The sequence below is a fragment of the Mercenaria mercenaria genome, chromosome 18 (assembly GCF_021730395.1).
Source record: "Mercenaria mercenaria strain notata chromosome 18, MADL_Memer_1, whole genome shotgun sequence".
Lineage (NCBI taxonomy): Eukaryota > Metazoa > Mollusca > Bivalvia > Venerida > Veneridae > Mercenaria > Mercenaria mercenaria.
The window spans coordinates 19,369,916-19,501,349 of record NC_069378.1 but is presented as its reverse complement, the minus strand read 5'-3'; the positions used below and the strand labels follow the sequence as shown (position 1 = coordinate 19,501,349).

Genomic DNA, 131,434 nt, shown 5'->3' with positions numbered 1-131,434 from the left:
GCATTCTTTATATAGTATATACTCATTGTTCATCGCTCTATGTGATATTTTAGTAAGCATTTTACAGCAAAAAGTTACGGTTCCATGTCCCCATAATAGGTGCAACATATTACTGCTTCAAATCAGTCAGGTAGATTTTTTTCAAAGGAGTAAAGTGACATTCATTAGTTGAAAAAAAAACTGATCATATATGTATAAAGCTCAATAATTTCAGAATTACCATTTATCATTTGACTATAAGAATTAGATTGTATAAAATTTAGCATTTGACAGTAACCATTTTGTATATAGTAGTAGTTGCAGCAGTAGCAGAAGTAGTAGCAGTAGTAATAATAGCAGTAGCAGCAGCAGCAGCAGCAGTAGTAGTAGTAGTAGTAGTAGTAGTAGTAGTAGTAGCGGTAGCAGTAGCAGTAGCAGTAGCAGTAGCAGTAGCAGCAGCAGTAGCAGAGTAGTAGCAGTAGTAGTAGTAGCAGCAGTAGCAGTAGTAGTAGCAGCAGTAGCAGAGTAGTAGCAGTAGTAGTAGCAGTAGCAGAAGTAGTAACAGTAGTAGCAGTAGCAGCAGCTGCAGCAGCAGCAGCAGTAGCAGTACTAGCAGTTGTAGTAGCAGTAGTAGTAGCAGCAGTAGCAGAAGAGAAGTACCAGTGGTAGTAGTAGCAGTAGTAGCAGCTGCAGCAGCAGCAGCAACAACAGAGTAGTAGCAGTAGTAGTCGCAGCAGCAGCAGAATAGTAGCAGTAGTAGTAACTGTAGTAGCAGTAGCAGCGGCAGAGTAGTAGCAGTAGTAGTAGCAGCAGCAGCAGCAGTAGCAGTAGTAGTAGCAGCAGCAGCGGCAGCAGTAGCAGTAGTAGTAGTAGTAGCAGCAGCAGCAGAGTAGTAGCAGTAGTAGTAGCAGCAGCAGCAGAGTAGTAGCAGTAGTAGTAACAGTAGTAGCAGTAGTAGTAGCAGCAGCAGCAGAGTAGTAGCAGTAGTAGTAGCAGCAGCAGCAGAGTAGTAGCAGTAGTAGTAACAGTAGTAGCAGTAGTAGTAACAGTAGTAGTAGCAGCAGCAGCAGCAGCAGAGTAGTAGCAGTAGTAGTAACAGTAGTAGCAGTAGTAGCAGCAGCAGCAGCAGAGTAGTAGCAGTAGTAGTAGCAGCAGCAGCAGAGTAGTAGCAGTAGTAGTAGACAGTAGTAGCAGCAGTAGCAGCAGCAGCAGCAGAGTAGTAGCAGTAGTAGTAGCAGCAGCAGCAGAGTAGTAGCAGTAGTAGTAACAGTAGAAGCAGTAGTAGCAGCAGCAGCAGCAGCAGAGTAGTAGCAGTAGTAGTAGCAGCAGCAGCAGAGTAGTAGCAGTAGTAGTAACAGTAGTAGCAGTAGTAGTAACAGTAGTAGTAGCAGCAGCAGCAGCAGCAGCAGCAGAGTAGTAGCAGTAGTAGTCGCAGCAGCAGCAGAGTAGTAGCAGTAGTAGTAACAGTAGTAGTAGCAGCAGCAGCAGCAGCAGTAACAGTACTAGCAGTTGTAGTAGCAGTAGTAGTAGCAGTAGTAGTAGCAGAGTAGTAGTAGTAGCAGTAGCAGTAGCAGTTGTAGTAGTAGCAGTAGTAGTAGCAGAGTAGTAGCAGTAGTAGTAGCAGTAGTAGTAGCAGTAGTAGTAGCAGAGTAGTAGTAGTAGTAGTAGCAGTAGTAGTAGCAGTTGTAGTAGCAGTAGTAGTAGCAGAGTAGTAGCAGTAGTAGTAGCAGTAGTAGTAGTAGTAGCAGCAGCAGCAGCAGCAGCAGCAGAGTAGTAGATATACTCATTGTGGAAGCATGCACTGATGACATTTCACGTGGCTATCTGTGACGATGCATATGACCAAATACACTCACTGTAGAAGCCTGCACTAAAAATATTTCACGTAGCTATCTCTGACGATGTATGTCACTAAAAATAGTCACTTGCAGTAGCAATAACAGTAGCAGCAGTAGAAGTAGAAGTAGCCGTAGCAGTAGCAGTAGCAGTAGTAGTAGTAGCAGTAGTAGTAGCAGCAGCAGTAGTAATAGTAGTAGTATCAGTAGCAGTGGCAGCAGCAGTAGAAGCAGCAGCAGTAGCAGAGTAGTAACAGCAGTAGCAGTAGAAGTAGTAGCAGTAGTAGTAGTAACAGCAGCAGCAGCAGCAGTAGCAGTGTAGTAGCAGAAGCAGTAGCAGTAGTTCTAGCAGTAGCAGTAACAGTAGCAGCTGTAGTAGTAAAAGTAGCAGTAGTAGTAGTAGTAATAACAGCAGCAGCAGTAGTAATAGTAGTAGAAGTAGCAGTAGCAGTATTTTTATGATATAGTGGCAGAGCCTCGCATTATATAATTTTATTCAACTCGTTTAATAAATTCAATATGAAAAGACAATCATGTAATATCCTCTATTTCTCAACTTTAAAGAGAGTTTATTTGATATGTGTGCATTTCCGGCAAAGCGTTCGCTTTTTTGTGGATACTGTATTATGATTATGGACTAGCTCCTAGACTATGACATATCTTTTTTACATTTTTATAATTGAATGTAACGAACTGAGACAGTCTATATCCTATGGCCAATATGATAATTTTAGCATCATTCCTCTGTGAAAATCTGTAGAATAGACTGGCTTTTGTCTCTATGAAATTGCGTTCGTCAAAAAAAGGTGAAAAATGCAGAAATATATTTATTATCAGTCTTGTGGTAGTCTACTGTGATTATGGCATTCGAATAATATTCTATTATTAAGCGATCACGATTACAAGGAAAATGATCTTAGTCTGGAAGCGATCTTTTTACACCATCCCTCGACAAGAATACGACTAATCCATTCAACAGAAGCTTGCGTCCCCTGAAATAAATATTTTCAATTTTAAAGTGACCGATTTATATTCATCAAATGTGAAAGAAAAGACAAATGGACTGGGAAACAATTCTTACAAATGACGTTTCAACTGAGATTTTGGCGGAACACCAAATGGCGCTATAAAATTAATGTCTACTTTATGAAGAAATCATTAAAAAAACAAAATAATAAGTACGGACGTGTCAGCTATGTGATTCTGCATGTTCGCCCCAAATTTAGGTCATTTAGACAGTAATCTTCATCATCATAAATCAATGCGATGGGAACTGATGTACTTATAGGCCTATTGTGTGTCAAGTTTTACTGAAAAGTATTCAGTCGTTTTAGTTTAAAATCAGTTTTTAAAAAGCCGCATTTGCCAATTTGACCAGTTTCATCAGCCGTTGCCACGTGACGCATACCGTTACATTTCTACGACTATTCTTAAATGTCAGGTCTTATTTTTACTCAGTTGTTTTAAAATAGTAAAGAAATGTTTCCTATGATAGGTATGACAGATATAATGAAAGATTTTCCGTATTATATGGCCGCTATATGGTTCACTGAGATCCAACTGTTTGCTACAGTTGAACTGATTTGAAAATTCTACAAGTCTGAAAGTTCGAACCTGCCGCTTTGAATAGAAATACCTGCCTAATACTGGTGCTATATTATATTTACGACATCGTTATGTAAACGGTCAGCATTTATATTTTGTTAGCCACTGTACTGTACTCCAAAGTACTAGAATAGCAAATCGCAACACAATATCAACGGTTTCAGAAAAAAAAAACTGCATACGAACGCGTGCATTTCAACCACTATGCCAACGGACACGTCCATTTCAACCACTGCTGCATACGGACACGTGCATTTTAACTCTACTGCATACGGACACGTGCGTTACGATCACTACTGCATACAGAAAAGTATATTCGCCACTACTTTATACAGACACGCGTATATCATACACGTGCATTTCAACCAATTTCCTGAAGCAAACGCAACACAGAAATAGCAATCATGTAGCCAAATATTTAGGGGTTGCGCATGATACGCAAAGTACTCAGGTATGCAACTTAAACCCCAAGCCCTAAATTGCGTTTTAATGAATTTGGATTTTGAAAAGCAACCAATTGTAACTTCCTTTTTGTAAATGATTAATGCTGCACGCTATTTTGGTGATCTAATTGCAACCAATGTTTGCACGGATGCATTCGATATTAGAGCTAATAGAGTAAGGCAGATTCTGTGTGTATAACTTAACGATCTCTCTCACTACATAGGTATCTCGTAACATAGAACTTTCGTAACCAGTTAAAGGAGCAATTAGTGGAATGACAAAACATCTCAGACCACTCAAATTTCCAGTCACATGTCTAACGACGTAAAGTTCGAGTCCTTTAATGTACATCCAATTGTTTACTGCTCGCAAAAAGGGGTTGTTTTCGCAAAATAATTTTCGTAATATTGGCATACAGATCTACGCCATAACGATAAATAACATATTGCCTGTACAACGTATAGTTTCCAAACTAAAATGATATTTATGGACTTTGTTTACAATATTCCGTTTTAATGTCATTTTGTGGAGAGGACCGTTAGCTAATTTTAAAGGAGTTCATCACAATATTTTGTGCGCACCTCAATCGCGCAGCAAGCGATAACCACTGTAAAGTTCAGGATTCGCCGCCGAAAGTGCATAATTGCATGTCGGATATGTAGCGCACTCGCGCAAAAAATATCGTATGTACTAACAATATAGGTCGTGCATATTTTACCTTTAAAAGTGATGGTGTTTTATTGGAGGAGTAGTCGTAGGAAGTGCTCGAATCGAATACATTCTGGACAGCCAAAGTAAACTATTTCGTCCAGTAATGATTCTGCCGACTCCAAGTCACATAAAATTCCAGAAAATCTTAACGTAGATTTATCTCCTTCAAGTTCAAATGTGACTTGCTAAAATGTTGTTATACTTTTTGTTCCCAATCCCTCATTTCACGTAGTAAGACCAGAGTTATGGCCCTTCACAGTCAAAATGCAATTAAAAACAATTGTGTCGCATGTACCTAAAATGTATATGCGCCAGGAGTCATGAAACCATACAAGAATTAAATTCAGCATGCGAAGTTGTGCACCAGTGCATTTATTTGAGGTTTCACTCAGTAAAAACAGATTTATGTCCCTTGACGTGTCAAATATATATGTAAATGGCATGTGAAAGCTTGTGTAGCACGTATCTCAAAAAGTATTTGACCTAGAGGCATGCAACCTTAAAGGAGCATTATTCCGCATGTGAGTAAGAAAACTGGTTAAGAAACTGATAATAACATTGTGCAATTTGTTGTGTAAGAAAAAACATGTTCATAATTTTTAGGTGGGTGGGGTTATGAAAAAATACTTTTGTGGGCGGAGTGAATATGTTTTAATTTTTCTTGAAAACAAGCACGGGTTGATATTAATTTTTTGGTTTAGAATTTTTTGTCTTAGTTCTAGCTTACATAATATAAAATTTTGTAAAATTTTGTCCGCTAGATTTTTCTTATCATTAAGAAATACTTCGTGTTTTTGTCACTTTCAGATACTTCCGACATCTGTCAAGAGTAATTTTTCTGAGTTAATATATCTATATGTTGACATTTAATGCATAGTTATAGTGGTTTCATTAATTGTAATGCATAAACAGTAACATCAGAGTGAAATTTTAAGTAAATAGTTGTTTGCAGTAGTTTTATTATGACATGTATGTATTGTTTCTTCAGCCAAAAATACCGATTTGGTGTTCTTAATAAACTTTGAATATTGAAAAAAGAAGCACGGGTACCTATCATTTTTATTTTTTATTTTAACTTGTCATACATTAATCTATAAATATGCAAAGTTATAGAAAATTCTGTCCGCTAGAAATAATTGTGAAAAACATCTTTAATATAACTCGTGGCCAAATCTATTGGAAAATGTTACTAAATTATTCCCATTGTAATTAATATTAACAATAAATATTATTAAATTAAAAATAGATAGTTTTAAAATATACAAAGTTTATATTTACGTGTGTATAAACTAATGCAGAAGTTAAATTGAAGTTATATCGAATGGATGTTGCAACAAGAAACGCATAAAAAATTAAAAACCCGACTTAATCCTGGTCTTGGAAAACCAAAACTTTTAATGCCATCCAAGTATGAAATAGTTAGGAATCCATTAAACTTTGTCTTGTATAAACGTTTAGCAATCTAATTTGATAAATGGCCATTTGGAACTACGGCAAACTGCCCATTAGGAATCACAGCTAACAGACACGGTATAAATGTTTAATCATCTATGTCCCAAAGCGTCAATTTATCTACCAAATCACTAAACAAATTTCGTTTTTTTTTTATTTTCAACAAAACAGGTTTTGTCCTCACGAGTGCAAAATGTAAAACAAAGATCAAAAGTTATATCAATCGATAATCAATATGACATTACAAATGAAATTTTTCTATACTTTTCATTTTTGTTGTCTTTTTTTTTCTTTTTTTTTTTAGAAATAGGTTAAAAGATACATAAACTTCACCCAAGGCTTCAGCGGTTTTTTTTTTACTCAAACATCTACAATCTGTCTTGGAAAGACATATAAACAGGCAGTATCTTAGCTATTTATCTGAGTCTAACTGTCGTTTGATACCAGGAGTCATTTTTTCTCTTTTACAAATAACGCATTAACGGTTACAAAATTGATGTAAATAAGTGGTTTAGTGAATTCTGCGATGTTCTGCCAAACTGACAGGTTTAATTGCATGAGTACTTGGAAGTACTGGATAAAGAGAGTTTAGATGCGAGCATCTTGCTTGACGAGTGGTGAGTATGTAACAGGTATTTTGATTGGCCACATCTTAGTTACTATATTTAGCGTCAGGGTCGTACTGATTGATAAGAATCATTTAGCTTTAAGCTAATTCATTTAGCTTTAAGACAATTCGATTTAGTACGACCCAGGGTCGGACATATTCAAATTAGTATGACCCAGGGTCGGACATATTCTATTTAGTATGACCCTGGTTGTGAATTAGCTTTAAGCTAATTATATTTAGTACGACCCTGGGTCAGACATATTCTATATAGTATCATACTAAATCGAATTAGTACGACCCTGAATTAAGATAAATCCATTTAGCTTTAAGACAATTCGAATTAGTACGACCCTGGGTCAGACATATTCCAATTAGTATGACCCTGGGTCAGACATATTCCAATTAGCTTTAAGACAATTCGGAATTAGTATGACCCTGAATTAAGATAAATCTATTTAGCTTTAAGACAATTCGAATTAGTACGACCCTGGGTCGGACATATTCCAATTAGTATGACCCTGGGTCAGACATATTCCAATTAGCTTTAAGACAATTCGGAATTAGTATGACCCTGAATTAAGATAAATCTATTTAGCTTTAAGACAATTCGAATTAGTACGACCCTGGGTCGGACATATTCCAATTAGTATGACCCTGGGTCAGACATATTCCAATTAGCTTTAAGACAATTCGGAATTAGTATGACCCTGAATTAAGATAAATCCATTTAGCTTTAAGACAATTCGAATTAGTACGACCCTGGGTCGGACATATTCCAATTAGTATGACCCTGGGTCGGACATATTCCAATTAGCTTTAAGCTAATTCCGAAATAGTATGACCCTCAATTACGGCAGCCATCTTTAGTACGACCCTGGGTCGGACATAGTTACAATTAGTATGACCCTGGGTCGGACATATTCCGATATGTCTGACCCTGGGTCTTACTAAATATGAAATAGCTTTAAGCTAATTCCGAACCTGGGTCATACTAATTGGAATATGTCCGACCCTGGGTCGTACTAAATGAAATAGCTTTAAGCTAATTCCGAACCTGGGTCATACTAACTGGAATATGTCCGACCCTGGGTCATACTAATTCGAATTGTCTTAAAGCTAAATAGATTTATCTTAATTCAGGGTCATACTAATTCCGAATTGTCTTAAAGCTAAATCGGCATTTTCGACCCTAACGGTACGCCATATTTAATTGTTAATATGAAATAATAAAGAATTGAATTGGTAGAATGTAACCTAATTGATAATCACTTCCGGACATGCGCAGAAGATCGCTCGATATCTGCAATAAGCAACATCGATTTAATTGAAATCATTTCGAACTTTAAAACACATCAAACAGTTAATGAAATATTCAAATAATCTGGCTCAGCATTCTTAATCAAAACACGTGCTGTATTTTTTGATTAAATGTTTGGAGAAGTATGTTTGCTTGAATGTTGCCTAGCGACCATGAAATATGCATCATTAATCAAAAAGACAAAAGACAACTTGCATAAAGGCTTCCGTTATAAATGCCAGTATTTACGCATTTATTTACATCAGAAGAGAACTAATTTAATACTTCTAACTTTCAAGTAAACATGTTTTGATGCCATTGCTGTCTGCATAACAATTCCAAAACAAATATTTGTCATATTTTGATACGGAACAATGTTCATTGTATAGGCAATTAATAATCTAACTAATTAGATAAATGAGCCGTGCCATGGGAAAACCAACATAGTGGGTTTGCGACCAGCATGGATCCAGACCAGCCTGCGCATCCGCGCAGTCTGGTCAGGCTCCATGCTGTTCGCTTTTAAAGCCTATTGGAATTGGAGAAACTATTAGCGAACAGCATGGATCCTGACCAGACTGCGCGGATGCGCAGGCTGGTCTGGATCCATGCTGGTCGCATACCCACTATGTTGGTTTTCCCATGGCACGGCTCAAATGATGACACTTTATATGTTTTGTTTAGAAATAAAAGAGTCATCCCTTTTTTTCGATTATTTTTGCATAAAAACTACCTTTTTTCAATGGATCCGCCTATGTGTTAAGTGGAGAAAAATCGTGTATTAACAAGACAATTCATGTGCTGTTAATACATGATTTCTTTGAAATACTTTTCCTGGGACGAATACTTTTTCCTTGACATCTGGTTCAATTTTTGTCAAATATACGTGCTTTATAACACGTAGTTTGATTTGCAAAACAGCTGAGAATGAATATCACTTCCTGTAAGTGTGTCCATTTTATAGAGATATACGAAATACCTGCCTACAAAACTTTTATTGTCAGTGGCCTATTTTTAGGCTGGCGATATTCGCCAGATATCGAGTTTCTGTAAAGTTCAACAGGTGCTGAGACTGACAACACAAAATATAATTTCATGCGCAATTCAAATAGTCCGCCACGTTAATCAGTTTTGCCATAGAGTTGTATAAAGATTGTTAAACTTACCTGTTTCAATAGATCTACTTGCGCAAACATGTTGTAATAATGTTTTATTTTTCTAACGGTAAATACTTGAAAGATAACATTAGAAAATATAACATAATGATGGTAAATTAATTCGCCTCCATGAATGAAATGTTCGTATGAATGGAACTAACTCAACGTTGACCGCTTCGTTATAGATTATGACCTCGGTCTATAAGGAGCTATGTAAACAAACGCTGGTTCCGAGAAACAATCGTCGATATGAATATTCGACGACCTGACATAACGTGGAAAATAAGAAATATGAAATATTAATTAAAATGAACTTATAGTGATATGAGTTATGTCAGGTCTTTTATTTAGGGCTTAAGTTTTTAGAAACTATTCTTTTAGATCATTTGCTATAGGTACTAAGGGACGTAATCGCTGCGTGATTGCCACAGTAACGTGATAAGAAACAAATGACCACATTATACCTGTTTTTAGGCTATTTTTATACTAAATTCGTTTTAAACATTCTGACGAATATTAAAAGATATAATGTAAAAAGCGCTTTGTCACCAATTTGCTTTAAGGGTTGGGGTGTAGATGTAGCGAGTTTTGTTTAAACACACGTTTTCAACTTTTTCAGGTTATATTAAGATAGTGGACCCGTATTGGTAATGTTTAACAATTGCACTAACTTGATACAGTTCTGAAGTTAACATATTTCGCACTGTGATTCATCTTTAAATGACTTTTACCGTGTCGTTGTTGTTTGTTTTTTATTTGTTAATTTTGTATAAGTTATGTCTAGCAATTATAAAACACAAACTAAAATTGGCGATAACAATTTTTCTGGGGAGCCTCGAGTAAAAGGATTTAATCGGAAAGAAATTAAGCTCCAACTTTTGAAAATTATGACCTTGTTCTATGCATTCATAAAGAACCATAGGGCAGAAGTAAAAGCTACCTATATACATTTATTCAAAACTTTGTAAAAATAAATGCAAAATCAAGAACTTTTACAAATTTAATTAAGTATTTTTCAAAGATGTCTAAACATTCACCCTTCAGGTCAAATTCATTTGAAACAGCAAGAAATGACTAAGAAATGGCTAATCAAATAAAACATTTCCGCTTTTGTACGACAGATCAATGATAATATGTCTTTAAAAGAACAACAGTTTATCTTACTCGGAAAAAGAAAGATAATGAACAAAGTCTAGTCCTAGTAGGGTTTGAACCTACGCCCTCCTGAAAAATTAGTTAAAGTCATAGTAGGAATTGAATACTCTTCAAAAAAATACATTATTACGGGTACGCCAATTTTCCTAACCATCGTATTAAGGAAGCAACATGACTAGACAATAATCATTAACAGTCCGGTTTATAGCGGGGAACGAGCCCAAAATTTCCCTCATACCGACAAGAAAATCGCCCCATTTGATCAATGTTCATACATTCACACATAATATGTGTGTTGGGTGGGGGATTGCATATCGAATTATAGATGTTATGTTTGTTACCTTTATATTTTATCTGATATTATGTCCCTCAGTGTTTATTATCGCTTCCTAAGAAACGTATATAAACGGTTATGGCACGCCAATTGTCCAATAATAACGGTAACCCAGGTTTGCAGTAAAAAAAGTAGAATTAACAATTACAGATAAACAAGGGTTTTCGAACGTAAAACCAGGTTTTTTAATACTTACCAATATTTTCGGGCGAAAACACGCCCGTGAACCCAGGTTTCGACTAGTTCAATTAAACTTTGAATTTCGGCCGTTATTTTAAGTTCACGAGCGTGAACTTATGTTTACGGGAGTAAACCAGGGTTCTCGGGTGTAAACCATAGCTTACGAACGTGAACATATGTTAACGATCGAGAACTTAGGTTTACGACCGTGAACATGGGTTTACAACCGTAAACATAGGTTAACGCTGGTGAATATAGGATAATGATCAAAAATCATAGTTTTGTTCGAGAAACCAAGTTTTTCGAACTGAAACCTACGTTCACGTTCATAAACTGTGGTTCACACTCGTAAACCCAAGTTCATGGTCGTAAACATAGGTTCACGTCCGTATACAATGGTTCTCTGCAATCAAATTATCCAGCAATTACTTTTTTTGTCGATACTATGATTATCGAATACTAACATAAATTTTCGAGCGAACACACAGTATAACGGGCTTAAATTATAGTTTACTCTCTTGGACCCATGTTTACGTCCGATAAACTAGGTTTCTTGATTGAACTTTAACTTGGATGCACAAGTTAATCAAGACCACAACAATACTCTATGCTCGCCTTAGTTTAATATGGAAAACCCATAATATCTAAGATTTTGCCAACATCTTTCCCGCACAGTTTTCATTCAGTGTTTTGTGGTAGCCAGCCTTTCTGTACTTTCAGTACTTTGATTTAAGTGGGGATTGTCCCAATACTATACAAAATTATTATCAAGGATTTGCTTGATTGAAAGAGGCCGACTGCAATCGTGTATTCGTATTGTAATTCATACCTGTTACATGTATGCCTATACATGTATATTCATGCTATGCTCATGTTTATTGTGTTAATGCGGTCATAAAGTACCGGCGATGAACAGAGTATTATGTTTGGCCGAATAAACTATTGAAATTGAATTTATAGAATCATAAAGCCTTTCAATGCTCTGTAAAATTTAATTTCAATCTAATTGCTTTTAGGCTGAAAATGCCTTTCATTGAACTGTATAAGATAGGCTGAGGCATCCATTGGCGAGTGGTTGCTAATTTTTAGTCACATGCTCCTCATGGATGTGGGTTTGAGTCTTACTTCGGGCATAGTTTTTTTCATATGAGGAATCCATACTGATAGCTTGCGGAAGATCGTCATTTCTATCTACTCAGGTGCTCACCCGTACTGAAATAATGCGGAGGGACACCTGTGGTCTTCCTCAACCACGAAAAGCTTAATGAATGAGTTGGGTTTTACGGCGAATCCACACAAAACGGTCATATATCGCCGGGACGAAAAGCTGAAAAGTCGCCATATTATCTATAATTGTGCCTGTGTTACGTTAAAACAAACAAAAACAAAACAAACAAAAATATGAGATAATTAAAATTTAATTGTTTTAAAAGAATCATAATTCATTTCAATGAGCTCTAAAAGATAATTCAAATTTAATTGTTTTAAATGCACATAATGCCATTGTTGAAAATGTGGCTGCTCTTACTGCAAAAGTTTATCTTGTCTAACCATATAATTATGCATGACATAATTCAGACAGCTGTTATATCTATTCTTAACATGAAACTTAACTTCTAAAGGAACTTTAAGCTCTTATACATTCTTTTTAATCCCCCGCCGTGGCGGAGGGATTATAGGAATGGACTCCGTCCTTCCGTCCTTCCGTCCGTAACAAAATCGTGTCCGGTCCATATCTCCTAAACCCCTAGAAGGATTTTCATGAAACTTGGGTCAAATGATCACCTCATCAAGACGATGTGCAGAACCCATGAATCAGCCTTGTCGGCTCAAGGTCGAGGTCACAACTCAAGGTCAAAGGTTTGAGCCTGTCATTTTGTGTCCGCTCTATATCTCATAAACCCCTTGAAGGAATTTTATAAAACTTGGGTCAAATGATCACCTCATCAAGACGATGTGCAGAACCCATAAGTCAGCCATGCCGGCTCAAGGTCAAGGTCACAACTTAGGGTCAAAGGTTTTGAGCCTTCCGTTTTGTGTCCGCTCTATATCTTCTAAACTCCTTGAAAGATTTTCATGAAACTTGGGTCAAATAATCACCTCATCAAGACGATGTGCAGAACCCATGGGTCAGCCTTGTCGGCTCAAGGCCAAGGTCACAACTCAAGGTCAAAGGTTTGAGCCTTCCATTTTGTGTCCGCTCTATATCTCCTAAACCCCTTGAAGAAATTTTATCAAACTTGGGTCAAATGATCACCTCATCAAGACGATGTGCAGAACCCATGAGTCAGTCATGCCGGCTCAAGGTCAAGGTCACAACTTAGGGTCAAAGGTTTGAGCCTTCCATTTTGTGTCCGCTCTATATCTCCTAAACTCCTTGAAGGATTTTCATCAAACTTGGGTCAAACGATCACCTCATCAAGGCGATGTGCAGAACTTATGAGTCAGCCATGTCGGCTCAAGGTCACAACTGAAGGTCAAAGGTTTGAGCCTTCCATTTCGTGTCCGCTGTATATCTCCTAAACCCCTTGAAGGAATTTTATAAAACTTGGGTAAAATGATTACCTCATCAAAACGATGTGCAGAAATTATGAGTCAACCATGCCAGCTCAAGGTCAAGGTCACAACTAAGGGTCGAAGGTTTGAGCCTTCCATTTTGTGTCCACTCTGTATCTCCTAAACCCCTTGAAGGATTTTCATCAAACTTGGGTCAAATGATCACCTCATCAAGAACTCATGAGTCAGCCATGTCAACTCAAGGTCAAGGTCACAACTGAAGGTCAAAGGTTTCAGCTCTGTATCTCCTAAACCCCTTGAAGGATTTTCATGAAACTTGGGTCAAATGATCACCTCATCAAGACGTTGTGCAGAATTCATGAGTCAGCCATGTCAGTTCAAGGTCAAGGTCACAGCTAAAATCAAAGGTTTACCCTTTCACTATCCATAGCAGTGGCGGGGGATTTAGCTGTCTTTCAGACTGCCTTGTTAATAATAATAATAATGATAATAATAATAATAAATAATAGTAATAAAATCTAAATCCAATAAAGGTTATGTAGAGTGTACATAGCATCAAAATAAAATGCAAACTATTTCCAGTAAGGCCCTCGGTTCACAAGAACAAGAACAAGAACAACAATATGCATGAATACGAACATTTACAATTACACGAATCACTTGCAAAAAAAAAAGCACACAAAACAAACAACAACAAAAAACAACAGTATATCATCATATTATACTGCTTCCCATTTATTCGTTTGACAGACACTCGTATATGTAAAATAGAGAGAAAAACAACAAGAATCATTATATGTATACATAACCATTAACTTTAGAAATTGTAGGAAACATGAAAGATAATAGGTAAGATTTCTCGGATGCACAGAGCACCACAAACACAGCCTCATAGCCACGCAAAGTAGACCCACAACGAAAAGAAGCTGTAACGGAAAAATATTACAGACGGGTTGCTTCAAAAATCCAACAAGTACATTTTAATTTCATGCAAAATAAAGATAGAGGGGGAGGAAGGGGTACGGAGTAGAGAGGGAGTGGGGGAGGGGGTAGAAGGGGAAAGTAAAACAAGGATGAATATACAAAACGAATATTACGTTCCTTGATCACAGTTACACTACAGCTGAAACCACAGTATCGCAGACACTCACGTCCCAAAGACAAACACACACGCACACGCACACAACTTACTAACATAGATAAACAGACAAATAAGAAATAACAACACCGTAGGACACCACCCAAGTCACACAGACGCACAAACACACAAACGCACACATATAAGCAGGAAAAGACAACAATCGGGCATCGCCTTAAGATTCGGGCAGCCAAAATTGAGGTGGGCACGATAATTTACTCATAGTAAAGGGGGAGGGGGTGCCAAAGCAAGGCATTGCAATTGCAAGGGGAAAGTACGTGGCCGATAGGGGTAGTGAACGAACAATTGTTGTTTTAAATTTTTGAATGTTTCCATGTCCAGGATTCCTTAATTTCAGCAGGAATCTTATTCCAAATATTAACGCTGAAGTACGAGACGAATCTTAGAGTAAATTTATACGAGGTCTTGTACGCAAATAAGAATTTCGTGGGATACAGAGCGTAGATTTTACAATGTTTTATTTGAGGAACTCCATATTTCAGTCATATAACGTAATTTACAACTTTATTTTCTAGGGTAAGTTCTATATTTTCGAATTACACTACAGGATGTCGCTGTCCTAATTCGTGCAATACCAAAGTCAGTTGTCTGGTTCAGTGCTTAAAACCACACGTCCATTTAAAAATCCGGTTGCTTTATAAAGGAGTGGAATAACCTGTAGTTAGTTAGTTTAAGTCCTGCATGCCGATTCCTCCAATTTCGAATCATAAGTTGAATGATTTAGTAAGCTGAAACAAAGAAAAATATATTGCTGTCAAAATTATTCCAACAGGTAGATTTTTATAAAAAAAGAAATGTTAATATTGATGTTTCTCAATTCAGCTCTATAAAAAGCTGATAATCGAATCGTCTAGTAAGTTGATATTAATTACTTTATACTTAATGAGGGAAAATTGCAATGTTATTTTGAATCTGTCATTTTTTGACGAAGAACAGTTTCCATCAGGAATACTAGTTGAACACTTCTGATATTTATTCTAGAGAGGCCACCGCTCCATAAGTACTCTCAGTGCTTTGATTATTCTAGAGAGGGCACGATGGACTTGTAATTACACATCTTTTATCTAAAGATATTTAGTACGCCTTCATCCACAAGCGCTTGAAGTTCTATCAATAAATATATGCACGTATTATCATATCCCAACGATCTCAACAAACCAACCTGCATAAAATTATTATTGATTGAGCTTCAAATGTTTCATTCTTGAAATTTCGTAAGGAAAAGGTATCTGACAGTGTCATATATAGGAACAGTGAAACAAATTATTCCTGGTTAGGTGAACTAGAAATACTATATTTAATGTGCATTCGTTTTTTTACTATACAGTTATTGACTTATGTTGAGGTCAATATCATTTTTACAGGTCCGTAAAAACACATATTGACCGAAATATAAGTCTATAATTGTTATATTATATGCCCTTCATAAATACATTCATTTCACTAGCCCATATTTCACACATTTAAGAAAAAGTGATATCACAAGAGTCATTATCACTTTTGCAGGTCAATATCGCTTTTTGCGGACCCGCGCGTGCACTCATTTCGACCAATCAAATGAGCGCATTTGAGAAGGGTATATAATATTTGAATATATTTAAACTAGCACGACAGATTAAAAAATGTGCCAAATGGCTGATTTCTTTGAGACAGACATATATGTTAAAATAAGAAAGAAAATGTTTTAATATTATCCGGATGCAAACATGCTCGTGTAATGGGCATTTTACTTCCTTGTGTAATTAACTTGATGAATTAAAGACCCACACAGAAAAAAAAATGTATTCCTCTGTATTTCCTTGATGGTAGTTACCGTATTTTCCGGACAATAGGCCTATACGTTAAAAAAGTGAAATTTTCAGGGGTGAGCCTATGCGTCGAAGCGGCCTATACGTCATTTTATTTTTTCTAAATGGGCCTTTCATGCGGCCTTTACGACAGTTTTAATTTTTCACTTACATTTTGTAAGCTGTTGAAATTCTGTGTAGCCATATTTTGCTTATCCGATCGAATCAGCTAAAATGTAAAGAGTACAGAATGGACATTTTGCCGAAAGGGCCTTTGAAAACAGCTCACGAAAAATTACATTAACAGTTCACTGCATTCAACGGATTAACGTAAACGCAATCGATTTCATTGACTATTTATCGAGGACATTCTTTATACGACATGGTCATGTTCGCCGCATTTTGGTGTATAGGCCGCGGCCAATATGCCGGAGCGGAAAGAGTGGGTACGTCACTTGGTGTTGGTGGGGTTACTTATACCGATGTATGCAAGGTTTACATTTTAAAAGCTTTTCAGAATATTTGTGGAACTGTTAGAAATTCTTACTTGGAAATCCAAACACTTGCACTTCGCAAAGATGTAGATATTCAAGGCCTTCGAGTGTAACTTGAACGTATCTTGCTTGTTTACCCTCTGGAAAAAGGAAGGTATGAATATCGTCAATCTGACCTGGCACAGTGCCAACAATGTTCATAGACTCCAGTGTCGTCCCCATACTCAACCTCAAGTCTCTAGTCCGACGATCTGTAAAACATTTAAACTCGAAACATGTACAAAAATTTAGTTCTACAGTAGGCGATTGAACATTTCTTGCTTTGCAGGAAAGTAATAGATTTGCAATCATGTACCTGACGTATCGTGTATAAACCTTTTTTATAGAGCCAACGATGTTTATAAACTTTTGTGTCTTCCCAACGATTAGTCCCTAATTATTTAATATCTTGCTTTACAAACATGACACAAGATATAAATACATTGCTAAGAAATAACAAAGTTATATTTTGTCCTATCGATGCCAATCTTGTCGTAAGAAAATAACATGGCGATCGCTCAGTTAGAATCCCCGATTTTTAGCTGAGAAATTGGACATATCCGAATATTAGTTGTCTAGTTATCATTTTCAATTCATTTTAGTCTGATATAACATGCAAAATTCTATTGATTTACAGTCTGCATTAATTGCAAGGAACGTGAATTGCAAAGTTAAACGCTTTTATGTGAGAAAAACGAGATGCGTATTATTATATCACTCGAATGGCGCTCTTGTGATATAATGTCTTCGCATCTGAACTGCAAACAATGATTTTATTTAAAGACAAAGCATTGTTTGGGATATATGACCTTCAGATACGAATCTGCAAGCCTTCCGAACTTCGAAGAAATGTGCCATTGATAACTCACTAACATAATAGGAACTTTTCTATGAGGTGAGCGATCTTAGACCATGACGGCCTCCTTGTTTGAACTGATGGCGTCTTACATGCTCGTTATTCAAAATTCCCACGACATGTGTAAAAAGTTAGATTTTTCTTAAAATATGGTAAGCATATATATATAATAACATTTAGTCATAAGACTGTATACTTTTATAAATTTCTATGGGAGACTGAATAAAAGTACCCACTTAAAATTTTGTTTGCGACTCTGTAACGGAATGTAAAGAAAGGTTACTAGAGCCTCAGATTTGGAATTACCAAATATAAGTTCTTTGTAAATACATGTAGCAAATATATGATCAACTGGTTTAGAGCAAGGGGTGTTAACTTACTGCATCCACCAATCTCGCAGTCACTATCAATTCTATTGAATAATGTTACATCGACAATATGATACATAGCTCCAAGATCGACACGCCACCATGGGTCTGTTTCCTTATCAGTATGAAAGCAAGATCCTTCTTTCAAATCTTGGTTAGTATTGCCATCTACGCCTTTAGCTTTATCGTGACTGTCACTTATGCTTGATATGGCAGTCTGTTTCCCTAGGGCAACATTTGTCTCTTCAACTGAAATTAAAGGTAAAATGTCTGTCAGCAAGAAGAGGTTACTGTTCTACAATATATGTTCAATTGCTATCTAGTATCGAGATGTTACAGAAGCTAATTTCTATGTCTTCAAAAAGTTACTATTACGCAAACCTGACACCTGTTTAATTTTCACATTTCATCGCCTATAAACATTTGATCGCATTTCATTGCATTTTCACATTTCACCGCCTTTTACATTTCATCAAAGGCTCATATTTATATAAATCAGCTCTCTGTTCCATGCATATCTTCTAAATGATATTGTCTAACATTACTATTAACGATAGTTTTGTCGTAGTAGATAAAGCTTTCTTTGGATTACCTAAACATTGATGTGAAAGTATTTGCGACTACCGCTGTTTGTTTATTGCTGATATTATCAATTTTTCAAGACTGGTGACTACTTTGTTAATGTTGAACACCATGTTTAGTGCATATGTACCCGCTGTACTTCCGCGAATTGTAGCGTACATCACAATATTTTCCTGACTCGCCTTTGCGAAACGGTAACTACTAATTGTACCAGATACAAGAGTTCCAGAACTCTGAACATTTCTATAAACAGGAAGTGCGTGGCTTTCACAGATTTGTTGAAAATATGGCCGAAAATATCACATATCAGAAATGTAACAGATACGTTTGACTATTTTCACGATTTCGTACAAACGTATTTTTCAGAGCTCACTTACAGCCTAAAGTATACATGTAATAAATGCATGACCAAGCGAATGTTTTTCTGTTTATCTAAAAGCTTTGAATTAACTGAAAATTCCATATATTACACTTTGTAAACACACTAGGGTAGATCTACATACATTCAATCATTGATCAGTCTGCTGAATCATACACGTATTGGCAGGCCAAGTTCGATCTTCAATCAGACTGTCCTAGTAATCCCAGTCAAAGAAATTTTATTTAGCAAGAAATCTAGGGCTAAACGTGACATTTTAAATATCACCATCACGACTCCGTATTTTGAACTTGTAAACGCTCTAAAGACATTAAAGTTTATACCAATCTTGTCAATATTCGGCCATTCTATGTATGATTATATGATCGCAGTGTACATCAATTAGACTGTGACTCAATGTATGAATTACAGACTCCGGTATATACCGAATTCAAGCAATTTGAATGAAAAATATCTTAAATGTATATAGTTTGTAACCATGGTGATACTAACCCTAACCTTTAGTCAGTGTATTATACATATTATACACTAAATGCGTGTAGACATGCAATAAATTGCGGATTTTTGTCGTGCGCTCAAATTGATAATCACTTCCGGACATGCGCAGACGACCGTTCCAGCTCCGCAATGAGCAACATCACATCAGTTATGGGTGAAATCTGACTAGAATCACCAGAGATGTTATTACCTTCAATTTAGCAAAATACCACATTGGTTTTTGATGAAGTTGTCATCGAAGTAATATCAGGTAAACATGTGCCAGTTAAGTTTATACTAATTTATTTTTGCTCAATTGTGATGAAAGCTTAAACCTTATTTGAATCACTCTCGAGTCCGCTTCCTTGAAAACCCAGTACTGGTGTCATATGAGAAGTTATGGTCGCAACCCCAGTGGGGCTCGGACCATGACCCCCGGGTTGAGCGACCGACACCCTAACCACTAGACTACCGCTCCGTTGTCACGGACCATCGCTTCATGTGCCCGTAACGGTTGACACTGTCTATAGCAATACTTGATTGCCAATGGTTCATTTGAAAGGTACGATAACGATGATCATATATAAAGTGTATCTAGTAAATATGGCCCTCTCCAAAATTGAGTTCGCGTGTTTCCAGTTTTTGTAGCAGAACTGTTCATGCTGTCAAATTGATAACGAATAAAATGCTTAAACTTAACCGATCATTAGTCTCACATTTAAATTAAATTCTATCGTGATGTTGCAAACAAACTTAGTTCGTGTTATGTTGCCTCAGGAATAAGTTTCACTGTCTTCTTAAAAGTGCATCAAGTGCATTATTTGTCTGAGTAAATTGATAATAGTGTTAATGATTGCAGAATAGATTTGAACTTAAATAAAGCCCACAATCTTGGTTAAGAATTAAACACAATTCATGTTTTGTATATTTATACAAGAAACTGAATAACACATCACAATATAAAGCAATGTAGCGGATGCGCAGGCTGGTCTGGATCCATGCTGGTCGCAAAGCCACTATGTTGGTTTTCTCATGGCACGGCTCATATATTATGTATTTCGTTTATATTATACAGACTTATTTCTGTATTTTCCTGCTTAACAAAATATCTTATTTGAAATATGCTTAATTGCAACTGATCTACATGCATTGCCAAAATGGCATTTTTTTTTCAATGGAAAATTCCAACATTCCAACGAAGTCGTGTTTGGTAATAATATGACGAACAAGAGCTGTCGGAGGACAGACACGCTCGACTATTCAACTGCCTTGTCAATTGAAATGAATTTAAGATCGAAAAAGGGGCATAATTTGGTAAAAATACAAAACAGGATTTTGGATCCTGTACAACACATATCAGCCCATGATAGTGGACAAGTGTGTTGAATTTCAATCCATTCCCATTTGTTTGCACTAAAATGCCAGCTTACATATAAAAACTTAATCAAAAACTGCTCAGCCGAAAAAGCGGCATATTTTTTGTTGAAAGGCAAAATAGAGTTTTTAAACCTATGCAATGTAAGTCAGTTTATCACAGTGAATAAGTGTGGAAAGTTTCACTCCATTCCCACAAGCGGTTACTGAAATACAAGCTTACATTAAAAACATAGCCAAGTCAGGACGCCGACGCACGGATGAGTCTTATAGCTCTACCTATTCGAGTTTTATCATATATTCGAATGCTACTACATTTACCCTCTTAGTATAAAACAATAATATGACATATTTGATATTTATTTTGTTGGGTTTAACGTTGCGCCGACACAATTAATGGTCATATGGCGACTTTCCAGCTTTGATGGTTGAGGAAGACCCCAGGTGCCCATCCGTGCATTATTTCGTCACAGGCGGTCACCTGGGTAGAACCACCGACCATCCGTAAGTCAGCTGGATGGCTTCCTCACATGAAGAATTCAACGAACCGAGTGGGGCTCGAATCCACATCGATGAGAGGCAAGTGATTTGAAGTCAGCGACCTTAACCACTTGGCCTTGGAGGCCCTCAACATATTTAATATTCAAATGCTCCTACATGTATCCACTAAATACCAAACAATTAAATGAGCAAAATGACGGAAATCTATGACATGTTAAATATTAAAATTTTGATAAGTTCTGCTTAAGCACTGATTAATATTACTTTAATGAAATCATCAGCATTATATTATCATGTGTTCTTAAATGTTTGATATTTTTTTGTAACTGTCAATTTATTGTTAACCTTCTGCGCCTAACAATATCATTGTATTGATAATTATACAATGTCTTGCCATGTTTCATCTTTTGTTAGTTCTCATGGACCATATGGCCATATAGAATTCTGAAAAAAAAAACTTATCAAAACTTATCATCAAAGTTTCTATTGGACATATTTAAAATGAGACACTTACGTCCTTCGAAAACCTGAGGGCGTCTTGCGTAAAACTGCTTACCCTCCAATACCGGTGCGTCGTCTTTGTCAAAGGAACTGCAACCTACACAATCCTTTGTTTGCGAATGGTGAAAAACTCCAACACACGAGGACGCTTCCGTACAAAGCGAGGCGCATTGTATTTTATTGTCCACGCGATCTGCGTTAAAAATCGTTTTAGAAACCGGGCATGTCAAACCATCAAACTCCTTGTTTCTGGCAAGACGTATTGATTCCACGGCGGAAAGAACGCAACAAAATCTACCGATAATAATCACAAGAACGAACGCGTAAGCTAGTGTTGTTGCTTCCATGTCAGAGCGATTGAAACTATCTGATTTGTCCAGTCTGCCTCTACAGATTACTTTTGCGCATGTCTCAGTTTCACACTGGATTTATCGATCTTTAAAAAAAGATACAAGGCCGCATTAGCCAATGCATATTTTAAGCTACGAAACGTGCATGCACTGCACTTTTACATACGATCGGGTATTTATAAAGCAAAACAAAAGGAAGTTTTTAAAGTATTTTATTTTTATGTAGAACACATTTTATAGAACACATATTTTACAACGTAATTCCATCATAATTATATTAATCACGATCTAGGAAACCTTGACAAAAATAAGACTAAAAAGGAGGGACCGAAATGTTGGGGACGAAATGACCAATTTAAAATCGACAAGGGATACCAAAATGACCATGGGGGATGAATTGAGTTGGGGATGAGTTATCTAGGGACGAGTTGACTTCTAAATCGTTTACGAGAGATCACTCTGTATCCAAAGGTTTGTCGAACTCTTCCGCGGTTTCACTACCGAGTCGATTCCGGTTTATGACGTAAGCTATTTTCAAAAGAGTCTTGCAACGGTTTATACTGCCTAACAGTACAGCTGAGAGCACCTTCACATCCCTTAAGAATTTTTTTTCTATTGCATTCGGAACCCTGCGGAATTGTTCATCCACCAATCGGAATGTAAAGTTTTTAATCAGTTGTTAAATAACCTTCAACCAAGATATTATAGGAAGAAAAGGTGAATACAATACCGGCCTGCGGCCGGAAAAATGACTAATAGTATAAACTATTTACTATATTTATGTCATTTATCTAATTTTGGTATATTTATTTTTTAATGGCTGGATTCAGATATATTAATAAGTTAATTATAATTGTAAATTTAAATTCATACTGAATTTTATTTTTTGGCAACGGCAGCAAGTGTTTTATGCTAGCTTCTCTGCCCCTTCAAATGTGACAGATTGTTGTAACTGTCGAAGTCGGTTTATTCACTGTCTCTTTTTTTCCCTTGCATTGCCTAGTCAAGACGAAAGATGATATCCTAGAAATATAAAATATCAGCAAGGGAAAAAGGACAGGGTGGGTTAGTATTTCTAAATTAAATTCATATCAATGTTTAAATAAAAGTATAAGTCATTGTTTTCCTCTTTTGCAGAAATCAATATTAAAAAGAGCGAGCAATCCAAAGGCGACCCTTTTATATAGATAAAACACTTGATCATGTGATCATGTGGTAAAGTTAAAATGTAATTTTTTTCTGGATAAAGTGTTTAACCTTCAGTCGGTTCAACTGAATATTGCATTAATTATGTTTTGATAATAATAATAATAATAATAATAATAATAACAATAACAAAAAATAATAATGACATTTTTATTTAAAGAAGGTAGCACATGAAGCTAAAGATAAGTACAAAGTACAAAAGATACATCTTAATTCTAAATGTGGCCTTCTGCAAAACAACAACAACCAAATACAATTTACATTATCACATAGCCTAAATTAATATCACATTCATCCTTTTTAATATCACATTCATTCTTAGACCCCTAAAAGTAGATATTGCCATTAAGTATCCATTTATACAATTTACGTTTAGGCAATCAATAAGTCATAATAATCAATTATATTATAATGGCATAGTTATAATTTAGCCGATATAAACAAAGAGATTCTTTAAGCAGTCAACTGCAAGATATGATATACTTTTTATATTTCTTTTTAAAAGATGTTAGAGAAGTCACCATATAACATGGGTGTAGTGTATATATGAAATAAAACAAAAGTTAATTGGTATTATTTAGCTTGTAAATTTAGGTTGAAAAAGTTTGGAATATTAGATATGTGTATATTACTAGGAAAACACAAGCTGTTAACGTGCAATTGTTACTCTAGCAGCAATTAAATCTTCCGTCCTCTAACTGGTTGCCTTAGTGATGCATATCATACTTTTGCTTCTCTTCTGGCAGTCTGTACCAGTTTTGTGTTGTAAATGTTGAAAAATCAAGAGCAGACGACAAATATATCTGACGACATACGTTCTCCGACACCGGTTTATGTGAGGAAGTTGCGCGTTCCTTGTAGAGAACGATAGAATCATTGCTGGTACCAAACAGGAGTACAGATTCAGTTAAATGACGGTGTTAACATGACTAAAACATTGAAAATACAGTGTTGACTCTTGATAAAGGATCACAGAAAATAAAAAAGTTAATGTATAGAATTACGACAGGTAGAAACGTCATCACCAGTCACAAGAAGACAGTTGAAACAAAGATACTGACAACAAGGGTAATGTTTCTGGCAAGGAAAATACTTATCTATGACACGTTCGTCTAAAGGAGTCCCACTGGTACAAATTAAGTCATATCGTGACATACCAGGAAGTCCAAATAAAATCTGAAAAGTAGATCCCTCGGAAGCACCGATAACAAGGCAAACAGTGAAAATTGCAGACTGAGTTTGATTGAGTCTGTTCATGAGCAGAAATGGAAAATGCAATACTGCCCATGTTTTGACCTAATTTTATATATAGGGTCTATGGGTTTGATTGGTTAAGTCACTTGTCTCCCGACTCCGAGGGCTTGAGCCCGTCTCTTAGTTTCATGTTGGAAAGCCATTCAGCTGACTTGCTGAAGGTCGATGGTTCTACCCTGCAGTCCTGAAATAATGCACAAATGTTAAGAAACACCTAAATGAATTATCAGAATAGAAGTACTTTGATGATTTGCCCGCAAATCAACCAGAGCTGTCCCATTTTAACTCTCCGGCCTGGCATTTTCAAATAACAGTTTACCGTATTCTAAAACAACATTAAAACAAGTTTTATTACATATAAAACCCATAAACTGCCTTTAAGCAGTGTCTCTGATGTACGTAAATAATGGATGACATATCTCTGTTTGAATATGAAATGAAATATTGTGCAAAATGCAACAACAGACAAAATGATCAACCAGGATGGGACGCTAAGCTTTGCAATATGTATTCAACAATTCACCCAATGGTTTTAATAAATTGACAGAAAACTATAGACCAGACCGCCTCGTTTATTTTCAAAACATTTGTTTAATCACAGTCAGTTAATTGCTTTGACTGTTGCCTTGTAAAGATATGAATTATAGAATAGAATACAATTGTGTTTAAATTACAAAGGTCTCCTCCTGACGCACGACAGAAATTATAATGCCTATCAATGAGCTCTATAAGGTGCACATGTTTGTACTGGTACAGAATCCAGGAACACTGGTTAGGTTAACTGCCCGCCGTTACATGACTGAAATACTGTTGAAAAACGGCGTAAAACCCAAAACAAACAAAAAATCTTTAAGGTGCAACTGCTTTAAATACTCATAATGCTTTTCAGTGATCTATGTAAGATACTTCAGATTTAACAACTTTAACAAATCATAATATATTTCAATAACCTTTATAAGATATTTTTCATTTCATTGCTTTAAAGGCTCATAATGCTTTATAGCATGTGGTGTGACATGTAAAACAGTTAAGAATGAATATCACTTTCTGTTAGTGTGTCCATTTTACATAGATATACGAAATACCTGCCAACAAAACTACTATTGTTAGTGGCCTAAATTTTAAAGTTTTAACCTTTGATAAGCGATTGTCTAAGTAGTATTATTATCAAGCATTTGCTATAAGAGGCTGGCTACAATTTTGTATTTGTATTGTAATACATGCATATTCATGCAATGCTCATATTATTTGCATTTTTTCAATACGGTCATAAAGAACTAGCGATGAACATTGTAAATGTTTTGCTAAATAAACTATTGAAATTGAATTGATAAAATCAATAAGCCTTACATTGCTCTCTGTAAGATGATTTGCTTTTAAGGCTCAAAATGCATTTCAATGAACTCTATAAGATATTTAGAGGCATCCATTGGCGAGTGGTTGCTCACTTTAAATCACCTGCCTCTCGCCGATGTAGGTTCGAGTCTCACTTCGGGTTCTACTCAGGTGCCCGCCCAAGATGAAATAATGCGGAGGGGCACCTGAGGTCTTTCTCGACCTACGAAAAGCTGAAAAGTCGTCATATGATCTATATTTGTGCCGCCGGTGTTACGTTGAAACAAACAATAACAAAACAAACAAAACTATGAGATAATTTAAATTTAATTGTTTTTAAAGAATCTTAATGCATTTCAATGAACTCCATAAGATAATTTAAATTTAATTGTTTTTAAAGAATCATAATGCATTTCAATGAACTCCATAAGATAATTTAAATATAATTTTTTTTTAAAGAATCATTATGCATTTCAATGAACTCCATAAGATAATTTAAATTTAATTGTTTTTAAAGAATCATAATGCATTTCAATGAACTCCATAAGATAATTTAAATATAATTATTTTTAAAGAATCATTATGCATTTCAATGAGCTCCATAACATAATTTAAATTTAATTGTTTTAAATGCACATTATGCCACAGTTGAAAATGTGGCTGCAAAAGTTTATCAAGCAGTTTTATAAGTAGTTATTGTGTAACCACATAATTATGCGCAAGATCTATTCAGACAGCTGTTTTATCTCTTCTTAACATAAAAATTAACGTTTAAAGGAAATTAAGCTGTCACACATTCTTTTTATTAATAATGATAATAATGTTGATAATAATTATAATAATAAATAATAATAATAATAAATAATAATAATAATAAAATCTTAATTCAATAAAGGTTATACAGAGTGTACATAGCATCAAAATAAAATGCAAATTATCTCAAGTAAGGCCTTCAGTCCACAATAACAACAATATGCATGAATATGAACATTTAAAATTACACAAATCACTTGCAAGAAAAGCTCACAAAACAAACAACAACAAAAAACAACAGTATATCATTATATTACACTGCTTCCCATTTATTCATTTGACATACACTCGTATATATAAAAGAGAGAGAAAAACAACAAAAATCATTATATGTATACAAACATTAACATTTATAAATTGTAGGAAACACGAAAGATAATAGGCTAGATTTCTCGGAAGCACAGAACACCCCAAACACAGCCTCAGAGCCAAGCATATCCAAAGTAGGCCCACAACAAAATGAAGCTGCAACGGAAAAATATTACAGACAAGTTGCTTCAACAAGAGCTGTCACAGGAGACAGCGTGCTCGACTATTTCGATGCTGGATAGTGAAACTGGGCACATCTGAGGAAACTAGAGCTGTCACTGGAGTGTTTAATGACTCCAATTGTGGATGAAGATATTGCACAATAGCCTGAGTCTATGTCAAAAATATCAACTTAAAGTAATAAGAGAGGTAAAGATAAAATGTATCAAACAACTATATAAGTATATCCTAAGCAAAAAGGGGCATAATTCATTAAATATTGGTGCCAGAATTGTGCAGCTTGTGTCATATAGTGTGGGTGATGATGTTGAACAACTATTTTAAGTTTGAATCAAATCCATTCAGTAATAACAGAGACAGAGTGAAAGTGCATCAAAACTTTAACCTTAAATTCTAAGTAAAAAGGTGGAATAATTAATAAAAAAATTGGTGCCAGAGTTATGCCCCTTGCATCATATGGTGTGGGTGATGATGTTGAACAACTATTTTAAGTTTGAATCAAATCCATTCAGTAATAACAGAGACAGAGTGAAAGTGCATCAAAACTTTAACCTAAAATTCTTAGTAAAAAGGGGAAATAATTCATGAAAAAATGGTCCCAGAGTTATGCACCTTGCATCATATGATAAGGGTAATGATGTTGAACAATTGTTTAAGTTTGAATCAGATCCATTCAGTAATAACAGAGGTAGAGTGAAAGTGCACCAAAACTTTAACCTGAAATTCTAAGTAAAAAGGGGGAATAATTCATGAAAAAATGGTGCCAGAGTTATGCACCTTGTGTTATATGATGTTGGTGATGATGTTGAACAACTATTTTAAGTTTGAATCAAATCCATTCAGTAATAATAGAGATAGAGTGAAAGTGCATCAAAACTTTAACCTGAAAATCTAAGTGAAAAGGGGGGATAATTCATGAAATATTGGTGCCAGAGTTATGGCCCTTATGTCAGATGATGTGAATGATGATGAGGAATAAGTATTTCAAGTTTGAATCAAATCCGTCAAGTAATTACAGAGATATGTTGAAAAAAGAGAAAGTGCACCAAAACTTTAACCAAGGTGGGGACGCGGAAAGACGTCGACGCCGACGCCGGGGCGAGTAGGATAGCTCTCCTTATATTTCGTATAGTCGAGCTAAAAATGCAACAAGTACATTTTAATTTCGTGCAATTTACAGATGGAGGAGGGGGGAAGGGGTATGTGGTAGCAAGGAGTGGGGGAGGGGTAGAACGGGAAAGTAGAACAAGGACGAATATACAAAGGGAATGCTACGTTCATTAATCACAGCTTTACTACAACGTAAACCACAGTAGTGCAGACACACATGTACAAAAGACAAACACATACACACAACTAACTAACATAGATAAACAGACAAGTAAGAAATAACAACACCGATTCGGGCAGACAAAATTAAGGTGAGCACGATAACGTAATAGTAATAGTAATAGTAAAGGGGGTGGGGATGCCAAATAAAGGGAGCGCAATTGCAAGGTGAAAGTATGTGGGCGATAGGAGGAATGAACGAACAATTGTTGCTTGAAATTTTTGAATGTTTTTTTATGTCCAGGATTCCTTAATTTTAGCAGGTGTTTTATTCCAAATATTTACGCTGAAGTACAAGAACAAATCTTTAAGTAAATTTATACGAGGTATTGTACGCAAATAAGAATTTCCTGGGATACAGAGCGCAGATTATACAATGTTTTATTTGAGGAACTCCATATTGCAGTCATATAACGTAATTTACAACTTTCTTTTCCAGGGTAAGTTCTATATTTTTGAATTACACTACAGGATGTCGCTGTCCTAATTCGTACAATACCAAAGTCAGTTGTCTGGTTCAGTGCTTAAAACCACACGTCCATTTAAAAATCCGGTTGCTTTATAAAGGAGTCGAATAGCCTGTAGTTAGTCAGTTTAAGTCCAGCTTGCCAATTTTGAATCGTACGTTGAATAATTTAGTGAACGGAAAGAAAGAAAAAAGTATTGCTGTTAAAATTATCCAAACAGTTAGATTTTTATATAAAAAAGGACATGTTAACATTGATGTTTCATAATTCAACACTATGAATACCTGAAAATCGAATCGTTAAGTAAATTACTTTATATCTAATGAGGCAAAATTTTAATGTTATTTTGAATCTGTCATTTTTTTCGACGGGAAACAGTTTCCGTCAGGGGTACATGTATATGACTTAATAACTGCCTTTATAGTTGAACACTTCTGATACTTATTCTAGAGAGGCCATACCTCCATCAGTACTCTCTTTGCTTTGATTATTCCAGAGAGGGCACGATGGACTTGTAGTTACACATCTTTCATCTAAAGGGATTTAGTGGTGTGGAATATGCATATGCGCATATTTGGATTTTAAAGAATTTTTCTTGTTAATCATGACGTTAAATCATTCTTTATTGTTCTTTTTTTTTTCTTAAAGTGGAAATATGCGCATTTTTAAGTAAATATGACTTTTCTTATTTTGACTGAGGCAGTCATTTTAATAAAAGTCAAACTTCGCTTCAACTTCAGAAATCCTTTCCTATAGGTAAGGGAGATCACTGCGTAGAAGATTGAAGAAAAGAACTATTATTTTATTAGTCCGATTTCTTTATTTCTAAAATATCAACTTCAAATAAAGTATTGACAAGGGTAATGTCAACACTTTTCTACTTTGAAGCACATATGGAGTGGTTGTAAAATATAAACTGAAATGCGTTAATTTGGACACAACTGAGTCGTGCCATGAGAAAACCAACATAGTGGGTTTGCGACCAGCATGGATCCAGACCAGCTGCGCATCCGCGCAGTCTGGTCAGGATCCATGCTGTTCGCTAACAGTTTCTCTAATTGCAATAGGCTTTGAAAGCGAACAGCATGGATCCTGATCTGGATCCTTGCTGGTCGCAAACCCACTATCATAGTGGTTGGTTTTCTCATGGCACGGCTCATATATTCTTAGATTCAACACGAAACAATTTTTTAAATATTCTGGTGAAATATTTTAAGCGTCCTTTTAATAAGGATAAAACACAAGCTTAAAAAGCTTAGATTGTAGATAAAGTTCAATAGTATGAATGTTAGTTCCTGTTATTCTAAAACTATTTACGATTGAGAGATACACGAAAAGTTTTTTGACGACAACTGGTTGCTTATTTGTTGCATTTTAAAAGTTTTTCAGTATATCTGTGGAACTCTAAGGAATTCTTACTTGGAAATCCAAACACTTGTACTTCGCAAAGATGTAGAATCTTTTTTTGTCCTTCAAGTGTCACTTGAACGTATCTTGCTTGTTTACTCTCGGGGAAACTGAACGTATGAATATCTTCAATCTGACCTGGCACGGTGCCAACAACATTTATAGTCTCCAGTGACGTCCCCATACTCAACCTCAAGTTACTAGCCCGATAACCTGTAAAATATTTAAGGTTGTTGAACCGTAATGACAGTCGGTATTTTCCGTTCGATTACGTATTTCTCCGTACGCTATTTCGGCATTCTCCGGTTGCTCCGGTTGTAAGGAAAAAACAGTTTTCTGTTATAGCCGAAGGATGCCAAAATGCGTAATCACACGGAAATTGCCGATCTCCATTACGGGTTCACTGCCTCAGTCTGCAAACTTGCACAAAAGATTAAGTCCTATAATTGTCACTTGAACATGCATTGCTTGACCCGCAGGGAAATGATAGGTACATGTACGTAGTCGTCAACCTGACGGAATGAATTATATTTTCAGAATCTAAGTAAAAAATAATGCAAACAATTGAAATTTACTAAAATTTACTAAAATTTACAGCAAAACAACCATAGAGCCTAAATTTAAAGTGGTATATGGGTAGGGGTGGCTTTAGTTAAATGTCATTATTTCTGTAAAATCTAGAATTTTCACAATGACAGTAATATGTTTGGCATTACATTTTTCTTGAAAATAAAGCTGAAAATGTTTTGAAATTTGATAAGAAATATTTTTATAGGAATAAGGTTACTAAGTGATTCGGTCGAAAATATGCTTACGTGGTAAATAGATCTAGACCCAAATTTTCCATTTTTTTTGTGCAAATTCGTGTAGAACGACTGCTTTAATCAAACTTTTTCATTGCTAGGATACATTCTGCATAAAATAAGACGGTTTTCATGTATATACTCCAACGATGGTGAGTTTTGCAGATCGAAGTCGAAAGTATGGGTGTATTGTGTTGACAAGAGGAAATATGCCCCAATTTAGAGTAGCAGGCCACCACTGACTGGCATTTCAATAGGAACTATTCAACTCCTTATTTGCTTTTCATTTTTTCGTTGATTTATAATAGAACTTTCATGAAAAATAGATGAAGGAAAACGTTAGGTTCTATAACGTACGTAAATGCGACATCAAACGTTTTCATAATTAGGTTACAAAGAAAGATTTTCAGTACTGACCTATAACCAATATTAGGTAATCAAACTAGACCATAATATACTGAATGAAAACAAAATGGGACTAACTTACCGCATCCAACAGTCCCGCATCCATCAATGCGATTGAAAAATGTTACATTGACAATATGATACAAAGCTCCAAGATCGACTCGCCACCATGGGTTCAGTGTGCCTGTGTGTTGTGTGCCAGGGTCAGTAATAAAGCAAGTACCTTCGTTAAATTCTTGGTTAGTATTGCCATCTACGCCTTTAGCTCCATAGAAACCGTTAATTACGCTTGACATGACAGTCTGTTTCCCTAGTAGGGCAACATTTGTTGCACCAACTGAAATCATAAGTAAAATGTCTGTCTGAAAGATACAGTATATGTTCAATTGCTTTCTAGTATCTAGACGTTACAGAAGCTGATCGCACTGCTTATTTATCGCTAATTTTATCAAATTTTAAATTGCGGAGTATAACTTTGTTAAAATTTTACCTACAGTTTGGTGCAAATGTACCGGTACCTGCTGTTCTATATTCTGGCTGTATTTAACATATTCTCACACGACCAGCAAAAAACCTACATACATGTAGAGCAAAACCTATCTCGGGTTATTCTGCAATGAACAACTCACGTGCAATGACGTCATCCGATCCAAGTGCGTAGCACGGTCGTAAAAAGTAGTTACCGTTTTTTTTCTAACACTGTTGATACTAATATGTTGTGTTAGAATCGAAATAATAAGTTCTCAAATGTGATTTGTCGTAGAATAACCCGAGTTTTCGTTCTAATGCGAAACAATATATCACTCAGGCCTACGGCCTCCGTGGTGTATCATTACGCATAAGAACTCACAACACGGGTTATTCTACGATAAACCGCGCTAAAGAACTTATTATTTCTTAATAAAATAGACAACCTGCGTATTTTTTTCAGAGCTTGCTTATATGATACGTTTTTTTTTTACTTCTAGTACATTCTAGTGGCCACATTTTCAAGCTATCTTTGCTTGCTTAAATGTACATGTAATGCATTCATTACCAAGCGAGTTTTTCCCATCAAGATTTATTATTGTCCTTATTATCGAACCTGTTTTTCTAGAGAAAAAGTCCCTGAATTAGCAGGGAATGGCTTCTAATTCAGCATACAGTTCGATGTTTGGTGCATATGTACCCGCGATTCTTTTTTTCGGGCTGTATGTAACATATTCTAAATTATAGATATCCTAAATTTAACATCCGCGGAATGTAGCGTACATCACGATACTTTCCTGACTCGCATTTGCGAGACGGTAACTAATAATTGTGCTACAACTGAACAGTGTCGCCCTCCCTTGATCAGGAAAGAAATCAAATCTCGCAATTGGAAATCTGTATCAAGTGACATATTACAATCAGAATTCGGTCAATTAAATGAGATTGTAGTGAACACTTCCAATGTCAATGATCTTGTGTCTGAGTTCACTAGAATCACGTCCGACATTGTTCAGAAACATGCCCCTCTAAAGGAAAGAACTATTCTCTGTAGACCGACAGTTCCTTGGTACTCTGGATACCTAAAACAGCTGAAACAATACAAACGATCAATAGAAAAAATCTTTATGAATGACAAATCTGACCTTTCAAAGAAAGTGTATAGTGGTGTAAGAAATGTATATAGCGCTGAGCTTTCTAGGGCCAAGGATGAGTATTACCAGAACAAGATTGGAGAAGCAGAAGGAAACATCAAAAAGCTGTATGCCGTAACATCCGATTTATTGGGAAGGTCGAAAGATAATCCGCTCCCATTACACACAAGTGCAGTATCTTTGGCAAATGACTTTCTACGATACTTTGCTGATAAAATAATCAAGTTGAGAAATGATCTTGACAACATATCAACTGAAACACCCAATGGTAATTCTTCCTACTCAAATCCACCTGTGACTATGAATATGTTACGCGCATATAGCCAATCTGCGCATTTGGTAAATCGCGCAGTGCAAATAACCAATTTGTTATCTGCGCAACGATTTGTAAATCGGGCAACATTATATATTTCTTATATGCGCAGGGTAACTGTCTTGCGCGTTTGGTAAATGAGTCTGCGCTTTTAACATATGGATGATATCTCCCGATAAAATTGAATATCATTAGAGGGTTAGACTTGTAGGCCTACATAAAACTGTTTAATTTTAAAACTGACGGTGATCAGGCACGCGTAAAGGTGTGAATTGACTGTGCTTAATTTGTAAAGAACATATTTTTAAAGTAAATGAGCGTATTTATGCGGTAATTTCAATGAGATGCTCACGTCCCTGGTAGTTTATTGACTAAAAATTTCTGTTGACGACGGTATTAAGAGTCATTTGTCATAGGTGTTAAAAAACTTTAAAATGATACAAAATATCCAAAGTATATTAAATAACACAAGTTTTTTTATTTATTTTTTTTATTACTTTTTTAACTTTTAAACGCCGTAGCCTATGCGGGATGTCGATCCAGCGCTAATATCAAATCCTGAAATGACACCGATATTTCAAATATATATTGATCATTTCTTATAGATCGTATTGATATTTTTTAATGTTTTGTAGTACAAAAGAGTAATTTTCGCCAGAACGTGAACGAATTTTTGTTGCTGCGCAAGATGTATCCTGCGCTAATAGAAAATCTGGAAATTATTCTGATAATATGAATAACTGCCATAAACCATGCTAACTTTTACATTGTTTAACAATTACAGACTGATATTGCAAATCTAGATTTTAAAAATTTGTCATAAATTTATTTCAACATCAGTAAATTCATGGGAGGCGGTCACCAGGTTTCAATATCTGCAGTATGATACAATATGCAATTAAACTCAAACATGCGTGAAGGTGTGATTTCCTTCGGACAGCCACATCGTCCTCTCTATTCTTTTTATAACTAAAGTATTTTTTACTTCATTCGATCACACGCAGTCATTTTATACCGGATAAAGAACATAAAGGAGACTTACCTAAAAGACTGAATTGCCACACACTTACCACAATTCACCATATCGCTTTTTTTCATCATATTAAAAAAGCGCAATTCTATTGACATGGCAAAGATTAAAAATAAAACAAAAATAACCAGAATTAAAAGACGATTCTTACAGATCTTTTATACTTATATCATTTTTTAATGTTTTATAGTGAGACAGATAGAATAACTAATAAGTTTCGTCAAAATGTGAACGAAATTTTACATTTTGTAGGTGCGCAAGATGTGTGTCCTGCGTTAATAGAACTCTGAAAATTACTCCAATAACTTGAATATCTTTTATAAACCATTTTAATTTTTACTTCGTTTTTCGATTACAGTCTAAAAATGTAGCTTTTGAAAATCTGAATATAATGTTTCATCCGTAGCCTGCGCGGGGTGTTGTTCCTGCGCTAATACCAAATTCTGAACTGACGCCGATATTTCAAACATATTTCAATTCTAAAAGATACTAGTTATGTAACTTCATAAAAAATGTTTTCGGAGTAGATAAAAAAATAGAAAGAAGCGTGATTTCCGTCATAACGAGAACGAAATATTACATTTGTTATCTGCGCAAGATGTGTTTGCCCTGCGCTAATAAAAAATCCGGAAATAATCCTGATAACTTGGATATCTTTCATAATCCATGCTAACTTTATCATTGTTTTGTGATTACAGGCTGTAATTGTAGCTTTTGCCAAATGAATATTGTGTTACATCTGTATCTTGCGCGGGATGTCGGCCCTGCGCTAATAAAAAATCTGGAAATGATCCTGATTACTTGAATATCTTTCATAAACCATGCTAAATTTAACTTTGTTTTATGGTTACAGACTAAAGTTGTAGCTTTTGCAAAGACAAATGTAATTTTAATCCTGTAACACGCGCGGGATGTCAGTTCTGCGCTAATAGCAAATCCTGAATTTAAATATATCTAATTTATAAAACATATCATTTATGTACGTCTTAAAAATGTAGTAGAAATAGACAGAAACAATAGTGGTTTCCGTCATAACGAGAACGAAAAATTATATGTTTTGTCTGTGCAAGACGTATGTCCTGCACTAATAGAAAGTTTTAACATTACTCCGATAATTTCATACGCTATGTCAACTTTGATTTTGTTATTACAATTACAGACTAAAAGTGTAGCTAGAATATAAAGTTACTTCTACAAAATTCGCGGGATGACGGTCCTGCACTAATCGCTAATCCTGAAATGTCAACAATATACCAAATATATGTCATTTCTTACAATTCTAATTGATATTTTTTTTTCATGCTTTTATAATGCAAAATAAATAGAATAACGAGTAATTCCATCAAAACGTGCACCAAAGTTTACATTTTGTAGCTGCGCAAAATGTGTGTCCTGCTCTAATAAAAAATCTGAAAATTACTCTGTTTACTAGAATATCTTTCATAAACCATGTAAATTTTATCATTGTTTTACGGGCTGAAAGTCTAGCTTTTGCCAAAATGAATATCTTGTTACATCTGTAACCGGCGCGGGATATCGGTCCTGCGCTAATAGCAAATCCTGAAATGATGCCGCAATTTCAAATATATAATTTTATTTCTAAAGCATTCTATTTATGTACTTTTTTCTAAGAAAAAAAAAGAAACAAACTGTTTTAGTGGTAGAAAATAAATAGAAAAAGGAGTGATTTCTGTCATGAATAGTACGAAATATTACTTTTTTTTCTGCGCAAGATATGTGTCCTGGCTAATGGAAAATCCGGATATTATTCCGATAGCTTTAACTTTGCTTTACGAATCCAAACTAAAATTATAGTTTCTGCAAAGCAGAATATAATGTTACATCTGTAACCTGCGCAGGATGTCAGTCCTGCGCTTACAGCTAGTTTGACCCTTATCATGCTGGACACGATTGACTCCGCCTTTGCTACTCGTTGAGTTGGTCGGCCTACACGTGGTTAAACAGGTTAAAATTATGGAAAGATAAAATATGGCATTTCCTTTGCGTATATAGTTGACTAATCGTGAACTTGTGATTCAATCAGTGTTATATTTCACATTAAGGGATAAATTAATTTTCAATGTTTTTTTTTTGTTTTTTTTTTTAACTTGGTGACGTAATACTATAATAAACATTTGTTGGCTATAAACTCTTGATAAACAGAAGAGAACAGAACATATCTTTTATTAGCTTTGTACATAATACATCAAAAATATAGAATTGAAGTTTGCATAACATATAGTATTACATCAGGTCTGACTATATGATAAAATTATAATAAATTTACAGATTATGAAAAGGATGATCATATAAAGCGCAAACTATGTGGACAGGTGATCTATGAAAATGTATATATTATCTTGCTTTGATGATAAATCGTCTGTAGCGAATTTCTGTGAATGTTCAGTATTAGAAAATAGTGTTTATTTCCTTAACCTTTTAAAGTATTAAGCAATACATTTGATAGTTGTGAAAGATAGTAAATAGAATAAAGTTTAGAAAAGATCACTTTTACATTTTTCTATTATAGCCCCGTACGTCCAAATGACCAGATAGCAAAGAAATATTCCTGTTTTGTTGAATTTATTCAGTAACCTGAACAACTGATAATGCATCTCATTACAATCCAGATGAAAGTTGCTTCTAAATGCAATACTGGTATGCTTAAGTCTGATGTAATTAAGTTTAATATTTTCAAGCAGTGATAGTAAACAAGTAAACATGGAAATCAACTGTACTATATCAGGGTGTGTTATTTGTGCAAATTTTTGTCACTTTATATGTTTCATTCTAATATGCCTGCCTCTGTTAAAACACTCTCACGATAGAATGACGTCACGTCAACGTGCGTTGACGTCAAAGATTTTGTTGCGACAAAGAAAAAGCGCTTGTATATTTATCTATTGTTTTAGATTAAGGGCATACTAGTATTGGAATCGAAATAATTTATAGCAAAACCATGTTTTAACACTCTTTATACACTCGGGCGTTCATACGTCGTACGAAAAAAAATCACTCGGGATGCGCCCACATGATATTATTACGCCCGACGTATAACCACCCGTCGTACATAAACATACATAGACATACATCTGCGCAGATAACAAATGTAAAATTTCGTTCTCGTTATGACAGAAATCACTCTTTTTCTATTCATTTTTACAGTACTCATTTAAAAGTTACATAAATAGTGTGTTTTATGAATGAAATATATTTGAAATACAGTGTAATTTCAAACTTTGCTATTAGCGCAGGACTGACCTCCCGAGCAAGTTACAGGTGTAACATTATAGATCCATTTAGAAAAATTGTAGTTTAAGTCTGTAATTGTAAATCAAAGTAAAAGTTAATATGATTTATAAAAGATATTCAAGTTATCAGAGTAATTTCCAGATTTATTATTAGCGCAGACACACATCTTGCGCAGATAAAAAATGTAATATTTCGTTCTCGTTATGACAGAAATCACTCTTTTTCTATTCATTTGTTACAGTATTTATTTGATAGTTACATAAATAGTATGTTTTATGAATGAAATATATTTGAAATACAGTGTAATTTCAAACTTTGCTATAGCGCAGGACTGACCTCCCAAGCAAGTTACAGGTGTAACATTATAGATCCATTTAGATTTGTAAAAAAAAACTACAGTTTTAGTCTGTAATCGTAAATCAAAGTAAAAGTTAATATGATTTATAAAAGATATTCAAGTTATCAGAGTAATTTCGAGATTTATTATTAGCGCAGACACACATCTTGCGCAGATAAAAAATGTAATATTTCGTTCTCGTTATGACAGAAATCACTCTTTTTCTATTCATTTATTACAGTATTTATTTGAAAGTTACATAAATAGTATGTTTTATGAATGAAATATATTTGAAATACAGTGTAATTACAAACTTTGCTATTAGCGCAGGACCGACCCCCCAAGCAAGTTACAGGTGTAACATTATAGATCCATTTAGATTTGTAAAAAAACCTACAGTTTTAGTCTGTAATCGTAAATCAAAGTAAAAGTTGATATGATTTATAAAAGATATTCAAGTTATCAGAGTAATTTCCAGATTTATTATTAGCGCAGACACACATCTTGCGCAGATAAAAAATCATAATGTAATATTTCGTTCTCGTTATGGCAGAAATCACTCTTTTTCTATTCATTTGTTACAGTATTTATTTGAAAGTTACATAAATAGTATGTTTTATGAATGAAATATATTTGAAATACAGTGTAATTACAAACTTTGCAATTAGCGCAGGACTGACCTCCCAAGCAAGTTACAGATGTAACATTATAGATCCATTTAGATTTGTAAAAAAAACTACAGTTTTAGTCTGTAATCGTAAATCAAAGTAAAAGTCAATATGATTTATAAAAGATATTCAAGTTATCAGAGTAATTACCAGATTTATTATTAGCGCAGACACACATCTTGCGTAGAAAAAAAATGTAATATTTCGTTCTCGTTACGACAGAAATCACTCTTTTTCTATTCATTTTTTACAGTATTTATTTGAAAGTTACATAAATAGTATGTTTTATGAATGAAATATATTTGAAATACAGTGTAATTACAAACTTTGCTATTAGCGCAGGACCGACCCCACAAGCAAGTTACAGGTGTAACATTATAGATCCATTTAGATTTGTAAAAAAACCTACAGTTTTAGTCTGTAATCGTAAATCAAAGTAAAAGTTAATATGATTTATAAAAGATATTCAAGGTATCAGAGTAATTTCCAGATTTATTATTAGCGCAGACACACATCTTGCGCAGATAAAAAATGTAATATTACGTTCTCTTTACGACAGAAATCACTCTTTTTCTAATCAGTTTTTTACAGTATTTATTTGAAAGTTACATAAATAGTATGTTTTATGAATGAAATACATTTGAAATACAGTGTAATTTCAAACTTTGCTATTAGCGCAGGACCGACCTCCCAAGCAAGTTACAGGTGTAACATTATAGACCCATTTAGAAAAATTATAGTTTTAGTCTGTAATTGTAAATCAAAGTAAAAATTGATATGATTTATAAAAGATATTCAAGTTATCAGAGTAATTTCCAGATTTTCATTTAGCACAGGGCACCGAACACATATTTTGTGCAGCTACAAAATATAAAATTTCGTTTACGTTTTGATGAAAATTAGGTCTACTCTTTATTCAGTCGATTTTATACTATAAAATAATAACAGTAATAATAATAATAATATAAATAAGATCTGTAAGAATTTTCTTTTAATTCTGTGACTTTTTTATTTCATCTTTTCTCTTAGACATGTTGAGAGTAATGCTCCCGTTGGTAAAAAGAATATTATTGTGAAATTTCAAGATTTTTCAATATAATAAAAACGATATTTTGCTAAGTATGTGCTCGGGTGAAGTAGAAAATTATAAAAATAGCAGAACAGAACAGAACAGAACAGATAATTTATTCAGACTTGTACATGTGTACATCGTCAAATATACATTGAACATAATAAAACATGAATAAATAAAATCACAATGATCGAAGTTATTCAGCATTTGACATCTATATTTATTAATAAATTGACCAACTGCATGATTTATCAAACACGAAATGCAAATTTCTGATATATAAAGTTACATTTGTTATTTGCGCTGCGCATTTGGTAAATCGCGCAGGTTAAATTTATCCTGCGCAACGATTGGTAAATCGTTGCGCATATAACCAACGTACAAATATTTGTTATATGCGCTGCGCGTTTGGTAAATAGCGCAGATTGGTTATTTGCGCTCAACAAATACATTTACTGCGTTCAAACCACTTTCCGAAAACGATATTTTGAAACTTGTATATGCATCAAAATCTACAACTTGTGAACTTGATGTGATACCAACTAAGAAATTAAAGGAGCATTTTTCACAACTTGTTCCCGTTGTGACAGAAATTGTAAATCGATCACTGCTATCTGGTGTGTTCCCTGATGAATGGAAAAGTGCTGTGATAAAACCTTTGTTGAAGAAGAAAGGTCTCCCACTTGAACTGCAAAACTATCGCCCAGTGTCAAATTTAACATTCCTCTCCAAAATTCTTGAAAAAGCTGCACAAAATCAAATCAACAAGCATATTGAAGCTAACAATCTCCTCCCAGCTTACCAAAGTGCCTATAGAACATATCATGGGGTTGAAACAGCAATGGTCAAAATGTATAATGATCTTTTGGAAGCCATAGATGAAAATCAAATAACAATCGTGGTCATGATCGACTTGAGTGCAGTGTTCGATACCATCGATATCCCGATACTGATTCAAATCCTTCAAGATGACTTTGGTATACATAGCACTCCCTTGAAATGGATAGAATCTTATCTCACGAACAGAACAATGAAAGTTTTAGTCGAACAGTCAGCATCTGACACGGAGCCACTAAGGTTTGGTGTCCCGCAGGGTTCTTGTGCGGGACCTGTGATCTTTACCCTGTATATATCGGCTCTTAACCGAGTGGTGCAGAAATATCCAGCTGATCTCTATAGATACGCGGACGACCACAAGATTGCGTTAAAAATTCAAGCGGGAAATTCTCAAAATGAGACAACTGTTCTTCAACAACTCGACAGTTGTCTAAATGAAATCATAAAATGGATGACAACCTTCAAACTGAGAATGAATCAGTCTAAAACTGAAATTATTATGTATGGAACAAAACAACAGTTAGCGAAATTGGACATCACAAGTGTAAACGTTGGTGGGTGTGACGTAAAATGTGTCGATCACGTCAGAGACCTAGGTGTAACTATGACCAATACACTCAACTTTGACCATCACATTCAGAAAAAGTGTCAGATAGCTCATGTACAGTTACGAAACCTTAGGGCTATACGGAAACATCTCACACAGAAGTCAACTGAATCATTAGTGCATGGATTGGTTCATTCTCACATTGACTTCTGCAACAGTTTATTTACAGAAATTCCAGCCTACCAAATCAATAAACTACAGCGAGTCCAAAATCATGCCGCTAGAGTAGTCAAGAATGCTTCCTATGAAAAACCAAGTACCGAACTTCTGAAAGAATTACACTGGCTTCCAGTTAAGGCTAGAGTCATGTTCAAAGTTTTAGTAATAGTCTTCCGTGTCATCAATGGTACAGCTCCAGTATATCTGAGGGAAATGTTTGTACCTACTCGACAACGATACAGACTCCGCTCACAAAGTGACACTAACTTTAACATCCCTAGACGGCGAACAAAACTAGCAGACAGATCTATGGCAGTCGTTGGTCCCAAATGGTGGAACGATCTGCCTAGCTATCTGAAAAACATTCAGTCTGAAGCCAGCTTTAGATCAAAACTGAAAACACATTTATTTAGGCAGTTTTATGAACAATGAGTGTAGTCTTGTTAAAATACAAAATATTCAGAAGTGGTGTAAAATAGTATTTATATATGTCCAAATCTTTAAATCTAAGTTCTAGAATCCTGTTCATATTTTGTATGTATGTATGTTAAATGTGTGTTATGTAATTGTAAAGCGCAATAGAATATTTTATAATTTTTGCGCTATATAAATGCCATGTATTTGTATTTGTATTTACAAAAGTGCTAGAACTCTGAACATTTCTATAAACAGGAAGTGCGTAGCTTTCACAGACTTGTTGAAAATACGGCCGAAAGTATCACATATCAGAAATATGACAGATACGCTTGACTTTTTTCACCATTTCTTACTAACGTATTTTTCAGAGCCCACTTACATCCTAAAGTATGCATGTAATAAATGCATGACCAAGCGATATTTGTCAGAGTTTTATTATTACCAGATCGTACCAGTTTATCTCTAGGTCTTAGATAAGCTGAAAATTCCATATATTACATTTTGTAAACACACTATGGCACATACATTCAATCATTGATCAGTCTATTGAATAATTTTCATAAAGTGTGGATGCTTACGAAGGCACACCGAGTTCGATCTTCAATCAGACTGTCCTAGTTAGCCCAATTATCCTTCTTTGATTTAGCAAGAAATCTAAACTTAACATTTTAAATATCACCCTCACGCCTCCGTTTTTTGATTTAAACGCTTTAAAGTCTAAAGTTTTAATATACCAATCTTCTCAATATTCGGATATACTATGTATGACTATATGATCGCAGTCTACATCAATTAGACTGTGACTCATTGTATAAATAAAAGACTCCGGTATATACCGGGTTCAAGCAATTTGAATGAAAAGCATCTGAAGTGTATATATTTAGTAATCATGCATATTATACACTAAATGCGTGCGGACAGGCAATAAATTGCGTACTTTTGCCGTGCGCTGTAATTGATAATCACTTCCGGACATGCGCAAACGACCGCTCCAGCTCTGCAATAAACAACATCACATCAGTTATGGGTGAAATCTGACTAGAACCACCAGAGATGTTATAACCTTCGATTTAGCAAAATACCATATTGCATTTGATTGAGTTAAACATTTGATAGGTTCAGAAGTACTAAATAGAAGCGTTACATGCACTTCAGTTTTAGCAATTTATTTTGGGCAACTTCGTCTTAAATGCTTATATAAGACCTATAATACTACAACACATATAGGAATCACGGTAACAAACATTTTAGTTAAGGTGAGCGAAATCAAGTCATCATAACTCTGTCGCTTCTTTCTTTTAACTAACCCGTTTGTGTTCAGCTCCAAATGGTTGTCAAAAGGACGGTCCGGTGAGTGTGTGTTAGTCCCTCCGTTTGGCACATTCTTTCAACTTTATCCGGCTTCCTTTTTCATCGAATGGCATTCAAATGTACTTCACAGTTAGACATATTACTCACATGACCTCCCCCACCTCCTTTTTTTACCTCTTACCACTTTCTCCCCCTCTTCCTATATTTGGCATAAAATAATATTGTTATACAATAACTGAGTAAAGATGTAAACAAGCCGATCAATAGAACCGCTAGGTACATCAATGGTCAAGCCTATCAATATCCCCATGAATATTAATAAGATTTGTACGTCTCATTATCCGAGACTATATTTAATTAACTATAAACTGAATTATACCGAGCTTCGGTGGCCTAATGGATAAAGCACCTGCACCGCAATCGAGAGGTTGAAGAATTCGAGCCCTGTCAGAGGCAGGTCTTGATACTGAAGAGAGACTGGTTTAATTGTCATTCATTTTTCATGTCATCTGTAACAAATATTTCCGAGGAAAATATGTTGATGACTGTTTTTAATACATGAGTGTACAACGCCATTGAAGATGCTTTGTGTGTTGAAATAGGCGTTTAAGAAAATTCTCAAGTTTCAAGTTTCAAGTTTCAAGTTGATAGCATATTAAGCCGGAAATTAAAGTGCAAACAAATTGAAAACAGTCATATGATTCTTGATGTGAAATGAATTATGCAACGCATTTTGGTATCAATTCAGTCTCCAGGACGGGCAACTAATTAAATATGCTTTTCTAACCTGTAAAAATAATGTTTTATTAATATGCAAAAGAGTCACTGTCAGGATTGAAATCAAACTTTTGAAATTGAAATTGTCCTAGTGGTGTTCTGTAACAACATATTTAACAGTCGAAACAATGTCTGATATTTTCTGAATGACAATGATCCGGATAGCTAATCAAAAATTCTTTTCGTCATTTAAAACAGATTTAATTATAGTCCATAATGTTCTATTTCAGCACCGATCAAAAACCTCCTCATTCTGTTATTCCTCTCAATATCAGAACCTTGGCAGAATTTATTCATGAATTTTTCGTGTCACTCACTTTTGTTTCTATTACAATGTAATGTAAAAACATCAAAGATATTTCGAAATACAGTTGCAGCAAACTTACGATGCACCGCTCCTCATAGAAGAAAAACATTTTTTTGCAGATTATTTCATAGCCTATAGACTCTCCACAATTGTAGAAATAAAGCTTCATGTATGTATTGCAATGCAAATTTAGTCATTTTAGAAAATGTTTTCTTGCACATCGGACTGGCTTTTCCTATGATTTTACCCATGCCGGCAAAACCCATCTGGCACCCCCATGCCAGATGACTCCCGTGCTGTTAATGACAACTAGTGGTTCATGCACTGATAATATATTGTTTATGCAAAATACGAAAAAAGCAGGTACCTTGATAGTTTCTCTCCGTTCCTAATAGTATATTTCTCGATTCAAAATACATTAGTTTACCGTAAGAACATAACGTTACGCTACAAACGATAAAACTAAAGTGGAACTTTGTTATTGTGCGTAACGCAAAACATCATGTCGTCACTTCTGCTTACGGACGTTAATTTCCCGCGCTTTGTGTTCATTCTCTACTATAAAAGAGTGCTATAAAGAAAGAATTTCTACCTGTTATTTGTAAAATACTGTATGCAAGAAAAATATTCTGCCAGAACGAAATGCTAGCATGTATACGATATGCAAGAAAAAATATCAGTCATGTGTTTACGAATCGGATGGAAATATCCGTCTCTCGGCCACCTGCGCATGGGCGGTAATTCGGCAAGCCTCATTACCGCCCAATGCGCAGGTGTCCTCGGCACGGATATTTCTATCCGATTCGTAAACACATGACAGATATTATTATCCTAACTACACCGAGACAAAACGCAGAGGTTACATCCTGGACTATCTTAAATAGAATTTTTCTTAGAACTTCAGTAAATCTATTTCACACACAAAAAAGGAAAATAAATAAGAAAATAAAAGAACTCGTTATTTGTGACAATAGTGCGTTAATAGCAGTTTGATTTAAAATCCGTTGTAGTTCTTTAGACTGACATAATTGGGTAAATATTATTCATATAATTTATACAATATAGCGGAAATTTGCATTCAGCGATAAAACTGTTCGCGAGTTTTGCTGCAGCTACCGTATCTGAACAAACTAAACAAGTTATGTTTTTCTTGATTCAGAATGCAGAAACAACTGTAATTTATCCTTTTACAAATGATCTGATCAAGTTTCTACATTTTTACAAGTTTTATACTAAAAGGTTTTCTATCCTTATGGAAACAGCAGAAAAGAGACTTAAATACCTTTGTTTAAGTTTGAAAACCTCTCTTCAAACAAGAAAAAATTGATTATATTTGAAAGGACCATAAAACGGATTATTTCAAAATGTATGAAAAAATACCACATTAAGCTTTTTCTATGGGCAGAATGACGTTAAATATATTGATTAAATTTATGACAATATAAAGTTAGTATTCTCAGAAGGTTATTTTTTGTTGGATTTAACGTCGCACCGAAACATTTATAGGCCATATGGCGACTTTCCAGCATTGATGGTGGAGGAAGACCCCAGATGCCCCTCCGTGCATTATTTCATCACGAGCGGGCACCTTGGTAGAACCACCGGCCTTCCGTAGCTTCCACACATGAAGAATTCAACGCCCCGAGTGAAGCTCTTAGAGGGTTAAGCCAATGTTTAGGTATTAAGTTAACTTAAATAAATGTTCACTAATTTATTCTCGATAAATAGTTTGCATTAAGGAGACATTCTTATGCAAAATGCAAAAACATATTCTGAATATTCTTTGACTGCAAACTAAAAATAGTTATAACATAAAACGATATATTCATTAACGTGACAAACATATTTAGCTCTTTCAGACACTTCATACATCTTATCCGTCGTGCAAAAATGGCATCGCCATTTTCCGCATAGTTATATATCAAAATACAAAAAAATCTGTGTAGTAAAGTGAACCTATATGTTTACGACCATGAACTTGGGTTTACGAGCGTGAACCATAGTTTATGAAAGTGAACGTAGGTTTAATTCTCGAACAAAACTATGATTTTTGGTCATTATCCTATGTTCACCAGCGTTAACTTATGTTTACGGTTGTAAACCCATGTCCACGGTTGTAAACCTAAGTTCTCGATCGTTAACATATATTCACGTTCGTAAGCTATGGTTTACACCCGAGAACCCTGATTTACTCCCGTAAACATAGGTTCACGCTCGTGAACTTAAAATAACGGCCGAAATTCAAAGTTCAATTGAAAAACCTAGTTGAAACCTGGGTTCACGGGCGTGTTTTCGCCCGAAAATATGGGTAAGTATTAGAAAAACCTGGTTTTACGTTCGAAAACCCTTGTTTATCTGTAATAGTTAATTCTACTTTTTTTACCGTAAACCTGGGTTAACGTTATTATTGGACAATTGGCGTGCCATAACCGTTTATATATGTTTCTTACGAAGCGATAATAAACACTGAGGGACATAATATCAGATAAAATATAAAGGTAACAAACACAACATCTATATTTCGATATTCAATCCCCCACCCAACACACACATTATGTGTGAATGTATGAACATTGATCAAATGGGGCGATTTTCTTGTCGGTATGAGGGAAATTTTGGGCTCGAACCCCACTATAAACCGGACTGTTAATGATTATTGTTTAGTCATGTTGCTTCCTTAATACGATGGTTAGGAAAATTGACGTACCCGTAATAATGTTTCTTTTTGAAGAGTATTCAGTTCCTACCATGAGATTACTTTAACTAATTTTTCAGGAGGGCGTAGGTTCAAACCCTACTAGGACCAAACTTTGTTCATTATTTTCCTTTTTTCGAGTAAGATAAACTGTTGTTTTTTTAAGACATATTATCATTGATCTGTCGTACAAAAGCGGAAATGTTTAATTTGATTAGCCAATTTTTTTAGTCATTTCTTGCTGTTTCAAATGAATCTGACCTGAAGGGTGAATGTTTAGACATCTTTGAAAAATACTTAATTACATTTGTAAAAGTTCTTGATTTTGCATTTATTTTTACAAAGTTTTTATTTTTGCCCTATGGTTCTTTATGAATGCATAGAGCAAGGTCATAATTTTCAAAAGTTGGAGCTTAATTTCTATCCGATTAAATCCTTTTACTCGAGGCTCCCCAGAAAAATTGTTATCGCCAATTTTATTTTGTGTTTTATAATTGTTACGCAATATTTTGAGGTTTCATTAGAAAAATATTTGGTAAAATGATTTCTCTGTGATCGTTTTGCACAATGGCTATCACCAGGAAGGTCTAATACGTATCAGTTGTTCCAGCTATCACTTTGAAATTTGTCTCTGCTTCAGCTGGAGTAAAAAAAAAAAGACATAACTTATACAAAATTAACAAATAAAAAACAAACAAACAAACGACACGGTAAAAGTCATATGAATCACAGTGCGAAAGATGTTAACTTCAGAACTGTATCAAGTTAGTGCAATTGTTAAACATTACCAATACGGGTCCACTATCTTAATATAACCTGAAAAAAGTTGAAAACGTGTGTTTAAACAAAAACTCGCTACACAGGGGTCCATACTAGGCCCTCTTTTATTTTTAATTTACGTCAACGATATGTCAGCTGTGGTTAAAAACAAGCTTTTGTTATATGCAGATGTTTCTGGTATACTTGTTTCAGGTAAATGTAAATCATCTGTAGAAACATCTTTCAAAGATGACCTGCATCTTGTCAGTCAATGGTTGGTAGATAATAAGTTGTCACTTCACTTAGGTAAAACTGAGTCAATCTTATTTGGATCTAAACATAAAATAAGGTCGAATCCAACTCTTGATATTACATGTAATGGTACAACTATTGAACCAACTTCTACTGTCAAATATCTTGGTGCATCCCTTGATCAGACCCTATCTTTCGATTCAATGGCTCGCTCCATATTAAAAAAGGCTAACGCAAGGTTAAAATATCTATACCGGAAGAAACGTTATCTTACTCAACACACCAAGAAACTTCTTGTCATGGCCCTAATTCAATGTCATTTTGATTACGCCTGTTCTATATGGTACCATAGTCTGACTCAGTTACTTAAATCCAAGCTCCAAACCACACAGAATAAGTTAATGAGGTTTGTTCTGGACCTTGATGCTAGGTCGCACATTGGCCCAGAGCACTTTAACTCTCTCAACTGGTTACCAGTCAACAAACGTGTAGACCAGATTATCCTGTGTCATGTTTTTAAGATAAAAAATGGGTTAGCCCCGGACTACATGGAAGACAATTTTATCCCACAGGATTCTGTTCATTCATATAGGACAAGGTTAAGTCACAAAGGTGCTTTTGCTGTTCCAAAGGTCAAAGGTTTTGGGTTAAAGTCCTTTTTCTTTTCTGGTATTTCCCTATGGAATAAGTTGCCTGCTAGTATAGCACAGACTGAGAAATTACCTGTTTTTAAAACGTTAGTAAAGAATTATTTACTAGACATTTTAGCATAATTACTTTAATGTGTTTTAATAACTATTTAATGTGTTTTAATAACTATTCTTTTGGCCTTCGATGTATGAACATTTTAATTTAAGCTCACATTTTACTTTTTGATACAGTTGTACAATTTCCATCTAGTCACATAATTCTTTATTTGATATAGCTGTGTAATTTCCATCTAGTCACATACTTCAATTTCCATCTAGTCACATAATTCTGTAAACTCTGTTATGCCTCTCTATGTCATGCCACCAACACAAAGGACCACAATGGAAATAAAGAGTTTTCTCTTTTTTGTGTAATCCTTGGTGACGGTGTGCCTGTCATGGCTATTTTTAATTTCATGTATGCATTATGTTATTATGTTGTAATTACTATACATGTTGTTTTTAATTGTCCATGTATGAGCACTCCTTACCGAAATAAATCTAATCTAATCTACACCCCCACCCTTAAAGCAAATTGGTGACAAAGCGCTTTTTACATTATATCTTTCAGTATTCGTCAGAATGTTTAAAACGAATTTAGTATAAAAATAGCCTAAAACAGGTATAATGTGGTCATTTGTTTCTTATCACGTTACTGTGGCAATCACGCAGAGATTACGTCCCTTAGTACCTATAGCAAATGATCTGAAAGAATAGTTTCTTAAAACTTAAGCCCTAAATATAAGACCTGACATAACTCATATCACTATAAGTTCATTTTAATTGATATTTCATATTTCTTATTTTCCACGTTATGTCAGGTCGTCGAATAATGCGCAGTATAATTCATATCGACGATTGTTTCTCGGAACCAGCATTTGTTTACTTAGCTCCTTATAGACCGAGGTCATAATCTATAACGAAGCGGTCAACGTTGAGTTAGTTCCATTCATACTGACATTTCATTCAAAGAGGCGAATTAATTTACCAACATTACGTAATATTTTTTAATATTATCTTTCAAGTATTTACCGTTAGAAAAACAACACATTATTATAACATGTTTGCGCAAGTAGATCTATTGAAACAGGTAAGTTTAACAATCTTTATACAACTCTATGGCAAAACTGATTAACATGGCGGACTATTTGAATTGCGCATGAAATTATATTTTGTGTTGTCAGTCTCAGCACCTGTTGAACTTTACATAAACTCGATATTATTAGGTTATTTAACATTGTTCTGTACAATACAGAGATATATTTGGACGAGTACCCAGCTGAGAAAACCATATTGGACGAGCCGCTAGGCGAGTTCAATATGGTTTTCTCAGCTGGGTACGAGTCCAAATATATCTCGTATTGTACAGTACAATGTTAAATAACCTTTTTATTCTATATCTATTTTATCTTACTGTAATAATAGTTTAAATTAAAAATGTTTCACTGAATATTGTATTCCTGCCTTTTCTAGTTTTTCCCAGCTTGGTATGAGTGCCAGTATATATTATACAGAACAATGTTAGACCTTAAATAACCTTTTTATTCTATATTTATTTCACTTCATACGTAATTCATTGAATGTTGTTTTTTCTGCGTATCATCATTAAAAAAGTATATGGTGCAACTTTCCTTAGGTGGTAATAATACTTAGCTGAGATATTATGCCCACAAACATTGTCAGCAAGTTTGGTGAAGATCGGATGAAAACTGTTCGACTGAAAAGAGCGGACAAGGCTAAATTCCCCGTTTTTCGAGTAATTCAAGGACTATAATCAAAGAGTGCCTGGTACAATTTGGCTGGTTATCGAAATTGGCCGAGATGTAATGCCCACAAACATTGTCGGCAAGTTTGGTGAAGATCCGACGAAAACTGAATTATAACAGAGCACACACGTTTTGGATGCTGACCGCCCATCCGCTGCTATTCATAATCTTCTCCATTTTGTTTTTTAACCGCTAAATAAAAACTGCTGAGGTAGCTATTCAGACAATCAGGGCTGATACCAATTTCTAGGTTTCGTCCGGAACGGCTTCTTTTAGCGGCTTTTCAAATATTCCAACATCTGATGATCCTTTTTACTGTATTTTTAAGTTTTTGATTACTAACGAACGTTTTAATATCTAAATCAGATAGCATTGTTATCCTTTGAATAGTTTTTGTGTTTTGTAAACAAAAAATTAAACTCAAATTAAATCCAGATTTCAAGACGCATATTCAAACTCTGTACACAGAGCGCCTACTTCATCCGATTTACATTCGGAACATTTTCACGCGTTTCGGGTTTTATCGTATCTTTAACATGGGACTGTTGAACCGTCCAGATACAGGAAATACAGGATTTTTTTGTACGCGCGTGCGTCCAAATACAGAAAATACAGGATTTTTGTACGCACGTGCATCCAAATACCGTAATATATTGTACGGTCACGTGTTGCAAATGAACGTTCGCGATTGGATAGATAAAATAGGTATAGAATAAATGGTTATAATAGTCTGGCGAATATCGCCAGCCTAAAAACCAGTAGTCAGGATCGTTCGAATCAAATCCATTTAGTAATAACTGAGATATAGTGAAAACAAAATTAACCTTAAATTCTAAGTAAAAGGGGACATAATTCATGAAAACTTAGTGTCAGAGTTACGCATCTTGTGTTAGATCTACATGATGTGGGTGAAAAGTTGGAACATCTATTTTAAGTTTGAATCAAATCCATTTAGTAATAACTGAGATAATTTCGCGACGGGACGCGACGCGACGCGACAAAACTGACTCCTATAATATTATAGCCCCCCCCCCCCCCCCAAAAAAAAAAGTTTGGTGGGGGTATAACAATTACAAAAAACCCAGATACGTTTAAGAATAGGTAAGCCCATCGAGATCCACAAATAGAATGTATGTAACACCACCACTGGTTGCATAGATTGAGAAAGTCAGCAGTTTTTTCACACTCGGTTTTATTTACAAGGTTATACAGACGTCAACTATACTAACAGTCAATTCAGGTATAAATACATCAGCTTTTTAAATAGTATTTTCCCGCGTCAAACTTTTAATTAATTTTTTATTCTTAAGTCCAAAAGTATAACATAATAGTCAATTCTAAAACTTCCACAGTTATTTTTAACCCGCTCTTAAACCCGAGCCCAAAAAATCGAACTTAACCGAGCTGATCTGAACCGATCCGAACTGCCAATTATCCGATCCCATTTTTGTAAAACATTTCTAACTTCCTGATTCTTAACTCAGTCCTCTCTTTTCTTGACTCAGTCCTCCTCTCCCTATTCTCCTCTCTTCTCTTAATTCTCTGAGTATTTATACCTGTTTTTACGAACTACAACGCAATAACATGTTTACAAGTATTTCAAAATATTCAAAGCAATTTCAAAACATGTCAATCAAAACGTCCATTATGTACTCATATAATAGTAAACAACAGATGTGGAATCAATCACCAATGTGTATTTTCGTAAATAAATGACTGTTACTGAAACAAACAAAATAATTAGGGTCAAATCTAATAGATAAAACATTCAACGGTGATTCATTTTGTATAAATTGTAAACAACAACAATATGCTGAACAGGTAAACAAAGTAATTAACATTTCTGGCCAATTAATGAAAATTCCATCGAAAACAAAAATAAAGTAATTAAGGCTGACCAAATCAATTTCATTTGAGAATTTCGCAATATCTGATCGGTAATAATAGTAAACAAAGTCATTTAGGCCAAAACGTAATGGATAAAACACTCCGATGTTACGAAATTTGCTTGAGTGGTAAATACCAACAATGACCTACGCATGTAAACAGAATTCGTATCATTTGTAAGAATTATCAGGATTATCTACCAAAATCAATAATAGATAAAATACACACAATGATGAATTAACTGAAAACTGACCTGCGAGCTATCATTGTGTTACATCACTATCCTAATCAATCGAGAATATTCATAGTAATGAAGATTCTCAGATGTTATCGAACGTTTGCATTCACCTATTATAGATAATTTTGATAAATATATTATGGAGCATCAGAAGTAAACTATCAAGCTGTTATCTCAGACACTGTTTTCAGTTGTATATAACGCCCACTATTTTTATGAAAACTTTACTTATGCACCTATATTCAAAGATACTGCCTTTTCAACAATTTTGATAACCAAGCGAAATATATAACCTGTTACTTGTTTACCTCACTCTACATATTTGCAAAGCAAATGTTATGTAGTATATTTTTTTTCTTATACATTTCTTCAAAAACATTTAAAGTACAGGCATGACAAAATATTATTCACGGCATCATTTTTTTTTGTCCAGTTCCATTTTTCATCCGGCTGCATTTTTTACAAGTCTCCGTTGCTATCGTTTCATGTCACTGTTGCTATTGACGTTTTCATTTTGCTAAAGCTATAACAATCAAATTCAAACACATAAAATTGAGGATTCACGTCTGTAAAAGGGAACATGTCTATTAGATAAAAAAATACACGTCTATTAAAAGGTAGCCCGTCAATGAGAATAAAATCACACGTCTATAAGGGAACACTTCTATAAGATAAAACAACAACACATCTACAAAAAGAAACACGTCTCTAGAATATTCCTTTCAAGATATGAACACAATTCAGCATATTTTTCCCAAGAATTAATCATAGAATATTTCATATTAGTTTCGGATGACGTTTGTACTTCCTGTGATGATTTGCTATTATTGTTTACGCTGGTACAATGTTATCTATCCGTTTTGTATTCATATAAGCTTTCATATGATTTTCTTCAACTTTTTTTTTTTTTTTTTTTTTTTTTTTTGATGGCTTTAAACATGTTTTACCATACATCATCTGCTGCTAAAAGTTGCATCGCCTTTTATTTGTTAGGACTGTTCAGAATCTCTGCAAACCACTGGTAACTGTTCGGAATATTATCTTTAATTAAATTCAAATTTCTTATATGTCCTGCCTTGAAAAATTTAGCTCATGAAATCATCTTCAGAATCTAAACATAGTTACTCATCTTTTTATTTCTCCCTAAAAAAATAAGGTTTTGTGAACTTAAAACCGTCCCGTTTTAAAATTGCCTCATATCTTAAATGTACATCATATTTATTGTTCTTGTACATTCATCCCTAATAATTCAGGCAAAGTAGCCACTCAATCCCTCTGACTCAAAGAACAAAATCCTCTACATTTATTTTTTTACAACAATCGCATTACTGGCGACTAATTCCCAATAGTTGAGCATTGCACTTGCTCCGAAGACGTTACACACGTCATATTCCCTATAAATTCTATACTGCACGTTGTCTACGCTTTAAGACTTCTTACATCTTAAATATGATATATATGCGTTACTCACGCTCTAAGACATTATTTCCGTCTCATATATATCTACAGTATATTAATGCCCTATGCCATGTATGATCCACGTTTTAAGACTCACCCACATCTTAACTATGAATTATACAACATTCTTTGAGCTAAGAGTATACATCTACATTCCTGCCTGAATGAAAAAATAGGCTGCACAATGATAATTTCACAATGATAATTTCATCTACCAACATTTCTTTATTTAATCGGTTATTCGAATTTGTATAAAAAGGATGAGCTGATTTTCAATTTCTAGTATTTCCGAAATAAAAACAACAACAACAAAAAAAAACAAAAAAAACTTTGTGATCTGGTTCCATGTAAAAAAAGTTTATTGTCAATAATCTCTGCTTCTATAACTTTTAAAAACTAAAAGAAATCTTTAACATTCCGAGCCATCCTATTTAATTCAACTTGCACCTGTCAAAAATACTAGATATATTTTACTAATTATACTTTCGTGTCTTAACTTTATTTTGAACAGAAAATTATTTCTACCTTATTTCACAAGAAAAGAGTTTTAATTACTTTTACCGAAACTTAACTTATAACAGTTACGAGAATTTCTACGATTTCGAACAGCTACCGTTATGGTTAAGAGGATAAATTTGAACAGTCACTAACCTCATTTTATTACTGGAGTTCTGCATCTTCTTTCCTTCCTTAGATATTACTTTACATGAATTCCTGGAATCTATATATCTCCCTTCCTCCTTAGAAACATTTACTTGAGTTCCTGCAGTCGCTATTTTCTGTAGCACGGCCCTGTTGCACGTCTTTATAACGATTTGCTTTCTCTGCGCGATTCGTTGTCCAGCTCCGACAGTAGTTCCGTATTTGTCATATAGTTCTTTTCCATTTTTCTTATCAGTTTTTTTATTATTAGCATTCTGCGCTTCCGAACTTTTAATTCATTGTTGATGCTACAATATTTCGCCATGTAATGAATACCAGATTCGTTTTCCTCAGGTCTTTCGTTGTTTTATCCGGCATTGATGTACTAATAATTTTCCAAGGAAAACAGTTAAATTTTTATTCTTTATTTTTTGTATGAATTTCTGTTCTGTAATTGATGCTTCAATATTTCCAAATGTAGTTTTCAAGCTATATTCTTTTAAGTACTTCCGTTGTGATATCCGCGACAAATTTTTTGTTCGTTCAAAAATGTTCTGTTGAAATCCTGGTCACATGTGCACCAGAAACGATCCATGTAACACCACCACTGGTTGCATAGATTGAGAAAGTCAGCAGTTTTTTCACACTCGGTTTTATTTACAAGGTTATACAGACGTCAACTATACTAACAGTCAATTCAGGTATAAATACATCAGCTTTTTAAATAGTATTTTCCCGCGTCAAACTTTTAATTAATTTTTTATTCTTAAGTCCAAAAGTATAACATAATAGTCAATTCTAAAACTTCCACAGTTATTTTTAACCCGCTCTTAAACCCGAGCCCAAAAAATCGAACTTAACCGAGCTGATCTGAACCGATCCGAACTGCCAATTATCCGATCCCATTTTTGTAAAACATTTCTAACTTCCTGATTCTTAACTCAGTCCTCTCTTTTCTTGACTCAGTCCTCCTCTCCCTATTCTCCTCTCTTCTCTTAATTCTCTGAGTATTTATACCTGTTTTTACGAACTACAACGCAATAACATGTTTACAAGTATTTCAAAATATTCAAAGCAATTTCAAAACATGTCAATCAAAACGTCCATTATGTACTCATATAATAGTAAACAACAGATGTGGAATCAATCACCAATGTGTATTTTCGTAAATAAATGACTGTTACTGAAACAAACAAAATAATTAGGGTCAAATCTAATAGATAAAACATTCAACGGTGATTCATTTTGTATAAATTGTAAACAACAACAATATGCTGAACAGGTAAACAAAGTAATTAACATTTCTGGCCAATTAATGAAAATTCCATCGAAAACAAAAATAAAGTAATTAAGGCTGACCAAATCAATTTCATTTGAGAATTTCGCAATATCTGATCGGTAATAATAGTAAACAAAGTCATTTAGGCCAAAACGTAATGGATAAAACACTCCGATGTTACGAAATTTGCTTGAGTGGTAAATACCAACAATGATCTACGCATGTAAACAGAATTCGTATCATTTGTAAGAATTATCAGGATTATCTACCAAAATCAATAATAGATAAAATACACACAATGATGAATTAACTGAAAACTGACCTGCGAGCTATCATTGTGTTACATCTAGTAAGTTGTCCAAAGGTACAAACATGTCGAGGAGAAACTTGTGTCCACTTGTGAACTGACTGAATAATGTGGAAAGCTAGATATTTAGGTCTATATCTACACACTATGTACCCAGATAATCCTAACTCTGTTCAGCGACCCTTACTCAGTGCCAACATGGCTGACAGAAAGTCGATGTATGTATTTAATTTCCTTGTCTTTTTTTTTCAGGTTTTTATGTTAGTATGCAATGTTAGCGTAAAACTTTTGATAGCCATATCCTGTATTGATAACTTGTTTTGTGTACTAAATATTTCAATTGACAAGTCACATTATGTTGCTGGAATTTATTAAAATGTACTCAAAGAAGTCTTCAAATGAACATGTTTTATGTTTCTAAGCGTTTTAAAGTACCAGAAATTGCAATAAGACCTTACTCATCAACTGCATTAGTTCAATAAACATCTCTTTGACAATGTTTAATAGTATCAAAAGTTTGAAATTCATTTTTATAGCTTAAAAACTGTATTGATTATAAGGTGGGTTTAGATTTGTGGATAATTCCTGACTGGTATAAAAAACAGTGCTGGATAAATATGAACTTAGAATGGATAAACACCTACCCAAACGAAAACGTAGCTATTCGTCTGTGCTTAATATATGAACTATAGATGCTCGAATTTCTTTGACCCACCCACCCCTGTAGGAATGTGGGATTCCTATGTCCAACTTGTCAAACTCGTGATTGTTTGCCGGCGGACAAGTGCATTTTTCATTCTGTGTGTCCCCGGACAAATAGACGTTTTCAGGTATAAAATGAGAAAACAAAAAATATCATTTAGAGTGTGTGTTGCTTCAAGTGTTTGGAGGTGATAATGATAATTTAATGTATGAAATCCGTGATGTACTTGCTGAGAGCCTCTCGACTGCTGCAGATTTACAAAACTGGTCTTTGCGACCAGTGCAGACCAAGATCAGGCTGCACATGCGTGCAGTCTGATCATGGTCTGCACTGTTCGCTGTTCAGTCAGTAAATTTTCAGTAAACACCCCTTCAAATGATAAATGGTACTGCCTAAATTGAATGATGGACCAGTCCATTATAGAAATTTAGCAGGCTAAAGGTTAAGCATCACTTTCCATGATCTGATTGGTTCTTTGGCTAGGTCTTGTGCACACTGTAACTCGGTGACTATGATAAAAAATCAGAAACGTAAACAACTTAAAAAAGTATTTCGACAAGTTTGTTAATAGAATTCCAACTGCTGAGACAATAAGTCACTGTCAAAGGAAATATGGGAGCCAGTAGTCAGCCAAATGAAAATCAAAAGCACACAGAGATCGCAAGTATGACTAAAAACAAGTCGGAACATTTTAAGAGCCTTTCTCTGAATTCATCTGCCTTTGCACCATTGCGTGGACAGTGTTTCGGGCATGGCATCAAAAGATCCCGAACCCTGCTTACGCGATTTCAGACTTTTATTAACTTTAAAAGGCAAATATTTTAACAGCTTATTTTTTACCACAGTTACTGTGAAATGCTTTACTTTTCATTGTCCTTAAAGAACTCTCCAGTCCATTTGCAGTTTCATGAAGGTTAAATATTACAAATCCGAGCGAGTGAAGGGGCCATAATTCAGCCAAAATGCTTGATGGAGTCATGTACTCTTGCCTACAACTGGACATGGTGATGGTAAACAAGTGTTGAAAGTTTCAAAGCTTTATCTCAAAAGACTTTGTCAAAATGTAGACTGGTACGAAAACCTTAACCAAGATTTCTAAGTCAAAAAGGGGCAATAATTCAACCAAAATACTTGATGGAGTCATGTACTCTTGCCTACAACTGGACATGGTGATGGTAAACAAGTGTTGAAAGTTTCAAAGCTTTATCTCAAAAGACTTTGTCAAAATATGAACTGGTACGATAAACTTAACCAAGATTTCTAAGTCAAAAGGGGCCATAATTCAGTCAAAATGCTTGACAGAGTTATGTACTCTTGCCTATAACTGGACATGGTGATGGTAAACAAGTGTTGAAAGTTTCAAAGCTTTATCTCAAAAGACTTTGTCAAAATGCGGACTGGTACGAAAAACTTAACCAGGGTGTGACGCCGACGCCGACGCCGTGGTGAGTAGGATAGCTCTACTTATTCTTCGAATAGTCGAGCTAAAAATAATACAGGTCATCTACTAACCTTAAGAAACCCTACCAAGTTTGATGACCTTAGACCTTATTGTTCCCCAGTTACAGATCATAAACCATGACCACTGACTTCCGAAACAACAGAGACAATGTAATGGCCACAAATAATCATGCTATGATGCCTGTAGGTCCAAGCATTCCCCAGCTACTGTGGGAGGGGGTGTAATCAGGCAGTGCATTGGGGCTGTGGGATTTTGTATTGCAGCAGTGATGGAATACTTACTCTCAAGAAACTGAAAGTGACTTTTAGCTCGACTATTCAAAGAATAGGTAGAGCTATTGGACTCACCCATGCGTCTGCATCTGCGTGCGTATCGGCGTCCCGATTTGGTAAAGTTTTTTATGTAAGCTGGTATCTCAGTAACCACTTGTGGGAATGGATTGAAACTTCACACACTTATACACTGTGATAAATTGACTTAAACTGCACAGGTTCCATAACTTTGCTTTTACAAAATTATGCTCCTTTTTCGACTTAGCTGTTTTTGGTTAAGTTTTTGTATGTAATCTGGTATCTCAGTACCCACAAATGGAAATGGATTAAAACTTCACACACTTGTTCACTGTCATGATCTGACATGCAGTACATAGGTTCCATAACTCTACTTTGCATTTTTACAAAATTATGCCCTTTTTTTTGACTTAGCATTTTTTTGGTTACGTTTTTGTTTGTAAGCTGGTATCTCAATACCCACTAATGGGAATGGATTGAAACATCAAACAATTGTCCATTGTCATGAGCTGATATGCATTGTACAGGTTCCATAACCCTGTTTTGCAATTTTACAAACTTATGCCCATTTTTCGACTTTAATATTCATTCAATTGACAAGACTGTTGAATAGTCAAGCTTTGCTGTGCTCTGACAGCTCTTGTTTTTTGAGGAGGGGGCAGGGTGATTAATGTGTGTTTGTGAGGGGAAGTAATGTGGATTGTTGCACTCCTAAAATCACTTCATCACCACAAATCATCTCATCGCCATCTACCACTATTTCAAGATATCAAGATATGCTCTGGACACAAAATGTAAGGGACAGATCTGACTGCTGGACACTGACCTTTCACCTACGGATCTAGATCATACACACTTTTCATTGGTTCCTTGCCATCTACTAACAGGCAAAGATTGAAGATAATACTTTAAATGGTTATTAAGTTACCTGGACAACAAATATGAAAGACAAATATGACCTTTGACCTGCATTTGTGACCTTGACCTTTGATCTACCGACCTAATTAATGCCATCTGCACATCATCTCATTGCAACACACCTACCTATATGCCAAGTTTTGTCAATACCCGAATAGTTACTAAATTATTCTATAAACACCAAATAGGAGGGTCAAATTTGACCTTTGAGCTCCATTTCTGACCTTGCCCTTCGACTAACTGACCTAGTACATGTCCTCTGCACATCGTCTCACTGTCACTCACCTATTTGCAAAGTTTAGAGTCAATACCTTAAATGGTTACGAGTTATGCTCTGTACACGAAATATGAGACAGAAGGAATGACACACGTGCTGCCATCATAGAATACTTCTTGTTTTTCCAAAACACGCATATAAAAACCAAATGGTCTACTGATGGACAGACAGACATACCAACAGACTGACCATGCGCAAACAATATATCCCCTCTCCTTTGAAAGACCAACCTTAACAATATAATAACTGAAGTGCATTGTTTCACAAAAATATAACAAGAGGGCCATGATGGCCCTATATCGCTCACCTGTTATCATTGCACTTGAGGACAAGAAGGTTCTCAGAAAAAATATCTAAATCCAAAGGACAGGAGCAACAAAGGGAAGAAATTTAACAAAAAAGAAAAAAAAATTCTTACAAGGTACAGATATGTCAAAATACACCTAAAAATTGGACGTACCATCCATGTTGTACCACAGAAAAGTGGTCTCGGTTTTTCCCTATGGCCAATAATAAAAAAGTTACTAAAAATAAGCTATTTATAGTAATGTAAAAGGGAAGTAATTAAAAAAAAAATATTGTAAGTGAACAAAAGAAGGATCTGCCAAATAAATCTGTTGACATAAATGAAATTTCAGATCAGTATCTTCATTAGTTAGGAGATATACCCATTTAAATTTGAAATAAAGGGAGGTAATTTGACATAAAATCAGTCCATAGTTATCTACCCTCATTGGCTCAGTCCAATTAATGACAATAATGAAATTTCAAATGAGTCCTATAAGTACTTACTGATATAAATCCATTTTGATTACAATCAGGGGAGGTAATCAGATATAAAATAACTCTGGAACCTACGAATGAATCTGATTTGTCATGGAATCCAAGATTTATTGTTGTTGAAGATATTTTGGAAGTTTATATCAAATAAAACCATAAATGAAGTCTCTATATGGCTGCAAAAGCCAAAATAGCCAATTTTGGACCTTTAAGGGGCCATAACTCTGGAACCCATGATGGAATCTGGCCAGTTCAAGAAAGGAACTAAGATCTTGTGGTGATACAAGTTTTGTGCAAGTTTGATTAAATTCAAATCATAAATGAAGCTGCTATTGTGCAGACAATGTCAAAATAGCTAATTTTGGCCCTTTCAGGGGCCATAACTCTGGAATCCATTATGGGATCTGGCCGATTCAAGAAAGGAACTCAGAACTTATGGTGACACAAGTTTTGTGCAAGTTTGATTAAATTCAAATCATAAATGAAGCTGCTATTGTGCAGACAAAGTCAAAATAGCTAATTCTGGCCCTTTCAGGGGCCATAACTCTGGAACCCATAAAGGAATCCGGCCAGTTCAAGAAAGGAACCAAGATGTTATGGTGATACAAGTTTTGTGCAAGTTTGATTAAATTCAAATCATAAATGAAGCTGCTATTGTGCAGAAAAGGTCAAAATAGCTAATTCTGGCCCTTTCAGGGGCCATTACTCTGGAACCCATTATGTAATCTGACCAGTTCAAGAAAGGAACCAAGATCTTATGGTGATACAAGTTGTGTGCCAGTTTGGTAAAAATCAAATCATAAATAAAGCTGCTCTTGTGCAGACAAGGTCAAAATAGCTAATTCTGGCCCTTTCAGGGGCCAAAACTCTGGACCCTATAAAGGAATCTGGCCAGTTCAAGAAAGGAACCGAGATCTTATGGTGATACAAGTTGTGTGCAAGTTTGGTTAAAATAAAATCATAAATGAAACCACTATTGTGCAGACAAGAAATTGTTGACGCACGCACGGACGCACGAGACACACGGACGGACTGACGACAGACGAAGGGTGATCACAAAAGCTCACCTTGTCACTATGTGACAGGTGAGCTAATAAAATGTATGGTTAGTCAACATCTAAGCCCTGGCCTTCCTTATGGCAATATATCATGCAAAGCATGTGTTATTACCACCATGGAACCACCACTGAATACAGTTTATTTTTGGTCCTGGGTCTTAACCCTTTGACAAGCAATGTTGTTGTAATCAGCAACAATTGACTCTAAACCAGTTAAATGGAAACAGCAAATATTGTAAATTAATTCTGAACAAGAGATGTTTGTAAAACATGTATGCCCCCATGATGGTTTGTCCCATTTTCAGTCGCTTGATCACTATGACCTTGACCTTTGACCTACTAACCCCAAAAATATTAGGGGTCATCAACTTCGTAAGTTCAATCATGCTATCATGTTTGAAGGTTCTGGGTTGACTGGTTCTCAAGTTATAGGGTGGAAACCATTTTCAAGGTTCGGCCCCCTGTGAGCTTGACCTTTGAGCTACTGACCCAAAAAACTACAGGGGTCACCTACTTCATAAGCCCAATTATGCTACCAAGTTTGAAGGTCCTGGGTCAATTGGTTCTCCAGTTATTGGGTGGAAAACGTTCACTCTACTGACCAACAGGTGTAAAGCAATATTCCCCCACTTCTTCGAAGGGGGGGCGGGCATAATTAAAACAAGCAAATTCGATGAATTGGAATCCCCCGCCGAAAGTGTCAGAATTGAGGAACGGCAAAAAAATATATCCAGCAAAAAGTTAAGAATGTTACCAAGAAGCAAATAATTTCATTAGTCAAAATCAAATTAAAAGAAAATGAATGGTTTGTTTGGGTGGGGGGTGGGGTGAGGATACAACAGTTAACATGTTGATTATAAATATTGATAGAAAACAAAAAATCAAAAAAAAAAAAAAAAAAAAAAAATTGGGGGGGGGGGGGGGGGGGGGGGTGAGGGTGAGGGTGGGGGGGGTGACCAAGGTAAGGTGGTGACCAGGTGTAGGTACACAACATCATATGTTTATAATAAATGTTCTTGGAAAAGAATGAAAGAAGTTTAATGAAATTCTTCCAATTGGTTGGTTTGTTATGTACAGATCTGTGGATTTTTAAACAATTAAAGGGCAATAACTATATGGAAAATTGACCAATCGAAAAAAAAAACTTGAAGGGCATCGTCGCAGTATCTTGGTTCATGTCTGTTTCAAGTTTGATGAAATTCTACCTGCTAGTTACTGAGAAATGGCTGCAGACGGACATTTTTCATTAAATCAAGGGCAATAACTCTGAGGGAAATTGACCTATCAAAAAAAAAAAAATTGACGGGCATCAGCGCAGTATCTTGGTTCATGTCTATTTCAAATTTGATGAAATTCTACCAGTTAGTTACTGAGATATTGCTGCAGATGGACATTTTTTATTAAATCAAGGGCAGTAACTCTGAGGGAAATTGACCAATCAAAAAAAAAAACTTGACAAGCATCATCGCAGTATGTTGGTTCATGTTTATTTCAAGTTTCATGAAATTCTACCAAGTAGTTACTGAGAAATGGCTGCGGACTGACGGACGGACAACGCCATTTCAATACCCCCCTCCCGATTTCATCGGCGGGGAATAATAATTTTATTTATTTTCGAGAAATCAATGTTATTGGTTGCTAAGCAAAATAATAATGAAAATAAACTACTTCCACTGATGGTCTAATACAAGTGAATCAATGTGACTGTAATATTCATACCCGGCAATATCTGAAAGGCCAGTTTATGTTGACATGTATTTGAACTATTTTTCTTTTCTTCTTTCATAATTAATGTCGCTCTATTATCAGATTCTATCAAGCAGATGATTAGATGTGTCAACTTACATCAGTTTACAATAAACCTATACTTATAATAAAAATAAATATTTTATAATACATAATACAAATAAAGCCATTTAACATCAACCCATGTGTATCAAATGAAAAAGAGCTCGTAGAACATGAAATACCCCCTTGATGCATTCAGTAATTGCACAAGGAACAGGAATTATTTGGTCACTGTGCACAAAAATTCTACTGTTCTTGGTCAAAGTGACCTTGACCTTTGACCTATTGACCTCAAAATCAATAGGGGTCATCTGCTGGTCATGATAAACCTCCCTATTAAGTTTCATGATCCTAGGCCCAAGCATTCTCAAGTTATCATCCGGACACATTTTAACTGTTCCACGTCACTGTGACTTTGATTGACCTTTGGCCTATTGACCTCAAAATGAATAGCGGTCATCTGCTGGTCATGACCATCCTCCCTATTAACTTTCGTGATCCTAGACCCAAGCGTTCTTGAGTTATCATCCAGAAACAGTTAAACTGTCCCTGGTCACTGTGACCTTGACCTTTGACCTACTGACCTCAAATCAATAGGGGTCATCTGCAGATGATCAACCTCCCTATCAACTTTCATGATTCTAGGTCCAGGCGTTCTTGAGTTATCATCCGGAAACCGTTTTACTGTTCTTGGTCACTGTGACATGTGACCTTTGCCCTACTGATCTCAAAATCAATAGGGGTCATCTGCTGGTTATGACCAACTACCCTATCACTTTCATGATCCTAAGAACAAGCGTTCTTGAGTAATCATCCGGAAATGGATTGGTCTACTAAATGACCGACCGACCGACATAACTGAATACTGTTTATTGCTTTAGCAGATTATCATTGAGCCCTAATTAGCACATTAGTTACATCCAATTAATTACTGGCATAGTTCACTGTTTCAATCAAAAGGCTTGGTATAATACAAACTTATTATAGCACTGAAACCAAACAACTCATGTGTACATTGTCACCAGGAACCACCGGGAGAAATACAATATGATCCATGACCAGGATCCATGATCCTTCAACATGTGGAACATTACATCTATTGTCTAGTGAGTAATTACAAAGCACTATTTTCATCATGTTTTACTCTTATGTGGTTATGTGGCCGGGGTTGAACAGCTTTTGCCCATTTTACCTGGCGAAATCTAGTTTTGTATTGCGTATTGCTATGTATTGCATTATCAACCTTCTAGTATGCACCTTTAATTGCTTTCCTTCATGCAGTGGTTTTGGTAAGTGGTGATGTCATTCCCACATACCCCGTCATGTCTGGTGACTTATCATGCCATAACCATTGGTTCCGAAGTTGCTGAGCAGTGACATGTTATGTTTAACTTGGTATTGCTACCACGTTATGAGAGTGTAAATTATATGTGACAATGCAAAGTTGAATTTCATGAGTTATACAGTGTTTGCAGATATTGGCAAGACATGCCTGGTCTCCCTCTGGTTACTTTATTCATATACTTGGTAGGATACCTCATCAGGTATATCTCTTTTTGAGCGGCCAAAACAATAAATGCATTTCCCAACATTTTATACCATTAGTTAATGTTTTTACTTGTTTGATTAGTAACATCAGTTATATCAACATTATAAATTGAAAGTCTTATCACATAGTAATTATAAGGTATTTAAGCACAGCTTAGTTGCAGTCTTTTCGAGTATTACTGGTAAAATACTTATCATCTACTAGTATTAACTCAAGAATAAAGTCTTCAGAGTTCTACAACCATCCTTTTGAAATGGAAATGAAATAATCTCCTGAAACAATTCTGAAGTCTGCAGCATATTATAAACCATATTATAATAACATGAATGTGTTCAGACACCATTTTCAAGTAAAGCTGAGAACCATTCTGAATGTCACAGTTCTGAAGTTGGTATCAAATGCTAAACCAGCTAGTCCCAGAATGTTGGCTGATAACCAGAGAACCAGTCTACAGATCTAAATTTAGAAGTCAGTCTACAAAACTGAGTAGGCTGAAAACCAGACAACCAGTCTACACATCTAAATTTAGAAGTCAGTCTACAGAATAGTCATGCATCTTTATGTGGTCTTTCAGTGTAGGCATATTCTTCTGTGCTTTCTTACACACATGACATCTGAAACAGACAATATTATAACATGACATCTGAAACAGACAAAATTATAACATGACATCTGAAACAGACAATATTATAACAACATCTGAAACACACAATATCATAACATGACATCTGAAACAGACAATATTATAACATAAATTATCGTGCTTGGTTAATTATGTTTTCAACATTGAAGAATTGATTTACACAATAAAAACAGCATCATGAAAAGCTAAATGTGTGTCCATAGGGCATAAGTGTCCCCTCTAATATAGTCACTGTATGGCCATTAGTTATTCGCTGAAAATGCAAGACTAAATTAACTTTACATTTATGTTAATTTCTAAATCGCATAATTTAAAAAAACAACTTAATTCAACTTTGAGATAGGAAACTTCAAGGTCTTGGCCACCTAAGTATCAGTGTCAATTTGTAACTGGAAATAAAATAGACACTCGTATTTTCCATATTTTCTCATGAAAATCATGTATAATTACAATAATGAAACCCCAAAGAAAAGATTATTTTGTTCTGGATCTTTAACAATGTTTTTTTACAATGCATATACTTTACCTCAAATCTTGGTTTAATAATGACTGGGAATCCTTGACATCAAAATGAACTTTTCCATCTTTTTCTAACATTTTTATAATTTCTGTAAAAAGAAAAATGCCATCTTAAGTTATAATTAACTAATTCATGCCAATCTTTACATGCATTTTGAAATCAGCTGTAAAAATTCCTGAACTATACAAGGATGAAAATTTTCGAACAGGTACAGTTGAAACTAGATATCCTGAAATTGCTTGAAGACATTTTCAAGTTCTGTCACAAAAACGTGTACAAAATATTATTTTAAGTCGGATTTCGGTTATCTCAAAGTAAAACGCTCAATGCCATGGCATTAAAGATACAAACTTTCAACGGTATTTTATCACTTTATCAAATGGTTCAGGTCAAAGGTCAAGGTCATCGTTTTTCAAATCTGTTTAAAGTACTGGGCTTTGTAAACCACTATGTAAGTCGTATATGTAAAAACTTCCATTTATAAATTGAACTGCAATAATTGGCTGAGGTCACACAAAATACAGTTGAAAACTTATTCAAATAGCACATTTTCCTTATTCAGTCCAGAATGCATCATTTTTAACCATTATCATGCTGGACACGATTGATTCTGCTTTTACGACCAGTGCAGATCATGATCAGCCTGCACATCCTAGCAGTCTGAGCATGACCTGCACTGTTCGCTATTCAGTCAATATCTTTTTGGTATGCACCCCTTTTAACAGTTAATGGTACTGTCCAGATTGAAAGGTGGACAAGTTCATTATAGAAATTTAGTAGGGTAATTGTTAATGTTGTGAAGAATATTTACCTTCAGAATCTACAAAGTATTCTGAGGTGAAGGAATTCCAGTGCTTCTTGGTCTTGAGACAGGGACTGTTGAAGTCCTGGCTGATAACATGCATATGTAGATGGCTGCAAAATTCAAGAAAAAGATTCATAAACAGTTCACTGCCATTACTTAAATCACAAATAAAACGTGCTTAATACATTTTTTGTATGTCCTTTGTAAAACAGACAGAAACTTGTTCCTGTAGTTTACACAAACATTTACACCAACTCAACATGTATTTGCTGAGGTATACAAACACACACACTAAAAAGCCAAATGGTACAATAAAAACCCAAAAACGCAGCCACTTAATGGCCTTTTAAAATGGTTTGTTTTGCAATTTCCCTAAATTTCAATGTAATACCTTGTTGAAATCATATGGCAAGTATATGCTTGATATTTTGGTAGTATTTTCATCATGAAATAATTGTATTTCAGAATTCAGAATTTATCATGGAAACTTTGGTTAAACACCACACTTCAAATTAGGGTTTCAGTTTTGGGCCAATGTTACAGCGTCTGTTAAATGAAAATACTTGTTTGCATCGAATACTTTAGAATAAAGAGGTAGCTATTTACTGTGTGTATATGCCTTCATTTATTATCAGTATAGATGCCGAGGGTTTGACATGTATGCAAGAGTAGCCAGTTAAATCAACCTATATTCACAAATTCTATACAAGTATATGCTTGGTTTCCACAAGTAACTGACAACTTCGTAACATAAGTCAGAGGTTGAGACATTTTCGCACATTTTTGCACATAATACGGAACAGAAATTATCAGCTTAATAGTTTATATTGAATTAAAAATAACTTTTATCTGCCAAAAGTATCATTGCATATATGAACAATAGCTGTCGAAGGACTGTCAGCAATGCTCAACTATTCAACAGCCTTGTCAACTGAATGAATACAACAGTTGAAAAAGGAGCATAATTTTGTAAAAAAGCAAAACAGAGTTATGGAACCTGTACAGTGTAAGTCAGTTTATCACAGTGAATAAGTGAGTGAAGTGTAAATCCATTCCCACTAGTGGTTACTGAGACACCAGCTTAGATACAAAAACTTGACCAAATCGGTTGGCCAATGCATGGGTGAGTCCAATAGCTCTACATATTCTCTGAATAGACAAGCTAAAAAGGAATCAAGTTCTAAGTGTTAAAAATCGCTGACTGAGAGTTGTTTGTCCCAGCATGCTTTTGTGGTCAAATTCTTTTCTGTAAGAAAGCCCTTCATCTTGTGTGCTGTAAATATGTAGCTGTGCCCTAGTGCCCATTCATACCTCAGATAAGGCAAATAGAGGCATCTCTGCTACTTTACCATAAAAATTCACCATATGACCAAAGTTGTTTAAAACTCAACAAAACAAGTTGGTTACAAAGTCAATGATATGCCTTTTTCTCTACCATCTGAGCTAAGGGAGCAAGCATTAAATGTTATTCTAACACTTTTGAGATATTCTTTTATATAAACAAAGAAGGATTTTACCATGTATTGTCTTGTTGATGAGAACATGTTTCGCAAAATGACCTACTTTTGGCTATTCTGGTTTACTCCCTCGTATTTAAAACTGCATTTTATTTCAGATTACTATCCTTTCCTGGTGTAATTCGAATGTGTTAGAATGGAAATACATTTTAGTTTTGTGTGCTTTGTTGGCAAAAAAAAAACATGATTTTTCGTTCAGATGCATTGTAATTAATCACTCAGGCCTTCGCCCTTTGCGATTAGATTACTACGCATCTGAACTCAAAACTGTGTTTTATTTGCCAACAAAGCATGCAAAACTAAAACCTATTTCCCAAATCAACTATTCCTATATAAACATATTTCTCCTCACATTTACCTCATGCTGGGAACTGAATGATATCCAAATCGGAACTTCACTTTTGCATCTGTTCTGAAAAGACATGTTAATTGGTCATGTTTAAAATATCCTTTTACATATGTCAAGTAAAAGGTCATCAATCCCTTCTGTGATTTCCTGATACTGTCATCAGTGTATACATGCCTGGGCAATGACTGTCAAAATAAAAACACCTTGAGTGTCAATGGGTATATGTATGATTTGTCATATATCCTGCTCTAGAATTCACATTTATATATTCAAACTACATGTATATTTAAGGACTACATATTCTCCAAATAGCTCTCTATTTATAAACTAGGTTTAATGAAAAAAATAATCTTATATTTCAAGCCTAATGCGGGATCTCTCTTTTGTGACAGATCAAGACAGACTGAAAAACGGACAAAATAAAATGACGTGCATATTCTGCATAGTGCTTTCTATCTATGTTCCAGTCTTCATGAAAATAGCTCCTGTGCTTTTAAAATTATGACAGAATCCACTATTTATGACACTGAACAGACAGACAGACAAACTGAGAAAACAAAATAACTTCAATGTTCTCTACCTTATCTGCTATCTAACAACCAAACTTCATGACAAAATCTCTCATACATTTTATCACAGGATCCATATATAGCAAGCCATAGCAACAAAATAAAAAGGTGTGTATCTTGTACATACTGTCATCAATCCATACACTAAATTTCATGAGGAAACACTTTGTGTGATGAGTGACAGACTGATGCATTAAGTCCAAACCGAATTATATTAAAGACTATTTCAACAAAATGCAAAAAGATTTTTTATATAATTTCTAAAGTCAGAAAAATCTGTGTAACAAGTCACTGTAATGATTAAATGGGAAACATAAAATGAAACAATGTTTTTTTGTAGGTAAATTTTGCATAATATTTCTTTAAAAGGTTAGCTTTTTTTAAAAGCTAGTTTAGTGGCCCATTTATCATCCTAATATACAACATAACTTTGAAGTACATATACTGGTATACCATCACCAGTTATGTAAAAAGGAAACAATTTTCATTTAGAGAGTCTCTTTGGGTTTATATACATATATTGCAATAGCTTGTTCTCAACTTGCAAATGCATTTGCAATTGCTTGCACAGAAAGCAAGGTAGAAAAAGCATTTATAGGAGCCGAAAGCCGAAGTCTTTATCACTGTTTATAAACTTAAGTCCTAATGAAATAAAGAGTACAGAAAAAACTCCCTTTAAGAGATCAAACCAAGACAGACTACTTACTGAGGTACTTACTTTTTTGCCAGTGCTCTCCCTTTCTCTTCAAAATGTTTTAACAGATCTAAATGGTCAGACTTTAAGCTCTTCAAGTTTGGAATTGTCTCTTTAGGCATCACCAGGAAATGATACTTGGCCTGTAATGATAAACATTGATGCTCAGTTTCTAAAGCTAGAATATCCAGATTGAAGCAAGAATATGAATATTTTCAATACGAATAAGAGCTGTCGCTTGACTATTTCAAGCCCATCCACGATTACTAGCTTACATAAAAAGCTTTTGCAAAATTTTCCCTGTCCCTGTAATCTGGTAGTTTCTCCACCTTCTTGACTGTGAGTGATCCATAGTAGGCAGAACAATGAATTTCCATTAATTTTGTACTACTTCATGATTTAGTGGATCAATTTTCTCTGCTATGAAACAATATGAAAACTAAATGGTCCTTGTTTGTTTTTTTTAATCCTTTGCTTGCCAATGGATAGAATGAATGTTTGAACTACTGAAGTTATTGTCAATATAAATGATAAATTCAGAATCCTGAAACTTGAGGTTTTCTATTTTTCAGTTGGAGATTGGGTGTCTAAATTGGAGCTTTTTTTATAGCCAGAAATTTAGCGCAAGACAACACAATCATAGATTAAGCAAATCCAACATTTTACATTATCCTTAATTTACATATATATACACTTTAAAATACTGTAAACACACAATATGTAAAACATTTACATAACCTTGACTATCCAAACAGTATGCAGAAATTCTTATTCAGATACAGTACAGCATACTGTTAACCTTTAGCCTGCTGTCTGCAAGTGATTCTGCCTTTGCGACCAGTGCAGACCAAGATCAGCCTGCACATCCGTGATCCTAGGCCCAAGCATTCTAAAGTTATCATCTGGAAACGGTTTAACTGTCCAGGTTACCGTGACCTTGACCTTTGACCTACTGACCTTAAAATCAATAGGGGTGATCTGCTGGTCATGATCAACCTTCCTATCAACTTTCATGATCCTAGGCCCAAGCGTTCTCAAGTTACATGTATCATCTGGAAACGGTTTAACTGTTCCGGGTCTCTGTGACCTTGACCTTTGACCTACTGACCTAAGAATCAATAGGGGTCATCTGGTGGTAATATGCATGATACTTACCAAAAGAAACAATGTGAATTTCAGCAGCTTTAAGCATAGAAATAAAGTTCCGGTTCCCTAGCCTATGCACATACTTTGGCTAGAGAACCGATTTCGGACAAATAAAATCGCTCTCTAGGGAAATGGTTCTGGTTCTCTAGTCATGCATTGCTTAAAAAGAAATTAATTTTTTTGTTATAGATCTATCAATTTTTAAACAGAATGAAGAAAAAATTCGGATAAAATTGAAAAATATCAGTTCTTTTTCCCCAATTCGTAATTGGCCCATCACTGTTTTTTGTATGATAAAGATAATGACTGTTCTTTACAGATTAAACAAACATGTAAATCAAAACAGTCTTTTGCCTTAGAACCAGTCTGCATATAGGAAATACCACTCCTGTGAATCTCCGCTGCTTCGGTTGGTAAATGATCTAAGTGGTAATGAGAAAAAGGAAGTCACGGCCCTTATTGCAATTGACTTAAGTGCGGCATTTGACACTGTCGTAATGTCCTAAAAGCATAGTATGGTGTCTTCAATGGGTAGACTCCTACTTAAGGCCTCGTACTTGTAAGATTAATATCAACAATGTATATTCATCAGACCGCCATCTTGAATGCAGTGTGCCCAAAGGCAGTTGCCTTGGTCCTTGATTGCATCTCACCTAGGCTGATGCCATTCTAAAATCCATATCAGTCTACGGTTCTGCTGATGATCATATGGGTGGTTTTCAAAATAATGAAGCTTTTTCTTCTCTCTCACCTTACTTTAATTCAGTTCAGTTTTAGAATGTGTTTTGGAGCAAAATATATCCAAATCAATGTACTCAATAAATGTGTGGAATTTTATCTTGATGGCTCAAGCAGTTTTAAAGTTATATTAAATTATATAGCTAATTTTGTCCCCTGTGCACCCAAAAAAGTGTGACATTTTACATGAAGTATAGTTTTCAACTGAGGTTTACTTTTTAAAATCATGCTTTATTGTTACAGCTGTGGCTTTTTAATGTAACTTAAACTCTGCACATTTAAATAAAATACTTCTTTTCTTTACCTACATCTTATTGTTAACACTATTTCACATCTTGTGATGGAACCCTTTTCACGAAAAATAGTGAAAAAAATACTAAATTTAAATGTTGAACACTACAATTTCATAACCCTATTACTTTTCTAAAGTCTTAATGTTTTTCTAAGATCTTTATCCTTTCAGCTGTGAAGACACAGTATGATTTTTTTCTTTAATAAATCGACTTTCTCAGAAACTTGATGAATGTCTATACACCTAAAAATGTCCCCTGTGCACCTTTTCAGTTGTTAAGTGTCAGATATCTTTTATTCTTTAAATAAAATGGGATTTTACTTTATTTTCCTTGAAAGGGAGTTACAACAGATACAAAAGCAGCCTTCAACTTCACATATTACTGACTGTTAAACATTCACAAGGCCAAAAGTGATGTCCCCTGTGCACCCTTTTTATGACATATATCAATTATCATAGCATTACTGTAATTTGTGGTGGCATTTCTTTATTCTTAGCAGTGTGTATGCAAAATTTAGGCATTACTTGATAATTTAGCATTATATAAGAAACCCTGGACAATTAAAAATTCATTGTTTGCATTTTTTCCGAAGTTGCCAATTTTCAAGTTTAAAAGTGGAAATATCAATTTTATTGCTTCTTAAGCTCTTAAGTTTACCTAAATATGTAAATGTTCACTAGTAAATATTATGTAGTTAAAAGAATTTTACTTACCATGAACATATTCTATGAATAAATATTTTGATACAATTTGTCCCTGTGCACCCTTTTTAGTAACATTATAAAGTATGTATGAATTTTACTATTCCATTTTATCATGCATGGTATTTTGTCATTTTTCTAATATGAATAAGCAGTTCATTTAAATTAAATGATTTCAGTTTGTTAGTTATGTATAAAGTCACTTATTTTTCATTTAAAGCATTACATTTTGTTGAATTTTCATGGTTTTGTAGTGAAAATTTTCAATTTTGTAGTTATTTTATGGAATAAACTTTTTTTTGATAGTATTTGTCTAAAGTTTATTACCAGTAGTCTTTTTATGAATAGAAAACTAATAATGGATGAATATTACACTGATCTTCAGTATGTGTCCCCTGTGCATCTGTAAAATAACTCAATTTTGAGTAGACAATTCTAGAAATTAGAATTACTGGACATTCTTGAAATTTGGCATAAGGTTTATAAACATGCAACATGTCAGAAAAAAGTTGGTTTTATAATTATATGGTAGTTATTTTGCATTCAGCAACAACTTTTCTAGGTAAAGTTTTATTTTCATGTCAAATTTGTGCAGAAAGGGTGATTTTAAAAACCAATGTCCACAAACATATGATTAAATAAGTTTCAAACCGTACACATACACCCATTACTTATCATTTATGTTGAAAAAATTACTGTTATACATATTTCCTTGTCATAAAACCATGCAACATTTATCACCCACCTTACTGGAAATTCACTGAACTTTCGAATTAAAGGCTGAAATATTTTCTGATTGGCATTTCTCAACACTTCCCCAAAGTTATTTCCTTCAAATTTGAAGTATTTGCTATAATAAAAAATAGATGACCACCATCAGAAATAAGTTTGAATTTTCAACCCCTATGTCACACTTTTGCTTCATTATTTTGAAAACCACCCATATAGCAAATAAAAGCTTTTGTCCCACATCTGTATCCGTAGAATCACAAGCGATCGGAGACCTTGAACAGTGCGCAGTTATAATCAATGACCGGATGAATGGAAACAAACTGAAAATGAACACTTCAAAAACTGAATTTATCATGTTTGGTAGCAGACCTCAATTGAACAAATGTTTTACAAATTCGATTAACATTGCGGATGATGATATCAAACGTGAAAGCACAATTAGATATCTCTTGAACTTTAAAGATCATTTAAATCGCAAATATTGTACAGCCATGTTGAATTACCTACGAATTAAGAACATCCGTAATTATTTAACAAAAGCAGCCACTGAAATTTTAGTTTTGTTTTTAGTTATTTCACATCTGGATTACTGCAATATCATACTATATGGTGTAGCTAATGGTGAGGTGTGCAAGATGCAGTGTATTCAAAACATATGTGCAAAACTTGTCCTTAACAGAAGGAAATTTGACAGTCCTTAACAAGCATTGTATGATCTATATTGGTTGCCGGTGAAAGCAAGGATTGAGTTCAAGATACTTTCTTTCATGTATAGCTGTCATATTAGCAGAGCACCAATGTATTTAACAGAATAATCAATTGCTTACACAGTATATTCATAGTAGACAAGGTTTTAGATCGTCAGAAAATTCTGAATGTAGTTATAATACAACAAGTTCCATACAACAAGTGCAAAATATTCAGTGATAGAAGTTTCTGTACTATTGGTCCAAAACTGTGGAATGAACTGCCGTTAGAACTATGCAAAAGTAAATCACCTGACACATTAAAAAAAAATCTTAAGACACTGTATTTCAGAGACTTCGTGTCATTCAACTGTTCTAAATTTTTTGATAAATGTTTTATATGCGATAGCGGTAGATGATAGTTTTAAAATTTTTGTTAAAGGTTTTACATTTAAAAATTTATATTTTCAAGGTTTGTTTAATTAAACGTAACTGTTGGTCTATGGGTAGGGTAGTGTGTAGTATTTCTTTTTTTCAAATAGTCTGTGATAGCAACATTAACCAGGCGGTTTGAACCTCTATATGCAGCCCGTCTGGGCGAACCTTGTCAGGCTTTAAGCACTGGTAATCCCAACAGAGGTAAAATAACCTCAGGGGGAGGGGTGCGGTTATGACATTTTGCTTAAATAAGGCTGTTATGATTGTTATTATTACTGTAATTATTATTATTATGTACCTCGCCACTGAAATGTCATTGTTTAGAAACAGGCATTTAATCAAATTATTCAGTTTCAGTTTTATATTGACAAAATCAGTAATTTGATATTATTGAAAAAGGATCGACGAATAATGAGTACGAATCACCCGAAAACTTACTTTGGGATACTTGTCTTTAATAATTGTCATTTTGTCATCTGATTCTACTATGAATTCTGGATCATTCATGGTATCTAGGAGACCCTGGCTCCAATGACCTGCAAATTTCTTAACGGGCTTCTTATCATTCTCACGTTTTTCGTTTTCAACTTTTCGTTTCTTACTTACGCCTTCCGCCATGTTGGAGACAAGTCCAAACAGAAAATAAGATGTACATTTTGATTGGTTCAATTGAGAGAATATATGAAAAATTGGCCAATTAAATTTGTCGTAACAAAAATATCTAAGGACCTTGACTTGGGTAAACAATAAGGAAGCAAAATTGTGGATACTTGTATCCGGATATTTGTTGTGATAATTTGAGGTTTTTGTGGTGGTAAGCATTTAAAGTATTAATCTAGTCTGTGAATAAACAATTTATTTATCTCTGATATTAATGGCATGATCGCTACAAGTGTTTCATTGATAAAAAATCTGGAATAAAAAAGTCAAATTAGCTAAATTATCAACTGATCAAGGATATGTGTATTTTGCAATATCTATTTAATTCTTCCTGTACAAGTTGTCATTTGTGATTTTGAAATTTCTGATTTAAATATTTCAAAAGAAGCAGTTATAAATGGTAAATGGACAAATATAATCTTTGCAGTAGAGTCTCTAGTTCCTCAGTGACTTATTGAACAACATAAAAGGTAATTTTGATCATGTTGTAAGAAAGATTAATTTTAAGTACATTTTAAAATCTTGTGCTATAGACAGTAAAGATTAATGTTAAGTACATTGTAAAATCTTGTGCTACAGATAGTAAAAATTAATGAAGATCTTTAATAATTGATCACGAGCTGTGTCAGTGATTATTTGAGTTAACAGCTAATTTTGATCAATCTAATATCCAGTGTCAGTACTAAGTGTAAAACTGTGCATATAGAGTAAGTGTACCTGGTTATGACACAGTTGGTGGTTTCGCACACCAAAGAATTTTCCGTTTCTTGTAATGAATTACTTGCCAAGAGAAGTTTAAACTGGTGAAATCAAGGGACCAGGTCTCTTTCTGAATGTTCTTATAGTTTTCTGAATGACAAGCAGGCATCCTGATAAAAGACAAGGATATATTAAGGTGTAGTACAGGTATCACCAAGACAGCATAAAATTAGAAACCACTAAGGGTATCTCATTTGTGCATGTTATAGCGACATCATTATGATAATGACAGCTAAAAATACAGTTCCTACAGATGTTTCAGTGTTGTGCAATTTCGATTTAACCAATATCGTTATTGTACAGAGAATTAGAGAATTTTTAGTCGGCACGGTGTGTGAAACAGGGAACAAATATGTCCGAATAATGGGTCACTTTCTGGCTATATTGGAGAACTACCGGTGGTGAGCAGTTGTCATAATATACTCATATGAAGAATAACCTAGTGCATAAATAAAGAGCCATGTATCTATTCTTCTGCCTGAAAATGCAAATAAAAAATTGCTTCCACATATTTCAGTTTATTTCAAGAAGTGTGTAAAAAGTGTGTGAAACCAGATACACTGACTCTGCATATTGGTCACATGGTTTTTAAATATTTGTTTAGAAGTCGGACTATATTACCATATAGATATAAATTTGTGAGCACAACATAAAATGGGCCAAACAAACTGAAATGGTTAAATGTAGATTGTACTGCACATATTGCATATATGTAGTGGCTAGTAGTTGGGACCACTGGACTTTAATAGTAATAAATCATTATGGTAATTCACTGAAAAACACATGCTAACTGATCGAAATAAGGAAATAGATTTCAAAGAAAATGTTGAAATTTCATTTTTGAAACATTGTTGTCATGCTTTTGTGTACTTATTATTTCAAAATGATAAGATATTTATTATAAGGAAAACATTAGGAATACGTTTTTATCATAGATATTTATTTATATTTAAGATTTTTACTTGCAGTATATTTCACCCCTATATATATATATAAACCCTGAAGCACCTGGTTTGTTGGAACATTCTTTTATATATGATCCATGATCGTTCCAAGATCCCTACAAAAGAATGTTCCAAGATCCCATGTAAATATAACGGTACCCTACGGAATGAATAGAATTGTGTTCCAACATACCAGGTATAGTGTTCTGGATTGACCAACAAATAATGTTAGTTTACTTGAAAATTTCAGATATATACAAATTAGTGTTAAGTAAAATGTTTAAACATTTTATATAAGCACATGTGAGAAAATGTCATAAACAGTGCAATTTATTATGATAAATAATATATTATGAATATGTAAAAGAAGCTAAATAGAACGAACAACCAATTAAGGCATATTATTTAGAAATTTAATACACATATCAGAGGAAGACACATAGTCTGACTTTCCAGCTCTGGTTTAAATCCATCTCCATTGTCTTGAAAAGTAAAAATGTAAGAAATATTGATTATTCAAACAGTAATATGTTCAAAAAACAATTACACATGTTATACAGTGATTACTTGCGTTATGAATGGTAATTTCACTGATCTCAGTTATAATTATAATTGCATTACTAATAGCAGTTTACCTTTTCTTGATACTGTATTGGCAAAATGCATGCGTAAAGATAAACAAAATATCGAGAGAGATTTATGTAATTACAAAGTTACACAGAAACAATGATTTGTTCAGTGTTTCTTTTGTTAAATAGACTAGATACTTGTACACACAACTTTGACTTCTAAACATCCAAGATTGCTTACCAGATTGAAAATGTGAATACTGGTATATGTAAATATAATCTTCCAAAATAAAGTGGGACGAGTTTAATGATATTTAATATGCTTCTGTAAGACTGAATACTGTGAAATAGTTTAATTCTTATGGGCATAATTTTTGCATAAATTTGTTGAATATACATTTTATGGATTAAAAACAGTTAGAATTAGATACTTTCACTGGGGTTTAATTTCATTGAATGACAAAACCTAGAAATTCACAAAAAAGTAGTCCCCTCATGAATAATAATGATTACGCATACAACACGTATCATGTAAATGAATAAATGTAAAAGTTATTGTAAAGGATGTGTATTATCAGGAATGTGGTATTGCTGTATATTATGATGTAGCATCATCTTATCGTGATATGTCAGACATGGTGATCGAAAACTGTCATTGTGTAATAGATTATAAATCAGTTACATAGTGGGTTAAATTCACAATACATCGACACAAGATTTCATTGACATTACAGAACGTCAGTCTAACACTATTGACACAACAGAACATCAATACAAACAAACACAGAAAGAAACATCAACAGAATATCGACAGACATCACCAATGTGCTTTTTGCAATTTATTATATACTCTTTTAATGTAGATAATATACCATATGTGTTATAAATGTATGTTAAATGCAACACCCCATAGTGTGTTTTTCATTCCTTGTTGGTGAAAACTTTCAAAAATATTTTTAATCTAACCCAATTTGAAATTTAAATAGAGTTTATAAATCAGTATGTAGTATTTTGGAATTTTTGTAGTTGATACATATATTTTAACAGCCAAGTCATAATATGCCAGTGTATCCGTAATACTCTACATCCCTACCTGTGTCGAAAATTTAAATAGATAAAAACCAGTCAACTGAAGTCTAGAATAACTAACAATTCAGTTTTTAAAGGCAGTGACCGCCAGATTTTGGCTCAAACATATTTTTCTTCCATATCGCAGTTTGGTCATATTATGAACATTAGAATTAGAGTTTTTGTTTCAAAAATGCCAAATCAAGAAGAAAAAGATGACCGAGTCGGGAATCGAACCCTGACCACCGTGGCAATAAAAAAGTTTTCTGCTGTCGCTACCAATAGCGCTATGGAGGATTTATTGTTAAATGTGTGTTAAATATACATATTTATAATCAAGGCGATTTACCTCGAGTAAAGCGTTACAAACGCTGTTCGATTTTCATCGTAAAAATTAGTAAAAACAACTTGATTTCTCATGTGTTTCTGTAACATATAGTGTGTCAGTAATTAAGTTTCAAAGCATTCTTAAGAACTATAGCATTAATTTTCAGATATCTAACAGAAAAATCTTCTTTTTTTGTTGTCGAATGATCTGGAGGCCAGTGACTTTCTAAAATAGCAAATAAAAGTAAATTTTATTATTTTGGTGGAAACCAAATAAAATTATTTCTCATTTTCAACAGTCATAAAAAAAGTTAAAATTGTACATGAAGTTAACATTTAATTTAAATATCATTATTGATTTCAACATCTAAGATGTGTATTATCATACTACATGTTTGTATTAACTCTGTATACAGGATAGACAATGGGTGACCGTGTCTATTTGATGAAGTGATTGAAATGTTAATAGAATATTTGTAAATATTTGCATACAAAGGAATGTCCATGGTAGACAAATTGTATTTATCTAAAGTGTGTTGGACAATAAAGGAGCTTTCTCACAGATTTCTTTTATGGTACAAATGAAATATTTTCCTAAAAGTTAAAGTTATATTATGCACTAATTTCATATTAAAAAGTATGAACTATTTCCAAACAGTATCTGTGTAAACATAGAATAAATAATTTTTTTGTGTAAACAATATGTTAGGTTTAAAATATTACACATCTATAAGTATAACTAATATAACTGGAAGTTGTTTTAACAACTGACTGTTTTTTTTTTGTAACATTAAATTGTGATTGTACCTTTACATACACAGTTTGTTTATAAATACTTAAATATTTAGCGAAGTTAAATATATTTGATGAGGAATTTCTAGACTTAATGTCTAATTATAAAATATTTTAGGGAGAGATGGGCATTCTATTTCTTAAAGCCCAAATAGTTTGTTGGAAAGGAACATCTAGTGGTCGTATTGTCCAAGATTATAAGGCTCAGACACTTCCCTATGGAGGTGGAGGCCCCGGTTTTGATTCCTGGCTACTCCCATGGTGTGTCCTTGGGCACAGTACTTTATCATGACTGCCGCTATCAACCCAGCTGTAAATGGGTACCAGCAAATTGCTAGGGTTAAGGTTAATTGGTTTTAACAGTTCTTAAAAAAGAGTTTCTCAAAAGCTTTACAGAGCTTTTGTCAATTGTTTCACAAAGCAACAGAAAATAAAATATACCTTTACTGTTAATGATACTTAAAATAGGTGTATTTCTCTTTTTCAGACTGAAGAATACCGGGTAGATAACAATGGCTAATCCGAAGGTGGTGGCAGGTCTCGTGTTTGCGGTTATTATTGTTGTTATGATTATTGTGCTCGTTGCGACCTCACTGAAAAAGCTCTCTTCAGATCAAAGTAAGTTATAGATTGTTAGCCATAATGGAAATTTTATAGTTCAGTTAATCCTTAAAAATGACTTATATGCTGTGTCTTACCTAAATTTTCCCAGGTAAGTATGTACATAGGTGATTATTTTGATTTGCAAGCAGTTGATGCAGAATTACTGTGCTATTCTATGCTATTCAGAATACTTTTTGTGGTATGAATTTGCCGTGATTTGTAATACTTTGTTTATGTATGACATGTTGAATTTGCAACATTTTGATAAGGGAGAGCTGATATGCATTTAGATAAACTATGTTTATAATGATACAAACTTCAAATTGAATTATCAAGTAAAATTTCTGTTCATTTCATTTTATGTTCCAGAGTTCAGATCCACTTTAATGAGCTGCACCATGAGAAAACCAACATAGTGCATTTGCAACCAGCATGGATCCAGACCAGACTGTGTGGATGCGCAGGCTGGTCTGGATCCATGCTGGTCACAAATGCACTATGTTGGTTTTCTCATGGTGCGGCTCATTTCATATCCCGAAGAAATAGCTGTTTCACTAAACAATGAAACCCATGCTCACAAACTTAAGTGATGACACTGTATTCATTTAAGATACACTGTTCTAAGAATAGAGCAAAATGCTGCCAAGTAGAACTTTTAGAATATCAAAGTCAAATTCTGAATTTTAGACTGGCATCACTCATGCATAAGAAGCTTGTGGTTATTTTCATTAATATATCTTTACAATGTAAGGGCAAAGGGCAACAACTAGGCCGAAATTTTTCACCCTAAATGAGGACAAGGGGCAGTAACTAGACCATATTTTTACATTTTATGCCCTAAACAAGAAAGAAATTATGAAATTAGTCCTGTTCATTACAACAGATAGGCAAAGAAAGGCTAGGGAAAAGAAAAAAAAATTGCCAAGGGTTGGTCTGATTTGTGACACTGTCAGCAAAGATCTTGACACAACTGCCAAAACATGGGTCTAGATTTTGTAAACTTGTTTTTTTCAGTTGGTTTGGCCTACGACACAATCAACAAAGATCTTGATAAAGAGGCTAAGACAGAGGGTCTACACAATGGTCCCCCAGGATTTGAGTTCATTATATTTCCAAGTGTCTACAAAACACTCACATTCGATAACCTGCGGGTATAGTTTCTGTTTTATTTGACTTCAGTTGATGTCAGCGATTCCTGGCAGTCAAAAACCAGTTATTATGTGGGCTTGTGATTATTTGGCCTGGATTACAGAATTCTGTCCTATGCAGTTTTGTTACTTTTTAGCTCACCAGAGCACAAAGTGCTCAGGGTGAGCTATTGTGATCGCTCACCGTCCGGCGTCCGTCCGGCCACACTTTCCTTTAAACAACATCTCCTCCTAAACCAACAGGCCAATTTTGATGAAACTTCACAGGGATGTTCCTTGGATGGTCTTCTTTAAAATTGTTCAAAGAATTGAATTCCATGCAGAACTCTGGTTGCCATGGCAACAGAAAGGAAAAACTTTAAAAATCTTCTTCTCAAAAACCAGAAGCCCTAGAGCTTAGATATTTGGTGTGAAGCATTGCCTAGTGGACCTCTACCAAATTTGTTCAAATCATGACCCCGGGGTCAAAATTGACCCCGCCCTAGGGGTCACTTGATTTTACATAGGAAAATCTTAAAAAATCTTCTTCTCAAAAACCAGAAACCCTAGAGCTTAGATATTTGACATGTAGCATTGCCTAGAGGACCTCTACTAAAGTTGTTCAAATCATGACCCCGGGTCAAAATTGACCCCGCCCCAGGGGTCACTTTATTTTACATAAGAAAATCTTCAAAAATTTTCTAAAAATAAACAGAAGGCCTAGAGCTTAGATATTTCACGTGTAGCATTGCCTAGTGGACCTCTACAAAATTTGTTCAAATTATGACCCCCAGGGTCAAAATTGACCCCACCCCAGAGGTCACTTGATTTTACATAGGAAAATCTTCAAAAAATTTCTAAAAATAAACCAGAAGGCCTAGATCTTAGATATTTAACGTGTAGCATTGCCTAGTAGACTTCTACAAAATTTATTTAAATCATGACCTCCGGGATCAAATTGACCCCGCCCAATGGGGTTACTTGATTGTACATAAAAAATCTTCGAAGTTTTCTAAAAATAAACCAGAAGGCCTACAGCTTAGATATTTGACATGTAGCATTGCCTAATGGATCTCTACAAAATCTGTTCAAATCATGACCCCGGCCCAGGGGTCACTTGATTTTACATAGGAAAATCTTCAAAATTTTTCTAAAAATAAACCAGAAGGCCTACAGCTTAGATATTTCATGTGTAGCATTGCCTAGTGGACCTCTACAAAATTTGTTCAAATCATGACCCCCGGGGTCAAAATTGACCCCGCCCAATGGGGTCACTTGATTTTACATAGGAAAATCTTCAAAAATTTTCTAAAAATAAACCAGAAGGCCTAGATCTTAGATATTTGATATGTTACATTGCCTAGTAGACTTCTACAAACTTTGTTCCATTCATGACCCCCTGGGGTAAACTTGGCCCCGCCCCAGGGGTTACTTGATTGTACTTCAGAAAATCTTCCAAAAAAATTCTAAAAATCATCAGTTTGACATTTGAAACATGTAGCTCATATTACTCTGGTGAGTGATCCAGGGTCATCATGACCCTCTTGTTATAGTTAACCTTTAGCCTGCTAAATTTCTGTAATCGACTGGTCCAACATTCAATTTGGGCAGTACCATTTATCATTTGAAGGGGCGTTTACTGAAAATTTACGACTGAATAACGAACAGTGCAGACCATGATCAGGCTGCACGGATGTGCAGGCTGATATTGGTCTGCACTGGTCGCAAAGGCAGAATCACTTGCCGCCAGCAGGCTTAAGGTAAAGAAACAGTTAATCCCAAACAGTGATTTGTTGTTGAATAAAATCATTGTTTGGAGTTCAGATGTGAAGGAATTATGTGCCTATGTGATATAGTATTAAATATGCATCTTAACAACAAACAATGATTTTATTCAAGAGCAAAACACTGTTTGAGATAAACTATTTCAATTCTAACACATTATCAAAGATTGTTATGTACATCCTCGGTGACATCAGCCAAATATTTGCCTATTTTGAGTGTTGTTGTTTTTTCTCCAGCATGCCACTATGACGTTTGAGGCTGTTCATTTTGATAAAATATTAGGTTGTATTCTTGCATTTTATTTGTAGTGCCTAAATGCGGATGGAGTGATTATTACACTGGATGTGACATATCAATACAAGGCAAAGGCACAGAAACTTTATGATATTGTAATGAACTTCAAAGATTATGATGGATATAAAACAGTTCTTCAGTACACAGGTAAGTTTAAAGATGCATTTATGACAGACTCTACAGAGTACTAAAGATAAACACAATTCTTCAGTACACAGGTAAGTTTAAAGATGCATTTATGACAGACTCTACAGAGTACTAAAGATAAACACTATGCTTCAGTACACAGGTAAGTTTAAAAATGCATTTATGACAAACTCTACCAATTACTAAAGATAAACACAATTTTTCAGTACACAGGTAAGTTTAAAAATGCATTTATGATAAACTCTTCAGATTACTAAAGATAAACACAATTTTTCAGTACACAGGTAAGTTTAAAGATGCATTTATGACAGACTGTACAGATTACTAAAGATAAACACAATTCTTCAGTACACAGGTAAGTTTATAAATGCATTTATGACAAACTCTACAGATTACTAAAGATAAACACAATTTTTCAGTACACAGGTAAGTTTAAAAATGCATTTATGATAAACTCTTCAGATTACTAAAGATAAACACAATTTTTCAGTACACAGGTAAGTTTAAAAACGCATTTATGATAAACTCTACAGACTACTAAAGATAAACACAATTCTTCAGTACACAGGTAAAGTTACAACATGGTGTTGTGATGATCTTAAAGATTATGAGGTATAAAAAACAATTCTCCAGTACACTTGTAAGGTTCCCCGCCAACTTAGCTCAGTACGGATCGCGGGGTCGCGAGTTCGATCCTCGGGCGGGGCGTATGTTCTCTGTGACGCTTTGATAAAAGACATTGTGTCTGAAATCATTCGTCCTCCACCTCAGATAATTCATGTGGGGAAGTTGGCAGTTACTTGCGGAGAACAGGTTTGTACTGGTACAGAATCCAGGAACACTGGTTAGGTTAACTGCCCGCCGTTACATGACTGAAATACTGTTGAAAAACGGCGTTAAATAAAAAACAAACAAAAACACATGTAAGGTTACAGAGATGAAGTGTATATAAAAAGATTACAAACCTTGGTAAAACATGAAATTGTGGTGAAAATAATGAAGAATATACAACAGTTAATATACCTAATACATGTACAATCTGATAATAGCGGAGCAACATGTCTTAAAATACCTTTATTCAATAAACAGCATGCCAATTAAATATTGTTTTACAGGTGAATCGGCTTTACATGAAGCGTGTAGCTATTTCAACACTTCACAGTTCCAGGCAGAGAGAGGTGCCTTCCAGGAAAAAGTCCGGGACAAGATTGTAGAAAAATACGAGGTTCTCTACTGTGATATCACAGATCTACAGGTACTGTTATTATCTTATTATCTTAATATGTAGCGAAGAACTTTTGGCTTTATATTGGTTACGTCATAATTTAGAGTTTCAAATGCTTTTATACATATTAATTCATAAGCGATAATTCAAAGGTGGTCAGTTACATTTAGCCCTTACCCTGCTAAATTTCTATAATGAACTTGACCATCGTTCAATTTGGACAGTACCATTAACTGTTAAAAGGGGTACTTACCAAATAGATACTGACTGAATGGCAAACAGTGCAGATCTTGATCAGATTAGCATTTATTTTGTCAAAATTATGTCCCTTTTTCACTTAACCATTCAGGTTAAAGTTTTGCATATAAGCAGGTTTAATTTTTCTTAGGGGACATTAATTCATGGATTTCAAAGTCTTAAGATAAAAGAGAAAATTTTCCTTTTCTTCAGGATTTAATTCTATGGATTGACATAACCACAAAATCCTAGAAAATTAGCCCCACATGAAAATTAACAATTTTACAGTATACTTGTTTGATGATAAATGTGGAGTTTCTCCAGTTTTGTGTGTTCCCTAATAAGGCAAAGTTTAATAAATCTTTATGAAAGAGTTTTTAGATACTTATGAACCTTTTTTATATACAGGTGAGCAACATAGCCAGACCCTCTGAGTATGAATCAGCAATCAGAAGCAAGGAGCGGGCCAGAGAAGATATTCAGGTATATATATATATATTTATTTCCTGAAGACAAGCAAGGAAAATGCTCAGCCAGAGAATTTATGAGAACAGTAAAAAGTAATATAAAAAGCTCATTCTTACACAAATTGTTGGAAATGCAATTATTTCCCATTTACATGTATAGAACTTGGGCCATGTATTCATTTTTAAGTTTTCTGAAGTTTTGACATGACCATGGTATTTTCTGTTGTAAATATGTAGGTTGCTTTCAATGAGAGACCCAGACTGATAACTGAGGCAGAAACAGAGAAGCGTGAGGCAAATACAACAGCCCAGATTATTCTGGATAAGGCCAACTCTGATGCTAGGATCCTTAAAGCAAGGTAATATTCTTAAAGCAATTGAAGGTTATGTTCAGTAGTAAAGCTAAGGTTAAAAACATGCAAATGGTAAACAGTTTTCAAAGCCAAAGGTTACAATACTTGAATTGGAAGACCAGTCTCAAAACTCCAGCAGCTGATTGGCTGTTTCTGGACATGTTTTTGAAATTGACCAATGGTAAGGCTGCGTTTGGAGACTGGTCACCAAATTCAGTTTTACAACCTTGGACCCGAGTTTAGATGTGGACATCAGTAGAATTTGAACATAGCCAGTAGGGGCAGTGGCTAAAAGTCTGGTAAATTGTGTGAGTTGTTTTATTTTTTTGTTTTAACATTGTTTAGTTTATGTAAAGGTTGCTGTTAGCCAAAGCAGTGTACTTTGATTCTGCACTAATACTTACTTCATGTTTTCTGCTGGTATCCAGCAACCTGTCTATAAAAAGTTAAATCAAATTTTAATTACAGGGCAGAAGCTGAGGCTGAAGGTATTATACAACAGTATGAGAAGGAATCGGAGGCCTATCAGCAGATTTTGAGCTCGTCGGGTCTTGGCTTTACCGTGGAGGGCTTCATATCGTATATGGGTGTTCGCGTCATCTCCTCAGCAAAGAATCCAGTCTATATCGGCTTACAGAGTCCAGCCAAATCCTCCTATCAAACACCATAATCATTGAAATAGCAAGAGAGCATTTTTGACACAAATATTAAGATCAAATTATTTCCTTACACTGCATTTCTTTGGATATTGAAATGAATCCAGAACATTTTAGGTCGATCAGATTCCATTTTGACATAATTATATTTCAAACAGTGATTGGTATGTCATATATCAGTAAAAAAAACTTGTTTATGTTAAGTCTATGCTATAGAAATATTTTCAGATTATTGGTTTTCAAGTCCTAGTTCATTTCCAACTTCAGATTGAATTTTGCAGCAAGTTTTAGATTTTATTGTATGAAAAAAAATTGTGCCTTTTACATCGCAACAACATAAAAGCACCTTTTACTTTCCTTTTAGATATTGTAAATAATTTTACCTATTTTTGCTATAGTCATTATGTAAACAACACATTATTTATATTCATTTGTAGAAATTTCTTACCATTTTATTTGACAGCTTAAAATTGCAAAAGGCATTACTTAAAGAATATTACATTTTTTATACCTATATACTTTTTTATAGAATGAAAAAAAAAAAAGTTTACTGTAATTTACAGTAGCAAATATGTAATAACAGCAAAGGCTGCTATGAAGTTTGTCTTTACCATCATTATGATAAAAAGGAGAACTTTAAGGACCAGAGTATTTTTTCTTGTAGTTTTTGCTCACTAAAGAGGGACTTAGTACTGTTGACCATGTGCCATCTACTCACATGATTTTCAGAGGAAATTTCCTCAGAAACAGTTAGGTGATCTCCTCAGAAACAGTTAAGTGGAAATTCATGCAACTTAGCTTGGATGTTCTTTGAATAGTCTTCTTCCAAAATGTCCAAACTGTTCTGCGCAGCTGCACTCATGAGTGTTGCCAGAGCTAAGATTAATTATTTCCTAAACTGCAGCCTTGATTTTGAAAAAAAAGTTTCAGTGATAGTCTTTGGGAAACCCTCTACCAGTATTGTTCAGATTATTCTGATTGGTGGAAAACACTGGCCAAATGAGTGCATATTAAATTTTCACTATATTGATACAGTGGACACTTCCCAAATCTTATTAGGAACCTTGGACATACATTGTAAATTAATTTTTAGAAATGTTCGTTCAAATGTGTTAAGCCATCTCAGTTTGTCAGAAAAAACAACCTGACTGCAAGGGGCCAGGGCTAGTTGTCCTGTATAGCTGTATCATACAACTCTGAATATCTTCTCCTATGAATCGGTTTGGCACATTTCAAAAGTAATGTTGCTGAAATGATTCTTCAGTAACTAAGAAATAATGTTTGAATGATCCCAATTAGTCTTTGAGGCTCGGGCATTTTCCTCAATATCTTGATTGAAACTTTGAAATCTAAAATGAGCCGTGCCATGAGAAAACCAACATAATGGGTTTGCGACCAGCATGGATCCAGACCAGCCTGCACATCCGCGCAGTCTGGTCAGGCTCCATGCTGTTCGCTTTTAAAGCCTATTGGAATTGGAGAAACTGTTAGCGAACAGCATGGATCCTGACCAGACTGCGCGGATGCGCAGGCTGGTCTGGATCCATGCTGGTCGCAAACCCACTACGTTGGTTTTCTCATGGCACGGCTCAGATGACTCTTCTGCGGATGTGTTTACTAGGATTTTGGGCATTTTTATTGCTTTGTAAAGAACATGACTGCTAGAGGGTTTGACTAGTTTCCATGTGTTATATACAGGTTTTAGCTGTTAAACTTAGGAGAGGGATATAGGGCAATCATGACCCTTTCAATGTTAAACAATCTTTTTTATATTATGGATTATTTTTTAGCTCACCTGTCACAAAGTGACAAGGTGAGCTTTTGTGATCGCGCGGTGTCCGTCGTCCGTCGTCCGTCAGTGCGTCCGTGCGTCCGTAAACTTTTGCTTGTGACCACTCTAGAGGTCACATTTTTCATGGGATCTTTATGAAAGTTGGTCAGAATGTTCATCTTGATGATATCTAGGTCAAGTTCGAAACTGGGTCATGTGCCATCAAAAACTAGGTCAGTAGGTCTAAAAATAGAAAAACCTTGTGACCTCTCTAGAGGCCATATATTTCACAAGATCTTCATGAAAATTGGTCAGAATGTTCACCTTGATGATATCTAGGTCAAGTTCGAAACTGGGTCACGTGGGGTCAAAAACTAGGTCAGTAGATCTAAAAATAGAAAAACCTTGTGACCTCTCTAGAGGCCATATTTTTCATGAGATCTTCATGAATATTGGTCAGAATGTTTATCTTGATGATATCTAGGTCAAGTTCGAAACTGGGTCACGTAGGGTCAAAAACTAGGTCATTAGGTCTAAAAATAGAAAAACCTTGTGACCTCTCTAGAGGCCATATTTCTCAATGCATCTTCATGAAAATTGGTCAGAATGTTCATCTTGATGATATCTAGGTCAAGTTCGAAACTGGGTCACGTGGGGTTAAAAACTAGGTCAGTAGATCTAAAAATAGAAAAACCTTGTGACCTCTCTAGAGGCCATATTTTTCATGAGATCTTCATGAATATTGGTCAGAATGTTCACCTTGATGATATCTAGGTCAAGTTCGAAACTGGGTCATGTGGGGTCAAAAACTAGGTCAGTAGATCTAAAAATAGAAAAACCTTGTGACCTCTCTAGTGGCCATATTTCTCAATGGATCTTCATGAAAATTGGTCAGAATGTTCACCTTGATGATATCTAGGTCGAGTTCGAAACTGGGTCATGTGCGGTCAAAAACTAGGTCAGTAGGTCTAAAAATAGGAAAACCTTGTGACCTCTCTAGGGGCGATATTTTTCAATGGATCTTCATGAGAATTTGTCAGAATGTTGACCTTGAAGATATCTAGGTCAAGTTCGAAACTGGGTCGCGTGGGGTTAAAAACTAGGTCAGTAGATCTAAAAATAGAAAAACCTTGTGACCTCTCTAGAGGCCATATTTTTCATGAGATCTTCATGAATATTGGTCAGAATGTTCATCTTGATGATATCTAAATCAGATTCAAAACTGGGTCACGTGCGGTCAAAAACTAGGTCAGTAGGTCTAAAAATAGAAAAAACCTTGTGACCTCTCTAGAGGCCATATTTCTCAATGGATCTTCATGAAAATTGGTGAGAATGTTCAGCTTGATGATATCTAGGTCAGGTTCGTAACTGGGTCATGTGCGGTCAAAAACTAGGTCAGTAGGTCGAAAAATAGAAAAACCTTGTGACCTCTCTAGAGGCCATATTTTTCACGAGATCTTCATGAAAATTGGTGAGAATGTTCACCTTGATGATATCTAGGTCAAGTTTAAAAGTGGGTCACGTGCCTTCAAAAACTAGGTCATTAGGTCAAATAATAGAAAAACCTTGTGACCTCTCTAGAGGCCATGTTTTTCAATGGATCTTCATGAGAATTGGTCAGAATTTTTTATTTGATGATATCTAGGTCACATGTGCTCAAAAACTAGGTCACTATGTCAAATAATAGTAATAACGATGTCATACTCAATTGAACACTGGGTCATGTGGAGATAGGTGAGCGATTCAGGACCATCATGGTCCTCTTGTTATTGTATGTGCTCAATTCATACTTAAACTGTTAAATGAAATTTATGTACTATATATTATACATTACATGCATTAAATATTTATACTTATTATATACCTATATAAATCCCTATATTGATAGGTGATGATTTCTTATATAAGCTGTAAAGTTAAGTTCAGTGCAAAAAGTGGTCAAATGATTTTTTATGTCAGTTGAGTTAACCAGTTATTGCACTTAGGTGATGATTTCTTATATAAGCTGTAAAGTTAAGTTCAGTGCAAAAAGTGGCCAAATAATTTTTTATGTCAGTTGAGTTAACCACTTATTGCACTGAGATGATGATTTCTGATATAAGCTGTAAAGTACAGCTAAGATCCAAATATTTAATACTAATTTTACCACACAACTAGTGTCAGAGGTAAAGATATTTTCTGCATATTTTACAGGAAACCGCACAACTTACTTTTTCATTGTTGACATTAATTAGAACAAAATACAACAGTATGCAAGCTGTAAATTTATTCCTTTAATTCTATTTTGGGTATTAATGTAGAGAAAGGATCTGTAAAATGTGACAAAACAATCTTTTCTTAGTGAAATTTTTACAGGGTAATGATTGATACAGATAATGAAATCCTTGCAAATGTTACTGTAGTTTAGAGCACAGAAGGGTAGAAAGTAGCTTTGTTGTGATGTACTTTAATTTTGGTACACATTTATGCCTGACTCTATGCCTTCATTTACAGTGCGATTCAATATGACTTTTCCAACAAGCATTTCATGCCCATTAGTTAAGACATTATGATGTATGGTATCAGATGTTGGGGATATTGGAATAAAATACATAATGTATATTTGTTTTTAATAATAGTTTGATTTGTAATGAATATGTGTAAAACCTTTGCTGAAGAAGTCTTTTTGAAACTGAGCATACATATCTTTCAGATTAAAGAGGCCTATGTCATTGTGCAATTTTTACCTGTCTGTCTGCACTAGTTTTACTTCATTGTTCAGTTTTTAGCCATTGTTTAGATTAGTGTGATATTGTAGTCAATTTGATAAATGTACTTTGACCTAATTTTAATACTAATGCCTTAAAAGCATACAGTTTGTTCTGGCGAGTTGTGCTTTCAAATCCTTTGCAGCACATATGAGCCACGCAATGAGAAAACCAACATAGTGGCTTTGCGACCAGCATGGATCCAGACCAGCCTGCACATCCGCACAGTCTGATCAGGATCCATGCTGTTCGCTTTCAAAGCCTTTTGGAATTAGAGAAACTGTTAGCGAACTGCATGGATCGTGACCAGACTGCGCGGACGGCTCATTCTTCTGATATATTATATGTGGGTGTACTGGTCAATTTGACCAGTCCTATTTCTCTTAAATTCATTGTCCTTACTAGGTTTTTTTCCCCTGGTTCGTAGGTTATAAAACTTGCGTTTGAAGACCAGTCTCAGAATGCAAACCTGTCATTGGTCGGTTTCAAATTTAAGCTCAGAAACAGCCAGTCAGATGTTGGAGTTTGAGACTGGTATTCAAGTTCTGTAGCCTTTGGCTGAAGTTTCTCTTATTTCTTTACCTGAAAAGAAAATGCTTATTTTACAAAAATGTATACACACTGATTTTACTATCTTCTTTGTCTTCTCTTTTTTTAAAATCATGCACAGGCATTATATAATATAGGTACTATATCATATAAGACATTTTAAATTTTATATTGTGTATCTGTTAATATTGTATTTGTTAATTTTATTTCATTTTGTAGGCCTTTTATGGTATTATATTTGTTATGGTACTTTTAAGAACAAGAACAAGTATCTTAGTGCTGAAAACATTTAGAAAGTTGGTGAAATTCAAAGGCACAACACCATTCAGGATTGATATGATTTCCATTGCACAACACGAGGATTTTGCCTAAAATGCTACTTCATTTATGTGTGTTCTAAATCCTAACTTGCTGTTACAGCAAAGGTACTTGTTTTAGTTCATGTGTTTTTGTAATAGACATAATGCATCCAGTTGAACCTGCATTAGCAGCCACCTGTTTTAATCCTTACCCTGCTAAATTTCTAAAATGCACTTGTCCATCATTCAGTTTGAGCAGTACCACTTATTATTCTAAAGGGTGTTCACTGAAAATTTACTGACTGAATAGCGGACAGTGCAGACCATGATCAGACTGCACGGATGTGCAGGCTGATCTTGGTCTGCACTGGGCGCAAAGGCAGAATCACTTGCCAACAGCAGGCTAAAGGTTAAGCGGCCACTTGCCTATAGGAAACAGTTAACTAAATTCCCAAACTGACTTTGTGTTCTAATGTCAACTTGTTTTCAACAGCCACCTGTCTAAAGCAGCCAGATTGTGTGGCTCGCCTGATTGGTTGCTTAGCGGGTTGACTGTATGCTATTTATGTATATTTGAATGTTAGTATACATTGTATTTATTGTGGTATTATAGGTGTCTTTCTCTATCTCAGGTATTCAAATCATTTCATTGTGTTAGAAACAGGAAGTTGTATCTGACATTGATTCTGGAATGTATTTAACACATTTTGGCTCTAACTCCATTGTTCTTTTACCTACTTTGTTATTCTGTGATAGATGCTCTTCCTTTGTAAATCCTTTGTATATATATTGCTATTGTTTGCTGTTCTAAGATTTTTGATTTTACTATATGCAGCCCTTGAACCTGAAAACTCTTGATCCATTATAACTGCATGAATTAGCATATATAATGAAAAAGAAGTGAGCAAACATTGACTACAAATTGCATTCAATTTTAAAGATATATAATTAATGTGTATAAACATTATGCCAAAGAAATTGTACTTTCCCTGTATCGAAGCAGTGTCTGGGGGTAGTAATCACCTTCAGTGATAGCTTGAGTTTTTGTTATAGTTTTTGTTTTTTTCTGCAAAGATATACTGATAGTACACAGAACTCTGCAAAATGCTTGTAAATACATGCTGCTTTTCAGTTATTCATTTGTAATGTAATGAATTGTATTTACTGCCCTTCCAAAATTAGTTGAGAATATTGTTACGGTGAATATGTCATTTTATTGACCAGTCAGACATTATAGAAATAAAGGCTGACTTCTTAAAATTGTTTATAAATGATCTAGCACTGTTCGAGAGTCTGTGGACTATAAGACACAGATATAGTAAATGCACAGGGATCAGTGAGAATGATACAAAGGAAAGTGAGTCTGAAAATGCACTCACTTGCAGAGTTTAAACTTTTTATTTTTAGCTCACCTGTCACAAAGTGACAAGGTGAGCTTTTGTGATCGCGCGGTGTCCGTCGTCCGTGCGTGCGTCCGTCCGTCCGTAAACTTTTGCTTGTGACCACTCTAGAGGTCAAATTTTTCATTGGATCTTTATGAAAGTTGGTCAGAATGTTCATCTTGATGATATCTAGGTCAAGTTCGAAACTGGGTCACGTGCCTTCAAAAACTAGGTTAGTAGGTCTAAAAATAGAAAAACCTTGTGACCTCTCTAGAGGCCATATATTTCACAAGATCTTCATGAAAATTGGTCAGAATGTTCACCTTGACGATATCTAGATCAAGTTCGAAATTGGGTCACGTGTTGTAAAAAACTAGGTCAGTAGGTCTAAAAATAGAAAAACCTTGTGACCTCTCTAGAGGCCATATATTTCACAAGATCTTCATGAAAATTGGTCAGAACGTTCACCTTGATGATATCTAGGTCAAGTTCGAAACTGGGTCACGTGCCATCAAAAACTAGGTCAGTAGGTCAAATAATAGAAAAACCTTGTGACCTCTCTAAAGGCCATATTTTTCATGGGATCTGTATGAAAGTGGGTCTGAATGTTCATCTTGATGATATCTAGGTCAGCTTCGAAACTGGGTCACGTGCGGTCAAAAACTAGGTCAGTAGGTCTAAAAATAGAAAAACCTTTTGACCTCTCTAGAGGCCATATATTTCACAAGATCTTCATGAAAATTGGTCAGAATGTTCACCTTGATCATATCTAGGTCAAGTTCGAAACTGGGGCACGTGCCATCAAAAACTAGGTCAGTAGGTCAAATAATAGAAAAACCTTGTGACCTCTCTAGAGGCCATATTTTTCATGGGATCTGTATGAAAGTTGGTCTGAATGTTCATCTTGATGATATCTGGGTCAGGTTCGAAACTGGGTCACATGCGGTCAAAAACTAGGTCAGTAGGTCTAAAAATAGAAAAACCTTGTGACCTCTCTAGAGGCCTTATATTTCATGAGATCTTCATGAAAATTGGTCAGAATGTTCACCTTGATGATATCTAGGTCAAGTTCCAAAGTGGGTCACATGTCTTCAAAAATTAGGTCAGTAGGTCAAATAATAGAAAAACCTTGTGACCTCTCTAAAGGCCATATTTTTCATGGGATCTGTATGATAATTGGTCTGAATGTTCATCTTGATGATATCTAGGTCAAGTACGAAAGTGGATCACGTGCCATCAAAAATTTGGTCAGTAGGTCAAATAAAAGAAAAACCTTGTGACCTCTATAATGGCCATATTTTTCATGGGATCTGTATGAAAGTTGGTCTGAGTGTTCATCTTGATGATATCTAGGTCAAGTTCAAAACAGGGTCATGTGCGTACAAAAACTAGGTCAGCAGGTCTAAAAATAGAAAAACCTTGTGACCTCTCTAGAGGCCATACTTGTGAATGGATTTCCATTAAAATTGGTCAGAATGTTCACCTTGATGATATCTAGGTCAGGTTTGAAACTGGGTCACGTGCCTTAAAAAACTAGGTCAGTAGGTCAAATAATAAAAAAACATTGTGACCTCTCTAGAGGCCATACTTTTCATGGGAGCTGTATGAATGTTGGTCTGAATGTTCATCTTGATGATATCTAGGTCCAGTTTGAAACTGGGTCAACTGCAGTCAAAAACTAGGTCAGTAGGTCTAAAATTATTAAAATCTTTTGACCTCTCTAGAGGCCATATTTTTCAATGGATCTTCATGAAAATTGATCTGAATGTTCACTTTGATGAGATCTAGGTCAGTTTCGAAACTGGGTCACATGCGGTCAAAAACTAGGCCAGTAGGTATAAAAATAGAAAAACCTTGTGACCTCTCTAGAGGCCATATTTTTCATGAGATCTTCATGAAAATTAGTGAGAATGTTCACCTTGATGATATCTAGGTAAAGTTCAAAACAGGGTCACGTACCTTCGAAAACTAGGTCAATAGGTCAAATAAGAGAAAAACCTTATGACCTCTGTAGAGACCATATTTTTCAATGGATCTTTATGAAAATTGGTTAGAATTTTTATCTTGATAATATCTAGGTCAAGTTCAAAACTGGGTCACATGAGCTCAAAAACTAGGTCACTATGTCAAATAATGACGTCGTACTCAAAACTGGGTCATGTGGGAAGAGGTGAGCGATTCAGGACCATCATGGTCCTCTTGTTTCTGTATGTAGCTGAAATTTACTTTACATGTGATAGTTCATTTTAGTAGTATCATAGATTGGGAAGTATTCACAATTGTTTTACTTTTGCTAATACTTTTTAATAATGTATGTCAGTAAATATTCAAAGGTTCTTAGCTTTGTATCTAGAAATATGCACGAGTTCTGCAGCTGAAACATTACAAAACTTTAGGAGCGCAATATTATTCAGAGTGCATATTTCTCTATGCATAGCTAATAATCTTTTGATTACATATGTATCTACACATATAAGTTATATATACAGTTGTTATGAATTTATCCAATGGCCTGAATAAAATTGACAATTGTGACTGATGTAAATAAAGTAATAACGCAATGAAACACATTCAAATGATGTCACACACCTGATATGAAATTCAAAGTCAGTATGGCAAAATATTGACGTTTCTGGTTCCATTGTAATATGGATAATGGAGTGTAAAAACGAATAAATATGAAATATTTGTGCATATTAACCTGTGTCATGTCCTAAAACTCATACACTCACATTTCGGGAATCTGTAATACTGGGAATATGACTGCTAACCATAACATACATTTAAGAAATGAAATGATTTTTTTCGGTGTGTTCATGCGAAATGAACGACAGAATAGGATCGGCAAATCCATGATTCATGTTTAATTTGCCGATACTATGCTGTCATTCATTTTGCATGAACACCGAAAAAATAGTTTCATTTCTTATATTTACATTATATTTCCTTTCCATTTGTAAACAAGATCATATTATAAATTGCACATAATTTGCGGCATTTAACATTAAAATCAGCTTCCCGGCCATTCTGTACACCAGACGGAATAACTGCGACGTCATCTAAGGAACGTTTTCCCTGACCATACGCGGACGTCGTCAAAACAGCGGCCGGTTATCACTAAGCAGCCGTGACGTAACTTTCGTGCCGTTCCTTTTGCTGTTCATACGAAATGAACATCATAATTTTCAATGGAAAAGAGTAGAGCAAATGTAAATATTGCTAAATAAAGCCAACGTGAAAATTTCCCAATCAACAGTACTGTTGTGAAACTCCACAAAACACAATAAAATACTCAAACAACTAAACAAACAAGGTTATGTAGAAAGCAGAGAGTGAATATTTGTTATCAACTTTATGTAGTTTTAGTACTACAATATATTCAATAGTTCTATTGTCAATCTTTAAATAGATTTGTATTTTGAATATTGTTAGTTCACCTGAGCACATAGTACTTGAGGTGAGCTATTGTGACCACTCAGCATCCAATGTCCACTGGTGTCTTCAGTTCATATTTTCTTTAAACGACACCTTCCCTGAAAAAATTTGGTTGAGTCTGACGAAAAATGGGCATGGATGTTCCTTGGCTGATCAATTTCCAATGTTGCTTAAGCTACACTTAGGGGCCACCAGAGACAGAAATATATTATTCTTCAAATTATATCTTTTCCTTAGCAGCTAGAATCTAGTACTATTTCAGTATGTATGGTTGGAAACTTTATGATAATAATTATGAAATAATATCACAGAAATGTTTCTATAGTGACCCTCAACCAAGAATGCTCACATTGTTATAAATCTTCAAAAACATGCCCAACAGTGGTCACTATCCCTAAATATATGCTATGGAAACTTTGAAAATCTTCTCACTAGAATCCACTGACCCAGTTATAATATAGTTGAACAATTTCCACTTGATTTAAGTTACATGTACATATTTCCAACTTTTCTTTTTTTTTTTTTGGTATTGACTAGAAATCAGGGTAGGTAATTACAGGATAAATATCTCACACAATTTCTTTGTAAGCCGATATTCCAACGATATGTTTTTATAGAGAATTCACAAATAATGCTTCAGTAATTTACCTTTTTACGAAGATTGCCCATAATATTCAGTTTGTAAGAAAACATAACTGCTAGTGGACAGGACTAGTTGCCATATCTTTATACTTTTTTTAAGCTGTGAAAAGTCAGGTGAGCAATCTAGGACCATTGTTACTCTCTTCTGTTTTCCCTGTGCGATTCTTTGTGTATTAATTCCTTTTTTTAAGTACTTATTGTATATTTCTATAGAAATGAAACTTTTTATTTATATAAAACATATAAAAAACAACTTTGTTTATTCTTCATCAATGTACATGATACATGTGCTTTGTTCGCATTCAGTACACTGTAGCCCAGTTGGCCGAGTATGTAGAACATATGTAGTAATTCAACAAGAAGAGTATATGGCGCATTTTTCAGGGTGGTACCGGTTTACAAAATGTCACAATGCTCGTTAGGGTGTTTAGTTTAGGAACCACTTCTTGCTGTGTCAAATCTATATATTGTCAGACAGGACTGGCGAGTTAGATCTCTAGGCAAAACAGTTATATTCTCTTTGTCGATTTCACCCATTTCAGACTGATGTCACCCCCTCTGCCACTAAGTTATGATTAGAAGTTGTGGGTTTCTTACACAGAGCAAGTAAGTGCTGGTACATAATCGAGAAACGCTGGTTAGGTTAACTGATCACCATTGCATAGCTGAAATACTGTTTGAAAGAAGTCTCCCCATACTTAGATTCAGTGTTGTTATATTTTCTGGTCCTTTAGGATCATGGAGTACACTCAATTTTACTGTAATAGAGTTCCGCTTAAGCCGGTGCTAGGGTGCGTGAGTGGTGTTGCACCTTACATTACCTCTCATGAACAGACTCAATCAAACCGAGTCTGCTATTATTCTGCTTGGTTGCATTCTTTGCTTCCAAAGGATCTCTTTACATATTTAATTAATTATTTACTTTAATGTTATAGTTTGCTAGAAACAACTGTTGTCATCATTCTGCAAGCACTAAGTGAACATGTCGAAAACACACTTTATGAAATATTCGCGACATGTTCCTTTGGTGTTCACGTTTCTACTAAAGCATAAAGGGGGCACTGGAGTTGACATGAAAATGATAATCGTATGGGCATAATGATGTATGCTGTTTCGACATGCAGTCAGATGAGATGACTATCTTATACATTTGTGTATTTAACGCATCATGTTGTTAGAGTATAGGTGAACTTGCTAAAACAACTTTAAAGTGACAAATTTCGACATAAGGTTTGTTGACATATTGTCCAATTTTGTTTGTAGGCGCACACTGTCATATTTATGCCCCCTTCGAAGAAGCAGGGTAAATGGCTTTGCAACTGTCAGTCTTGTCTGCCGGTAGAGCGAACGGTTTTTGCCCAATAACATGAGAACCAGTTGACCCAGAACATTCAAACTTTGGAGCATGATTGGGCTTATGAAGCAATCTATTGTTTTGCGATCAAGAGGTCAAGGTTTAAGGGGCCTGAACCTTGAAAACGTTTTGCGCTTATAAACTTGAGAACCACTTTACCAAGAACCTTCAATCTTGATAGCATGAATTGGCTAATTATGAAGTAGATGACCCATATTGTTTTTGCGTCATTAAGCCAAAGGTCAAGGTCACGGGGTCCTGAACCTTGAAAACGGTCTCTGTTAAATAACTTGAGAACCACTTGACCCAGAACCTTCAACTTGATAGCATGATTGGGCTTATGATGTAGATGAACCCTGTAGTTTTGGGGACCAGTAGGTCGAAGGTCAAGGTCACATGGGTCTGAACCCTGAAAATGGTTTCAATAACTTGCGAAATGCGAACTACTTGACTCGGAACCTTCACATTTGATAGCATGATTGGATGTATAAAGTAGATAAACCCTATTGTTTTTTTATCAATAGGTCAAGGTCACAGGGGCCCGAACATTGAAAACGATTTTTGCTCAATAACCTGAGAACCAATTGACCTGCAACCTTCAAACTTGATAGCATGGTTTGGCTCATTATGCAGTAGATGACCCCTAATGTTTTTGCAGCATTAAGTCAAAGGTCAGAGTCACAGGGCCTGAACCTTGAAAACGGTTTTCAGATACTTCTGTCCTGCAAGCTTCGGCCAGATTGCCTGAGTAGGACAAGGTTTAAGGCCATTTGTACGTTTTATATAATGCATATATAGTGTTTTATTTCATTTTCTGTCCGTCAGTGGTCATATCTAGGACATGGTTAGAAGGAATTCAATATAAAAATGGTAGAACTGATTCATAGTAGAGATTAACACAATCGGCACTGAACAAATTACAGAAATTCAAACACATTCAAAGTAAACAAATCAAGAAAATAACGCAGTAAATTGGCGATTCTAAATAAACCAACGTCTTTCATCATCTAATATATTAGACACTGCATCGTGTAGGAAGATAACTGTTCCAATTAAAATCTTTTTACTAGAGTTTCTTGAAAAATTACTAAAACCTAAGTGCACAGTTTTTCTTGCGCCAGTATATATTCAAATATCTACAAAACATAACAATACATTTAAATATTGACCTTGATTACAGAAGGATATGAAATTTACTTTGACTGGAAAAGATATTGTACTGTTGATAAGAAATGGGATATTCGTACATACGGACAAAAGCAAACATAAGAAAATATTAACAAGTGAAGGATGCTATCATTTTAATATGAAACAATATTAAGGGGACGCATACTTTGAAATTAGAAAAAAGTGGGTGGGGTATTATAAAATTTACCTGCAAAAAAGTACACGGTTTTGGTAAATGAAATGAATACTGTTTCAACTGTTATAGGTACACAAAGGATTGCTCACTAAAATAAAAATGAGAAAAACTGAAACAAGAAAGTTATTGTTGAATTACATAAGACTTCTTGTGTACATTCAAAGTCAACAATTAAGACTTTTTGGTGCGAAAATAATAGTGCTTCACTTTGTCCAAACATTTATCAATGTCCTACAGATTCTAATTTAAAGAAACAATGTGAAATAAGTTCACTGTCTTGCTTTTCATTTGGCATATGTGAGCTAAAACACATTATTTAGTTTGTTTACAAAGTAGTGCATAAGAAAAGATACGGTGGTCAAGGAATGCCACATTACAAAACTAAACGAGTATATTCCCCTTAATACATTAAACATTTATCATTACAGAAGTCTAGTGGCTTACAATAAAGGCCTAGAAATGTTGCCATTATTAATTTTTAACTTGGTATTCATGAACTGCAATGCACTTAAATATCAAAACACATTGAACAAACTTTTGAAAATCTACTGTCTTAAAAAATCCCTAAAATAAGGTATGAAATTTGGTTGAGAGGTCCAATCAATGTGTATATGTGCAAAAGTAACATTATAATCTTGTTCACAAAAGTTACTAATACACAGCAGGAATGTCAATGATCAAAACTGGACGAATATACAGTTATCCTCACTTTAATGTCATTTATAATTTGTCCTTGAATTCTCCACCATACTTTTCATAACTCTGTTTGCACGAGTTGCACGAGAATGCTGTCATTCACGTAAAAAAATGGGGTCAAATAAGTTGTAAATGCAATATCATGTAAACGTAGTTAATGGATTATGCAGTTCAAGATAAACTTTATCTCATAACGTAACGAACATGTATAATAATGTAACAACAACTTTACTTACACTGATTTAAGTAGCAGTCGGTTTATAAGTGACTTTATTGATTCATTTTGTGTTTTGTTATTGTTGTCAAAAGTATAACGGAAGTGCCTCACAGCTGAAGCGGAAACCAGTTTGATGCGCAAAGTAGTCCACTGTAAGTAATATTTTTTGACAAATGTCCACAGAAATTAATAATTTTCTAATATTAAAGACGAATATCTGAATAGGATTCTTTATTTGATAAGAAATTATAATCATCGACATGTTTATTTAAAAATCGTACACGTGCTGACACCTAAATTGTCTCCCGTTGTTTATTAGAGTTACCTTTCGTCCGGCGCAGTAATACATTTGCAGTGAATCGCCGAGAAGTCGTGGGAAAATTAAAAACCATGTAAACAAACTAAAATTAACCACCTTTTCAAGATGAATTTCAAGTGATCGACATTATGCATTTAACCCGCCTGACCTGTGTAGCATCTAAGATATCTGTTCTAAGGTATTCATTGTGTAGAATGTCATGTTATGTCCTTGCAATGCTAATTCCACTCTGATTTTTTTGTTTACATTTATTATCAATGAGAAATATGGCGTCCATCCCGAGATGAACTGACGTGGCGTTAAATTTTTACATGTTTAAGCAAACCTGGTGTGTTAGAAAGAAAATCTCATCCCTTCAACATTATTTGGAACACTGTTATTGTAAAAAACCTGTTTTTTCCCTATACAAAAGCTTAATATTTTGTGTTGAATGTACTTTCACAAACACCTCTGTTTTCCTATTACATTCATAGTACCACATCCTTATCCACAAAATACTGAATATTACAGGTGTCCATCAGTATTATATCAGTTTAGGAATATGTTTTTTATTTTCCCACTATCGATTTCTTGAATATGCACCCCTTCCGCATTGCTGTATGAACTGTGAATGTAGCAATATGCGTCCCCTTAACACGGATTATTCAATTGTTTCAAAACTCAAAATAAACAAATTCATTTGTTCAATCGGTATAACTTTCACTAGTAATAAGGTCGCAAAGTAAAAGTTGTAATATCATAGAAAATAAATATTTCTGTAGCACAGACTTACAGGTTCTTTTATGGCAATATTGTCCGTGTTATTCGACCTGGCGGGGCGGAGTTAATCTCTGACTTATGCAAATAATGGTAATCTCATAAAACGAGCAAAATAGGTAGAGCAATAGTGTAATTGTAGATGGCCGCTGAATTCAAATAAGAAATCGGGTTGTCAAATATACTATATATCCTGCACAATAATGCAGTGGACCGTCGCGAAACCCCGCCCCTCCAGGTCAAATAAAACGCACAATACCTCCTACAACTGTTACATTTAAAACAATTGGTATACACACAATGGAATTTGGCAATCTAAAATGCTTGTGATTAGTTTAGTAATCAAGTATAATGCAACAATTTGTTGGAAATAAACAGTCTAGTTTCTTTTCAATGATCATGCAGTCTGGTAAGAAGATTTTGCTGGACTCTGTAGGCCGATATAGACTGGATTCTTTGCTGAAGAAATGACACGCACACCCATGTACGATATGAAGCCCTCCACTGTAAAGCCGAGACCCGACGAGCTCAAAATCTGCTTATAAGCCTCCGATTCCTTCTCATACTGTTGTTTAATAGCTTCAGCCTCGGCTTCTGACCTGTAATAACAAGAAAAGGAAAATAAAATTATATTTTTTTAGGCATTCACTGGTCTCTTGTATGTAGAAAATAATATTCCATTGAGGTAATGCAAAATGAGTGCACATAAACAGTGGTAGTTATGACATTCACGGGGACAGGGCAATTCGTCTATATCAACAGTCTGAGTACGATACTTTTTATTTACAAGATTCTAATGTGTTGTACCTGATATACAGTACTCTGTTTGACTCAGAATTAATGCAGAATGAATAATTTAAGGTTAACCTAGTCTTATATTAATATCTTGGATTGGAAACATCGGGCTCTGATTGACAAAGCTATAGGACAAGAAAATTGGCTTTCTTTAGAAAATGACCAGTATATGAACTTTCAATGACCATTCCCACATAGTTGAGAAGATTACCTTGCTTTAAGGATCCTAGCGTCAGAGTTGGCCTTATCCAGGATAATCTCGGCTGTTGTGTTTGCCTCCCGCTTCTCTGTTTCTGCCTCAGTTATCAGTCTGGGTCTCTCATTGAAAGCAACCTACATATTTACAAAGAAAAATAACATAATCTACAAGACAGCAGGTTAATACATGACTCAACTTCTTTTTGCCATTTGTACCTTTATTTATTAAAAGGTGTTCCTAGCTGTGACACTTTCAGCTAAACAAGGTCGTTCAAGTAGAGGTGTTGACTTAGATATACCTTAGAGATCGTGCTCAGAATGGGGTCATGCCCACCATTTGTTTAAATCAAGATTCGTACCAACTGAGAGTCTTCTAGGGTAAATTCGGTTAAGTTCTGCAGAAGAAGTTATTTCAAGCGAAACTACTTATTTTTCCTTACTGTATATTATTGTTTTATATAAAACAGATACATATATATCATTATCATATAACTTCCTTCCTTGATAAAACTGATACCTTTATATCGTGATTGTATAGCTTCAATTCAAGGATAAAACAAATTTCTGTATATCATAAGTGTCTTCAATCTGAATATAATATTATATTACTTCCCCCGAAGATAAACATATATCTTACATCAGTATTACTAATATATAACTTCCTTCCAAATAAAACAGCTACCTGCATATCATTATCATAGAACTTTCTCCAAGGTTAAAAAATATACCTTATATTATTATTTTATAACTTCCTTCCAGGATAAAGCATATACCTATATATCATTTTTACATAACTTCCTCCAAGGATACAATGTAAGCACGTATACCATTATTGTACAACTTTGATCAAGGGTAAAACATATACCCTGTTCTCATTATTTAACATAACTTCCTTCAAGGATAAACATATATCTGTATATATCTATTATATTACTTCCCCAAAATACAAAAGATATACCGTGTATCATCATTATATAACTTCCTTTTATATACCTGTATATCTTCCCTAGCCCGCTCCTTGCTTCTAAGTGCTGATTCATACTCGGAGGGCCTTAAGATGTCACTGACCTGTGGAAAAAATGTTGTCTAAATAAATAATTGAAATTTTTTTACTGATAAAGACACACGTATAACTTGATAAAACTGCAATTTTATTATTCAAATCAATGTTGTCAACAAAATCAGTCTAACAAAATACAGCTGTGTTATCACATTCGGATCTGACACTGCTTTCATTCACGTTTTCTTGTTGTCATTTCGCTAAAATAACAATACTAGGCTGCAGTTTCTTGTCACTGCTTAAGATTCAATATTCTAACTGCAAAATAAAGCTAAAATGAAAAAAAAAAAGACATGCTGAAAGATTTTGAGCCAACATGTCTCATTCTCAAGAACATCTATCAGCTGTACGTAAAGCACGAACCGCCTCGGTAGCCTAGTGGTAGAGCGTCCGCTTCGAGTGCTGGGGGTCGTGGGTTCGATCCCCGGCTGCGTCATACCAAAGACGTAAAAAATGGTACTAGTAGCTTCCTCGCTTGGCGCTCAGCATTAAGAGGATAGTGCTAGGACTGATCAGTCCGGTGTCAGTATAATGTGACTGGGTGGGGTATCATGTCACGTGTCTGCGGCGTGATATTCCAGTGAGGCAGCACAATAAAGTCAGGGACAACATACGTACTTGTGGTAATGAAATTAACCAATATTTAACCTCTACATATTATGTTTAGCTAAGCCGTCTTGCTTTAATATATTGTAAATATTAGAGTATTAAAACTACCTGTAAATCTGTGATACCGCAGTAAATATGTGCATACTTTTCTCCAATCTTGTCTCGGAGTTTTTCCTGGAAAGCTCCTCTCTCTGCTTGGAATTGTGCAGTGGTAAAATAACTACAAGTTTCATGTATTGATGATTCACCTATGAAAATTTATAAGCTTCTCTGATTAATTTAAGATACCTACAAGATTGCTCTTTCACTAAATGACCTGTAAGAATATCTAAATGATCTATCACTGACAGCGTAAGGTTTCACTGTCGCTCAATAACGGAAACACATAATTTCTCTGACAAAATCCAGTTCCAGATTACCCGGCCTCTTTTCGGGTCCCCCAAAATCATTTAAAACACGTATAAGGGGATATGTCAGTGCCACGCTAGTCAAAATGTCCTCATGGCCGGTCAAAGTTTACTACCAGAGTGTTTATCTTTTTACTGTATTTAGATTTTTTGGAAAAGAATTATTGTTTTGTTCAAAACATATCACTGAATGTTGTAAAAAGCAGATATTCTTTCAGATAGTAGGCATTTGTTTGCTGCATTTAGGTCATATCACATGAGAATTGTTTTAGTAGTGAGCACGGTCAATGACCACAAACATATTTTGACCGCACGTCCAGCTTCTTTCACAGAATTCATGATAAGCTTTTGGTTGTTGTCGACAAATTCAGATATTTAAAACAAGAGGACCATGATGGTCCTGAATCGCTCACCTCTTCCCACATGACCCAGTTTTGAGTATGACGTCGTTTTTTCTATTATTTGACATAGTGACCTAGTTTTTGAGCTCATGTGACCCAGTTTTGAACTTGACCTAGATATTATCAAGATAAAAATTCTTACCAATTTTCATGAAGATCCATTGAAAAATATGGTCTCTAGAGAGGTCACAAGGTTTTTCTATTATTTGACCTATTGACCTAGTTTTCGAAGGTATGTGACCCTGTTTTAAACTTTACCTAGATATCATCAAAGTGAACATTCTCACTAATTTTCATGAAGATCTCATGAAAAATATGGCCTCTAGAGAGGTCACAAGGTTTTTTTTATTTTTATACCTACTGGCCTAGTTTTTGACCGCACGTGACCCAGTTTCGAAACAGATCTAGATATCATCAAGATGAACATTCAGATCAATTTTCATGAAGATCCATTGAAAAATATGGCCTCTAGAGAGGTCAAAAGATCTTAATAGTTTTAGACCTACTGACCTAATTTTTGACCGCAGTTGACCCAGTTTCAAATTGACCTAGATATCATCAAGATGAACATTCAGACCAACTTTCATACAGATCCCATAAAAAGTATGGCCTCTAGAGAGGTCACAAGGTTTTTTTATTATTTGACCTACTGACCTAGTTTTTTATGGCACGTGACCCACTTTCAAACTTGACCTAGATATCATCAAGGTGAACATTCAGACCAACTTTCATACAGATCCCATGAAAAATATGGCCTCTAGAGAGGTCACAAGGTTTTTCTATTATTTGACCTACTGACCTAGTTTTTGAAGGCACGTGACCAAGTTTCAAACTTGACCTAGATATCATCAAGGTGAACATTCTGACTAATTTTCATGAAGATCTTGTGAAATATATGGCCTCTAGAGAGGTCACAAGGTTTTTCTATTTTTAGACCTACTGACCTCGTTTTTGACGGCACATGACCCTGTTTCGAACTTGACCTAGATATCATCAAAATGAACATTCAGACCAATTCTCATACAGATCCCATGAAAAATATGGCCTTTAGAGAGGTCACAAGGTTTTTCTATTATTTGACCTACTGACCTAGTTTTTGATGGCACGTGACCCACTTTCAAACTTGACCTAGATATCATCAAGGTGAACATTCAGACCAACTTTCATACAGATCCCATGAAAAATATGGCCTCTAGAGAGGTCACAAGGTTTTTCTATTATTTGACCTACTGACCTAGTTTTTGAAGGCACGTGACCAAGTTTCAAACTTGACCTAGATATCATCAAGATGAACATTCTGACTAATTTTCATGAAGATCTTGTGAAATATATGGCCTCTAGAGAGGTCACAAGGTTTTTCTATTTTTAGACCTACTGACCTCGTTTTTGACGGCACGTGACCCAGTTTCGAACTTGACCTAGATATCATCAGGATGAACATTCTGACCAACTTTCATAAAGATCCCATGAAAAATGTGACCTCTAGAGTGGTCACAAGCAAAAGTTTACGAACGGACGGACGCACGCACGGACGCACGGACGGACGACGGACGACGGACACCGCGCGATCACAAAAGCTCACCTTGTCACTTTGTGACAGGTGAGCTAAAAATCGGCTAAAAGTGTCGGTTTTCCTTGGTAAAGGTGCTTCATTTCTCGAGTTATGAATGAAGCGCAAGCTATTGCATGCGGTTCGATAAAACAATATTTTTAATGAAAGAAAAACTGGAATTTGTTCCATTTAGAGACTTTTAATTTCTAGACATACATTCTAGGCATACATTCATGTATTGCACACGAACATAATGACTATTTAGGGTTTTCTACAATGAAAATTGGCACCTTCAAGTAAAATTTAGAGTGAAATACATCATTACATAGATAATCCTTGAATTACATGAACATGTACATTGATAATCCTTGAATGATAATCCTTGAATTACATGAACATGTACATTGATAATCCTTGAATTACATGTACATGTACATTGTTAATCCTTGAATTACATGTAAATGTAATTTCTTTACACTACACTTCATCATCAGATCAGGTGAAAGCCCACATATATTTTCATAACAACATCATTACAACATCTTATAAATAAGTCACATGAAGGGTTAAAGATACTGCTGCATGATATATTTTATTTTATACATGCACTAACACTTTCAATTCCAATGTACTATAAATTAAATTTTTGTGTCGTATAGTTTGTAATACACATATGACGTATATGACGTATTTAAGTAGAATATGACTTGAAATTCCATGGACATTAATAATATTATCCGAAAAAAATGCCCCCAATATTTGTCTTTATTTAAGAAATAATTGATAGCAACACTATTTATGCACGATGGGCGGTTATACGTCGTGCGTAATAATTTCACGAGAGCGAAGGCCTAATGAAATCAATTGTTCAGATATTACCTCCCGAGTGTGTAAATAGTGTTAAAGCACGGGTTTGCTATAAATTATTTCGATTCTAATAGGCCCTTAATCTAAAACAGTACATAAAATATAAAAACGCTCTTTCTTGGTCGCAACAAAAACTTTGACGTCACCGCACGTTAACGTGATGTCATTCTAGCGTAGAAAATAAAATAAACTTAAAAATACTCGAAATATTACCTGTATATTGAAGAACTTTCTTATATTCTTCATAATCTTTGAAGTTCATCACAATATCATAAAGTTTCTGTGCCTGTGCTTTGTATTGATATGTTACATCTAGGGAAATGATCACTCCATCTGCATTTAGGCACTACAAATAGAATTTCATCTGGTATTAGGGAGTTCAATTCGATATGTTTTAATATCTAAATGAATATCTTACAGGAAGTTTTAAAATAAAATGTGACATTTGGCCGTAGACTCCCAGTAATTGGACTTAGTGCTGTTATATGAGCCATACCATGGGAAAACCAACATAGTGGCTTTGCGACCAGCATGGATCCAGACCAGCCTGCGCATCCGCGCAGTCTGGTCAGGATCCATGCTGCTCGTTTTTCTAATTGCTACAGGCTTTGAAAGCGAACAGCATGGATCGTGACCAGACTGCGCGGATGCGCTGGCTAGTCTGGATCCGTGCTGGCCGCAAAGCCACTATGTTGGTTTTCCCATGGCGCGGCTCAATTATTTTCTGGTTAGCTGGGATCACGGAGTAGGCCTATTTTCAGAGCAAAAGAATGATAAAAGTCCGCTTTAAAAGACGGTGCTTGCGTGCATCGTGAGGGATGTTGCAAATGTAACTACTTTTCACGAACAGACTCAATCAAACTGAAGCTTTGTACCTCCCGTCACGCTGACATCTGACCGGTCGATTTAAAGCGTTTAATAAGAAGTTGACAAAATGGAGTGTGATATTTTGAAACTGGATTCCTACTTTCTCGATTTTAATACTTTGGATCACAACTCGTACTTTCAGTCTGAAGCAGAACACGTAAATGCATCTCTTTTTCTTGTAAGAGGGTGTCCTCTTTCAACTTATCAAAGCATTGTGACTTCTGTCATATTTATTGCAGGACAAATTTCTTATAAGGTATGTGTCTTATAACACTTTACATGTGCATTTCATTTAAGGACAGTGTCTTTTATTCTATGTAATTAGAACTCTGTGTGACCTTTTTTTTTCGTGAAGTCCTGTGTCATCAAACTGTACTTTGGTATTCAATGCAAGGACAGTGTACTCTGCTTTCATGCAATACGGGGACACCTCCACTACCCTTTGTCATGTAGAACTGTGACTGACTGACTATTTAAGTTTAATAAGGGTCCTTCCGCCCTTTCGGGCACAGTATAGCTTTCGCTATATAGAGTATAGACCCCCGACATGTCACCAGGCATGCCGTTAAAGATGCTTTTTGAAGCCAAAGTGGTGAAAATTTACTTCTACGCAATTTCCGTAGAGTATATGCCAAAGATAAGTAATTTTGAAGCCAAAATGGGTCACTGTCGCGGCCAATGAGACCTAAGTGACAACTCCCCCATGGTAGCCAATAGACAATATGAGAAGGTAAGGTATGGCAAGGGTCGCCCTTAGAAGGGCGGTTGATGCCGCAAATGCAGGCTGGTCCCCGCTCGCCCTATACGTTGAGCGTGAAGTTTGAGCAGCTCGGGGTCTTCTCCGCATGCCGTCAGTGGATCCGTCGATGTACTGGCAGGTCTTCTATCTGGTCTACACGACTGTGGCACTCAGAAGTGTCCCGAGAAGATCTGCCACAGCGTTCTGTTGTTCATTGCCGTCTATCGCCATGCAGGGGTTCCATCATTACCACCCGAGTTGAATGGAGCCGGGTGGCCGAAGCCTTTTGTTGATAAACAACCGAAGTTGAGTAGGTTGGCTCCCCCGGGTAGAGTCGTTGGAAGTCTGCATGGCCCATCCTCGTCGTCCCATCCTTTGCAGGGCCACTCCCTCCGGATTAGTCAGGACACCGACAGCTGTCTTGGCTCCACTTCTGTCGATGCCCTGTGCCTTCTCCGCGACGTGCACGCTCCGGAGGGAAGGAGAAGATGTAGAACTGTGTCGTCTACTTCTATGTTCTATATGATATTATTATTTAATCTATATTTATAGTCCTTTCCATTGGTCTAGATGTAGTCACATGATCAATGATAAAATGTCATACTGACTCGAAGGCGGAGCCAAACACGTATTGACCTCCAGCTGTCATGTCATCAAAACAATGCTACGTCGTACACAATTTACCACGAACACTGACCAAAAGCTGCAGATATTTGTATTTAGATTTTATACTTTTGAGTAGGCTGGATTTAATAATGAAACAATTGTTGCCTTTTGAGTTCGGTCGATATGTGGATTTATCGACCTGGTAAAAGCAATATCGACCTCGGACATAGGTCGATATCGCTTTTATCAGGTCGATGAATCCACATATCGACCGAACTCAAAAGGCAATAATTGTATAATATCATCTATTGTGTTTTATCCATCCTTTTCATATGGGGGCTGTCCTCTACCTATTTTGCACGTGAGACCGTGTCCCTTACCTTTCTGATGTGGACTCTGTCCCTTCTCTCTTTTTCAAATGGAACTGTGTCATCAGCAACTATTATAAGACATTCAACATATTGTCCTCTACGTCTGTGTCATGTCATTGTTGTGTCATCTACCTTTAACACATGTTGGATTTTGTCTATTATTATCTCTTGTGTTTGTTTGACGGTGTCCATAACATCTTTTTCATGTGGAACTGTGTCCTCTACCTCTAGTATGTGCGAGTATTTGTCCCCAATCTCTCTTGTACATGTAGGACTGTATTTCCTACCTCATTTTCAGACGGACTAAGTAATCCGCCTTTGTGCACCAGTATCTTTTACCACTGTAATGTCTTTTACCTCTCTATATATGTCCATCTCATTTTCAGGTAGCGACTTTGTCCTCTATATCGTTGTCTTTTGGAAAACTTTTTTTTTGTAATAGGTAGGTTTAAAGTTCATCGATGCATTGTAGGCCATATGATGACTTCATGGACTTTCCAGGTTTTCATGATTTAAGAAGACCCTGGTGCACATTTGGGTAGTGTAGAATCGCCGACCTTTTGTATGCTAGCAGGATGGCTTTCCCGAAGTAAATGAGCTGCGCCATGAGAAAACCAAAATAGTTGGTTTGCGACCAGCATGGATCAAGACCAGCCTGCGCATCCGCGCAGTCTGGTCAGGACCCATGCTGTTCGCTTTCAAAGCCTATTGCAATTAGAGAACCCGTTAGCGAACAGCATGGATCCTGACCAGACTGCGCGGATGCGCAGGCTGGTCTGGATCCATGCTGGTCGCAAACCCACTATGTATGTTTTCTCATGGCACGGCTCAAATGATTCTACATCCCAAGCCATGTATCGGGTCTTCAGCTGCGGGTAACAATTTACTATGGGGGCCTCCCACTTAAAATGTATCGAATATAAGACACATATTCGTACCATACCCGGTAATTCTGTTAATGTACACTCTCAACATTTCACCTTTTAGTAGTTTTTTTTTGTTTGTTCGTTTTTGACACCTTTTGCTGAACTTAAAGTTCTTTTTAACTTAATCACCTTTTAAGTGCTTATTAATTATCTAGCCAAATAAAACAGAAACAATATACTTGTAGATCATCAAATGAGAGTGTTTTGTAGACACTAGGAAAAATGATGAACTCAAATATGGTGGCCCCATGTGCAAACCCTCAGTTTTGGCCTCAGTGTGAAGCTCTTTGTTGAGCGTATCATAAATCAGTCCAACTGAAAAAAAAAACATTGTTAAAAATAGCACAAGTTAGGCCTAAAAATGATTGTTTGTTTCCGGTAACATGTTAAAAAAATTAGGGTAGGTAGGTTTGTTTTTTTATTTGGACTTTTCTGTAATTAGGTTTATGTAAAAAATGAATACAAGTAAAGGGGTTATGTCTTTAAAGCATCAATAAGTTGATTTTTAACATCACTAACCATGTGTAAAGCGTAAAAATGTGCAGTTTTGCAACTTTTTGTCAAAAAAGTTGAAAAACAATTCCTCCAAGTCCATAAAAACATTTACGGTCGAGCCAAAAATTTAGGATAAGTCGGGATACCGGAAACAATTTTTTAGGCCTTATGGTAAATACATACAATTTACAAGTTAAAACAACACTTGCAGCATCTCAAACATGCATCTATTTCAGGATAATCATAACTAAAAGTATATGAGCCGCGCCATGAGAAAACCAACATAGTGCGTTTGCGACCAACATGGATCCAGACCAGCCTGCGCATCCGCGCAGTCTGGTCAGGATCCATGGTGTTCGCTAGCGGTTTCTCTAGTTGCAATAGGTTTAAAAAGTGAACAGCATGGATGCGCAGTCTGGTCTGGATCCATGCTGGTCGCAAACGCACTATGTTGGTTTTCTCATGATGCGGCTCATATGATACACTTATACGTACTTTGGTCAGATGAGAGCTTTTTCAGGGAAGTTGATACAAGAGCAATAATCATTCCGGCAATAAGAACGACAAAAATGCACACAGCACCGACCACCACCTTCGCATTAGCCATTGTAATTTATTCTTCAGTCTGAAATTAGAAATTCACCTGTACCAAATATAAGTATTCCATCCAACAAACTTACCTGAGCCTAACTTTAAGTGTTATGAAGACGGCTCAAAATTGCTAAACCTTTTCAGAATACAGTTTGACAAAATTCAAAGAGTTATTAACTATTATACATATACCTTGCGATTAGCTTCTTGATTGGTATGAAAACTACTAGTACAGTGCAACCTATGTAGAAAAGATACAAATATTGACTGTTATATAGAGGCCGTTGTTCTGGAGAGGTAAATTTGATACTATATTTTAGCTTAGGGAAATTTTGATGATGTTATTGTAGAGAGATTTTTGCTTAAGAGAAGGCCGCTCTTGAGAGGTTGTACTGTATACCATATTTCAATGCAAAAGCGCATTTTGATAATAAAAAATGTACAAAAATATCCCAATTCTGTTAAAATTGCAAACGTCTTTTGTATCAGATGATAAATATTAACAAGAGATCCTCAGGTCAGCTCGGTTAAATTTAATTCAGCTTTTCAAGATTTAAAGTTTAACTAAATGACTACAATATACCAATACTAACCCTGTCAGTCTACTCGCCCACCGACTATAATATACCAATATATACTAACCCCGTCAGTCTACTCGTCCGCCTTCAGAATGTTGGCTATAATATACCAATACTAACCCCGTCAGTCTACTCGTCCGCCTTCAGAATGTTTGGTTATAATATACCAATACTAACCCCGTCAGTCTACTCGTCCGCCTTCAGAATGTTGGCTATAATATACCAATACTAACCCCGTCAGTCTACTCGTCCGCCTTCAGAATGTTGGCTATAATATACCAATACTAACCCCGTCAGTCTACTCGTCCGCCTTCAGAATGTTGGCTACAATATACCAATACTAACCCGTCAGTCTACTCGTCCCCTCAGAGTTTGTATAATATACAATACTAACCCCTCAGTCTACTCGTCCGCCTTCAGAATGTTGGCTATAATATACCAATACTAACCCGTCAGTCTACTCGTCCGCCTTCAGAATGTTGGCTATAATATACAATACTAACCCGTCAGTCTACTCGTGATTTGGTACATATACCAATACTAACCCCGTCTTAACCCCCTCAGTCTACTCGTCCGCCTTCAGAATGTTGGCTACAATATACCAGTACTAACCCTGTCAGTCTACTCGTCCACCGGCTATAATATACCAGTATATACTAACCCCCTCAGTCTACTCGTCCGCCTTCAGAATGTTTGGCTACAATATACCAGTACTAACCCCGTCAGACTACTCGTCCGCCTTCAGAATGTTTGGTTATAATATTCTAGTATCTAAACAAATAAAGACACAATAACATTGAAGCAGTTGGTAATTCCAATCAAAAATATTCACTATTCATACATTTATGAAAAACAACATTTGCAATAAATCCTGAGAAAAACAACAACAAAACACTATCCAATAAAAGAAGCAAATATCCTTATGAAATTATTATAATGTCCTTGAAATGCACTTATGCGAAATCGATACATTATAAAATACAGGTATATAATTTTGCTTGCAAACTCTTTTTTTTCTGGCTTGCTATACTCCTCAATACGCATTTATTCACGTGTGTATCTATCACCTGAGTAATGAACGAGAGGTGGAAACAACAAGCCGGCAAAACAGCAATTACTGAAAGGTTCAACAGTTGAAACTTACGCTTTGTATAACTCAGGCAGAATATTGAATGTACACAACACCATATTGTTATGATGACCAGATTTATCGTATCCTGCCTGCAGCTTTCGGACAGACACCCGGATATATGGGGCACCGTAATAATTTCATTTATTCGTTAACGTATAAAAATGTTATTATCATGATTGCAATTATTATTACAGTATTGCTATGCGGGTTCATTGTCATGTAATTATCATCATAATAATTATCATCATTATCATGATTAATAATGTAATACGACACGATATCTATTTGATAAGTGTTGAATTTCTTTATTATACTCATTCATGTTTCATTTGCTATTAATGTCACGCAAGCTGAATTTTTATGTTGCCCAACCCATTTGCTTTTGTTACTCATCATAGATGTGTACGTGTATGACCATGCGTTTAAAAAGGAATGGAATATGATTAAATAGAACACCTGAAAAATAGCCTAGATAAATACAGTTGGACCTGAGGCCCACTTGGAAGATTTGGAAAACCAAATGTGTAGCTTCCTTAGATAAAGTCTATGCTTGCTTACTTACATCGATATATCTCTACCTCGGTTATCACAAATTCCGGCTTTTTTTCAAGTCCCGTCCCAATAACACGTGCACAAAATAATTGAGCCGCGCCATGTGAAAACCAACATAGTGGCTTTGCGACCAGCATGGATCCAGACCAGCCCGTGCATCCGCGCAGTCCGGCCAGGATCCATGCTGTTCGCTTTCAAAGCCTATAGTAATTAGAGAAACCGTTAGCGAACAGCATAGATCCTGACCAGACTGCGCGGATGCGCAAGCTGGTCTGGATCCATGCTGGTCGTAAAGCCACTATGTTGGTTTTCTCATGGCGTGGGTCAATTATGATTTTAAAGTGGAATTTCGATTATGAAAGAGACTGCAATCAGTTCTTCTTTCACTCGCTTTAAAATTTCCTGTTTCCATTAAACATGAAAGTTTTCTACAGAAATGTAATACATTAATTGAAACTAAATGTATCAATGAAAATCATTCATGTAAAACAAGAATCTGAAAAAAGACCACAAAAAAAATTAAATCAATGCCGTTATAGTGAATGAAAAATCCAACGAAAATGAATACTTAAACAAACTTTAATTTCCATATGTTTATCCAAAACAAATTTAAAGATGAAACTTTGTGTAGATACTAAACTGGTCTTCGCAGATGAGATGTTTTTCTACGTAACTTCCCAATGATATGACCCAGGTCACCCGAGTTCAGTCGAAGTTTAAAGCATACTTCGTTAATTAAAGTATATATTACATCAGGTAGGGGATAATAGTTACTGAAGTTTTAGCTGGCCTAAAATTAACAGATGTTTAAGATGATAACTTCATAACCACTTAAAGGAAGTTAAATATGGTGGCTGATTTCTGCCATTTCGTGTTGTCGTGTCGGCGGGGCGAAAACACGACAACACGAAAACATGACAAATACCTAATTTGTCGAGTTTTCGTGTTGTCGTGTCGGCGGGGCGAAAACGCGAAAACACAAATTTTACGCGAAAACTCGACGCTTAAATGGCGCCGACACGAAAGATTTATCTGTCGAGTTTTCGTGTTGGCGGGTGTAAATTTGTCGTGTCGGCGCCCTTTATTTGTCGTGTTTTCGCCCCGCCGACACGACACACGAAAACTCAACAAATTAGGTATCGTGTTAGCGCGAAAACTCGACAAATTAGGTATCGTGTTAGCGGATATAAATTTGTCGTGTCTGTGCCCTTTATTTGTCGTGTTTTCGTCCCGCCGACACGACAACACGAAATATAATAGGTAAGGGTAGATTTCTCGGAAGCACAGAACACCAGAAACACAGCATTTACATAGTAGGTCCACAACAAAAAGAAGCTGTAGTGGAAAAATATTTCAGAGGGTTGCTTCAAACATCCAAGTACATAATAATATAAGCTAAATATTGATAAAAGGGAAGGAATTGGTAAGGGGCGAAATGGGACCGGGGGTGGGGGAGGAATCCGAAGGGGAAAGTTGAACAAGGACGAATATACAAGGGAACGCCATGTTCTTTAAAAAACAGTCGCACTACAACGTAAACCACAATAGCGCAGACACTCATGTACCAAAGACAAACACACAACGACGATCAACTGAATAACATAGAAAAACTAACAAGCAACACATAAGAAAACAGTGGGACATCGTTATAGACTCACATGCTTACAAACGCACCCACACCGGTAGGAAAAAAACAATCAAGTACCGTCTTGGGATTCGGCTGCCAAAACGAAGAGGGGCCACAAAAACTTACTAAAAGTAAAGAGGGAGGGGATGCAAAACGTAGCGTAAATGCAAGGGAAAGGAAAGGGCAAAAGGGGGAGTGGGGCGGAGGAAAAACGCTTCCAACAAACAAGAAAACATACGTAACACACAATACAAGACAAACAAAACAACTTGTTGAAAATACACGACAAATACATATTATTTGTCGAGTTTTCGTGTTGTCGTGTCTTCGCCCCGCCGACACGACAACACGACAAATTCTTTTCAGATATCTCTTATAAAATGTAGAGTTATTCTTAAGCCAGTGGCAAAAGGTTTTAGAAGCATTTTTTCTTTCTATTCGAACGAACTGCCAATTTAAATTTTATTTATATTCCTTAAAGCTGCATTAGGAGATCTGAGATTATAAAACACTACAATAACATGTCAAATGTCAGTTATCGTTTTAAGGACACGAAGTGTATGTATTTACTGACCCGGTTCCAGAAATATTTCATTGGGGTGCGGGGAGCGGAAACAGTTAAAGAATGAAATCGGCATCGGCGAGCCGAGTGGAGTAGGTAGATCAGAGCGGGCCTGCCTTTAAATGTTTGAAATACGTATATAAAATGTGGGCTTCAGCTGCAAATTTTGAGGTACGGTTAACCCCCTCCTGACATTGGAGTCACGGGGTCTTTCCTTTGTCATTTTTGAAATATAGGTATAAAATGGTGGTCCCTGAAGCATCTTTTTTCCAAAACTTGAGATACGTTAGGGGGTCATGCCCTCCGACTTAGGGGGTCAGAGGGTATCCTCACGGACATTTTTGAAATACAGTAATGAAATGATAGCCTCTGTTGCATATTTTGGTCTAAATTGTGAAAAAGATATTTTTCCTTTTCCAAAATAGTTGGGCTGGGTGCAACTATGACGAGTATAGGTCACTTTGGGGGTATGGATTGGGGTTGGGGGATAGCACGGCCATCGGCCCCTGCCAGGACTCGAGCCTGTACAACTGGAAAAACAATTACGTATATGCGTGGACCTCAATGAAGATTAACTTATTCACACGAAATACCCAACCCCCGTACCTCAAAACTTGGGCTGAAAATTGCAGCAGAGGCCACCATTTTATACATATATTTCAAATATTTAAAGGCAGATACGCCCTGACCCACCTAACATGAGGTTTTAACCCTTTCCGTACCTAACCCCACTCGGCTCGCCGGTGCCGCCTTCATTCTTTAACTGTTGCCACAATAAAATATTTCTGGAACCGGGTCAATTATACATACACTTAAATTCATATTACTCTACATTTGATAAGAAATGTCTGAAAAGAATTTGTCGTGTTTTCATGTTGTCGTGTTTCCGTGTCGGCGGGGCGAAAACACAACACGAAAACTCGACAAATACCTAATTTGTCCAGTTTTCGTGTTTTCCTGTCGGCGGGGCGAAAATACGACAACACGAAAACACGACAAATACCTGCCGCCATTATCCACTGTATAACTATGAAAATGATGCTTATGTTGTTTACTTGATGTAAACCTAAGTTGGAAAAATAAAGTTAGAAGTTTGAAAGTTTGAAAGTGAAAGCTCTAGTAAACGGTATTTCAATACTCAAGGAATGTAACCAGTTGAACTTAATTAAAGTTGTCATTAAAGATTTTGTAACGTTGAAACTTGCAAAGAGGCCTATATGCTTCTACCGCATTTTGTGTAAGAGCTCCTTTTTTATTTCATAAACTTGTTCGGAATGGTGGGGGGGGGGGGGGGGGGGGGGAGCGGCATTAATCTATGGGGGTCAGTTTACAACGTTACACCGCGGGCCTCATTTTTTTAATTTTTCCCCCCGGATGTAACTACACGCATGCGCACTTGGAAATAGATTGTTGATGGCTTACGCTTGAAGTTTTTCTTCGCTGATAAATTTATTTATCAAGGTTTTGTTTTTGTACCTTACAGGTAATTGTTATTGCATTCATTTTGTCATGTATTCATGCATCTTTCCATATCATATTTATGTATTTCGGCGCTGTATTTATTGAATTGCCCTTGGAAATAGATTCTTGATGGCTTGCGCCTTTTTCTTCGCTGATAAATATATTTATCAAGGTTTTGTTTTTGTACCTTTACAGGCCAAAACGCCCCATCCCAAGAGAAAGAGAACACACGACATAATGTTTATAGTTCTTTTAGTCATGTTCCTCTTTTATAGACACCCGAAACGTCTTATTAGTGTCTGGTTGGACCAGCACGTGTACCGCGTGACGATGTCGATACATTAAAAAAAACCCCAGACATTTGCAAAACATTTTTTTTTTCATTATGGAGACAATATCAGTACTGGTTGGGAACCATTTTCCGGACACATTTTCATATTTCGGCTCCATTATTCCCTAAAAAATATTTGACATAAATAAAGCTCACACTGCACAAACTTCAGCTCCTTCCACATCCGATGTAGTAATCAGCATCGGGTTGTGACCTAAAATATGGGTTCCATGGGGCCTCAAATGGGGTCACTAAAATAAGTTATTTTTCCCGTCAGGTAAACCAGTATCCGGACAAATATTTTGGCGGTGTTTTGTTGATAATTTGATATCAAAATAAGTAATTAAACTATTTCTACACATTTCTTTATCATTCATCTCTTCAAAATTGCACATGAAACATAACCCGACGTTCAATAGCAGCTACGAAAGCAAACCGAGGTTGACTATAAAAACTCGAATTTCGTCTTATACGAATTCTTGATCATTCCAATAGGTATAGAATAAAATTAGTGCAAAAATCGACAGCCCTGCATCTTACGTAACTTTTAGCGTGAAATTAAAAGTAGAACATGTTATCAGCAGACAATCATTATGCAGTTTGATTATTTCTTCCCCACTCGATACCTCGGCATGTGTGAACTACTGCGCATGCGCAATGATATCTTCATGCCCCGTTAAGACAGAAAGTTGTTCTGTAAACGTAGGTGAGTTATCATCAAAAAAAAAACAACAAACATTATACAGCCTTATAAAATAGTGGTTTGTTGTAGACATGAAGAACAAACATCCAAATGATCTAGATGAAACAATTACATGAATAACAAAGAAATAAAGCGGATATTACATGTGTCCGGAAACTGGTCCTGTCCGGAAAATTGTTCCCAACCAGTATATTGCTAAAAGCATAAATCAAATTTGTTTAAAACTGAACATTTAATTACTGCACAGTAAGGGGAGATCACTCAGATTATTTAAAAAAAGGCCGCCATATTCATTGTTACAAAGAGCAAATTCAAGTGCGATTTTTAGCTCGAATATTCGAAGAATAGGGGAGCTATCCTACTCGCCCCGGCATCGGCGTGAGCGTGAGCGTCACACAAATGTTAAAGTTTGCATATCACCCCAAATATTTTCAAAGTCCATTGAGATATTGCTTTCATATTTTGCATACTTGTTTACCATCTTGACCCCAGTCTGTAAAAAGGAAGAGGCAACACTATCAAGCATTTTGACTGAATTATGGCCCCTTTTCAACATAGAATAAATGTTAAAGTTTGCGTACAACCCCAAATATGTTCAAAGTCCATTGAGATATTGCTTTCATATTTTGCATACTTGTTTACCATCATGACTCCAGTCTGTAAAATAGAGGAGGCAACTCTATCAAGCATTTTGACTGAATTATGGCCCCTTTTCGACTTAGAATAAATGTTAAAGTTTGCGTACCACCCCAAATATTTTCAAAGTCCATTGAGATATTGCTTTCATATTTTGCATACTTGTTTACCATCATGACTCCAGTCTGTAAAAAGGAGGAGGCAACTCTATCAAGCATTTTGACTGAATAATGGCCCCTTTTCGACTTAGAATAAATGTTAAAGTTTGCGTACCACCCCAAATATTTTCAAAGTCCATTGAGATATTGCTTTCATATTTTGCATACTTGTTTACCATCATGACCCCAGTCTGTAAAAAGGAGGAGGCAACTTTATCGAGCAATTTGACTGAATTATGGCCCCTTTTCGACTTAGAATAAATGTTAAAGTTTGCGTACCACCCCAAATATTTTTAAAGTCCATTGAGATATTGCTTTCATATTTTGCATACTTGTTTACCATCATGACCCCAGTCTGTAAAAAGGAGGAGGCAACTCTATCAAGCATTTTGACTGAATTATGGTCCCTTTTCGATTTAGAATATGCTTATTGTAATGTTAAAGTTTTACTCTTAGCTTATATTATACTATCAAGTACAGGAGTATTGGTCAACATGTGTAGTTGTGCACCTGGGGTTTCACGTCCGGATTCATTTAGTATTGTATGAGTTATGGGCCCTTACCTTGTAAAAATTGGTCATTTTAGAATTTTTAGTGTTGTGTCGCGTCAAGCTCCAAAAGTATTTGAGGTAGAGTCACACAACTTTACAGGAATGTTGGTCAGCATGTGTAGTTGTCATTTGTGCACCTGGGGTTTCGCGTCCAGATTCATTCAGTCGTGTAGGAGTTAAACTTATGGCCTCTGACTTAGTAAAAAATTGGTCATTTTGATGTTGTGTCGCATGTAGCTCCAAAAGTATTTGACGTAAAGTCACCAAAGTTTACAGGAATGTTGGTCAGCATGTGCAGTTGTGCACCTGGCGTTTCGCGTCCTGATTCATTCAGTATTGTAAGAGTTATGGCCCCTGACCTAGGAAAAAATTTGTGTCCTTTGTCATATAGTGGGGGCATCTGTGTCCCATGGACACATTTCTAGTTTGATTTATTTTGTGGTTATTACAAAAGTCTGCGTTTTTTATACCGCCACAAAACAAAGTTGGGGGATGTATATAGGAGTGAGCTTGGCGGTTTGTCGGTCACGGCGGTCAGTTGGTCGGTCGGTCTTGGTTTTCATGTTTTCCGGATGATAACTCATGAAAGGCTTAACTGATGTTTGGTACACAGGTATAACATCAGAAAATACAAGTCCAGTTCGACATTGGGGTCAGTAGGTTAAAGGTCAAGGTCGACCCTGAACAGTTAAACGGTTAAACGGTTTCCTGATGATAACTTGAGAACGCTTGGGCCTAGGATCATATTTTTTTTTTTTTTTTTTTTGTAATTTATATTTTATTTCCAGGGAAACTCCTTTTACATGTTCACATACTATAGCATAAATCTTTCAGTAAATCGATAGTATGATATGTTGAATTACAAACAGTTAACTGCACACAGTACATAGTGACAAAGTCAGTGAATAACAACAACAACAGTTGTGAATATTCTATTGCCAGCAAAGATATCATCTAATATTATAGATATTCCTACTTATAGACAGAACAAGATAACTGAAGGGAAATAAAAGCTGTTATTAATGATACATACTTTCTGACTAAGTTGTTTCCCTTTGCAGGGCTGTGTTAAAAAGCTAAAAAATTAATATAAAACAAAGTTTGTTATTTTTAGTGACAGGTGAGTGAGCTTTTGTGATCACCCTTCGTCCGTCGTCCGTCCGTCCATCTACAATTTCTTGTGAACAAGATAGAGACCACATTTTGTAAGCAATTTTGATCAAACTTGTACAAAACTTGTATTGGCATGATATCTCAGTTCCTTTCGAAAACTGGCCGGATCCCATCATGGGTTCTAGAGTTATTGCCCCTTAAAGGACCAGAATTTGCTATTTTTGTACGTCAACAATTTCTTGTCTGCACGATAGTGGTTTCATTTATGATTTTATTTTAACCAAACTTGCACACAACTTGTATCACCATAAGATCACGGTTCCTTTCTTAAACTAGCCAGATCCCATTATGGGTTCCAGAGTTATGGCCCCTGAAGGGCCAAAATTAGTTATTTTGACATTGTCTGCACAATAGCAGCTTTATTTATGATTTGAATTTTACCAAACTTGCACACAACTTGTATCACCATAAGATCTTGGTTCCTTTCTTGAACTGGCCAGATTCCATTATGGGTTCCAGAGTTATGGCCCCTGAAAGGGCCAGAATTAGCTATTTTGACCTTGTCTGCACAATAGCAGCTTCATTTATGATTTGAATGTAATCAGACTTGCACAAAACTTGTGTCACCATAAGATCTCGGTTCCTTTCTTGAACCGGCCAGATCCCTTAATGGGTTCCAGAGTTATGGCCCTGAAAGGGCCAAAATTAGCTATTTTGACCTTGTCTGCACAATAGCAGCTTCATTTATGATTTGATTTTAACCAAACTTGCACACAACTTGTATCACCACAAGATCTTGCTTCCTTTCTTCAACTGACCAGATTCCATCTTGGGTTCCAGAGTTATGGCCCCTTAAAGGTCCAAAATGGGCTTTTTTGGCTTTTGCAGCCATATAGAGACTTCATTTATGGTTTTATTTGATACAAACTTCCAAAATATCTTCAACAACAATAAATCTTGGATATCATGACAAATCAGATCCAATCATATGTTCCAGAGTTATTTTATATCTGATTACCTCGCCTGATTGTAATCAAAATGGACTTATATCAGTAAGTACTTACAGGACTTATTTAAAATTTCATTATTGTTATTAGTTGGACTGAGACAATCAGGGTAGATAACTATGGACTGATTTTATGTCAGATAACCTCCCTTTATTTCAAATTAAAATTGTTATATCTCCATAACTAATGAAGATACTGATCTGAAATTTCATTTATGTCAACAGATTTATTTCGCAGATCCTTCTTTTGTCCACTTACAATATTTATTTTTTTAATTACTTCCCATTTACGTTACTATAAATAGCTTATTTTAGTAACTTTTTTATTATTGGCCGTAGGGAAAACACGAGACCAGTTTTCTGTGGTACAACATGGATGGTACCTCCAATTTTTAGGTGTATTTTAACATATCTATACCTTGTAAGATTTTTATTCTTTTTGGTTAAATTCCTTCCCTTTGTTGTTCCTGTCCTTTGGATATTTTTTCTGAGGACCTTCTTGTCCTCGAGTGCAATGATAACAGGTGAGCGATATATGGCCATCATGGCCCTCTTGTTCAGATTTATCATCTTTAAAAGTAATGCTGTTGTTTTTCAGATTGTATCATCTCTAAAACTAATACTGTTGTTTTCTGTTGTTTTTCCTATTGTATCATCTCTAAAATCTAAAACCAATACTGTTGTTTTCCCTATTGCATCATCTTTAGCCCTATGCTTTTGTTTTCTGTTGTTTTTCCTATTGTATCATCTTTAGACATATGCTGTTGTTTTTTTGCTGTTGTTTTTCAGATCGCGGTTTTCGGTATTCTTTGTTAGGTAAGTATTATCTTTAAAACTAACGCTGTTTTTTTCTGTTGTTTTTCAGATGGCAGTTAGGTAAGTATCATCTTTAAGGGGACGCATATTGCTACATTCACAGTTCATACAGCAATGCGGAAGGGGTGCATATTCAAGAAATTGATGGTGGGAAAATAAAAAACATATTCCTAAACTGATATAATACTGATGGACACCTGTAATATTCAGTATTTTGTGGATAAGGATGTGGTACTATGAATGTAATAGGAAAACAGAGGTGTTTGTGAAAGTACATTCAACACAAAATATTAAGCTTTTGTATTAGGAAAAAACAGGTTTTTTACAATAACAGTGTTCCAAATAATGTTGAAGGGATGAGATTTTCTTTCTAACACACCAGGTTTGCTTAAACATGTAAAAATTTAACGCCACGTCAGTTCATCTCGGGATGGACGCCATATTTCTCATTGATAAAAAATGTAAACAAAAAAATCAGAGTGGGATTAGCATTGCAAGGGCATAACATGACATTCTACACAATGAATACCTTAGAACAGATATCTAAGATGCTACACAGGTCAGGCGGGTTAAATGCATAATGCCGATCACTTGAAATTCATCTTGAAAAGGTGGTTATTTTTAGTTTGTTTACATGGTTTTTAATTTTCCCACGACTTCTCGGCGATTCACTGCAAATGTATTACTGCGCCGGACGAAAGGTAACTCTAATAAACAACGGGAGACAACTTAGGTGTCAGCACGTGTACGCTTTTAAAAAAAACATGTCGATGATTATAATTTCTTATCAAATAATGAATCCTATTCAGATATTCGTCTTTAATATTAGAAAATTATTAATTTCTGTGGACATTTGTCAAAAAATATTACCTACAGTGGACTACTTTGCGCATCAAACTGGTTTCCGCTTCAGTTGTGAGGCACTTCCGTTATACTTTTGACAACAATAACAAAACACAAAATGAATCGATAAAGTCACTTATAAACCGACTGCTACTTAAATTAGTGTAAGTAAAGTTGTTGTTACAACATTATACATGTTCGTTACGTTATGAGATAAAGTTTATCTTGAACTGCATAATCCATTAACTACGTTTACATGATATTGCATTTACAACTTATTTGACCCCATTTTTTTACGTGAATGACAGCATTCTCGTGCAACTCGTGCAAACAGAGTTATGAAAAGTATGGTGGAGAATTCAAGGACAAATTATAAATGACATTAAAATGAGGATAACTGTATATTCGTCCAGTTTTGATCATTGACATTCCTGCTGTGTATTAGTAACTTTTGTGAACAAGATTAGAATGTTGCTTTTGCACATATACACATTGATCGGACCTCTCAACAAAATTTCATACCTTATTTTAGGGATTTTTAAGACAGTACATTTTCAAAAGTTTGTTGAATGTGTTTTGATATTTAAGTGCATTGCAATTCATGAATACCAAGTTAAAAATTAATAATGGCAACATTTCTAGGCCTTTATTGTAAGCCACTAGACTTCTGTAATGATAAATGTTTAATGTATTAAGGGGAATATACTCTTTTAGTTTTGTAATGTGGCATTCCTTGACCACCGTATCTTTTCTTATGCACTACTTTGTAAACAAACTAAATAATGTGTTTTAGCTCACATATGCCAAATGAAAAGCAAGACAGTGAACTTATTTCACATTCTTTCTTTAAATTAGAATCTGTAGGACATTGATAAATGTTTGGACAAAGTGAAGCACTATTATTTTCGCACCAAAAAGTCTTAATTGTTGACTTTGAATGTACACAAGAAGTCTTATGTAATTCAACAATAACTTTCTTGTTTCAGTTTTTCTCATTTTTATTTTAGTGAGCAATCCTTTGTGTAGTTATAACAGTTGAAACAGTATTCATTTCATTTACCAAAACCTTGTACTTTTTTGCAGGTAAATTTTATAATACCCCACCCACTTTTTTCTAATTTCAAAGTATGCGTCCCCTTAAAACTAATGCTGTTGTTTTTCAGATTTATTATCTTCAAAAGTAATGTTGTTGTTTTCTGGTGTTTTTCAGATTGTATCATCTCTAAAACTAATACTGTTGTTTTTTGCTGTTGTTTTTCAGATCGCGGTTTTCGGTATTCTTCGTTAGGTAAGTATCATCTTTAAAACTAACGCTGTTGTTTTCTGTTGTTTTTCAGATGGCAGTTAGGTAAGTATCATCTTTGAAACTAATGCTGTTGTTTTCTGTTGTTTTTCAGATTATCATCTTTAAAAGTACTGCTGTTGTTTTCTGTTGTGTTTCAGATTGTATCATCTCTAAAACTAATACTGTTGTTTTTCCTAATGTATCATCTCTAAAACCAATACTGTTGTTTTCCCTATTGCATCATCTTTAGCCCTATGATTTTGTTTTCTGTTGTTTTTCCTATTGTATCATCTTTAGACCTATGCTGTTGTTTTTTTCTGTTGTTTTTCAGATCGCGGTTTTCTGTATTCTTCGTTAGGTAAGTATCATCTTTAAAACTAACGCTGTTGTTTTCTGTTGTTTTTCAGATGACAGTTAGGTAAGTATCAACTTTAAAACTAATGCTGTTGTTTTCTGTTGTTTTTCAGATTTATCATCTTTAAAAGTAATGCTGTTGTTTTCTGTTGTTTTTCCTATTGTATCATCTCTAAAACTAATACTGTTGTTTTCTGTTGTTTTTCCTATTGCATCATCTTTAGCCCTATGCTTTTGTTTTTTGTTGTTTTTCCTATTGTATCATCTTCAGACCTATGCTGTTGTTTTCTGTTGTGTTTCAGATCGCGGTTTTCGGTATTTTTCGTTAGGTAAGTATCATCTTTAAAACTAATGCTGTTGTTTTCTGTTGTTTTTCAGATGGCAGTTAGGTAAGTATCATCTTTAAAACTAATGCTGTTGTTTTCTGTTGTTTTTCAGATTTATCATCTTTAAAACTAATACCTTTGTTTTCTGTTGTTTTTCCTATTGTATCATTTCTAAAACCAATACTGTTGTTTTCTGTTGTTAATCCTATTGCATCATCTTTAGCCCTATGCTTCTGTTTTCTGTTGTTTTTCCTATTGTATCATCTTTAGACCTATGCTATTGTTTTCTGTTCTTTTTTAGATCGCGGTTTTCGGTATTTTTCGTGAGGAAAGTATCATCTTTAAAACTAATGCTGTTGTTTTCTGTTGTTTTTCAGATAGCAGTTAGGTAAGTATCGTCTTTAAAACTAATGCTGTTGTTTTCTGTTGTTTTTCAGAATTATCATCTTTAAAAGTAATGTTGTTGTTTTCTGTTGTTTTTCAGATTGTATCATCTCTAAAACTAATACTGTTGTTTTCTGTTTTTTTCCTATTGTATCATTTCTAAAACCATGCAGTGCTGAACTCTTACTTTAATTAAAAGACTAAAGTGAGAAAAGTTATCAGTATGTTCGGGTCACAATTTTCGGGGTAAGTATTCTATGTCATCAAGCATAAATGCGAAAAACTATAACATACATAATAAAGCTGAACTATCCGTGTAAATGAGCTGAGAGCTATTTTTTGATTTCCATTTATTACTTTTCTAAAAAGCACATTACAATTAACCGGTAAAATTTGTCATTTTTGTGCACATGCCTTTACACATTTAAGAAGAAGTCCGAGCTATAGGTATGGTGTGCGAGAAGGGCATGAGCGCTTACGTAGTGCGCATTTACAGGGAGTGTACTGCTCAGATTAATATATATATTTAAATTTATCATAAGTCCGCAAAGTGCACCAAAAGAAATAGCATTATAAATTTTGTAATAATATTATTTATTTACAAGCGTATGTCTGACAAATGACATCGAGAATTCTAACCGGCCTTTTAGAAAGCTGCATTTTCAAGTTCCTGATATTTTCCACTTTGGTTAAAAAAGCATTTTTACAATACATTTTCTTAAATTCCAAACTGCCATATCTTTTTCAATAGTTGTCCGATTTTAAAAATTCTTTCAGTGTCATGAAAGGCTTGATGATGACTTTCATATAAAATTAACTTATTTTCAAGCTTTCCTTACCATTTAATTAAAGGTGAAAAATAAACTAGAACTCTACGATAAAAAGCGAAGAGATTGATTCGGACAAACATATCGTACGTATTATATAGCATGGATGATTTTGCACCGGGATCATGGGACTCGTCCCGAAAAGGCCGTTTCGTCAGCCGCTAGCTAGTTAAATGAATAGTTAAAGACTTGGCGCTTTGCATAGTGGGAGGAGTTAGGAGGTAATTGACAAGCAGAATAAAGCTGTCTCGTAAGCCAAATTGGCTGGCCCTTTCAATAGGGGTGACACTATGATGAACAAGACCTTTAGCTTTATAAAGAAGGAATATGTTTGTTTTACATGTTACATCAAAGCATTAACCCCTCGTGAAAATATTATGTATGTGGCGTTCACTGTTGATGTATAATTGTAATATTATATTTTGACGTTACACTGAAACAAACAAATACCCTTTTGCATATTCATTTATAGAAAAATATAAACAAACAAACAAACAAACATTCAAACAAACAAAAACGGGATTAATGTTTATCTATTTTATTTTGTTGGGTATAGAGTAACATCGAAACGACACAATTAACTTTTCCCAGGTTTTGCTGATAGGGAAAGACTCCAGGTGCCCCTCCATACATTTTTTTCGGGCTCAGGCAAGTACCTAGATAGAGATACCAACCTACGATAAGTCAGCTGGTGGCTTCCTTACGTGAAGAATTTACGACTCAAGTAAGGTTTCGATCCCACGTCGGTTGCAAGGAATTCGAACTAAGCGACCTTGGCCATCCGGTCACGGAGGCATCTATAGAAGTAACGTTTGACATATTTACCATTATGAAATATTCATGCTGATTTTGTGAATTGAACAGTTATGTCCACGTTTTCCTTTTGCAAGTATTAAACTTATATATTCATTTAAATTTCGTTAACATAATGATACTCTCAATGGTTTTTACCGTCAGAACTTACAAATGGTTTGTCCAATACGCCATACTTTTAATTACAAAAGTATACACACCATGAGGGTCGGAAAGCACGAAATTTACGTTCTTGAACGTATATAAGAATCGCCATGCTTGAAATGTAAATAAAGGAATAAAAGTAAATGTTTACATGATCGTGGAAAAGATCGAACTGTGATTGTCAATGTTCCCGATATGGAATATATGAGCCGCGCCATGAGAAAACCAACATAGTGGGTATGCGACCAGCAAGGATCCAGACCAGCCTTCGCATCCGCGCAGTCTGGTCAGGATCCATGTTGTTCGCTAACGGTTTCTCTAATTGTAATAGGCTTTGAAAGCGAACAGCATGGATCCGGACCAGACTGCGCGGATGCGCAGGCTGGTCTGGATCCTTGCTGGTCGCATACCCACTATGTTGGTTTTCTCATGGCGTGGCTCAATATATGAATGTATAAACACGAGCAGTTTCATCTTATGAGACTTACAGTATCACAGTAAGCGATTGTTTATTTATTGTATTTATGTTCTAGTAACCTTTGACACTGATTTTGAGGACAAGCCGGATTTGTGACACAAACATGTATGTTGTTGGGCTGAAAAAAGATAGATCCAAAATTTAAACTTAAAGCTATATTGCATAACTTCTTCGTAATTTCTGTGCATACAATTCGGTTGCTTAAACGTTAGAATATCAGAAAATTACTGGGAAAAAAACATATCTTTGAAAAAGTCCCGATCTTTCATCATTTGTTTGGTTGGCGTATGTTTACAAATTCAATGTTAGCAGGCCGTGATCTTCATGAAGCCGTGTAAAGTGATAATTTTGATGACACATTGGTTCTATTTTGTAATTGTGAGTGATCGTTAATTGATCAGAAAGATCGGACAGTGGGATGTTACGAAAAAGTGATGCTTTATTTAGATTAGATAAGAAATCAAATGACAAATAACATTTTCCAAAGTCATGTTATGATGTGCCTGGTGTAGAATAAGTTTAAAAGATAATGATTTATCGTTTAAGAAACAAATATATTTCCGATGTGAAATTCCCATGGGAAAATTTATCATATGTTCTTCTCATGGGAAAGTTATTTTCCTATGGGAGAGTGAATTTCCCATGGGAAAAGACCGCATTCCTATGGGAAAATAGCATTTCCATGGGAAAGGTAAGATTTTAATGTTGACTGCTGCTTTGTTAGTGGCATAAAATCAATTGAAAAGTATGGCATGCATGAGAATTTGAAGTACTTTACTTTTGTGAAAGAATTTTTAAGATAGCATGTACAGAAGTACTTGCTGTTTTTGCCACATATTGGCATGGCAAATTAAAATTGGCGGCCATTTATACATGAAAGGGAAATATAGTTATTTTTGCTCAAAACAGTAACTTTCAGAATTAAGAAATACATATTTCATAGATCTACTTGTAAATCATGTAGAATGGAGTAATATTTCCTACATTAAAGCGTAATGGTATAATAAAAAAAACAAAAAACAAGCACGTTATTCACCCATAAGTTACTTTTTACGCTGAGTGGTCACACATGCATCCATAACAATTTTTGGTCTGTATAACTTCTGGCCGCAGGAAATTATTCGACTTGTTATTATTTTGTTTTCTTTATTGCAAACATGAGGGTAATGTTTCTTTATAAAAGATAATAAATACTTAAGATTTTCCGCATAAGTATATGTACTACTGCGGTGGGTGGGGTACATCAACCCAAATGTTTTACACTTTGTTCGGTATGTAGCACATAAATGTGACGACTAAAGTAAATTATAAGTTATTTCAGGCAATGAAATATGAGATTTTATGATAAGAATGCCACATAAATTTCGTTTTTTCGTTTTCATCATCGATATCAACGTTTTCCGAATACAAGGCTAAATTGTATGCATTAGACACCAACTCATTTAAAATCGTCATTTAATTTTACCGACATGTTGCTCAGACAGACATCCACCTTAAAAGTTTTCTGAAGGATAGCATAACATCAGGATGTAGCTCAACCTTGCCTTATTTCTGATTTCATGATTCATGATTTTTCGCCTTGGTCCAAAGACTTAAAAAGGACTCACTTCCAGATCGTGCGGCAAGACAGAAAAATAGAATCAGGAAATTATTGCTATATTTCTTAAGAAGGCTTTGATGCTTAGTTACGGACAGCTAATATGTTGTGGAAAAACATGAGAATATTAAGAAAATCGTAT

General features: G+C 35.2%; 4 protein-coding genes and 1 pseudogene across 5 annotated transcripts; 1 reads left to right on the top strand and 4 right to left on the bottom strand.

Annotated features, from left to right (window-relative positions):
- Positions 1-12,167: 12,167 nt before the first annotated feature.
- Positions 12,168-22,164, bottom strand: LOC123538702 (fucolectin-like). Its single transcript, XM_045322994.2, has 4 exons — positions 21,807-22,164; positions 17,992-18,228; positions 16,770-16,967; positions 12,168-15,163 (listed from the first exon to the last, which is right to left on the bottom strand). The coding sequence occupies exons 1-4, from the start codon at positions 22,138-22,140 to the stop codon at positions 15,156-15,158; spliced, it is 777 nt and encodes a 258-aa protein (XP_045178929.2). The 5' UTR covers positions 22,141-22,164; the 3' UTR covers positions 12,168-15,155.
- A 2,582-nt stretch (positions 22,165-24,746) lies between these two features.
- Positions 24,747-32,638, bottom strand: LOC123538005 (fucolectin-like). Its single transcript, XM_053529690.1, has 4 exons — positions 32,614-32,638; positions 31,734-31,988; positions 30,456-30,656; positions 24,747-24,787 (listed from the first exon to the last, which is right to left on the bottom strand). Exons 1-4 carry the CDS (start codon positions 32,636-32,638, stop codon positions 24,747-24,749), a joined length of 522 nt encoding a protein of 173 aa, XP_053385665.1.
- Positions 32,639-65,104: 32,466 nt separating this feature from the next.
- On the bottom strand, positions 65,105-75,619 carry LOC123538359 (aprataxin-like). The gene is made up of 6 exons (XM_045322394.2): positions 75,427-75,619; positions 70,279-70,397; positions 69,001-69,054; positions 67,132-67,235; positions 66,327-66,408; positions 65,105-65,771 (listed from the first exon to the last, which is right to left on the bottom strand). Exons 1-6 carry the CDS (start codon positions 75,604-75,606, stop codon positions 65,690-65,692), a joined length of 621 nt encoding a protein of 206 aa, XP_045178329.2. The 5' UTR covers positions 75,607-75,619; the 3' UTR covers positions 65,105-65,689.
- A 98-nt stretch (positions 75,620-75,717) lies between these two features.
- Positions 75,718-98,079, top strand: LOC123539069 (uncharacterized). 2 transcript variants are annotated; one of them, XM_053529405.1, is made up of 8 exons: positions 75,718-75,802; positions 80,595-80,725; positions 81,725-81,861; positions 83,931-84,063; positions 85,179-85,318; positions 85,934-86,008; positions 86,230-86,351; positions 86,814-98,079. In XM_053529405.1, the coding sequence occupies exons 2-8, from the start codon at positions 80,620-80,622 to the stop codon at positions 87,013-87,015; spliced, it is 915 nt and encodes a 304-aa protein (XP_053385380.1). In that variant the 5' UTR covers positions 75,718-75,802; positions 80,595-80,619; the 3' UTR covers positions 87,016-98,079. The 2 variants fall into 2 exon arrangements, with proteins under 2 accessions (XP_053385380.1, XP_053385379.1); XM_053529404.1 differs by lacking the exon at positions 75,718-75,802 and adding an exon at positions 75,967-76,118.
- Positions 98,080-100,029: 1,950 nt separating this feature from the next.
- LOC123539095 (uncharacterized) lies at positions 100,030-113,817 on the bottom strand (annotated as a pseudogene).
- Positions 113,818-131,434: the final 17,617 nt, after the last annotated feature.

Excerpts from the sequence above, each read along its gene's own strand:
- LOC123538702 (XM_045322994.2), bottom strand. The coding sequence starts at position 22,140 with ATGGAAGCAACAACACTAGCTTACGCGTTCGTTCTTGTGATTATTATC. Across the intron at positions 18,229-21,806 it reads CCCTCAGGTTTTCGAAGGAC|TTGAAGAGACAAATGTTGCC; the intron begins GTAAGTGTCTCA and ends CTTTAATTTCAG. Across the intron at positions 16,968-17,991 it reads CTGCGAGATTGGTGGATGCA|ATCGTCGGACTAGAGACTTG; the intron begins GTAAGTTAACAC and ends AATGTTTTACAG.
- LOC123538005 (XM_053529690.1), bottom strand. The coding sequence starts at position 32,638 with ATGTGGCCACTAGAATGTACTAGAA. Across the intron at positions 31,989-32,613 it reads GCCACTAGAATGTACTAGAA|TTGGTGCAACAAATGTTGCC; the intron begins GTAAAAAAAAAA and ends TTATGATTTCAG. Across the intron at positions 24,788-30,455 it reads ACAAGTGTTTGGATTTCCAA|GACTGCAGGGTAGAACCATC; the intron begins GTAAGAATTCCT and ends GCATTATTTCAG.
- LOC123538359 (XM_045322394.2), bottom strand. The coding sequence starts at position 75,606 with ATGGCGGAAGGCGTAAGTAAGAAACGAAAAGTTGAAAACGAAAAACGT. Across the intron at positions 70,398-75,426 it reads TTAAAGACAAGTATCCCAAA|GCCAAGTATCATTTCCTGGT; the intron begins GTAAGTTTTCGG and ends TTATCATTACAG. Across the intron at positions 69,055-70,278 it reads GGGAGAGCACTGGCAAAAAA|AACAGATGCAAAAGTGAAGT; the intron begins GTAAGTACCTCA and ends ATGTCTTTTCAG.
- LOC123539069 (XM_053529405.1), top strand. The coding sequence starts at position 80,620 with ATGGCTAATCCGAAGGTGGTGGCAGGTCTCGTGTTTGCGGTTATTATT. Across the intron at positions 80,726-81,724 it reads AAAGCTCTCTTCAGATCAAA|TTGGTTTGGCCTACGACACA; the intron begins GTAAGTTATAGA and ends TGTTTTTTTCAG. Across the intron at positions 85,319-85,933 it reads GTGATATCACAGATCTACAG|GTGAGCAACATAGCCAGACC; the intron begins GTACTGTTATTA and ends TTTTATATACAG.